General features: G+C 59.0%; 31 protein-coding genes across 31 annotated transcripts; 6 read left to right on the forward strand and 25 right to left on the reverse strand.

The window, feature by feature from the left end:
• Positions 1 to 1,416: 1,416 nt before the first annotated feature.
• On the reverse strand, positions 1,417 to 1,719 carry LMXM_15_0010 (histone H4; the record flags this gene model as incomplete). Its single annotated transcript, XM_003873476.1, has 1 exon — positions 1,417 to 1,719. One exon carries the CDS (start codon positions 1,717 to 1,719, stop codon positions 1,417 to 1,419), a length of 303 nt encoding a protein of 100 aa, XP_003873525.1.
• A 506-nt stretch (positions 1,720 to 2,225) lies between these two features.
• Positions 2,226 to 4,088, reverse strand: LMXM_15_0020 (conserved hypothetical protein; the record flags this gene model as incomplete). Its single annotated transcript, XM_003873477.1, has 1 exon — positions 2,226 to 4,088. The coding sequence occupies one exon, from the start codon at positions 4,086 to 4,088 to the stop codon at positions 2,226 to 2,228; it is 1,863 nt and encodes a 620-aa protein (XP_003873526.1).
• An 835-nt stretch (positions 4,089 to 4,923) lies between these two features.
• On the reverse strand, positions 4,924 to 6,201 carry LMXM_15_0030 (putative nucleoside diphosphatase; the record flags this gene model as incomplete). Its single annotated transcript, XM_003873478.1, has 1 exon — positions 4,924 to 6,201. The coding sequence occupies one exon, from the start codon at positions 6,199 to 6,201 to the stop codon at positions 4,924 to 4,926; it is 1,278 nt and encodes a 425-aa protein (XP_003873527.1).
• An 851-nt stretch (positions 6,202 to 7,052) lies between these two features.
• On the reverse strand, positions 7,053 to 8,051 carry LMXM_15_0040 (conserved hypothetical protein; the record flags this gene model as incomplete). The annotated part of the gene is made up of 1 exon (XM_003873479.1): positions 7,053 to 8,051. The coding sequence occupies one exon, from the start codon at positions 8,049 to 8,051 to the stop codon at positions 7,053 to 7,055; it is 999 nt and encodes a 332-aa protein (XP_003873528.1).
• Positions 8,052 to 10,492: 2,441 nt separating this feature from the next.
• LMXM_15_0050 (putative cytochrome-b5 reductase) lies at positions 10,493 to 11,332 on the reverse strand (the record flags this gene model as incomplete). The annotated part of the gene is made up of 1 exon (XM_003873480.1): positions 10,493 to 11,332. One exon carries the CDS (start codon positions 11,330 to 11,332, stop codon positions 10,493 to 10,495), a length of 840 nt encoding a protein of 279 aa, XP_003873529.1.
• A 6,731-nt stretch (positions 11,333 to 18,063) lies between these two features.
• Positions 18,064 to 21,111, reverse strand: LMXM_15_0060 (conserved hypothetical protein; the record flags this gene model as incomplete). Its single annotated transcript, XM_003873481.1, has 1 exon — positions 18,064 to 21,111. The coding sequence occupies one exon, from the start codon at positions 21,109 to 21,111 to the stop codon at positions 18,064 to 18,066; it is 3,048 nt and encodes a 1,015-aa protein (XP_003873530.1).
• Positions 21,112 to 22,328: 1,217 nt separating this feature from the next.
• On the reverse strand, positions 22,329 to 23,735 carry LMXM_15_0070 (conserved hypothetical protein; the record flags this gene model as incomplete). Its single annotated transcript, XM_003873482.1, has 1 exon — positions 22,329 to 23,735. The coding sequence occupies one exon, from the start codon at positions 23,733 to 23,735 to the stop codon at positions 22,329 to 22,331; it is 1,407 nt and encodes a 468-aa protein (XP_003873531.1).
• A 1,283-nt stretch (positions 23,736 to 25,018) lies between these two features.
• On the reverse strand, positions 25,019 to 25,978 carry LMXM_15_0080 (conserved hypothetical protein; the record flags this gene model as incomplete). The annotated part of the gene is made up of 1 exon (XM_003873483.1): positions 25,019 to 25,978. One exon carries the CDS (start codon positions 25,976 to 25,978, stop codon positions 25,019 to 25,021), a length of 960 nt encoding a protein of 319 aa, XP_003873532.1.
• Positions 25,979 to 27,692: 1,714 nt separating this feature from the next.
• LMXM_15_0090 (heat shock protein HslVU, ATPase subunit HslU,putative) lies at positions 27,693 to 28,964 on the reverse strand (the record flags this gene model as incomplete). Its single annotated transcript, XM_003873484.1, has 1 exon — positions 27,693 to 28,964. One exon carries the CDS (start codon positions 28,962 to 28,964, stop codon positions 27,693 to 27,695), a length of 1,272 nt encoding a protein of 423 aa, XP_003873533.1.
• Positions 28,965 to 30,536: 1,572 nt separating this feature from the next.
• LMXM_15_0100 (conserved hypothetical protein) lies at positions 30,537 to 32,231 on the reverse strand (the record flags this gene model as incomplete). Its single annotated transcript, XM_003873485.1, has 1 exon — positions 30,537 to 32,231. One exon carries the CDS (start codon positions 32,229 to 32,231, stop codon positions 30,537 to 30,539), a length of 1,695 nt encoding a protein of 564 aa, XP_003873534.1.
• A 1,063-nt stretch (positions 32,232 to 33,294) lies between these two features.
• On the reverse strand, positions 33,295 to 35,682 carry LMXM_15_0110 (conserved hypothetical protein; the record flags this gene model as incomplete). The annotated part of the gene is made up of 1 exon (XM_003873486.1): positions 33,295 to 35,682. The coding sequence occupies one exon, from the start codon at positions 35,680 to 35,682 to the stop codon at positions 33,295 to 33,297; it is 2,388 nt and encodes a 795-aa protein (XP_003873535.1).
• A 1,075-nt stretch (positions 35,683 to 36,757) lies between these two features.
• Positions 36,758 to 37,714, reverse strand: LMXM_15_0120 (putative mitochondrial carrier protein; the record flags this gene model as incomplete). The annotated part of the gene is made up of 1 exon (XM_003873487.1): positions 36,758 to 37,714. The coding sequence occupies one exon, from the start codon at positions 37,712 to 37,714 to the stop codon at positions 36,758 to 36,760; it is 957 nt and encodes a 318-aa protein (XP_003873536.1).
• A 2,450-nt stretch (positions 37,715 to 40,164) lies between these two features.
• LMXM_15_0130 (putative ATP-dependent RNA helicase) lies at positions 40,165 to 42,114 on the reverse strand (the record flags this gene model as incomplete). The annotated part of the gene is made up of 1 exon (XM_003873488.1): positions 40,165 to 42,114. The coding sequence occupies one exon, from the start codon at positions 42,112 to 42,114 to the stop codon at positions 40,165 to 40,167; it is 1,950 nt and encodes a 649-aa protein (XP_003873537.1).
• Positions 42,115 to 50,586: 8,472 nt separating this feature from the next.
• On the reverse strand, positions 50,587 to 51,234 carry LMXM_15_0140 (conserved hypothetical protein; the record flags this gene model as incomplete). Its single annotated transcript, XM_003873489.1, has 1 exon — positions 50,587 to 51,234. One exon carries the CDS (start codon positions 51,232 to 51,234, stop codon positions 50,587 to 50,589), a length of 648 nt encoding a protein of 215 aa, XP_003873538.1.
• A 4,588-nt stretch (positions 51,235 to 55,822) lies between these two features.
• Positions 55,823 to 56,371, reverse strand: LMXM_15_0150 (hypothetical protein, unknown function; the record flags this gene model as incomplete). The annotated part of the gene is made up of 1 exon (XM_003873490.1): positions 55,823 to 56,371. One exon carries the CDS (start codon positions 56,369 to 56,371, stop codon positions 55,823 to 55,825), a length of 549 nt encoding a protein of 182 aa, XP_003873539.1.
• Positions 56,372 to 58,342: 1,971 nt separating this feature from the next.
• LMXM_15_0160 (conserved hypothetical protein) lies at positions 58,343 to 60,841 on the reverse strand (the record flags this gene model as incomplete). The annotated part of the gene is made up of 1 exon (XM_003873491.1): positions 58,343 to 60,841. One exon carries the CDS (start codon positions 60,839 to 60,841, stop codon positions 58,343 to 58,345), a length of 2,499 nt encoding a protein of 832 aa, XP_003873540.1.
• Positions 60,842 to 63,526: 2,685 nt separating this feature from the next.
• LMXM_15_0170 (putative protein phosphatase 2C) lies at positions 63,527 to 64,741 on the reverse strand (the record flags this gene model as incomplete). The annotated part of the gene is made up of 1 exon (XM_003873492.1): positions 63,527 to 64,741. One exon carries the CDS (start codon positions 64,739 to 64,741, stop codon positions 63,527 to 63,529), a length of 1,215 nt encoding a protein of 404 aa, XP_003873541.1.
• Positions 64,742 to 67,737: 2,996 nt separating this feature from the next.
• On the reverse strand, positions 67,738 to 69,978 carry LMXM_15_0180 (putative protein kinase; the record flags this gene model as incomplete). The annotated part of the gene is made up of 1 exon (XM_003873493.1): positions 67,738 to 69,978. One exon carries the CDS (start codon positions 69,976 to 69,978, stop codon positions 67,738 to 67,740), a length of 2,241 nt encoding a protein of 746 aa, XP_003873542.1.
• A 3,455-nt stretch (positions 69,979 to 73,433) lies between these two features.
• On the reverse strand, positions 73,434 to 75,188 carry LMXM_15_0185 (conserved hypothetical protein; the record flags this gene model as incomplete). Its single annotated transcript, XM_003873494.1, has 1 exon — positions 73,434 to 75,188. The coding sequence occupies one exon, from the start codon at positions 75,186 to 75,188 to the stop codon at positions 73,434 to 73,436; it is 1,755 nt and encodes a 584-aa protein (XP_003873543.1).
• Positions 75,189 to 76,339: 1,151 nt separating this feature from the next.
• LMXM_15_0190 (conserved hypothetical protein) lies at positions 76,340 to 76,831 on the reverse strand (the record flags this gene model as incomplete). The annotated part of the gene is made up of 1 exon (XM_003873495.1): positions 76,340 to 76,831. One exon carries the CDS (start codon positions 76,829 to 76,831, stop codon positions 76,340 to 76,342), a length of 492 nt encoding a protein of 163 aa, XP_003873544.1.
• Positions 76,832 to 78,589: 1,758 nt separating this feature from the next.
• LMXM_15_0195 (conserved hypothetical protein) lies at positions 78,590 to 79,690 on the reverse strand (the record flags this gene model as incomplete). The annotated part of the gene is made up of 1 exon (XM_003873496.1): positions 78,590 to 79,690. One exon carries the CDS (start codon positions 79,688 to 79,690, stop codon positions 78,590 to 78,592), a length of 1,101 nt encoding a protein of 366 aa, XP_003873545.1.
• A 668-nt stretch (positions 79,691 to 80,358) lies between these two features.
• LMXM_15_0200 (putative 60S ribosomal protein L13a) lies at positions 80,359 to 81,027 on the reverse strand (the record flags this gene model as incomplete). The annotated part of the gene is made up of 1 exon (XM_003873497.1): positions 80,359 to 81,027. The coding sequence occupies one exon, from the start codon at positions 81,025 to 81,027 to the stop codon at positions 80,359 to 80,361; it is 669 nt and encodes a 222-aa protein (XP_003873546.1).
• Positions 81,028 to 83,866: 2,839 nt separating this feature from the next.
• On the reverse strand, positions 83,867 to 85,426 carry LMXM_15_0210 (conserved hypothetical protein; the record flags this gene model as incomplete). Its single annotated transcript, XM_003873498.1, has 1 exon — positions 83,867 to 85,426. The coding sequence occupies one exon, from the start codon at positions 85,424 to 85,426 to the stop codon at positions 83,867 to 83,869; it is 1,560 nt and encodes a 519-aa protein (XP_003873547.1).
• A 606-nt stretch (positions 85,427 to 86,032) lies between these two features.
• Positions 86,033 to 87,157, reverse strand: LMXM_15_0220 (protein phosphatase 1 catalitic subunit,putative; the record flags this gene model as incomplete). Its single annotated transcript, XM_003873499.1, has 1 exon — positions 86,033 to 87,157. The coding sequence occupies one exon, from the start codon at positions 87,155 to 87,157 to the stop codon at positions 86,033 to 86,035; it is 1,125 nt and encodes a 374-aa protein (XP_003873548.1).
• Positions 87,158 to 88,020: 863 nt separating this feature from the next.
• On the reverse strand, positions 88,021 to 88,668 carry LMXM_15_0223 (conserved hypothetical protein; the record flags this gene model as incomplete). The annotated part of the gene is made up of 1 exon (XM_003873500.1): positions 88,021 to 88,668. One exon carries the CDS (start codon positions 88,666 to 88,668, stop codon positions 88,021 to 88,023), a length of 648 nt encoding a protein of 215 aa, XP_003873549.1.
• A 1,048-nt stretch (positions 88,669 to 89,716) lies between these two features.
• On the forward strand, positions 89,717 to 90,760 carry LMXM_15_0225 (conserved hypothetical protein; the record flags this gene model as incomplete). The annotated part of the gene is made up of 1 exon (XM_003873501.1): positions 89,717 to 90,760. One exon carries the CDS (start codon positions 89,717 to 89,719, stop codon positions 90,758 to 90,760), a length of 1,044 nt encoding a protein of 347 aa, XP_003873550.1.
• A 584-nt stretch (positions 90,761 to 91,344) lies between these two features.
• LMXM_15_0230 (putative lysyl-tRNA synthetase) lies at positions 91,345 to 93,105 on the forward strand (the record flags this gene model as incomplete). Its single annotated transcript, XM_003873502.1, has 1 exon — positions 91,345 to 93,105. The coding sequence occupies one exon, from the start codon at positions 91,345 to 91,347 to the stop codon at positions 93,103 to 93,105; it is 1,761 nt and encodes a 586-aa protein (XP_003873551.1).
• Positions 93,106 to 94,203: 1,098 nt separating this feature from the next.
• Positions 94,204 to 95,421, forward strand: LMXM_15_0240 (putative nonspecific lipid-transfer protein; the record flags this gene model as incomplete). The annotated part of the gene is made up of 1 exon (XM_003873503.1): positions 94,204 to 95,421. One exon carries the CDS (start codon positions 94,204 to 94,206, stop codon positions 95,419 to 95,421), a length of 1,218 nt encoding a protein of 405 aa, XP_003873552.1.
• A 1,119-nt stretch (positions 95,422 to 96,540) lies between these two features.
• On the forward strand, positions 96,541 to 102,336 carry LMXM_15_0250 (conserved hypothetical protein; the record flags this gene model as incomplete). The annotated part of the gene is made up of 1 exon (XM_003873504.1): positions 96,541 to 102,336. One exon carries the CDS (start codon positions 96,541 to 96,543, stop codon positions 102,334 to 102,336), a length of 5,796 nt encoding a protein of 1,931 aa, XP_003873553.1.
• Positions 102,337 to 103,957: 1,621 nt separating this feature from the next.
• Positions 103,958 to 105,400, forward strand: LMXM_15_0260 (conserved hypothetical protein; the record flags this gene model as incomplete). Its single annotated transcript, XM_003873505.1, has 1 exon — positions 103,958 to 105,400. One exon carries the CDS (start codon positions 103,958 to 103,960, stop codon positions 105,398 to 105,400), a length of 1,443 nt encoding a protein of 480 aa, XP_003873554.1.
• A 1,754-nt stretch (positions 105,401 to 107,154) lies between these two features.
• LMXM_15_0270 (putative replication Factor A 28 kDa subunit) lies at positions 107,155 to 107,928 on the forward strand (the record flags this gene model as incomplete). Its single annotated transcript, XM_003873506.1, has 1 exon — positions 107,155 to 107,928. The coding sequence occupies one exon, from the start codon at positions 107,155 to 107,157 to the stop codon at positions 107,926 to 107,928; it is 774 nt and encodes a 257-aa protein (XP_003873555.1).
• Between the last annotated feature and the right edge of the window lie 1,411 nt (positions 107,929 to 109,339).

Consider the following 109,339-nt stretch of genomic DNA (forward strand, 5'->3'; position numbering starts at 1 on the left):
AACCCTAACCCTAACCCTAACCCTAACCCTAACCCTAACCCTAACCCTAACCCTAACCCTAACCCTAACCCTAACCCTAACCCTAACCCTAACCCTAACCCTAACCCTAACCCTAACCCTAACCCTAACCCTAACCCTAACCCTAACCCTAACCCTAACCCTAACCCTAACCCTAACCCTAACCCTAACCCTAACCCTAACCCTAACCCTAACCCTAACACACGCACACAACAACCTTTAATAGACCACACACACTAAGGGATAACAGCAACACAACCACAGCGATAACCACAACCATCACCATCACAGTCCTACACCACACAGGCCCGCACACAGCGCAGCAGCCACGCGAACAACTAGCAATACACACAAATATAGCAGCCGTCTAAACAGCCACAACATGGAGAGCTACCAGCGCGGTGGTACAGTGGTTTCTCTTGTGAATACTCAATCCCGTCAAAGAAGCAACGGCGCACACATACACACAACTGGGTAGGCAAACATCTCCAGAGTGGTGGGGGAGATCGCGCAGGCAGAACCACGACGGCACCAAAGGCCTCGACGACAAGCGAGTGTGCTAGGAAGCTCTCAGAGCAGCGCGGGGTGCAGAAAAAGGAGTCACATCTCTCAGCCCCGTATCCAGAGCAGGCTTGGGACAGAAGCCGGGCATGTGAAGAGCAGTTGTGGCACACAGCCGGCACCACACACAACACACACACAGGAGGGGCGAGGGCCAGCAGCCTAGCGCTCGCGTTGGTTTTTCGGACTGCCTTGGAAGACTCTGTTGTGTCGAGCGCCTTGATAAGCGGCTCCTTCTCGAAGCGTGGGCGTTTGTGTGGGAGACGTTGGGGAGCAGCTGCACTCTGGAGAAAGAGGTCGAGGACGGCATGGGCGGAGAGTAGTCGGTAGTGAGAAAGGAGAAGTGGGGGAAAACGCACGCCAGTTTGCTGTGGGCCACCTTGGGCTGACCCTTTTTTCTTGTCTTTTTCAATCCAGAACTGTGAAAGTGCGTGTTGATTTGTAAGAGTTGCGAAGGTGAGGGGGACTGAATCAGCGCTGCTGCGAGACGGGTCGTAGTCGACACGTGAGCGGGTGCAACCGCACTAGCGGGTGAACCGCACGCACTATCTGTCACATGCACTTGGGGTTCAGGCCAACGACGCTAGACTGCAGCTTCGCGCACCAAACCCTTGTCATCATATATTTTTTTTGTCTCTCTCCCCCCGCAGGGGGTCGGTCAAGAGTAGTCTGGAAAATCAATTGAAAAAGGGGGTCAACGCCAAAGGGAAACAAGAGGGCAGTGGGACAGAAGAAAGAAGTTTATCTATGAGCATGCACAACAGTTCTTGCCGCCTGTCGCTCACACAGCCGTGTAGGCTGGAGAGACAGGCAACAAGGGACCAAGGCACGATTGCCTTACGCATAGCCGTACATGATGTGGCCCTTCTTGCGCAGCGCGTTCACAACATCGGACGCCGTCACGGTCTTCTTGCGGGCGTACTCGGTGTAGGCTGTGCTGCAGCGCACAATGTCCTCCACGTAGGCCTTCAGCACGGAGCGCACCTCTTCGTAGATCTCGGCAGAGATGCGCTTCACGCCACCGCGGCGCGCCATGCGGCGGACGCAGCCGCATGTGATGCCGCGGATGTTGTCGCGCAGCACCTTCTTCTGGCGCTTCTGGCTGCCCTTGGCATCAGCGGAGCGCTTGCCCTTGGCCATGGTCGAATGTGCTGGTGAGGAAGGGGGGAGGGTGTGCTTGGGGGAAGTAGGTAGCGGATGACAGCGTGGTGAGAAGGCTGTATGAGATCATCAAAGAGCAGAGATGTAGAGATGAGAAAGTCTTGAAAGAAAGAGAAGGCAAGAGACATTCACAGCCGCTGAAGGGCCGCGTAAAAGGTAGTAGCAGAACAGTGAAAGGAGAGGGCGTTGCGGCGGTACCTCCGGGCATGTGTTCAGCACTGGAAGCACGTCGAGCGACACGACAGGAGGCGTCGATCTTTCGTTGGCATGAAAGCAATTTCGAGCACTCCTCGCGCACCTTCCTTTCGTTCCGTTTGTAGATTCGTTACGTCACCCTTTTCGTTCATGTTAGGCGGGCATGTATATGCCTTCAAAGAAGTGCGTCTCGTGACGGTGTGGTACGCGTGCGTGTATCCAGCAGGCCCTTCTTCGATGCTGGCAATGGCAAACCACTGCGCCTCGCTGCGCGAGGCCGGCAGCCAATCTCAAGGACTGTGGAACGGGCTCGGGCACACGGCGAAGAAAGGAATGTGCTGCACGGTATCGTTGCACCACAGCTCCAGTTTCAACTTGTCTAGCACCGTCATCGCAGCCGACAGCGCTTTGAAGTTGCGCCGAGCCGCGAAGTGCCAGGCAAACCACTCACGGTATCGCCCATAGTACCGCCGTTTGCTCCCGGCAGCGAAGTGTAGGAAGGAGGGAAGCACATGCCTCCGGGGAGCAGCCGAGCATGCAGTAGACACCGAGCCGTCTAGGAAGGTCACATCGAAACAGCGCGGCAGGACCTGACGAACCCATAATGGGGGCGTGATGAAGGCACCCGAGGCGGTAGCGATGAGATCTCGGTCAGGAACAGTGAAGGACACGTCATCCCGATGGCGGGTGTAGTAGGAAGTCATCTGGCCGAGCCACTGCCGGCGTTGCAAATGGGAAGTGAACATGAACTCCGTGAGGTGGTCGACAGAGATGAGACCAACCGGCAGCCCAAACGAATCGCGCACGAGTCGGCCATCTGTACGGTGCCCACTCTGAAACAAGAGGCCCGCATCGATCTCGAACATGCGTGAGTAGTACCGCAGAACGCCGATGATGGACTGATCGCAAAACCACTCCCGCTTCACGCGGGGCTGTTGCTCCTTGGCGAACCGGAGCACACCTGCGGCCAGCTCTCGGAGTGCCCACACGCGGGAGATGTGCATGCCGGCATTGAGATAGTGCGCCGGGTTGCGACCGACGGAGAAGGCGCCGTTGTAGAAGAACTGGTCGCCGGGAGTGCGCAGAAAGTTCGCAGCCTCCAGCGAGGTGTTGAGTAAGCGATGACCGTGTCCCTGGGCGAAGAAGCCGGCGTATATGTTCTTGTAGTAATTCCAGTCCTCCTTGGACGCGCGGGCCGCGTCTTGAGGAGAAAAGAAGGACGCGCCGTTGCGAGCGGCTGCGATGAGGTGCGTGGTGATGTAATCGCCGGTGAAACACTGGAAGAGGCCATCGACGGGCTGATGATAGTAACAATCGTCGTCCGCGTTGAAGATAACTGGCGGCAACTGCACAAGCGGCCGCGACTGTTGCTTGGGTGTGGTGCGCAGAGTAGCCATAAAGATGGACCCGACCTGCTCTCCGTAATCCTCCCAGGCGCGCACTGCGGCGAGATCCAGAGCCGCCTCTGAGGCAGGGGAATAGCGCGCAAACTTCTGCAAGAACGGCACCACGTCAGATCCTGTCCACGCCACGTCAGTGTCCATCGTGACCACGATGTCCTCGTCCCGCAAGCCCTCCCGATCAAGATAGTCGAGGTAGTGCTTATAACGCCAGACGTGAGAGTAGGTATTATCCGCTCCAAGGACGCTGAGGCGGACGCCAGCGAGCGCACACGACGCGGTGACCATGCAGAAGCTCCAGTCCGTCTGATTTGAGGCTACGATGAAGTGAATTCTAGTGGGAGGGTGCGTGACACCGTCCGTGCCGTTGTGCTGCGACAGGTATGCGTTGACGTTTCGTTGCAGGTCCGCGTTGGCATCGGGGTGGTCACCAGCGTTGCGCTGTGGCAAGGGCTTCCTCTGTCCGAGCGCGGCGCGCCGCACGGCCTGGATATGGGAGTACACGTAGTGGCAGTGGGGTGTATTGGACAGCCAGACGACCGCGGCGGCACTCGTAACAGCCAAGATAAGCGCGAGAAACAGTGTGGAGAACAGAAAGCGCTTGAAGCGCAGCACGTCACTCTCAGAGCCGCACAGACGAACGAGCTCGCGCCGCATCCATCGTAGACCCTCCACTGCCGCTGCCTCGACAGAGCGACACTGCTGGCGTAAAGCCCGCTGTGAGGAACGCAGCAGCCTTACAAGATTTGGCATCCCTCTTTTTTTTCGAGGAGTCAATGTGGAGGGCAGCGCGCACGCCCAGCACAGCGTGGATGAGCAGGTATTAAGACGGAGTTCTAGACAGGGCAGCGAGACGACAGGAAAGTATGGCCTTTAGCAGAGATGGTGCAGGAAGGATAGAGCGGTGTGTTCTGATTTTTGGTGCACTTATAGGAAGGAATACCCAGGTTCATATTGGAGAGCACTTCGCACACTCGCAGAGAGGGTGAAAGAGAAAAGAATGTCCGGCGAGGGCGAAAGCGTGAAGGATGCAACGCCTTCGACAACTCTGCAGCGATGCTACGTGGGTCCTGTTTGGCCACACAACATCCACAAAGAAGGCCTCGATCTGAGAGACCAGAAGGAAGAAAAGTTTGCCGGGGTAAAGGAGTTAAGGCGACGGAAAAAGAGAAGAGGAAAAAAAGAAAAAGAGAGCCTTCGTACTGATGAAGCTGGCGTGGGCAGCATGAAGCGCTATCGGGCGGAGGGGGAGCACTGTGAAGGGCATTAGCATCCCCGGGTGGTCACGGGTTGAGGTAAAAGTTGACGGGCCAAGCACGCATAGCCTACACGCCAACGGGACACGGACCCTCGCAATCTGTGGCCACGTGCTGCCATACTGTTGCTCGCTCCTTGATTCGTTCACGCTGAGTCTTATCGTTTCGGTTTTATGCGGAGACCACATATAGTTGTCAGCTCTTCGAAATTGATGAAGCATCCGTCACAATAGTGTTGGGGTTCGTGTGAAGGGCAGGATGTCCGCCAACGCTGATGTATGCGAGGGTGCCAGCAGGGAATTGTGGCGGACAGAGAGGACGGCCCGTTTCGTTCATTCCATCTTGAGCAGGAAGGAGAGAGAGGAGCCAAGAGACCAGGAGACTGACATACCCGCGATGCGGTTGGGCACCGTGAGGGCCGTGTCGTCACCAAGCCCTAGCCCGTTTGTCAAGAAGCTGTACAGGTACGCCAGCTCCATGCAGGCCGTTTCCTCAGGGGTGGTGGCCCGACTCGCAGATTCCCGGTGGCACACCTCTTTCCCGACCTCCTTGTACAATGAGACGTAGACTGGCCTCCCCTCCTTGTGGAAGTGGTAGAGTCGGTCATAAAAGTAGGAGAAGGCGTAAACGGGATGCCGCCTTGACGGAAACAGCGGCTGCGGCACGCCACGCGCGCCACACGCATCAAACCTGCAGGTCGCCGTTGTTATGACATGCTCGCGAAATAGTCCTACACACGCGTCAAAGTCTGTGGCGTCACTGTTTCGAAGTTCCACGCCGTTCAGGTGCTTCGTATACCCTCTCGGGAAGCACGGGAAAGACGACGTCCCGTTCGCTTCAGCGAACAACGTCATCAGCTTCTTCTTCGCCTCGTTCATCCCAAGGCCGAGGTAGCTGTGCTGGTACACGGAGATGGTGCGCTTTGGTATGCGCAGCTGGTGGGCGTAGTTGAAGGGCAGCCATTCTCCCGACGTAGGCGTCGTCTCGAAGACGACCTGTGTCGAGGCACCTCCCATATCGATGGTCGCGATGGTGGCAACGTCCGTGTCGAGCCTGTCCAGTAGGTAGTTCACCGTCAGCCACCCATAGACGCCCTCTTGAGCGCCAGAGATGATGGAGGCGCCACGAGACTGAAACGGAGATGCGTTGAGTGCTTGCTGGGCAGCGTCCAGCAGCACCTGTTGGTCGGACTCAGGTAGGAGCCGAAGGCCGGCGGTAGCCTTGAGGGTGACGGAGGTGCACCTCTGGTAGCTTTCTGGGACCACCTCATCAGCAAAGCGCAGGAGCCCCGTAAGCGACTCCTTGGCGCCGTCCGGGTCGGTGGTAAAAGAGGACAGACCCGGCTCTATACGTTTGAAGCGCTCTTTCAGAAGTACGACACCGGTGCGGCTGCGCTCGTACTGGAACACATGCACACGTGAGCCAGTGCTGCCGGCGTCGATTACGATGTCGTAGACGTTCGCGTACGCCGAGTCACATGGGGAGAACAAAGGGCTTTTATGGTAGACAATGAAACCGAAGAGAACAAGCACACTAAGCACAAGGGTGCCGGCGACACGCAGTCGCTTCGACTGTTGAGTCATGCGCCGCACCGAGGAGTACGGTCGCATCCCATCCTGATACACAAGAGTGCCACGTAGGTTGGAGTCGAGCAACGTCAGACGTGGAGCAAGGAATGAGGAGGCCGCAGAGAGCTGCACGCAGAGGAGGAAACTAAGGACCTCATGCAGGTCGTAGTGAACGTGAGAAAAAAAGGAAAACAGCACATTAGAAATGAGGCCAGTGAGCGCGGAGAGAGAGAGAAGCGGAGGCAATGTAATCGTAGCGAGTGGGGTAGCGAGAAGTATTTCGTCAGAAAGAGTGGGTTGGAGTGGGAGACTATAGAGGCAGCGCGCAGAGCAAGCTGCAGTCTATAGCCCCCGGCAAGGTGGGTGGGGGAAGACGAGGGTAAGTGACGGGTGAACTGTAATCGTCACCGGTGCTCACCCCCTTTGGGTAACAACGGCAAAGTTGACAAATAGACAGTGCGTGCGCGGAAGTGCGGTCGTGGAAAGGAACGACGGCATTCTCTTTGTTTCTTTTTCGTATGTGTGCGAGTGTATGCCCAAAGTGTCATCACTCTTCGCCCAGAGGAGATGTGTAGCTCTCCTGTGATCGGCAACACTCGCACGAGTCTGAAAGCCACGAGCAGGCACCCCACACTCACACAAAAGAGGAAGCACAAAGGGAAACGGAAAGTTAAATGGTGGGATCCTTAGTATTCATGGTTGGTCAGAATGAATAAAGGGAGGATAAGCGAGTGGCTATCGCGCATGCGCAAATAATGAGAAAGCAAGGCCTAAAAGAAAGGGCACGCACAGAGACGCACACGTATCCCCTCTGGGAGGAGAAAAGACACGTCAAACATGGGTGCGTGTGGGAGGGAGTGTAGGTGACGACGAGCTGGGCGGTAGTTTCGGATTCACTCCGTGCCGGGCGAATCATTTGCCAAGCGGCGGTAAAAATCTTTAATGTGCTCGACCGCCTCTTCGGCGGAGTCAGTAAAGAGCAAGCTGTCGATCTCCTCCTGCGATATCACGCCATAGTCAGCCAGAGCCTGCCAGTTGACCACCGTCCGCCAAAACTCCTTGTCGAGCAACACCACTGGCAGCGAAGGTATTTTCTTCGTCTGTTTCAGAGTGAGCAACTCGAACAGTTCGTCCAGCGTACCAAACCCACCCGGGGCGACGACTATGGCGCGACACGAGTACATCATCCAGAACTTGCGGGTAAAGAAGTAGTGGAACTCAAATGCCAACCCCTTCGTCACGTGGGGGTTGAGGCCTTTCTCAAACGGGAGGGAGATACCCATGCCCATCGTCACAGCGCCAGGTACCGAGGCTGCACCGTGGTTCGCCGCCTCCATGAATCCGGGGCCACCACCTGTAGTGACGACCAGGTCGTGAAAGCGCTTCTGCAAGTCGTCCAGGGACTCCGATCCATCCTCTGGAGTCAGTCTGAAGTAGTCGGGAATGTGCCTGAAACTGCGGTTGATGATATCCTGCTCCTTCTGAGAGAACTCTGCCACCATTCGTGCCATGTTCTCCACCATGTCGACCCACTTGCACATCCACTGCGTCTTCTTCAGGCGAGCGAGCTCGTTCTGGAGGCTTGCCTTCGTGCAGTCCTCTGTCGCAGCCGCCAGTTTGGAGTGGATGTCCTGGACGGTGCTGTCGTACTGCGCCTGAGTCATGGAGCGGGCACTGCCGAAGAAGAGAACGGTGGTGCGGATGAAGTGCTGCTGAAGGCGTTGCTTGGGCTCCTCGAACTCGCACAAGATGCGGATCATACGCCCTGAGTAACTGTTGAGAAACTCCATGTTTCTGTAGGACTTGACGGTGGGAGTCAGCTTCTTGCCGGAGAGGTCCTCTCCCTTCTGGACATAAGGGGAGGACTCGTGCGAGTGGCGCAGGGTCGACATGGCCGTTTATATGGAACGCAGTTTATACGTATCTGTATGGTCCGCAATGTGTGTTTGGGGGGGGAGTACCGTTGATGAAAGCACACAAGAGACTCCTGAAAACACAGTTGAAGGAGGAAAAGAAGTTGCGAAGGCGTGCGTCTGGTCGTGTCGTTTTTGCTCGAGTTGTGATGGAAATCAAAAGCGCGAGAGAGAGACTGGCGGGGAGGAGCACAGGGAGGAGGAGGCCCCACACGTTCAACACCCAAAGATGGACAAGGAACAAAAGAAAGGAAACAAACAAAGAAGCGGCGGAAGCACACACGCTTGTTGGCGTACGAAGACAAAGGCAGTCGCAGGGTCGTTGTTTAAGGGGTTCTCTGTCTCTCTGCGGGTTTGGGTCTATGTGTGTTTGCAGTGCGCCAGACGATAACGGGGATGCCCCTTACAAGCAAGGAAAAATGGACAAAGGGAGAGGTGCGACAGCCACGGGCGAAGATCTGATCTTTTTCCTATGCGGTGCGCGCACCGGTTGTGAGAGACGGAGGAGCAGCAGAGGACGAGCATCGTGCCAATCAAGTGTTCGGCGAAGTAGTGACGGCCATGGGGGAGTGAGAAAAGAGGATCGATGCAACGAGGGGGAGGGGGTGAGTACCGCAAAGACGTGCAAGGTGAGTGTGTGAAGGTAGTGGGTGTGCAATCGTGAGAAGACGCAGCGCATGAAGGCAGCAAAATGAGGCCATAAGTAGGAAACAGTGAGTGGGTCAGGTTCGTCTTCCCCCACCCCCTTCCCTAAAGGGACGTCTCACTGGGGAGAGGAGGAGACGTCAAGGCAAGCCGACCAGCTGAGGTCGCGGTGCCTTCTGGGTGCACATGTTAGATAGAGGTGAGTTTTCGGGGCGCTGAATTGCCCCTCCTAGAGAAACAAGAGCGGGGAGGAGCAGATTAAGATTGCCGGTCATTCCATCGGACTAATTGCGGATGCGCGAGTAATGCGTATCGTATCCAACCATTATCCATCACGTTCGTTTTGCTTGTGGTTTTTACGTTAATGTGTGCATACTCTACACTCGCTAGACGCTATCGATAGTCCGCTACTGCATCGGCTCTTATCTTATTGTTTTTCCTTGCTGATGCTTGGCGTTTGTGTTTGGTGGTGTGATGGTGAACATATCGGTGTTTGCGTGTGCGCTTTGTTGCTGGCATCAATGATGGCACGAAAAGACAACCATCATCTCCAGCACCACCTCGCACCACTACAGCAAAGAGATAGACACTTCCTTCATCGCTTTCCGATTGGCACATTCGCTGTCCATATGAGTCAAACGCCATTCTACACCACCCACTGTCCACCACTCGCCAGCCTGCTACAGAAGGCCCCGTCGCCTCGTGCGAAGCATGCCGCTCACACACGCGTCGCCGCCATGCAGCCGTCCCAGCCAGCTGAGAGCACGGCCTCTGCCTCACACTCTACGCACCACCGCGCCGCGGGTCGCCTCGCAGCCGCTCCCATCATGCCGGTCGCCACCCGGTGCACCCCCCTCGGCGTGGCGCGCAGGCTCCCCCATCCCGTAGGCAGTGAGGGCCGGGTGGGGTGCGCTCGAGTGAGGTTGGCGCTGTGCCCGTCATGCGGGCGCACCAACGCGTGCACCGTTGCAGGGCGCCCCGATGCCGCGCCATCCAGCGCCCGACTGCCGGCATATCGGCGGCGGCGCATCGCTGTGGCCTCCGCACGTGCTAGGCACATGACCCTGGCACCAGAGGTGGTTCCGGCACTGGCAGGGGATAGGGAGGGGGGCTGCCTGGCTTCTCCAGACAGGGTACTGGCGTACCGGACCCCTACATTACCCTGAGGTGTACCCCCGTCATGAGTGCACAGAGAGAGGAAGGCGAAGGAAAAAGAGATGGGCTGGGGAGACAACGAGGGAAAGAGAAAGAAAAGCGAACGAGAAAAACGAAAGATACATTAGGAAAACAAACATTTTGCACACACACACACGCGCGCGTACCGAAGTCTGGAGCATACACCAAAGGGAGACACGAAAGAGAAGCCTGGAAGGGGTGGGGAAAGGCAGAAGCGGAGAGCAGAGGAGGGACAACAAAAACAATAGAACACCAGACGCAGTGTGCAGTCACTGCCGCGCCACCACTTGCACCACCCCACCGACGTGCGTGGCCAACTCCACAGCGTCACCCTCCACACCTCTGTCGCCTGTCGGACTGTAGGGCACCTCCCGTCGTCTTCGCTAGTGCCATCTCGTCATCAGCCGCGTCGAGCGGCATATGAGACTCAGGGGCATCTAATTCGCAGCATACACAATGCACATCAAAACCACCAAATCGGTCTTCTGGGTACCTCAACCGGGAACTGATGTTGCCCCCCCCCCCTGCACACGCACCGTCGGCTGCAGAGTCTTCCTCTCACGCAGCGGTTCGGGTGAAGTCGGGTCGACGGCGCGCGTTCAGTACTTGAAGACCTGCTCCTCCTTATAGCCTAGTGCTTTCAGTAGCCCGCCTATCGGGCCCTGCTGCGGTGGCTTTCCCGGCTCAAATAGCTTGTCGCCGCTGATCGCCTGCATCATCGGAGGGGGACCACATACGAGGATCTTCGTGTTCTTCTCCCCTGGCTTTGGCATAAAGGTGGTTATCATGGCACTATTCACATAGCCGATACCGCCTAGCCACCGGTGCGGCACCTCCAGAAGGGTCAAATACATGTTGAAGTTGTTGTAGATCTTCTGCATCTCAATTAGCTCGTTAGCAAGCAGAATGTCGCGGCGCTGGTTGTTGGCGTAGATGAGAGAAATGTTTGTCTTGTCTTTGGGATTTTCTAGCACAGCACGAATCACCTGGTACATCGGCGAGATGCCGGTACCGCCGGCAATCATGCCCACGTGCTTCCACATGTTGGGCTTGTACGCAAACTTCTCAAAAGGGCCCTTGATGAGCAGCTCGTCACCTGGTTGCATGGAGAACAGATAGTTGCCCATCTTTCCCTTCGGATACTTCTTCACAACGAGCTCAAAGTGGCCCTTGGTGCTATTAGAGGAAATGGGGGTGTATGGTCGAGCAACGTCCTTGCCGTCTGCATCGGTGTACTTCGCGATAATGCACGAAGAAACTGGCATGAAGAAGCTATCATCGGCACTATCGAGGGCAAAGTAAAAGCGGCGCGTATCGTGCGACTCGTACCGAGAGGAAATCAACTTGAATGGCTTGTACTCATCGGGGGAGAACGTCTCCATTGGTTTCTTGGCGCAGCTGGCCGCTAAGTGCTCCGACTGCTTCGTGGTACTCCACATGGCACCAACGCTAACACCGCCTACTAGGCCGGCGACGGCGCCAGCAAGAAAACGAGCCATGATCTGCAGATACCCACAAACACTACAACGTTGCTATCGTAAAATGCTTTTGTACCCAGGAGCCGAACGGAGAGGTGAGGGCGAGTTTGTGTACAGTGGGGGAATGGGTGGTGGTGTGTCTGCCTGTGCAACGCCTGCTATCAATCACGAAAACAAAAGCGAAAAGAGGCTTGAAGCCTGGCGTTGGAGGAAGAATGGAGGTGCCGGGAAAGGGAGAGGAATCGCAACGACGTTTCTAGCACGAGACGCCAAGGCGGAGGAGCGCAGAAGGGCAAGTATGGAGACGATGGGGGGGGAGGTAAAAGCAAAGGAGGAGAAGAAGAGAGAGGAGAGATGGAAGATGACGCAGAGCGGGGCCAACAGCGAATGCAGAGGAGTCCACCGTTTTTTTGTTTCCAGTGCTCCTATCGGATCGAAAGAAAATTTCGGAGGAGTGGCCACGCAATGGCGTGCGTTCGAGCATTGGCGGAAAAGCACCCTCGAGCTGCAAGGGAATAGGGCGAATCCCTGAGAGATGGGGAATCGGTCGTCTATGTCGGCGTCTACGCTAGCGAATGTTCACCTTTTCGGTTTCATTATGTGTGTATGGGTAGAGGAGGACACGTTTAGGCGGCGTATGGGTGTCTCCAAACGAAGTCACATCTTGAACAGAAAAACAGAGATGAAGAGCTGTCTCTGTGACATGCTTCCCCTTGTATAGAGAAGCACGCCTCTCGCTGAGTTCCCTGGCGCTTGTGTGTGTGTCTGCCCATGTGTATTTGCTCTTCCATCCTTCAGACCTGACGTTGCCATTTAGTGAGAAACAGAATGATACATCAGAGCGTTTTGTGGAATAGCTCCATGGGTGCCCACCTTGAAGTGAACAAACACACCGAAACGCACGGCCCCATTACGAACATAGACATGCACACATGGAAAGAGGGACAAGTGGCGTGCGTAGTTTTTCTCCTTCGTTGTTACTGAAACTTCGCTTTCGCTTTAACGGGACACCGTGCACGAAATGAGCTGAGCAAGAGCACACGCACATATATATATATATACACGCGCATGCCCAGAATGACTGAGAGAGCGAGAGAGGCGAATGCGCCGAACATCAAAGGAAGGGAGAGAGAGAACTTCACAAATTCAAAACAAAAGACAACAGCAAATTTTAAAAAGAAAACAGAAAAGGCAGACATCACATACAAGCACAACCACAAACGCGTTTTGTTCAGTTTTCGTTTCTGCGACGTGTCGGCGCTCTGCCTCACGCAACAGGAGTCAAACGCCATTCTACACCACCCACCGTCCACCACTCGCCAGCCTGCTACAGAAGGCCCCGTCGCCTCGTGCGAAGCATGCCGCTCACACACGCGTCGCCGCCATGCAGCCGTCCCAGCCAGCTGAGAGCACGGCCTCTGCCTCACACTCTACGCACCACCGCGCCGCGGGTCGCCTCGCAGCCGCTCCCATCATGCCGGTCGCCACCCGGTGCACCCCCCTCGGCGTGGCGCGCAGGCTCCCCCATCCCGTAGGCAGTGAGGGCCGGGTGGGGTGCGCTCGAGTGAGGTTGGCGCTGTGCCCGTCATGCGGGCGCACCAACGCGTGCACCGTTGCAGGGCGCCCCGATGCCGCGCCATCCAGCGCCCGACTGCCGGCATATCGGCGGCGGCGCATCGCTGTGGCCTCCGCACGTGCTAGGCACATGACCCTGCCACCAGAGGTGGTTCCGGCACTGGCAGGGGATAGGGAGGGGGGCTGCCTGGCTTCTCCAGACAGGGTACTGGCGTACGGGAGATCCTGGGATGCCATGCACCGAGAGGTGTGTGTACCCCCATCACCATCATACAGAAGGGGGAAAAACGCACAAGTCGGAAACGAAGAGCAAGAGAAAGACAGAAACTGTTGAGCTAAAAACGTACAGATACACAGGCAGAAAAAGAGACGCACACGGTTGGGGAGGGGTGGGTGCGCCGTGCAGCTAGCAAGAGCAGGGAGAGGCATTCACGAGAAAGAAGAAGGAAGAGGAGGTGCAGCGACAAACGCGAAAACAGCCGCATGGGGACATTGATCTTGATAGTGGCTGTTGTCAGTTGAGGGGGAGAGGGGCGAGAGAAAAGGGGGTTTCGACGCACCGCAGGACTCGAAGCTGAAGAAGGAAAAAGAAGTAAGGTGCGCTCCTCTGTTCTCGCTCATTGCGCCTCCAAGAGTGCTCCTACGCCGTCGCTCTTTCGTGTGGTGGGTGCGCAAATGCGGAGATGGTGATGGCCTTTGGTGATAATGTCTTAGTCGTTTTTACTTTTAAGGCCATGTGAGCTGCGGCGGTCTGGCAATCGTATGGAGGTACAGCAGAGAAAGCGAGAGAGTAATGAGAACAAAAAGAAACATAAAGATGCGTAAACGGAGGCAATGGTGAGTGGGGAAGGGGTGACACCCACACATAGCGAGAGAGAGAGCATGAAAAGACGAGACAAACAGAGGAGAAACAAAGGAAGATAAAAATGAAAACACACGAAAAAAAATGAACAGAGAAGAACGTAGCGATCAAAAGCGCATACACACACGCACACACTGAGTCAAGAAAACGTGACTTTGAGCGCTAAGCCAACGAAGATATAAAGAAAGAGAGGGAGAGGAAGGGAGTGAGGGGGTGCGCGGCTCGTCGTACTCACTTTAACCGGGTCAATGTGAGTACTCTGTGTACGAGTTTGATCATGCACCGTCTCGAGAGGGCGAAACAAAAAAGGCTTGCCGTGTTGTCTGTTTGTTCAGAGGCCCACAAGACAGACGACACGCGAGTCTCCGATCGCACACCACTGAATGAGGGAGCGAGAGAACAACAGAGAAGGAGAGAGAAAATGAGAGACACACAGTCCAACCACATGAGCTAGCTGCATGAGGGAAGCGTAGCCGAGTAAAGTTTTTTCCCCATCACCACCACCATGGCTTCCATAGACGGGAGTCTCGCCGTTCTCTACCCCTACGCTCTCTTTCCTCTTTCCTCCTCTCGCCCCATTCTCGCCTCCCAACCATACACCCACTACTTTTGTTGTTTCTTCTCTGTTAAGCACCTAGCGCACGATTGAGCCTCCAAGGCGCCGAGCACAGCTAAGCTGTCGCCGAGACTAGCAGTGACGCACACTTCTTGTCCAGTCTTTACAGTGCGCCCTGCCTTGTATCGCCTCTGCGCGTGTGTAGGGAAGCTCTCCTCCGCTCCTCGCTCTCTCGATTTATTGCTGTTTCCTCACGAGATCAACAAAAGAAGCCCTTCCCCTCCCTGTTGCGGTCCTCGAAGAGGCTGCTTCATGCCTGACATGTGTGCTGCCGCTTTCTCCCTTGCGCACCTGCTGCTGCTCTCTCGCCGTCTCCAACATTGTCAGCTTCGTCTCTCGCATCTACCTGTATCGCACACTGAGACTAGCTTTGCCGCAGCAAGCTCGCGCGAGCACCCTGACACAGTCACGCGCGTATGGTGCCTTGTGGGAGATACGCTAGGTAAGGCGAAGAAAAGGGGGACGACGGAGGCACAGAAAAGCCCGCGAATGCGCGTTTGTTCATCGCCCATCATCTCCACAGGGTGCCCCCCCCCCGTACGAAACAAGAAGGAGCGGAGGGTCGACGAGAGCAAAGCGCAAGAACGCAAAAGGACACCCATCGTCGGGTTCAGCCCCCCTCCACCGCAGAGAACAAAAAAGAGGAAAAATAAAGCATACGGGGCAGAGAATATAAACGTACATAGCCGTAGCAGCAACACAGATATCATCGATGAGGGGGACGAGGCTGTGGGGACGCGGGGAGAGAATCGAGTGGCCAACACGACAGCGATGAAAGACCGTAACGAGGTAGACGGGAGAGAGCGGTACAAAGAAAGCGCGGGTATGCGAGGGTGTGGGTCCTGTTGCAGTCTCCGAAAACGCGCAAATAGAGAAGGGGAGGAAAGAAGACAAAAACTACACACACACACGGAACGAAAAAGAAAAGAGGGCCGTGTTGACTGACGTGTAAGTCCTCGTGTTCGTATGTTGTTTTCTCCGCGTCACTTCCTAAAATTGGACAATAGGAATGGAGAGAGGCACAGAGGCACAGAGAGCCACGCAGGAGGAGGGGGACAGCACGCATCGCCACGCAAACTATTGTGCAGGCATACGCACACGCACTCCGTAGCTGAACCATCAAAAAAAAAAAAAACATTTTAAAGTGGCATGATAAGCCAAGAACAAAAAAAAGAGGAAGGGGGGAGAAGTCGGCAACGTCAGTCGGTCAGGCAGTCTATGTGTGCAGAGATGAGTGTGCGATGGGAACGAAAAAGAGTCGCGCCATCGACAAAACCAAATAGAGAGAGACATGGCGACACATGGTGGCTCAGACACGAGCACACGTAAAAGGGAAAGAGGGTGCTCTTTGTTTCCCTTCCCCCCTGTTCCCGATTTTTGTTTTCATCCTCATCTTTGCTGCAGTGAGCTGAAAAGTATAGAACAGCCAGGAGGGCCGTCGAATGGCGAATGATGAAGGCCAAAAAAAGTGCGTTCGAGTCGAAAAAGGGGGAAGAGTCCCATGGCTCTTAACTCAGCCTTCTCGCCCACACTTTTCGTCACTACCGTCCGTTTTACTTAGCTTGCATGTCCAGCGGTGGGGCGTGGGTATGCGGGTGTTTGTCAGTGGTGGTGTGGGAGCACAGGGATGGCAGAGGTCGGTGGAACCGCGTCGAAGCAAAGTGGAGTGCAGCAACACACCAAACTGAAATAGCTGATATAAAAAGCGCGATTAATGTGCACCGTTGCCATCACGTGCACCGCTGCTGCCTTTGCGCGCCGATTCCTTTTATCTTTCTCCTATAGCGTCTTCCCTTCCAGCCTAGACTTCTCCACCTCTACTTTCAAAGTCAGGTTCCGCTGCCCTCCCTTGTACACATGACAGCATCCAGTACGTGAAGTCAGACAGTCACAGCGAAATACGTGTTGTGTGGCTTTACCGATGGAGAGAAGGAGGGGAGAGGAAGGTTAGCGGGATGGCGGCGGCATCGCAGACGACAGAAACGCAAACGGAACACAAAAACACATAAAGTCGCGGAAAAGCAGAGAAAAGGAGAAAACAAAAAGCTCAATCGAAAGGAGGAAGTGGTGGTGGTGAAGGCGAAAAAGAGAAGCGGAAGGAGGCGGCAAGCGTGCGCGTGTGAGAGAGAGAAGAGCCTCGAATACAAGCAGGGTTGCGCACAGCACAGCGCCACAGAAATCCGCATCGAGGGAGACACCGAGGGAACACGCACTCAAATAGAGAAAAGGAGAAGAAAAAACGTCGTCGCACATTTTTGTTTTTGATGTCGAAAACAAAGAAGAAAACGAGCGAGCGAAGAGATCGAAAGCATGAGCTGACGGTCGAAGAACGCAGGTGAGAACAGACATAGCACGAGACACGTAGGCGCGCACGCACAGATAGGGAAATGGAGAGAAGGAGGGTAGCCCAAGATAACACATAACAGATACAAGACGATGCACAACAGTCATACACACCGGGAGGCACGTGGCACGTGAAGTCGGAGAGAAGGGGAAAAAAAGAGAGGGAAAGAAGATCGAAAAGGTCACACTGATCCACTTGTCGTTCACATCTCGACCTTGCATCTCGCCTTCTCTCTGCCACTACCCCCCCACTCGTCACCGCTTTCCGGTCTTTTCCCATCGCACTCTCCTTGGGAGTGAAGTCGTGTGAACACCATCCCTTTATTGGAGCATCCTCTCACACGCGCATGTGCGGAGATGCCGGTGTTGAAGGTGGGAAGTTGTGTGAACACGGAGGGAAAGAGAGATGGAAGAGAAGCACTTTCCTGCTCAGTCTCTCCTTTCGCTCCTCCCTCCGCATCCGCCTTTGCTCTTCACTAGTGTTATACTCCCCCTATGCTCTCTCCCCTCCCTCCCTGCGGCCGTCGAGTTTGTGGCCGTTAGACACTCAGTTTCACCTTTTCCCCTTGCTGCGCGGCGGCATCGACTTGGTCGATGTTTCGCCGCCTTTTCGCCCTCCCCACGCCCGTCCTCCTCAGTTATTGGTTCATCACGCAGAAGCAGAGGCGTGTAGACGAACGCGAGGGGATGTACGCTGGCTGAACGGATCGGGTGTTTACATTGTGTTTTTATGAGTTGTACAAAGAACATGTGGGCGAACAAGAAGACACGAACTCGCACTGTACTGCACCACACATTCGGCCTTAGCTGTAGCCGTCTCTGTCTCCTGATGCTGCCGCTGCTGTGGCTCTGTCCTTCCCTTCTCCTTTCGCGTCGACATCGCGATGATGATCGGCGAGGAGAAAGAGAGAGAGCAAGTTACGTAGAAAGCGCAGTGCCAAGTGAGAGAGCACGTGAGGGAGGCAGACGTGAGGGGGGGGGAAGAGACAAGGGACAGTTGCAGAAAAAAAGAAAAAGAAAAAGAAAGGGGACGAGGAAAAGAGGAACGCAGATGAAAAATGAAACACGAGAGAGCCACGCAGCGCCGTGCCGATGAGTGGTTCGGCGCTCACTTGTTTCGTTGGTAAAGGCAATGTTTGTTGTTATGTTAGTCCCACGCAGGCTTTGTTACGTTCTCCTTATCTCTCACTCGCAAGCACAGACTCACAATTTCCCACACGCATGTAGAGCCATGTGTATTGTTTACTTGTCTGTGTCCGTATGACAGTACACACGTTGGTGTCTTTTCTTCGCCTTTTACGATAAGTATGTGAGGACGGTGGCCCATGGCAGCTCTGCATCGACGAGGGCGTTGTGGTACACGGCGTAGACGCTGGAACCGTTCTCTGGTGCATGCAGGCTCTGCAGCAGGTTCATCACGACCGTCGTGTCGAATATGTTAAGCGTGCACCAGCGGGAGTACATGAGACGTAGCTGCCGGACGCGGATGCTCTTGCGCGGGTTCGAGCCGGAGACGGACAGCGTGTGGTGCATAATGACTTCCATGGCGGCCATGGCCTGGAACAGCGGGCCAGAGCGGCGCTTCAGCATCTCACCCACAAGCTCGTCCACCTCGGTGGCCGAAAGCAAGTTCGCGCCGTTCACCGAGACAGTAGAGCATGCGAGGAGAGCACCAATCACCTTGGCCATCTGAACAAGCTGCGAGATAGTGGAGCCGTTGCCGGTCTCCGCGAGGGCAAGGCTTACCAAAGCCTCCCTCCACGCCGCGGTGCGCTCGCTGGCATCGACCCGGGCGCGGCGCAGCACGACAAACTCGGCATCGTCGGCCACCTTGTGAAACAGCATACACTGAGACAGTGGATCATAGTGGCCAACGCTGCTGATGGACTCCATCTGCGGGATATTGCGCGTATTCGGCGTCGTCGGTGTGCGGCACTGGGGTGTGGTGCATGGAATGCCGGTCTCTGAGAGGTTGCTGACACTGAAGAAGTATGGCAATAGCCGAAAGCGGCACTGCAGCGCCACGCGCAGCGTCGCCGCCTCACTCTTCCGGTCGGCGATCGTGTTCAGCAGCGACACACCAATCGAGAAGGCACTCTTGACAAGGGTAACCATCTGGTCCGTGCCGTTCGAGGTGGTCAGGTCATGCAGCATGACGTTGAAGAGGCCTAGGTGAAGCAGGTTCTGCACCTCGTTGATGTTCGGCAGCGTAGACACATCGGCAGCGTAGCAGCGCTGGATCATGTGACCCATGTTCTCGAACATGCGGGGGCATTGGTGGTATTCCGCCTTTTCAATATCGAAGCGGATCCACTCAATGATGGCGGAGATCAAGTCGCTGGGCTGGAAGGAGGGGCATGAGGTGAGTATCGAGGAGAGCAACTCTGTGATGCGTTGCCGCTCTTCGAAGCGTGAGGTATCGGTGGTCACCTGCCGCAGCCACCATGTCAGGCACAGTACCTTGTTCTTGAGGCTCATCGCACTAATGCCATTCAACACGGTCGCCTCCTCCCTGGGGTCGTTGAAGTTCTGTATGAGCTGCTGTGTCACCTCCTGGATGTTGACCACCTCCGTCGCTCCCACCATCGAAGTGCGGCTTCGCGGCAGCGAGGAATGCGGCGGCGCGTTGCTGAGGGAGTGAGAGGCGGGCAGGTCGATCGACGGGCGAATATAGGTGGAGGCCGGGGACCGCCGCTCCGGCAGGGAGCCCTGCACAGGCGCGTTGTAGGAGGGGCGCAAATGCGAAGGGCTCAGCGAGGCCGGCTTCGGCGGGACGTAGGTGCGCGACAAGGTGGGGCTGTTGCTGGGTGTCGAGGGAGAGAGAGTGATGCTGGCGCCGAAACCGGAGTTATCGCGGAACGCGACGGAGGCTGGTCGAGAGAGTGCAAAGTCGCAGCGCTGCATCGTGTTGTCCTCGCTCGGGGTCATGATGGAGGACTGCAGGAAGGAGGTGCTGGTCACGCTGTCGACATGCTTCATGGACGATGAGCGCTGCAGGTCGTCGCACGAGTCCGCCTCACGCATCACCCGCTCGCTGGAGACCCACCCCTGCTTCTTGTTGAGGTCACTCAGATCCATCATGAGAAAGCGGATGCGGGGGCGCGGGTGCGAGTTCTCGACGGCCTTGGCCACGCCTAGGTAGCGCGCCAGCATTAGCGGGCGGCGCTCCTTTAGAATCGGTCCGACGGTGCGGATCAGCGTCGAGAAAACCTCGAAGATGTAGTCCTCGCGCTCGACAGGGTTGCTCGGGTCAAAGTCGCCGACGAGCAGCTTGAACATATTTTCCACGACGCGCTCCGTCACGAGGTTGATCTTGAAAAGCTCGCCAAGAAACTTGATGTTGCCAACGAGGCGGTTCTTCAGGCGAGTGCGCTTCATGTCCACCTCCTCCTCGCTGTAGGGCTTGCCAGTGGTCCGGTCGACCTTCTCGTCGGCAGTCAGCTCGATGGGGCGGTGGAACTCCTCGTCGCAGGTGTGTAGAAGCTCGCGGTTGATCCGGTTGCAGAAGAGGCGGTCGCGCAGCTCCGCCTCTAACTCGCGCTCGCCATCCTTCATCTCGCACAGCTCATTGAAGAGGCGCGCGTACAGCTCACTGTACTCTGGCTCCTGCACGGCCTTGTCAAAGAACACCTTGACTACCTCGTGCAGCTCAGATTCGTCCGCTTGACGCAGCGGGAGCTGCATCAGCTCCTGAAGCAGCTCCGTAAACTTCTGCGGGGTGATGCGGCTCAGCACCGACATCACCTTGTGGTGCACCTGTCGCACCGGCTTCGCGCGTGTTCTGCCCTTTAGGCCGGAGCCCAGCGCTCCGCGACTAATGCCGTCCTCCGAGTTCAGCACCTCGCTCATTGACAGTTGCAGGTGCGTCGGCACCTTCAGCGTGGGCACCTCCAGGTACTGCTGCACACACCAGCGGAGCACGCCGTGTGGCGTGTGCGAGGCATCCTTCCGGACCGACATGAACATCTCCACCGGATACACACGCGCCGCCGTGGCCACCTCTGTGATGGTGTGAAAGAAGGTGTGCACAGGAGTGCTGAGCGGAGAGAACAGGCTGCTTTGCAGACTCTGCATCGACAAGTCTGTGAGCGGTGCGAGCACAGGTGCGCTTTTTGGTTTGACATCTGGTGACTGTCCTAACGCGGTGGGTGGTGCTAGGATAAGTCGAGGAGTCAGCGGCTTCTTCTCCACCTCGGCGCTCGTCGGGTACCATGGGCGAGCCGTGGCCGTGAGTGTTTTCTTATGTGGCGGCACGCACTTCACGAACTTGGGTGGGCGGAAGACAGACTCAGTGCGGCGCTCCCTCTCGATGAGGGAGCGGCTAATCTGTGTTTCCATCAGCATCTTCCAGTGAAGAGAGGTGAGAGAGTGAGGCGAAGGGAGGACTGGGGGAGGGGGGCAAATATGGACGCACACGCGCACGGACACGGGGAACAAACGAAGGGAAGAAGGGCTGAACAAGGGGGAGGGGGTTCGGGGGGCAGGAGAGAGGCGAATGTGCGCGCGGATGTGTGGGAGGTCACTTTCAATAGCAACACGACAAGAAAGAGTGAGGGGCAGCGAGAGGGGGACGCAGACAGAGGGGTTATAATGGGAAGAGAACGGCACGCGGCAAACAGAGATCCACACCATGCTGTGCACGTACGTGAGCCTGCGTCCGCGAGATGGAACGATCACGAGGCTAGAGTCAACGCCAGCACGTGTTTTCAAGACGGAAACTCGTACAAATGACGGAAACCGGCACACATGTGTCACCCAGTCTTCCAGTGCACTTCAACTATTTTCTTTCCCGACAAAGAGACGGGTTCACCTGATGACGGGAGGGGGGCACCCACCCACACTTCTCGGTGCACAGCATCCCAGGGCCTCCCGTACGCCCCCATGCTGCCAGTGCCGGAACCACCTCTGGTGCCAGGGTCATGTGCCTAGCACGTGCGGAGGCCACAGCGATGCGCCGCCGCCGATATGCCGGCAGTCGGGCGCTGGATGGCGCGGCATCGGGGCGCCCTGCAACGGTGCACGCGTTGGTGCGCCCGCATGACGGGCACAGCGCCAACCTCACTCGAGCGCACCCCACCCGGCCCTCACTGCCTACGGGATGGGGGAGCCTGCGCGCCACGCCGAGGGGGGTGCACCGGGTGGCGACCGGCATGATGGGAGCGGCTGCGAGGCGACCCGCGGCGCGGTGGTGCGTAGAGTGTGAGGCAGAGGCCGTGCTCTCAGCTGGCTGGGACGGCTGCATGGCGGCGACGCGTGTGTGAGCGGCATGCTTCGCACGAGGCGACGGGGCTTTCTGCGGCAGGCTGGCGAGTGGTGGACAGTGGGTGGTGTAGAATGGCGTTTGACTCCTGTTGCGTGAGGCAGAGCACCAACACGTCGCAGAAACGAAAAAGATGCGCGCCAGCCTCTAGAGAAAGCGCTTATCCTCTGCCCCTGTTTGGTTGAGCGCAGCACATGCACGATACATAAGAGCAGAAAGAAGTCCAACGGCGTCCATGAGGGCTACACGAGGACACACGTTCACAAAGCGAGGTCACATGGCGACATCAACATCTCCCGCGTTAAGCTTCAGGGCCGCTGTCGTCTGCGTCCTCGGCCCCCGCCGCCACTGGAGAGCGCAGAGCGAGTGGTGCAGACTCGTACATCGCCAAAAGATCAGCCGCGCGCGTGCAGGCGGCACCCAAGTGGCGGCGCAGCCCACTGAGTGGATCGTCCGGCGCCGGTGGTAAAACGCAGTTCAGTCCCGCCTCCTTCGCCATAGCCTCTTCTTCGCGAGCGAGCTCAAGCAGGCGCTGAACCTGTTCTTCCTCTATGACAGGTTCTATGGCCTGCGCCCAGGACGGCCGAAGTGCTGCAACAGATGAAGGCACGTCATCAGCCGGGGCTAGCGCGAGCGCCGCTGCCCGTCGCTGCAGCGCGTGGAGGCGCTCATTAACGGGCTGCATCTGATGCGCCATCTTCTCATGCTCCCTTGCATAGCGCATGTAGGCGTTCCCGAGATCTGTGGTTGTTTCCGTGACATCGGGCAACGCGGCAGCAAGCACGTCTGTCGCTTCGTCCTTGAGGTGCTGCAAGGCGTCTTCGGTCACCACCGCGCCGCGGACGGCTGCAAGGCGCCGGGCCTCTGCCTCCAAAACGCGAAGCCGCTTCTCCTTTTCTGGGCCAAGCACATACGGGTTCGCCATTAAAGCAGCAGTGGCGGAGGGGTCGAGCAAGTGCTCGACACGCGTCGCCTCACTAGTCGTCAGACTCGCCTGCGGCCGCACAGCAAACGCCGGCGGCCTCGCCGTAGACAGTCGGCTGGACTTCGAGGGTCGCGCCGGTGGAGGGGATTTGGAGAAGCGTGTCACCTGATGCACTCGTGCGCTGTGGTGCGCTGTGGACCGCGTCGGGCGGATGGGCTTTGACAGCGGGGGGCGTCGCACTCGCTGGCTCGGTGGGTGGCTTGTTGTCGGCGGCGCCTCACTAGACAGCAGAGAGACGGCGATAGATGTGACCCCCTCGGTCCTCGCAGCACCTTCGTCGGGCGAGGCAACGAGCGCAGCGTCACCTGCTGGCACCAACTCCGTCTCCCCTTCAACCTCACAGAGAGAAGCCCCATCCTCGAGATCATCGTCTTCGATGGGCACCTGCACATGTCCAGAGGCCCCAACGCGGATCTCGTAGCTGCACCCCTCGTTGTCGACTACGGTGATAAAAGTGTTGATCTCCTCCTGCAAAGCTTCCATGTGCGCCTCAATGTCCGCCGTCGTCGTCGCAGGGACGCGGGGCCTTTCCACAGGTGCGGTCTTGGTGCCGCCGTCACCCTCGGCGCTTGCGCTCGAGTGGGTAGAGAGGTAGCGGAGTACGTCACCGTCGGAGATGCGCCGGATGTCCTCCGCTGTGAACTCCGCGCAGAGGCCGCCTCTGGAAAGGTGCACCGTCTTCTGCAAGGCAGCCTCAGCTTTGGCGACGGAGGGCAAGGGCATGCGCACCGGCACCGCGCGTGCTACAGCGCTCCCTACTCTACAGCTGACATCTGAGTCTCCATCGCCTTCCCCGACGCCGCTAACGGATGACAGCACTGAAGAGGAGGAAAGCGACGGCGTTGGCGACGTCCCACGAAGGTCGGCATCGTGTATGCCGAGGCGAGACGCGATAACGTCACGCCGCACCTTGGGTCCGCGATTCACTCCCACAACGCTCCCGTCTTCTGTGTCGGTAGCCACTGCCGGCGGAGACGAACTCTTTTGCAGCGGCTGACTCATGATCTCTCGGAGGTGGCAGCTTCCCGATGCACATGTACGCCGTACACAGACGCAGAGAGTCGTGGGGGGACTTCAAGCGGAGGTGTCCCCTGCAGGTGTGCTAAACGGCAACGGCTGCAGCGGCAAGCGGTAAGGTAGACGTCGGGAGGATGAAGTAGGTAATTGAGAGAGAAGTACGACGTGGTCATCGGACGTGAAACTCTACAGGATGGCAACTGCGGCGGGGAGAGAAAAGGTGCAAAGGCGTCAAAAAAGTGATGCAGAGCACCGAGAGAGGGAGTTGACGGGGAGAGGGGGTGCGGAGCAGCGAAGACCCTACTCCACCATCGGCATAGTTCCATGTTTGAATAGAAGGGCACAGAGACACGCGCATCGTGTGGTGGTCTTTAAGGGAAGTGCACTCGAGCAGACACGCGCTGCCCGCGCGCAGTCAACACTAAGCTGCGGTCGCTCATCTCACGTGAACGCGTCTCTCGGGTCATCTCGTTTCGTTCTGCTTGTTGCTTGTCGATTAATGTGGAGAAAAGCCATGCAGACGCGCGGAGCACACGCGCTGCTACAGAGAGACACACAAGCACGTGCATACGAAACCCTCAACAAGCTGCAAAACGAGGGGCACGGGTGCAAGCGGAAGGATCGAAAGCTGCACAGTGGTCCACCGACAACTTCCCTCAGTCCAGCCAACGCCACCCACCTACCCTCTTCCTCCAGTTACACCTTGGGCCACGATGAAAGGAGTGTGAGAAAGGAAGAGAGAAGCGGCAAGTGGAGGAGCGAAGCAGCGAAAAAGAAGCGAAGAGGAGGGGGCGGCGGCTGTGGCACAGGCACACATCCGCAGCGGCGGCGTCTCCCTCTCCTCATATTGCCCCTCTCCTGCCCCGCAAGCTCTTTGATGTGTCCATGTAGAGTCCAACACCATTCCCTGATGCCCAGCAGCCAACCCATGCGCAGAGAGAGAGGCGAGATACACGAATTTGTGAGAGTATCGCTGCTGCGCATCAGCGCTAAGTCTTCTTGCTGGCAGGAGTGCGCTTTGTTGGAACCGGCTCCTCTATGTGAAGCACAGGCGACGCGCCTGTGTACCAGTCGCTCTTGCCGGTGTGATCCAGTGCCAACTCTTGCAGCTGCTTCACGCTGTCATGCTCCGTTTCGTGGATCGTGACCTTGTAGGAGATGGAGGGAGTGCTCTCGTCCAGGTCCGCCTCCGTGGAAAGCAACTCGGCGAGGGAGTCGGCGGACATGACCTCGTCGCCCTCTGCGGCATCCTTGTCAACGTCAGCAACGGCATCGGTAGAACGCTCCACAGTGGCGACAAAGGCCTCCCCTGTTTGCGCCCTCTCTCGTTGCTCCTTGGCCAGCAACGTCACCTGGTGCGGAGTCAGCTGCTCCTTCTGCAGCTGCGTCAGCACCCCCATGAGGACCGTGGCCTCACGCATGGAGATGTACTTGCCGGACAGCTTCGCCTCCTCAGCTTGAATGGTGGCTACGCGCTTCTTCACGGTGAGGTCGTCGTAGAATATCTGCAGCACCCGCTTGATGGCCACCGAGTGCTCTACACCCTTTCCTTTTAGCTCGTAGTAATGCCGCTCCATTCGGTCGAGCGGCTTGCGTATCCAGAACACGTTGTAATACCGCATTCCCTCCGAGGCTAATAGGCGGCTCTTGCGCGCCAGCTCATCGCGCAGCGCGATGCGCTCGACGGAAAGGTGGTCCGTGTCATCCTGTGTCGGCTCGCTCGCGTTGTGTGGGTTGAGCGTCTTCTCTTGCGGAAAGTTGTGGTTGATGGGCGGGAACATGCGAAAGTGGTTGTACCACTCCGGAGGGATGTAGAAGCCGGTGCCCGCCAACCGCCCCATGCGCTTCAGGTGCTCCCATGGCTCGTATTTGTCGTTCCACGTGTCGAAGCGCGGCGCCACGCCCATATTCTTGGGAATCTTATACAAGCGCGACGAGGAGCGCCGCATAGTGGGATGAGCAAGAAGGAAAAAGCGTGACGAAGTGAGGATAAACGAACGAGAGAGAGGGCGTGCAACGAGCAGACACGCAGAGGCAGAGGCAGGCACGCGTCCGTTTCAACTTGCCGCTTCCTCGATCGAGTGTGCCCCAGCGGGGATGGGAAGAGGACGGGGGGGGGGCTGTGAAGAGAGAACGTGCGAGCAAACCACAGCTGCCGAGGGTCTGATGTAGGGGAATGCAAAAGGGGCGCAGGAGCCGAAAAAGCGATGCGACAGCCCTCCGCCTTCGGAACTGCCCAGATGAACTGCGAGGTAAGGGGAGACGGGGGATACAGAGTAGAGATGGAGACCGAAAGGAAAGACAGGAAAGAGGTGTAATCACGGAAAAGGCCCTTCGCCACGCATCGACCTCCGTAGGATGCAGCGTTGTTGCTGCCACGGTGACGCGAGGGGCTCTGGCTGCCTAGGAGGAGGAGCAACGACACGCAAAGACGGCGAGCAGCAGCAGCAGTGCTGCATAGCCGAATGGGCCATCACGATACGTGGGCGCCGAGGACATGAGAGATGGAGCGGGTGGGCCGGTGTGCACATCGGCTACCCGCGCACCCCCCCACACACACATACATGTCACCTACTACCGTAGACATACAAGCGCGCGCACGACTTGCTGGGAGAGGAAGACGGCGCTGGGGACAGGGAGGGAAGGGTGCGTCCCCCCTCTCTCTCTCTGATCCTTTGACTCTTGCTGCTCCTTTTGTCGCTTCTTCGTGTGCCTTCTCTTAGCCGCAGCAAAGACGAGAGAAGCATGTTGGTGGAGCAACGCCGTGTGGAAATCCGCGGAGAGCGGGGGAGGATGAAGAGGATATGGCAGCCGTCCATACTCGTTCCTCGCCTCACTTGGCGCCCTCGCTCAGAGCGCCGCTGCCCACACACGCACACACAGACTGTTGCTCCGCTGTGACACCTCCGCAGCGTAAACAAACACACGCACGCACAACAACCCATCAGCGACCACAACGCAGCCACCTTACGTGAAGCAATCGACCAACCCCCCTCGCAGCGTAACAGCGAAGAGGAGCCAACGCCACGACAGCACAACGCCCTCACACAAAAGAAGTGAACAGCAAGCGGAGCACGAGGAAGGGAAAGAGAGAGACGAGGAGTTGGTGGTGCACATGCGCCGGCCAGCCAACGCAGTCGCCGACACACGAGATGCACTAAAGAAGTGAAGCGTGATGTGCCGTGGTGTACCCCACCCCACCCCCGCTACTCCACCTCTTCTACAGAGCCGGTTTAGTCTGTCTCCTCCCCCACCACCACCACATCGTTCAGTTGCAGTCGTGATGAGGGCTGCTGTCACTTAGCATTGCTAAGCGTGCGCCACAGCGCACAGACTGCATCGCCCCAGGAGCACGCACAAGCATGGACACACATGTTTATAAGAGCTGCAACGCGACGAAAAATAAAGAGGCGTGAGCGCACACGCACACGCATCTGCCGACTACGCCACCAAAACGCACGCGTCAATCTCGATCCACCGCTGGGTCGAAGAATCTATCAAGAGGAAAGAAAAGCGAAGGCGGGCGAGACGAAAGAGTGCAAGAGGGGGTGAAGAAACACACGCTCCACCAATGCGGCTCACCCGTCCCGTTATCCTTCCTGCTCCTCCCCTCATCCGCCTTCCGTCACACGCGCACGCACGCACACACAGACGCACACCACCTCACAAGATGAACTTCTTGATGTCCACCTTCTTGACCATCTTGTCCACAGCCTTCTTGACGTACGCGGCGTCAATGACGAACTTCTCGCTCCTCCGCTCCGGCCCCTCGAAGCTGATCTCCTCAACAACCTTCTCCGTGATCGTGATGAGGCGGCGCGCGCCGATGTTCTGCACTGTCGAGTTGATGTAGGCGGCGATGCTAGCAATCTCCCAGAGCGCGTCGTCTTCAAAGATGAGGTCGACGCCCTCGGTAGCCATCATAGCCTTGTGTTGCGCAATGAGGTTGAAACGGGGCTCGGTGATGATGCGGTGAAAGTCCTCCTTACTCAGTTGCTGGAGCTCGACGCGGATGGGCAGACGGCCCTGCAGCTCCGCCAGCATGTCGGACGGCTTAACGCTGTGGAAGGCGCCGCTGCAGATAAACAAAATCTTGTCCGTCCTCACCTGCACATTAAACTTCGTCGACACCGTGGTGCCCTCTACCAACGGTAGCAGATCCTGCTGGACGCCCTCGGCAGAGGCTTGGTGACCCTTGTACCCGCCCGCCGCCGTCACGATCTTGTCGATCTCGTCGATGACAACGATGCCGTCCTCCTCGCAGGCGCGCAGCGCCTCCGCCGTGACGTCCTCGGTGTCCATCATCTTGTCCAGCTCTTCCTGCAGCACAGCCGGGAAAGCGTCCTTGATCTTCATCACCTTCTTCACAGTCTGCTGGCGCTGCCCGCCCATCATGGAAGGGATGTCGAGAGAGATGAAGACACCCTCGCCGCTCGCTGTCTTGGGTTTCTCTTTCTTCTCTTGAAGCTCAACCATGACCTCGATGTCGTCCAATGCCCCGCTGCGCAGGTGCTCGCGGAAGCCGTCCGACACACCGGCCAAGGACTTAAGAATGCGGTCCTCCGCCTTCAACTTCGCCTCCTCCTCATGCTGGCGACGGATGTTCTGCTTTGTCTGCGACAAGGAGGCCTTATAGAGGTCCTCGATGATGCTCTCCACGTCGCGGCCGTGGAAGCCGACCTCTGTGAACTTGGTGGCCTCCACCTTGACGAACGGAGCATCTACGAGCTTGGCGAGGCGGCGGGCAATCTCCGTCTTGCCCACGCCGGTCGGGCCAATCATCAGAATATTTTTTGGCGCGATCTCCTCGCGTATGTCGCTCGGCACCTGGTGGCGGCGCCACCGATTGCGCAGCGCCACTGACACAGCCTTCTTAGCCTCGCTCTGGCCCACAATGTAGCGGTCCAGCTCCTTCATCAACTCGCGTGGACGCATGTCCCGAATGAGTGTCTTGGAGCCGGGGTTCGTGAAGGGTGTGGCTGGCGCAGGCGCAGCAGCAGCGGCAGCAGCCGTGCTGCAGCATCGTACGCCCGTGAGCAGCGTGTACGAGGACGCAGCACCAGTGGCAGCTACGCTGGAGCGGCAAGATAGCGAGATGGCGCGGTGCATCGCGAGAGAGAAAGATGGTGAAAAAATGCGAAAGACAAGCCGACGAGGCGAGGAGCTCATGTGACAGGAGAAAGGGGTAAGGGAAGTGACGCGTCGGTGCGTGTCAAGTCGCCGCAGTTGCGGTGATGGCGAGGATTGTGACGGAAATGAGCGAAAGACGAAGCGAAAAAAGAAAGACAGAGCGCGCGTACCGTCCATAAAGCACGCCAAAGAAAGCAGTGCAGCGCAACAGCGCGAGGGAGCGAGGGAGCGAGGGGGGTCACCAGCCAGCTGCAGCAACAGACGGACGGAATGTATGTTGAGCCCCTGCTCGCCAATACGTCCCTTGCAAACAGCGACACACGCACACACAGGGACAAGCGAGTGCAAAGGTCAATGAAGATGAAAAAGAAAGCGCGTGCGTGTGCGTCTGTAGGAGAAACCAAATATGTGTGGGGGGCGGACGGGTACGTGCACAGGATCAACCGCAGAAAGACGAGAAGTCGCAGCAGCACCGGGACACAGCGAGAGAGAGAAACACACGACACGTATTCGACTGTGTATCGAGTGCGGGTGTGGAGGGGGGAGGAGTGCCGAAAAGGCAGAGAGAGGACGAAGGAGGTGGTGAGGTGGGGGATGAGGGAAGGCACATTCGCTGCACGCTCACACGAAGAGGGATTCGTAGCGCCCTTCCATCCAATGCACACCTGCCGAGACATGTGTCGAAGCTTTGTTTCGCTGTCTTTGTACATTGCACGAAAACGCTCTTTGCACTGCCTCTTTGTGATTTGACTGTTTCAAACCCCCATGACAGGTAGGGGAGAGGAAGCAAGGGCGCATCCCAGGGACCAGTGGACGCATACGTGGTCGAGGGATGCTCTGCCAGCGTGTCCCTCGCTCAACTGCGTCTATCGCAATGCATTCAACACGCATCCTCTGCTTCTCTACACATCCGATGGTGCATCGCGGATAACCGTGTGTGTGCGACTGCATCTGCCTTTTTTTTGGCGGCTGCCAGAGTGAAGACAAAGGGAAGACGGGGAGAGATACGCCAGAGACGTCTGGCTGAGTCTGTGCATGGCGGCTGCCCGACAGCAGAAAAACAAACGACGACAGCCACGGTGCAGGCGGTAACGGCGAGAAGCAACACATATACGAACATCCGAACGACCAGAGGAAGCGGCGGCGGAGGCGAACAGATACAAGGAGAGCTGCGAGACAGCGAGAGTGGGCGCAGTGAGGGCGCGCTCCGCGACGCATCACAAAGCCGAGAGGCTCACTCACGCAGATGTGCATACGCACTGCTGTCTCTCTATCCACCCCCACCCACTGCCTTGCATGTGCCATCAAGGTCCCTCCGACTGCGTCTTGCTGCGCTCCCCACACCCAGCCACCCGACGGACCCACCTCGCCACATCGCTAAATCTTGTTACTAAACAGCAGGTGCTGCTCTTTGCGCTTGAGGGGCGCCATAGAGCGGCACTTGTGGTAAATGCGCACCAGTGTGGAGCGCAGAAGCCACTTGTGTCGCTGCAGCACCTTGGCGGTGTATGTGTCGCGGGAGCTCACGCCCAGCTCGTGCTGGAGGACGTTGAAGTACGCCGCCGAGTGCAGCCCCACCCCGTCTCCGCTGTACAGGTCAGCCAGGGCGGGGTTTGCCCTCACTAAACCATCCTCCTTCACACGCATTGCCTCCGCGCCGTCGGGGAGCGGCACACGCTGAGTGAAAGCGTACGCGATAAAGCGCGCCTGTGCCTCAAACAACAGAAAGGGGGGCAGCAGGTCCTTTTGATAGCCCACCATCGCCAACGAAGGTTCGGCGCACCAAAGTGTGCCCAGGTAAAGTCCATGGCGGCTGGCCGCTGGAGGACCGCCTGCCGCGTCGCTCGAGGCGCTGCACGGAGACGATGAGGTGGACGAAGTGAGCAGAAGCTGATCCTCCTCCAGGGCGCGGCGTACGTCGGGGTGCAGAAAGGGGTATCGATGCTTGTACCCTGTAGCGCAGATGACAGCATCGACCTTGTCGATAAACACCTCCGCCGACGGCGCGGCCGACGACACGTCGAGGTGACCGACGCGCTCTTTCGCCTCTGCCACAATGTCCGCAGTGCTCCGCCGCACCGACGGATCGGCAGCAAAGCGCAGCCCGCGCCCGTCGTTGTCAAGCGGCAGCCCCACCGCTGGGATGACCTCCAGCCGCATATTGCGGTACCGCAGCCACTTGCGCACCACATCGTTCGCCGCGTGCACATCGTTGCGCAGCCACGGGAGGCGAGCCGCGAGGCCGGCGAGGCGCGTGACGGCGTCGGCGGCCACCCGCACATCCGACACCTCCTTTGTCGCCAGCCCGCGCCCCCACGGCGCCGCCGCCATGTCCTTCCAGAGCTCGGCAGTGAGCGAGGAGCTCGCGAAGCCTGTCTGAGGACCAGATGATGCCGAGGTGGGGGCCGCTGCGGTGATGCTTTGGTACACCTCTGCCCCCATCCGCTTTAGCTCGACGCAGTAGTCGTAAGCGGAGACGCCGTTGCCGACGACGACGACGCGCTTCCTGTGAAACGAGCGGAAGTCTTTCACGTGCGCGGCGTGGTGCACCTCTCCACCCTCGCGCACGTACCCCTCAAGTACCTCCCGCATTCCGGCGGGGAAGCGTACTTCCTGCGTCTGCCCGGTACACACGCATACCTTGTCGAAGGACCATTCCATCACATCCCCGTTCACGACGTTCACGGATATGATCTTCCACATGCGGTCCGCCGGGTTGAAGCGGGCGGACTCCACCTTTGTGTTGAACCGCGTGAGACAGCGCACGCCCTTCTGTGCAGCGTATTGGTGCATGTAGTGCTGCACAGCCGTGTGGTGCGGGAACTGCGCGACGGCGTAGTCGAAGCGGACGTCACTAAACGCCATCAGCTCCTTGGGCAGCACGCAGCGCATAGACGGGTAAATGGGAGAGACGCATCCGCGGCTGGAGAAGATGTCGCGTGCGTTGTGAGCCCAGATGCCGCCCGGCTCGGGGGCAAGATCGAAGCACGTGACGAGCAACCCGCTCTGCCGCAGCACCGTACTGGCCGCCATTCCAGCTGGCCCACAGCCGATCACCGCGCAAGACTGCATGAAGTCACGTGCAGGCGCCCTTGAGAGAAGAAAGGACTCTACAGCGCGTCTTGGCGTCTCCTGCTCTTCCGAGGAGCGTTTCGATAGGGAAAGAGATCGAGTCACGACACGCCAGAGGAGAGCCGGCGGCTGCGATGGCCAAAGCGGCAGTGGCTCAGAAAACTGCACTAGTGACGCAAGGGAGAAAAGAAATGAGTTTTTCGGCAGCGATGGTGGGGAGGGCGCAGAACTATACGAGCACCGGTGGGTAGCAGAGGAGCGGCGCATGACACTACCCGCGGCACGCGCGGTCACTGGGCACTGCATCAATGCTACAGGCTCAGCGAAGCCCCCGAGTCGGTCACTGTACGAGAGCACAGAACGTACCCCGTACGCATACGCGGCTGTCACTTCTACAGTGCTAACGCCAGTGCCGAGAAACCGAGGGTGGGCACGTGAGAGAGGGAAGACAGCGCATCAACAGTCACTCGGGTCTGCGCACGCACAAGTCAACCATCTTTACCTTCGCTTCTATTTCTCGCTGTCTCCGTGGCGGAGAAGTGCGATCCAGAAAGTCATGCGGCGCCGCTTGTTGCGGGCACGCAATACTGCACATCGAGTAGAAGAAGAAAAGGCAATGGCAAATGACGAAACACCGGGGGAGGGAGGAGACGAGAATGAAGATGGGCATGAGGCCGTCGGAGAGCCCGATGATATCCCCCCTCCTCCTCCCCATCTCAGCGGTGCGGCGGATGCTCACTTGAGCATGTGAGTCTCCAGAGTGCCATGTGCCCCTCACCCCTACGGTTGCCCTCTCGCCTGCTCAGCTGACTCCCTGTCTGCCTTTCTAGCGGCTCTCTCGTGGGATCGCTCTCAGCACCGACCATGGAAACCTGTCTAGCCCTCGGCGGATGCTGCAACCCCTTCGGAGAGAGACATGTGCTGGCGGGAGCATCCAGACACATACACACGACCTTGTACGCGTGTGCTGCAGTGCAGCGGTGGGGTCAACATGTGCGCGCATCTGTACATCTCCTCTGCGCCCAGTACCTCCGCGGTAGCGCTGTTCTCTTCTCGTATTCCCTCATGACTTCGCTGCAGCGGCTTTTACAGCGCCAAAGTAGCTGCCTACGGGAGCCAGCTGGCGTCGCAACACCTCTTCTGCCTCGCGCAGCAGCGCATCCGTCACACCAGCCAGTCGGCGCAGTGTGATACTCTGCTCCTGTTCGACCATCGGCTGCGGTTGAATGATACCCACTACGGCAGGGGAAATGAAGTGACGCACCTCGATGCCGCCGACGTAGCGCTGGAATACCTCACCCCTCTGCAGCGCCCGCGTGAGGGAGGTGAGCTGTGACTCCAGCGCGCTGAGCTGCTGCTGCTGCTGCTGCTTAGCCGAGGCCTCCTTCTTCTTTTTGTCGGTCGCCTTGAACTTCGCGGCTGGGGTGGGCGACGCGCAGGCCGTCGCTGCCGCTTCCGGTGGTGCTGCAGCTGCAGCGCGCTGGCTCAGCTCCTGGCCATTTCGATCCGGCGCACCGTACAGCACCCACACCTCCACGCCGTCCCCGATGCGCACGTCCACGCGGCCCTCATACGTAGCGCTGCGAGGCTGGAAGGGCAAAAACGAGAGAAGCGTCCGGGCGGCCGCTGCGGCGACAAACCTCACGACAGCGACTGCCAGCACGTTGCTGCACGACGGCATTACGCAGAACGTGTGCTTCCCCGGCAAGATCTGCGAGCACAACGGAGTTATGAGGCGGCAAACAGATGGCGACAGGTACTGGCGCGGCAGCACTGGGGAGCTGCTCGGCGTGAAGCCGACGCGCATCTCGTACGAGACCACCGGCGCGAACGCCGCCTCTCTAGCGACGGTGATCACGGCGTTGTATGGGTCAGCGCGAATCGGCCGCGCTCCAATAACCAGTACATAGTCGCCCGCCTGTGGCACAGTGAGGGTGAAGGTGTCCGTGCTGGTGCTCTCTTCGCACTGGTGCCACACCCACTCCGCCCCTAGGGGTGCTGTCTGCGAAAGATCCTCAGGAAGGGTCCGGAGCGTGCCCATGTACAGAACGCAGCACAGCTCCGTTGTGCTGGAGTAGTGATTCACAAACGACACGTACGACGGCGACCCGCTGGCGGCAAAGGCGCAGTGCGTCTTGTGGGAGGACAGCTGAAGCCCATAGTGGTAGAAAGCAGGTGTGAGGCGCGGCCGCACGCCCCACTGCACTACCCTCATGGCTGTTCGCACGAGCGCCTTTGCGGGGTCTGCAGGGAGGTGAGAGGCAAGAAAGTAGGTGGGGTGAGCAAAGAAAAAGAACTCCCGCCGAAGCCTCTCCGGGGTAACGGGTAGCAGCTGAACGGACTCATTCCACGGCGCCGCCCCTGGCCCCGCCGACGGCGATGACTGCGATTGGGCGAGCGCCTTGCCACGACCCGCTGCGTTGCCCGCTCGCTGTCCTTTACCCGCCTCCGGCAACGCCACAGACGACGGCACATCGGAATGGGACGCAGCACTGCGCAGCACCCCATTCGACAAGGCAGCCGACACATCCACAAGGTACTGCCTCCCGTCCACCGTCACCAAATTCCAACTCCACTCAAACGCCTCCTCCGGTGCCGCGCCCTTCAGTTGACCCACCACAACTTCGCACGAGACGCCGACGCTGGTCAGCATGCGCATGTACACGTCTGCCAGAACCGGCGCTGGAGCGCGCCGCGTCTGTAGGGCCACTAATAATGGATCAGGGGGAGCGGCGGGCTCTAGCGTTGTCGGAACTTCCTTCACCTTGCGCGCCGGGCGGTTGGACTTGCGCGCTGACGTCGCCGCCTTCGCCGCGGACGGTAGACCGACCATCGAGACACCTCCGCTGTCCTCTTTTGCTTCTTCTACAGCTCCTGGCACGCTCACCTGCAGCGTCATGTGAGAACACAGCCACATGTACACGCAGCACGCCTTCTTCATGGTGCACTGCGTGGCCATCTGCCGCCACGTGACAGTCATAAAGGGGTCTACCAGCTGCTTCGCAATCGCCGACCACTCCGTGGCGTCGCTCAGCGAGCCAACGACGCTGCACCGCAAATCCGCTTCGCATCGCAGGGCCTCTGGCAGGCCCCAGCCTGCGACTTCTACGGGATCGTAAGCGGTGTCCGTCTCCACCCCCTTGCCCCGACGCCCGTCTAGCGGTACCTGCGCCTTGTCATTTGAACTGGTGCGGTCGAGCGCCGCCGTCGTCCCGGGGGCAGCCGCGCCCCTGCTTTCCCGCTCCATGCTAAAGCCAAAATGACGCAGGTAGTCAGCGTAGCGGTTGAGGGGCAGCCGCGCCGCGGCGGCTTCGGGCAGGTGCGTGTGTGCTTCGTAGAGCGAGGCACCGTATTGAAGGAGCGAAAGACACGAGGAAGAGGCGGCGGCTGCCTCGGCCTCTGCGCTCATTTTCGTCTGTGCCGCTAGGGCAGCGGCGCTAGCTGCCTTCATTGCAACAAGAGAAGGTAGGAGTCCCTACAGCACTGTGCGTGTGCATGGGCGCTGCTGCTGCCATACACGATGAGGTACGAGGCAGAGATGTCCGCCCACCACCGCCACCACCACCACCCAGTCCGCGGCAACAGCACGAGAAAAATGAAAGGCGAGAGCGAGAAGGAAACAAAGGAGTTGGCGGGTGGGAGGCGAAAGATGGCCCGGAGACGTTCAAACAGAGAGACGCGGAAGGGATGTGCCCGGGGCTGTCAAGTGAGCCGTGCAGCGCTCTGTGTCTCCTTGCGCGCAGGCCTCCTCCTGCGGGGCAGGTGGCATTAAGAGTTGCCCACAGTTGACGATTCTTGTTGACGTGCTCGCCGTGGCAGAGATGACACCACAGAGGCGCCACACACACACACCGTCGTCATCGCGGCTGCAATCGTCAACAACAGCAGCGAGTGACCCACACGCACGGACAGAGAGAGAGCGAGAGGCGAGAGAGACATGGCAGAGTCCCTCCCTCACCCTCCTTGTTCCTTTGCTCGAGACGCACCTGCTCACTGCACACGATGGTGTCTTCGCAGCGTTGACGTATGTGTCTGTGACTGTGTCTGTGTCTGTGGATGTTGGTGTTATCTGTTCCTCCGCGTTACAATGTCTGCCCCACCCCCACCCTCCGTGTGCGGGGGAAGAGGGCCCGTGTGATGGGGTGGAGACGTAGAGAAGGCAAGTGAGCGCGTGGATAGGGAAGAAGCGAAGGGTGGTCACCACACCCCGCCCTCCCCTCCCACATTCGCTCATGTTTGCAACTATGGCGACTCAGATTCTATGCTGAACGTGCCGTGCTCTTCTTTCCACGTGCCTCCTGTGTGCGAGCGCACACGTGCCTGCGGAGAGGGCCGGCAAGGGAGCGGAGGGGGAGAGGGGAGGGAAAGGCAGGGAGGCGGTGATGTGAAAAAGAACGCACAGCGACCGGCAGCGTCGCCCCGCCTCGTGCGTGAGAGTCCCTCCCGGCCCCTCTCGTAGCAGAACTGCCCGTCCTTTACTCACGGCCCCACTCTCTCTTGTCTCTCTCCCTGTCGCCTCTAATGCGCTACTCGGCTGCTGATCCGTCGGACTCGGCGACAGGGTCGATGATAAGCACCGCCGAGACTGGCAGTGGCTTGCGGTGGTACATCTGGGCATAAGTGAACAGCACCAGCTCAAACGAGTATATTTGCGTGGCCTTGCTAATGACGCTGCGTAGAATCTGCGGGGCCAAACCCTTGTAGAAGCCGAGGAAGCCGTCCGCCGCGTAAATGTGCCGCACTGTTGGCACCACCCGCACGTAGTCGTGCTCCCCCGTCACCTTGTTCACCGTGCGCAGGTGGTTCATGATGACGTTGTACGGGTACGCAATCCCCACTGCAACTAACTTCGCTATCATCGTCAAGGACACCGTCGCCGCCGAGGACCACCAAAAGCCGCGCTCGCCGAAGCTTCCCTCGTGCGTCACACGCTTGAGCAGCTCATACACGGTCCAGAAGCACCCTTCTTCTACAAAGCGGCCAGCTATGTTGGTGACTGTGCCGCGGTAGAGGCCCCGCATGCCGTCGCGGCGCATGACATCGCTCAACACTTGGTGGATCGTGAGTTTGTCGTCAACCTGCACCCGGGTCCGAATCACAAACAGCGGGGAGAGGGTCAGGTTTGTCGCCGTGACGGCACCAAAGGCGCAGATCATCGGTCGCACCTGCTCGCTCACCCTCGAATCGCCGAGCTCACCCTTGAGAAAGCGGTAGGTGGGAAGGTAGATGGCGTTGGATGGTATGGAGGCCATGATGTTGGCGCCGAGACCGCGGCTGAAGGCGTGAAAGAGGCCCTCTTTGAAGAGCTCGCGTGCTGTAATGAGCAGGCTCTTGTGCGGCTTTCCTGTGGCAGACCGGCCGGCCGATAAGCGCACACGAATAGTGTCGAGCGGGTTGGTAACGCACGTCGAGCAGACGCCGGCGAACCCGCCGGCGAAAACGGAGACTAGGTTGTCCCGTTCGGCGCGCGACGTGGATGTCATGACGTACGAGAAGGGCTAAAAGGGGGGAGAGAGCGTGCGCGTGCGTATGCGTTTATGTGCCCCGCTTCACGTCAAACCGCACAGTCCACCTCACATGAAGAGGAAGAAGGGAGGGGGAGGGGGAATGCACGGAGAGTTGTGTGTAAGGCGGGCGTCAGGTGCGAAGGAGAGGGCACCAGCCGCAGCAACAGCATCAAACGAGGCGGGCGACGACGAAGAAAAGGGAAGATGAGGAGGAGTGTATATATATATATGTGTGCGTATCGAAGAGGGGGTGGGGAACGACCCAACACGCAACCCTCGACGAGAACGTAATCTGTATAAAAGAAGGGGAGTCAGGCAGACAGAAAGAGAGTGTGTGTCACGCCGCGTGCGTTTCAATGCGTGTGCGCCTGTAGGGGTGCTGATGGATCTGTGCGTGTATGCGTCGCAGTGGCTGCAGCTCTACCTACATGAATGACGTTCTGTGTGCGATAGAACTGCGCCCAAAGGAGAGGAAGGAGAAGGCGAGAGGCGGTAGAGGGAAGGGGCCAACAAAGAGGTAGAGACATCTTCGGTGGATTGAGGGAGCGGACACGCTGACGTGCAACATCTCCGTCGTCCACGATTTGACTTTCCGTGGTCCACAAGGATGATGGTGAACTGCTGCTGCACTTGCCTCCCCCAAGAACCGCCGCATCTGATAGAAAGAGCTTCTCGTGAGGGAGGTAGCCGGTACCTGCTCACATCTTCCGCTCCTCATCCCTTCTCGTTCGAATCTGCGGTGTAGAGCCTTCAGATATCGGAGGTTGCCACGATTTCGATAGAGGCACACAGGGCTGAGAACCCGCCATCAGTCGCAGAAAGCAGATCATTTTCGTCGGACCCGAAGAAAAAAATGCGAAAACAAAAGGGCATCCCCTCAGCGGGGACACGGCGCCTTCTCCCTTGCATGACATCCACAGCTTGTCCCCACCCCCGCAGTCGTTCACTGCTACTGTCGACCGCGTGTTCATCAAGCACATCTCGCTTGCTGGGTATGCATGGCGCCTTCCCCCCTCCCCCCTCATCATCTTCGCACTCACGGCACACTCAGCTATGTCAGAGACGAAGCCATACTTACCTGAACTCCGATATCGCACTGAGCGAGCTTTACCATATGCGTCAAGGTGCTCCACGAGGGAGAAGACGAGGGGGAGGGGGTGCTTGATCCCTGGTTCAAAGCACAGCCAACCATCCTTGCAATAACCGCCGCATCTGAAGCATGTGGCATTCCCATAGCTGGCCGGGCTACCCAACGCAGCTACCAGCTGCAAGAAAAACGGCGATCTGCGCGGGGGAGGGGGAGGGGCGTGCGCGCGAATCTGTGTGACACCTTCTCGAGGAGTGTTTCGGGGGCAGCAGTGTGCTGCTCAGGAAAGACGAAATGGAATGAAAGCAGGAGTTGTACACGCTGAGCACGCGCGAGTGTGCCACCACACCGTGCACTACTTTATCGTTCTCCAGTCCACCCATGCTCAGTGGAGGAGGGTCAAACCCAAAAAGAGAGCGTCATGGCGGGGAGGAGAAAGCCACCCAGAGACCCCGCCTCTCACCTGTCCCCTCCCTTCCCGCCCTCCCGCCATTACGGTCGTCGGCGGGACGCTGTGAACAAAAGACAAGAGTGAAGACAAAGAGCAGACGACAGAGGGAGAATGGGAGGAAGAGGGAAACGGAAGGGTGAGAGGGCTGCCGTTGCCTGCACGCACTACGAGAGAGATCTGTGTGCAGTGCCCCCCAACAAGCGGACAGCAGCGTTGGCCCCAGTGGGAGGGTCATCCAGCATGTCCTTCGCTGTTTCTTTTGCCCGCCTTTAGCACCGGCGGCTATCCCCGGTGGTAGGGTAGCATTAGGCGGCCTTCGCGTGTAGCCGTGCGCTGTCGCTCGCCTTCTCCTCGTTCGTCGCCTTGTTCTTCTTGTTATACGTTAGTCGTATCTTACGTAGTTGGAGGCAGGGAGGGGGAGGCGCCTGTCTCCCTGCACGGCCTCGTGATGTGCAGGAGCGGAGAGAGGCGAGCAGAAGGGCAGCATGGGCCCCGTTTCAGGACTTGCACAGCCGCTACTCTCAAGAGTACCCCCACCCTTCCCACTCAATGGCTGAACTGGTAGTAGAGGTGATCATACAGTTGTTCCCACACACCCTGCATGCGTGGGCGGTGCGAGTGGGAAGGTGTATGGGGGAAGCGCGGAAGGTGGATCAAACAAAGACCGAGCGAACAGAGGAGACGAGCGGGCATCCCTCGCTAGGGTGAGGGCTGACTCCCGGCACAGCGCAAGAGAGCACCAGTTAGCTCCAGAAAAGATGCACACACGCAACGACACACATAGAGACGCTAGCAACTCCGCGTCGCCACCGCCCTTCTCAGCCTCCTCTGCCCCTTCCCTGCAGCCCACGTCTACACCTGCCGATGTCCGCCACCACTGCTGCCTTCTCAGTGCTTCTTCATGCGCTTATGGCGAGACTTCTTGTTGCGCTGCTTACCGTCGCCGTGCTTGTAGGGAGCAACGCCCTTCTGCGCGCGAGCTTCGGCACGCCGCTCCTTGGCAGCCTGGCGGATCTTTCGCTGCTTGAGCTTCTTCACGACGCCGGCTTGGATCTTCTTCTCGCTCTTCGCGCGCAGCTCGCGTGCACGGGCCTTGATCTTGCTCGTCTCGTGCATCTTCCTTTCCCGCTCCACGCGGCGCACCTTGCGCTGACGCTGCAGAATCTCCGTCTCCTCCCGCTCCAAGTTCGACAGCTCGTTCTGGAAGTGGTTGATAGTCACCTCCGCCTCCTTCTCGTACAGACGGCGCGCCTCCTCGTCGCGTTTTTTGCGCTCCTCGCGGCTAAGGCACCACTCCCGCTTCGCCTTTGTCGTCACCTCGTTGAGGAAGCCGTCGCTGGCGGTGCCGTAGCGCTTCTCGGCCTGGGTAATCTTCTCCTCAAGCTGCTCGGCCGCCAGTTGTGCACGCACCTGCGGGAACACGTCGTCGACGTCCTTGGTCGCCCTGGCCAACAGCGCATCCGGCACATCGCGGCGCTTCACAGTCGCTACCTGATGTTCGTTGATGGCGCCGCTCACCGAGAGGATCTTGCGCATGATGTCGGCATCCTCGACCTCATGCACGAGGGACACCGCGGTGCCGGTCTGACCAATGCGCGCGGTGCGCCCCACGCGGTGGATGTAGGCAGTGAGAGTCGGCGGCAAGTCGTAGTTGAGCACCGTGGCCACTCCTTGAATGTCGAGCCCACGCGACGCCACGTCGGTGGTGATGAGGTACCGCACCTCGCTGCGCGCAAACTTCTCGAAGGCCTGAAAGCGCTCTGCCTGCAGCTGGTTGCCCTGAATCTCCGCAGCAGGCAGGCCCAGTGCGTTGAACACGAGAGCCAGTCGATGCGTGGTGGTGCGGTAGCGGCAGAAGATGATTGTCTTGTCCTTTAGGTAGTTCTGGCAAAGGGCAACGAGGTAGCGCGTCTTGACCTTGGCGATATGTTCCTGCTCGCTTTCCACGGCGGCAGCGCCGTCCCGCCCGTCCTCTGCGTCGTCAGCCGACGCCCGCTCTGCTCGGCGCCGCTTCTGGCGCAGTCGCTTTTCACGCGGTATCTCGCTGTCCTGCGCTGCCGCTTCTGCAGTGGTGGCAGCGGCGCCATCTACGTTGTCGGCAGTCGACGTCGACGTCGCAGGGATGGTGCGGATGCGCACAAACTGCTGCCGGAGCTTCGACTGCAAGGCGATGTGGCCGATATCGACGTTGATGGGCTTGAAAAGGTGCTCTTTGGCGAACTCATCAACCTCCTTCGTCATGGTGGCAGAGAACATGAGCACCTGGCGCGTCTCTTCCGGGACGTGCTGCAGGATGTCCAGCACTTGATCTTGCAGAGTGACCGTCAGCATCTTGTCGCACTCATCCAGCACCAGCACCTCCACCCCGGTTAGGTCGAGACCGGCGCCGTTCTTGTAGTTGTGGATGTAATCGACAAACCGGCCAGGGGTTGCCACCAGGATATCCGGCACCGCGTCCAGCGCGGCCTCCTGCGCGGCAGGCGCGACACCGCCGATAGCCAGCGCCACCGTCAGCCCCGAAGTGAACTGGAGGAGCTGCGCTAGCATGTCTTGGCACTGCACGCCGAGCTCCCGCGTCGGCAGCAGCACAACGGCCCGGATGAAGCGGCGTCGACTGTTCATCGTGGTTGCTTTCTGCGGCTGCCGCGTGAGGAGCAGGTGCGCTAGTGGTAGCAAGAAGGCAGCGGTTTTGCCGGATCCCGTGACGGCTCGCGCGCACACGTCCGCCCCGCGCAGCGCCGCAGGAATGGCCTCCGCCTGCACTGGTGTGGGAGAAATGTACCCCAGGTGCGACACAGCGCGGATAAGAGCCTTGCACAGCCCCAGCTCCAGCCACATGATCTTTTCCTGTGTCTGCTCGCTGCCCTCGATGGTCGCAGCGGCACCAGCAGCCCCGGCCGTGCGCCACTGTGCAGTCCCGTCGCCGCCCTCCGACGGTATCGCTGAGGAGAGCGGCGACGATGGAGACGCAACAGACGAGGCGGCGGCGGCGCCGTTAGTTGTTGCTGCCTGCGCCGCGCCGCGCCCGCCCGTCAGGCCGCTAAAGAACAAAGACGTGTTCTCCAAGAGCTCATCGGACGCCTGCGCGGCCGAGTCCGTACCCCGAGGCGCGTGTGCAGCTCTGGCGCCGCTACCCCCGCCACGATACCCGCCGCGTGCACCATAGGAACGCTGTCCACCGCCGCGGCCGCGACTTCCAGATGAGCGTCCGCGGCCTCGCATGCTGTCAGAGCTGCGCGCGTCTATTTTTCAGCGCTCAAGGAGAGCGGGAAAAGAGAAACTGGAAAGAAACACTGCGCCGTGCGACCTGCGCAATGGGTGTAGCGGGGGAGAGAGGGAGGGTGCCGGTGGATTCAATCTGCAGCGACAGCGGCAGAGGGGTGCGATAGAGAGAGAGCCGAGACAGAGGAAGCAGCATCGTAGTCAATGCATCGAGGGCAGTGTGCCGGGGTACGGTGGAGGTTGGGAGAGAGAGGAGAAAGGGGACGGGGCGGAGAGGAAAAAGAATGCCGTTGCATCAGTGCGTGAACGAGAAGCACACACGCATGGTCACTCGCACGAACGTGCACAGGCACACTAAAAGCCTACCTTCCCTGTGCGGCACGCCTGCCCCCGCCCTGAGCCCGCTCTGCAACGGCGGTGCTCAGAGAGGAAGAACCACGTGAAGCCCGTTCAAGGAAGACAGAAAAGGGCGAGTGCGCCTAGAGCTTGCGGCAACGCCCTTGGCCATCCACATACAGACACGCACACACATGCAACTGTCATCTCAGTTTTGGGGCGGCCGTGTGTGGGTGTGTGTGGGTGTGCTGCCTGAACATGCCCCCTTCTGCCCATGAAGGCCAGGGGACCGCTACACCGGTGGTTTCTTCGCTTTCTTGTCGTTTTTTCAGAGTTTTTTTCTTTTTGATATTCGTAAGCGCCTCAGCAGCACCACAGCGCCTCTGCGTACACGTGTGCGATGGACTGGTGCTTGTCTCCGCGGCTGCGTGTATATGTACGGCATACAACAGAGTCAGATAGCACCAGGGAAAGAAAGAAAGATATCGGTTGGCTTTTAAATAATTAGATGTCGCCATGCTCACTGCGTCAAAGCAGTGGGCGGGTCTGGATATGGCGTTCCGGTGGAGGAGGAGTGGAGGGGAGGGGGCTGCATGCGCGATGGAACGAAAGATGTGTGTGTGTGTGTGTGTGTGCGGCTTATGGACACTCAATGGAGAACAAGACACACACAAACAGAGAGAGACGTCCCTCACTCAGCCACCGCACCCAACCTCCACACGCACGCCCGTAGTCATGGGCACACGCATCCGCCCCTCCTCTTCTGCTGTGTGTTCTCCTGTCTTTTTACTTCCGCCCGCTCCCTTCGTGCGTGCGTGAAGTGTTCCATATAGTCAGTCGACAGAGAGTGCAAGAGAAGACGTGCGCCACGAGGAGGCGTGAAGACAAGGCACTGCGAAAGCAAGCGGAAAGTGATGGCTAACCCTAGATAACAAAAGCATGGCACAAGACGCGTGAACACCCATGCACACACACACATTAGCTCGGCCACAAGCATGTCCGAGTGCACACCAAGCAAGACAGAGCGGCGCATGTGAAAGGAGCTTAGCCGTCCGGCCCACGACGACGATGAACTCGTCCCCCCCCCACCCCTCGTCAACCCTCACAACAAGAAAACTGGGAGAAGACGCGCCCGCACAACGTAGGCGGTACAAGAGGAGGTTTTTTGACGCAAAACGAAACAACAGAAAAAAGGCTCCCCAGAAGATGCGCGCAGGGTGAAGGACGGCCGCAGAGAAAGCTGCAGCATGGCCAGATGCACGTTCAGTACGCTCGTGACCTGTGGCACACACACACACAAGTAAAAACGCATAATAGGAGAGAACCGAAAAGCGAAAGAAAGAGAAAGTGGCGACAAGATGATGGCGGATTTGGTCCTGTGCACTTCGCAGCACCGGATACGCATCCACGCCTTGCTGTGCGTGCCGTCTCGTATTGGCAGATCGTTGCTGCGCCAACCGTTACCCTCGCCTTGCCTCTCGCTCTCTGCCCCTCTCGCCTTGTGGTGTCCTCTACTTCATCGGCTGCGCGTGAGCAGTGAGACAAAACACAAGAGCAGAAAGGGGCAGAGGAGGAGAAAGCGGAGAGGCTCGGACAGGGGTGAGGGAGTGAGTGAGTGTGTTCTGTTTTCCCTGCGAGCCACAAGATCAACGAGAAAGCGAAGAAGTGATGAAGCAGAGAGCTGCTTGCCTCCGTGTGAGCTCGCGCGGGTAATGGAGGGAGGCAAAAGTGGAGGGCAGAGCCCGGCTTGCACAGAAACAGCGCATCACTGAGGGATGTTGGCAACACCCCTGACACACAAACAGAAAACGTACAAAGAGCATAGGAAGCAAGGAAGACAAAGCCGTGCAGAGAGGCAAGGAAAGCGATAGGGATCAGCTGTCTGCCTCTCACACCTCCACTCGCCATGAACAGCCTCGACAACAGTACTCCCGTGTTAGTTTTCGCATCAGCCCGTCTATCCTATTCATCTCTCCTTCGAAAAAAAAAAATTGTGGCTACTTCACTCTGACGAAGAGCACCCACCCACACTTCTCGGTGCATGGCATCCCAGGGTCTCCCGTACGCCCCCATCCTGCCAGTGCCGGAACCGCTTGTGGCCGGTGGCAGGCCCATGTGCCTAGCACGTGCGGAGGCCACAGCGATGCGCCGCCGCCGATATGCCGGCAGTCAGGCGCTGGATGGCGCGGCATCGGGGCGCCCTGCAACGGTGCACGCGTTGGTGCGCCCGCATGACGGGCACAGCGCCAACCTCACTCGAGCGCACCCCACCCGGCCCTCACTGCCTACGGGATGGGGGAGCCTGCGCGCCACGCCGAGGGGGATGCACCGGGTGGCGACCGGGATGATGGGAGCGGCTGCGAGGCGACCCGCGGCGCGGTGGTGCGTAGAGTGTGAGGCAGAGGCCGTGCTCTCAGCTGGCTGGGACGGCTGCATGGCGGCGACGCGTGTGTGAGCGGCATGCTTCGCACGAGGCGACGGGGCCTTCTGTAGCAGGCTGGCGAGTGGTGGTGTGGAGTGGCGTTGAGCCCATGCTCTGTATGGCAGAAAAGGGGAACACGTGAAACCAAAAAAGAAAGTTGTATTTTCAGCGTGGCGTTGGCAGCGCCCGCTCTCCTTCGACGTATGCGAGAGATTCGGCACTGAATGGGGAAAGGGGGGCGGAGACGACGAGGCATCGAGCACAAAGGAATGATGCGGGCAGTACCCCCCTCCCTCCCTACTCCTCTTCCAAGGATACGCATACACACAAAACGCGGGAAGGTCCAAACAGAAATAAAATGACAAGGTCGAGTAGCACGCAGACACACAGACATGCACACTTCACGCTGCCGCATTTCGTGTGTGCACGCGTGTGCATGTGCGCTACAGGGCGTCTTCTCGAGAAATACAGATGGAAAACAAAGAAGAAGTGTGCGCGTGTGTGATAGAGCGCTGTGGCTGGAGCGGTGCACGCAGATCGTTGCACCGGCGAGTTTGTGTCTGGGCGTGTGACGGACACGGACTGCCGCCGCTGGCTTCTTTCCGTGGACGCTGAAGGCCGAGTTAGTTCTCCTCTGAGGGAGGGGCCTGGGGGTGCGCAACAGACGCCGTCGAAGCGCATGTTTGGGGCTTTCTTCTTTCGCCAGGTCCCCTGAGCAAGCGATCGCATGACACGCAGCCAGCACACGCACGCCGACGCAGGAATGGCACGCATGAAAGGGTGAGAACAGGGAGCGCGGACAGAGCAACCACACAGCGCCTCCGCATGAAAGGAGAGAGCGGAGAAGGCAGAAGAAAGGAAGCACAGAGGGAGGTCATGCACACGCACTAGGCTCCCACCCCTGCTCTGGTTTCTCCTTCAACTTCGCTCACGTTGCTGTGCGTGTTGACTTCAGTATTCTCTCATCCTATGCTCCCACAAGGCATCACACTCTCGTGCACCCCTCTCTCTGTACACGCACACACCCCGCACGTCGCCGCCTCAGCTCACCGCCTCACATGCGTACACACGCACGGGGCGCGAAGAGGAGCGGCGGAGGGGAAGACGAGAGATAAGAAAGATATGTACGAGAGAGAGGCAGAGAGAAGACGCAGGCAAGTCTATGTACTTGTGAGTGAGTGAGTGACGGGTTTTGAGGGAAGGGGGGCCGTGTGGCGGCCATCCTCTACCCTCCGCTCTTCGTCTTTTCACCTTTCGTGAATACACCAACATCACACACGCACGTGCGCATACGCTGGGTGTGTGCGGGTGTGTGTGTGTGATGTGTGTGAAAGGGGCGCAGATGCAAGGGACTGGAGCAGGGAAAAGATAGAATACGGTGGTACATAATAGCGTCCCCTCTTCACGAAGCTCTCTAAACAGAGCGCATCGCCCGCACAGCAGACGAGAGTGAGCGAGAAGAGACAAGATAAAAAGAAGAAGCATGGTAAACATCGAACATTGCGCACCGCCGCTACACGCAAACAGTTTCGCACAACCGCAGCCACCCGCCTCCTTCCAATAATCAGTGCTGCTCTAAGTGCTTTGCGCGCATAATACGTGCCTGTGTGCATGCACACCTAGCCAGCACGCGCACTCCCGCATCAACAAGCGCACACGCGCACACGCACACCCACAAAGGGTGCAACACGCCGGTGATGCAGTGAGCAGGGCAAAATCGCTGCAAGGAGGAGGTGGAGGCAGCGCGGCGGCGACGGTGTGCGCGTACGTGACACACCATGAAAATAAAATAAACACAAAGAGAAAAATCCGTGCATCATACTCAGGAAGATGCGCACGTCATTTCAGCAATGCGCGTGCGTGCGCACACAGCACGGCCTGTATCGCAAGCAGCGAGAGAGAGAGACGGAGACGGAGGGCAACTGACACACGTCTCGGGGGAGGGGGGGACTAGGTGGGAGTCGTGATGAGCCGAAAACAAGAACCGAGACGATGATGGGAGAGAAGGCGCGTAGGTGCGCGTCCATGCCTGCAAGTGGGGAGAAGGCGGGAGAGAGGAAGCGAACGAGCCAGAGAAGCCCAACGTGTGCCCCTCTGCTGGTCCTGGTGTGCGCCCTGTGCTGGAGCCAGTCCCCCTTTCATCCACTCGCGCGTTTCGACCATATTGTTACCAAAGTGAAAATTCGAAACGAGAGAACGAAGGACAAGAGACACGCACGCACACGGCACACCATTCCGCCCTCGCCCCTCCCCGGTCACATGCACACACGTGCCGGCGCACCCTTTGCCTAGAACTCAAGAACCGGCCAATGACGCAACTATGAGTAACTCTTTCTTTCGCCGGCATGCCCGCCTCACTCTCCTCCTCTCACTCCTCCGCACGCTGGCCAGCGCTGAGTTCTGCCACAACGGGGCCAGCCGAAGACCCGCTGCGCCCCGCCCCCACCCGTAGCCCAGGAGGGAGCCGGGCAGAAGCTGCACGTGTGGAAGAGGGAGAGGGAGAGAGGGCGGAGCAACCCTGGCGAGTCGCGTCACATGGCGCGTGCGCCACCGCAGGTGACCAGAGAGACAAACATCTGCAAAGGACGGGGTAGCATCATGTAGTCACTCACCAATGCTGATGCTGCTGCGGAGCCGAAATTCCTGAGGGTCTTCCTCCTCCCTTACTTTGCACATCATCGGTTCAAGAGGGAAGCATCGCTTGCCAAAGCGTCTTACATCCACGAACACGTGCACAGACGCACAAATATGTACACTACACCGCTGCTAGGCTGGAAAACAGTGGCACAGAAACCCACAGACAGGTATCCCGCACGTATGCTTAAGGTGTCTCCGTCACCTCGCTGGCATGGCCTGGAAGACAGGACGTGTATGTATTTCGATATGGGGGTGTACAGAGCTGGTCAGTATCCGTCAACTATTTTCATTGTTTGTCGCCCCCTCCCCTAAAAAATGGTGAAGGGTTGATGTACAGCAGCCGACCTCGTTACTCTTGGTGTTCTTCGGTCCCCAACTCACTCTCCACCTCACCCCCCCCGTGCCCCAGCCGCCATCATCTTCTCTCGACGAAGCCTCGTCCTTCTTCCTTCGCCTTACTCGACCGAATCGACGCATGCGCAGTGGCGGCGAAGACGCCCGTAAGTCAACACTGACTTGAACGCGTGCCCTCGCGTGCCATTTGAGATTCGACTTCGGTGCGTCGGTGTCGCTGCCGCGGCCATCATCCTCTGCGCGTGTGAAATGTGGCGCTGTGGCAACGCGACAAGGACGGCATGCGAGAGCAAGGGAGAAAGCAAGAGCGGGAGGGGCGAACGGCTAGCGGGGAGACAAGGGAAAAGCACAAAGACACGAGCGAAACAGAAACGGCATCGAGAGAGGGGCGGGAGCGGGGCGCGTGCTCGGTGGGGGAGGGGTGCGGAACATTGCCTCAACGATGGTACACAACACACATGAAACTTTAGAGAGAAGAAAGCAAAAAGAAGGAGAGGAAAAAGCCGCTCGCCATCTCTGACGGAGTCGGTGTCTGTTCGTGTGGGCGAGCATGTGTGATGCGGAGACTAGGGTGAGAGGAAGAGTGGCGAGGAAGCAGGTCTAGCCGGCTGTCGGGATGGGTGCATCACTGTCCCCCACTATCCATCATCGCCATCAGCCGTCTTCCCCGTATGACCTCTCTCCCTTGCACCGTCTACCATTACTGCCATCTTGAAGTCCTCCTCTCTCTCTCTCGCTGTGTGCGTCATGGTAAGGCTCGCACCCATACGGAATAGATAGAAGAGAGCGAATGGAAAAGCATGAGCAGAGCGGAACAGAGACGGTAAGGCACGATCCGGCGAATTATTCTTAGACAGCGCGTGCGTGCGTACATGGGTGTGCGCATCGATGCCTGCTTCGTTAGAAGTTGAAGAAAGAGCAGCAGGCGCGTGAGAAAAAAGGGGAGAAGGCAGCTGCTCACCAGACGCGACACTGTTGCCACGTCGGCGAGTTACACCTTCACGCACACAGGTACATAACAAACTTTGAAGCAGAAGCATGCGAGAAAAAGTTTGTACGTGGCTCCGCCCTTGCGCGGCTCAGCAGTGAGAGAGAGGGTTGGCAAGAGAGAGCCACCAGAGACTCGATGCGCAACATATGCGCTGCACGCAAAGCTAGCAGGCCCATGAAGTGCGTCACTCAGTCACACGGGAAAAGAGGAACAAGAGGAGCGCAGCAGGAGCACAGAAAAAAAAAACGCATCATGAAAAAGACCGAGATGATCGAGAGCCGCGCATACACATGCAAGCAGCGCCCTGCCACCACTTCTCGGTGTCCCACTTCACATTTTCATACCGGACACCGTCTCTTCCTCGCTCCCCCGTGCTCCTCTTCTCCCAGTGCGCGCGGCTCGTCATCTCAGTCTTCACAAGAGAAAGATATGGATCGCGTCAACCAGAACACCACCCCCATGCACAGGCACGCACGTATGTACATCCGGATACCATAGATAGAGAAGGAGAGCCGACGACGGGCGTCAGATGAGCAGCTACGCCACGCACCCATCCTCAAAACTAAGAAGTAAAACAAGGTGCATATAGAGGAAGATGAATGCCGACCGTGACGCGTGCGTGCGAGGCTGAGCGCACAGCGTTACATCACCCCCTTCACGGAAAGAGGAAGGGGGGCTCCGTTGCTCCCCATCAGCACTCTATCGGCCTCTGGTTGAAGCCTCTCTGGCCAAGTTGCTATACTCTCAGCTCACTCACCTCCACAACCACTATAAGCGCTGCTGCTGCTGCCTCATCGCTACAGAATCTTCTCCATCCCCATCCCTCACACCTCCCTCACACCCGCCTTACGTCGTGTGCGCAGAAGCAGGGGTTTGTGGGCGCGTGTTTAGAGGAGGAGAGAGGCGTGCCGCAGCAAGGCGAGAGACGCCTCCCAGCGTACGCGGGCGATGAGAGAGAATGCACAGGCACGCACGAAGTGGAGGCGAGCAACGAAGGCAGAAAAAGAGACGGATGAGCCGGTGGGAGGGAGAGGTGGGGGTCGCGGACGGGGCGAGAGCTCATCCATCATAGCGGCGAATACAAGCCACCCCCGCCCCATCCCACCCGACGCCACACGCGCACCCATCCTGTGCGAGGAGGGGGGAAGGAGAGCGCGAGGCTCACCCGCTCATGCACGCGATTATGAACACAAACACGCAGAGACACCCCACACACGGAAGCGGAGACAACCAGGCACGAGACGCTCATACTTCACTGCCTCGGTATTCGCTGCGACACCACACGCCTTGTGGTGCTCATCCTATCCTTACCGGGACGTAGCATGTGGAAGTCGGCGGCCGCCCGCCCTTACGCGCACTGCGCAATGCGCCCCGTCATATCGTAAGGGTTGTGCCGGTACTTGGATGGCTGGCCCTGGCTGCACGTAGCCGAGAAACGGCAGTCGCAGTACTGGTTGTCGTGCGCGTTGCTCGGGGCGTAAAGACTGACGTTCGACGACTCGTTACGGTACATATGGTACACTGGCTGCTGCACCGGCTGCGTGGGGTAGCCGTACTCGGCACGGTCGTACTCGCTGTAGCAAGGTTCGTACAGCGTCGCGCTGTACGGGGATTGGTACATCTCGCTACGCGTGTTGTGCTTCGGCAGGGATACCATAACGGTTCGACGGCGCTGGCGCAATGTTGGCGACGTCGGGGTCGCCGGCTCGGAAAGCCCCTGGGACTCGGACGTGACGCTGCGGGTACCGGAGTTGATGGACGGCGTGTGAGACTCCGACACGGCGACCCCCTCCTGCGCGCGTAAGCCGTCGAGGCGCTGCAGTCCAGTAGCCTTGAGCAGCTCCACGTTCTTCGACTCGGTCTGCAGCTCGTGCTCGCCGTGTGCAAAGGCGCAGCGGCCAGCGTACGGGCATGCCTCGCCCTTGCAGAAGAACTGGCACAAGCTCGTCTTATACTTGGACGGCTTCACCTCCGCATGCTTGTTGGCCTTCGGCATCTTTTCCGCGCAGAAAAAGAGGGCGTGTGTGTGTGTGTGTGTGTCTGCTGGTGCAGAGCCCAACGAGAGGGAGAGAGGGAAGAGAACGCCTGTCGAGTTGGAGGAGGTACAGGACAGCGTGTCTGCCTGCGATCGCGTAAGCCCGAAAGCGGAGCTTAATACTGTGTGTGTGTGTGTATATGGATGTGGAGCCGATGGCGCACGCACACGCACACGCGGGCGGCTTTGTTTTAAAAACGAAAAATGAAAAGGAAAGATGTGTTAGCGACGAGAGAAAAGAAGTGAGATCGCTGAGGCGGGCGCGAAGCAGCTGAGGCGGGGCGCGTGTGTGTGTGTGTGTGTGTGTTTGTGGGTGGGTGTGGGTGTGGCAGGGGGGAGGGAGGCGTGGCGAGTTGAAAGGTAGAGAAAAAGTAGGACATGGTAATGAGCAGGTGTGCGGGGCTGTCAGTGTGCGCGCGGACTCAGACGGAGGAGGTGGCGGAGTCCAGCATCGAAGGAAGAGGAGGAGGCTCCAGGGATGTGGCGGCGCCGATATCTGGAGTACGAAAACGACGTCAGCAGCGGCGCGATTGCAGGCTGCTGCGAGAGAGGCGTGAAGCGACACGCTCCTTCCGGCAACCACCAGATGCTGCACTGCGTCCCACCTTCACCCGGCTTCTACCACTGAGTGATGTCGCATCGACAGCGTGCGCGGGAGGCCTCTGCAGCTGTGACGAAGGAAACAAAACAAAGCCGGACTCCATGTGGAGAGCGCGCCCTCCCCTCCAGCGGACCTGTTCGCTCTGTGGCCGCTTTCTTCGTTCTGTCTTGTTAATTAGCGTCTACGTCGCATATATCACGAGAGAAGTCTTCGCCTGGAACCGCATCGTCTGATAGCTGAGGAGACAGCAGCAGCGCAGCATCAGCCCAACCGCTAACCTCCGTCTCTCTCACGCGCACACGCGCATACGCTTCTTCACTTATGTAAAGACAAAGCGTGTGCGAGCGTTATGTGTGTGGAGAGGGGGAGGGGGGTTTGGCTAATGTGTGAGAGTCTGAGCAGCCCATCCGTGCAAGGGAACGTCGTAGGGAAAGCAGAAGCGCTGCATGTGTCCAAATTTATTTCCCGTCTTCTCCCCCTCCCGCTTCGCTTGCAACGACGTATGTCTTTTTTCTAGCGTCGTCTGTCGTCTGTCGTCTGTGCGCATGCCCAACACGACAACCCTCTCCCGTGTTCGTTGGCCCATTGCCGCACCCCCATGGCGTGCGCACACCCACACGGCGCGACAGCGTATTGAAGCTGCAGAGCTACAGTAAGATGGTGGCACCAGGAGGGCTGCGCAGCAAGGCTCTGGCAAAGAAAAATGGGAAACGAAACAGGGAGGCCAAGAAGCCGGACGCAGCTGAAATCACGGAGAAACAGAAGGCCGGGAGAGAGGGACGTGCAGGCGAACACACAGGCAGAGAGAGACAGACACGTCAACATGCGCCTCACCCTCAGTAGGGGGAGGGGAAGGGGGGCAACGCATGTGTGGCTTCGCGTGCGTGAGAGTTCTTCTCGTCTCCTGACGGCATCCTTTCGGCTTCATCCTTTTCTGCGTCGCTGTCTCCTCTACCAATGCGGGAGAACAGCCTCGGCAACGCAACAGAGAAAACGAAAGCCGCACACGCGGGTGAAGTAAACGAAAGAGAAAAAGCGCCACAAGCGACGATGCGAAAAGGTTTGTTGAATAGACGAACAGAGAAGAAACGAAAAGGCAACACACACACGCACACACAACGAGGGAGGAGGTGGGTGTGGGGTCGTGGGGGTGGATGGGGAGAGAGAAGGGAAAAAATGACGAAGAGACAAGGAGCAAAGAGAAACATGGATTTAAAGCCGAAAAAGACGGTCGCAGCGATAAGGAGAAGGGAAGGGCTGCAGGAATCTGTGCGCAGGCATCGCTGAGGTGCCGAGGCTCATCTTTCCTTGCGCCTGGTGTTTGTTTAACTCAGGGAATGAGGAGAGAAGGAAAGAGAAGGTGGGGAAGGAGAGCGCTGTGTGCCACGCCCTTCCGCCTGCAGATTGCTCAATCCCAGTGAGAGAACTTTTTTTAAGCCGTTGTTGATAGGGAGTGGCGGGGTGTTGGTACAGAAGGTCTGCGTGTTTACATGCGTTCTCGCTGTCCCCCCCCCTCCTCCTCCCTCCCTTCCCTTATCCTGATCACCTCTCCATTCCATTCTCTGCACCATGACTCACCAACTGGGCAACCCCCGCATGCTGCGTGAAGATTGCAAAAGAAGGTCTTCTGCGCAACAGCGCGAGAAGGGTGCATGCATGCACACGCATACATACATCTGGGTTGATGTGCAGTCGCAACGGTACACGAATAAACTCGAGAAAGACGAAGTGAGAAAAAGGGCGACCGAGCAAGAGGATCCCTCGATGATCGGAGAGATCGCCCCACCCGCCCATCACGCGCAACCGCGCCGACACGGTCTTTAGAGGAGCCAACTCCGAAGAGGAGCGACGAAAAGAGAGACGAGAAAGGAAAAGAAAACGAGAGTTCAGCGGTCTGCATGTCTCCGTGCGTGTGGAGTAGCGCGCACACACACACACGTGTGTGTGGGGGGAGGGAGGGGGGCAAAGGGGGCAGTTGATCGGCTCGTTTTCTGCCTTTGAGTTCGCTTCTGCAGCCTTCTGCAAGACGCATGGCGGGGAAGGGGAGGCATCAACGCCGGGCGCTTTTTTGTGTCCGTCAGTGTGCCTTGACTCCCCTTTTCACCCGCGTGTTTAGTGAAAGGGCACATACAAGCATGTGCTTGCGGGTTTGTCGCTGATCCACGCACGTTGCCAGCACGAGACACGCGTGCGCAATGAGCCCGGAGATGGACACATCATTACCGCGGCGACGGCGACGACGCCGCGCGGCGTCGATGCACACGCGGCGGCTTTTACAAAGAGAAGGGAAAAAATGCACAAGAAAATGGCACAGCGTTAGAGCACCAAACTCGGCCGGCTCTCTTCCCCGTCGCTGCCCTCTCCCTCCACTCCATATCCCCTTCCCCCCTCCTCCCACCCCCTCTCTCCTTTCCTTTTGCCCTCTTGCCCCTTCCGCTGTTACTCTAAGACACCATTAGGCAGACGCGGTAAGCCGGCATCTGTTATCAGATGATGGAGACGTGGGAGTATCTGCCTGGGTGCACGTCCGCGACTGTGAGGATCAAGGTCCTTACACGTGTACACGTACACACGGTGCACAGAGTCATCAGCGTTAGCCGGGTCAACCACCGCACACGAGCATGTGTGCATGCTTCTCTGAGCGCGTTCTCTGTATGCGAGTGCGTACCTGCGCACGAGAGTCTCTACCGAGCTTGACACTCCTTTTCTCCACCCATCCCCACCGCTGATGATGCAGGGGGAGGGGAGGGGGCAGCAGATACGGCGGAGGAATGACGGAAAGGCGTGGGGGAGGGGGAGGGGGGTGCGAGTGCGCTGAGGCAACAAAGAAAAGCGTGCGCCATGCGCCCACACGCAAAGAGAGACGGACTGGCATACGGTCGCACACGCAGACATGCACAGCTCAGATGTCAACGGGAAATACAACGAAGAACGCGCACACATACACGCACGTGCCTACACATAGGATAAAAGCACGCAGTACATGCGTGTGTGCAATGAACGTGAGGAGGCTCACTTAGAGAAGGGCACTGTCTGCGGGTATGTGGGGAAGGAGGGAGGGAGGAGGAGAGGAGAGACGGGGATACGCAGGGCAACTGTATGTCGTGAGCATCAGTGCGTGTGTGTGTGTGTATGTTCACATGCATGTGGACGCTCTGCACCATCGTCTTTCGTCTTCTGCCCCTTCAACACCGTCGCGGAAGCAAACGTCAGTGGGCCAGAGAAGGTGCCGCATCACCTCACCTCCCGCCGTCTGTCCATCCCTACCCCTCTCCCTACCTCCCTGCCTCGTCAGGCATGCATGCATGCCTACACTGAGGCGCGCGCCACAATGCACACAAACGAACGAATAAAAAGAAACGAAGGGGAGAAAGGGGGGAAGCGAAGAGGCGGACAAGAAATCCGCAACAAGCAAGCGCGTGCACCTTACCCACGCACGCACGCACGCGCGTCCCTGTAATGTTCTCGCTGCGCCGCAGCGCCAACGGCACATTAGCCGCGCAGACACACGCCTGTGTGACGACGTTGGCATGTCTGTGTTAGTCAGGCGTCACCTCCTTCCGCTCGCTGATGTTCGCTCTCAGAGCGTCGATGCACGCGTGTGTGGTAGAAAAAGGCCGAGTACGTGGAAAAGGGGAAGCGTAACTCAGTCACACAGGCACGCAAGCAGACGCATCACATCGAACGCACCAGACACACAGACACACCTCGCCTTCACTCGTTACCGGCGCAAGGCAAGTCTTTTGTTATTCGTTGTCTCTGGTGTTCTGTAGGGCACACGGAGAGGTCAGAGATAGCAAGACAGACAGACAGAGAGACGCCGCCCTCGCAGTGGACGCGCCTGCGCCTACGCGTATACCCACGCGCCTCTCTTGCGCGCCGTGCGTCCTGCTACCTCAAGAGAGGGGTACCACGCAACTCCACGAAGGAGACGCGCTGTTGTGCCGCTTAGCATCGACACCCCGTTGTCGTCGTGCTCGTAGACGTCATGGACATCGTCGTCAGTGACACCACCGGCACGGGCGCCGCGAGCTTCACAGGGTGGGGGCACAGCGAGATGTACATAGGCTCACCAAACGATGTCATTGCTGCGGTGGACGAGGTGTGCGCGGCGTTGACGGCATCCGCCTCGGAGCCGCTGGTGGCCAGACCGTGCGTCAGCGGGGGCAGAGGCCCTGCGGCATTGCGCGTCAGCAGGGGTGGGAGAAAGAACTGCCCGCATATGCAGTGGGCATTGTCGAGGCAGTAGCACTGGCGCGGGCGGTCGGCGGCCGCCTTCAACGGCGCAACTCGCAGCAAGCGACGAATTCCAGACTCCGGCAACTCACCCTCGCTCTTCTCCGATACGTTGGAAGAGACGTGCGGCTCTGTGTTGCTGCCGTCCGTGGAGGACAACCCAACATCCAAGAACTCCAAGAATGAGTGAAGCTTCAGCGGCACATCGGAGAAGTCCTCGCAGTCCTCATCGACCATATAGTGACGCGTTGTGAAGGCCATGTCGCCAGCGCAGAGAGGGAGGGGCGAGAGAGCGCTGCCGAAGCGACAGAGGTGGCTCGCACAGAGGGGTGGGGAGGGCAGGAGGAGGACCCACAAGCGTCCGGAGAGACGGGCAGGCGGAAGAAGGGTGCGAAAAGTATGTGACCGAGCAAGCGATACGGCAACGCACTGGCGAGAGAAAGAGCGGGGGGTGGCAGCAGAGGTGCGCAGAAAGTGGTGATGGTGCGGCGGCTGCCGGTCTACGCATGTATTCACTTTGCGCCAACGTGGACGGATGTATATGCGCGTGTGCACGTCGTTGCTGCAGTCGACCCGCGTGCTCTCTGCCTCTCCCGCGTGTTCTTGACGCAGTGAGCGAAAGGAGGAGGGACTCGCTATGCGTGTGTGTGCGTGTGTCCGTCTCTGCGTTGGCGTGCCCTGTCGAGGAGGAGGGGACGACCGGTACGGTTGCTGGAGTGAGGAAAATAAGGTAATGCGTGTGTGGGCTTGGACTGGCGTAGGAGAGGGAATGTCAGGCGGTGCGTGGGGAGGGCGAACTTCTGCGTGCGCCTGTCGTTGAAGAGGTGAAGTTGGATACATACACAGAGAGAGAGGCAGAGAGAGCCTCAGGAGACATGGGTGCACATCTTTGAACACACATGTGCCTAACAGAATTCCTGACCTGCCTCTATGCTTGTGGGCGCGCGAGCGTCGCCTCGCTCCGTGAAGGCTGTGAGCGCGTGGATTTCCTTTTCGTTTTGTGCATCCGTGTGGGGCAGGCGTGAAATCAACAGGGGCGTAGACTACCGTTTATGCATCGACCTCCACCATCATCACTGACGTCGATTACGCGAGCTGGAACTAGGGCACTAGCTCAGTGGGCCACAGCAGCAGCGGCAAGCGACAGGGAGCGCAATGCCGCCGTACACAGCTGGAGGCGACGAAAGCAGCGTAGCACACTTTCTTCGCACAAGACGTCTCTGTGATGTAGATAGAGAGAGGCGGACAAGCATACGCATACAGGGATGAGTAGGGAGCAAGGCGAGGGGAGGGGGTGGGGTCGCACACATACACACTTGTACGTACACCCACATAGATGCACACATACACATACATGTACGCTCACCATCCAACAAAAGAGGTGAGAAAAGGCACTCGACAGCAACACTGGGGAAGGGAAAGAAAGGGTTTGACAGGCGAAGATGCCGAAGCACACAAACCTAGAGCAGAGGTCCGGGGGTGGGGACTCGTGCACTTGGACTGCCACGGCGTCAGCAACAACAAGCACACCAACTATACCAGAGCACCGGCTGTGTAACGGACGCGCGGAGGAAAGCGAGAGAGGAGAAAGCGCACGCGAAGCGGCAGCCATACACTGACATATATGCCCCTACACGTGCATGCAAGGGTGCAGCCACGTCTGCAAGGCCGGCAAAGGTGTGGACGTGGACAGAGATGTCAGAGCCAGACGCCGGCAAAGAAATAGAGCGATTGTGAAGGAGAGCAGCGGCGCCGTTCCGCGTGACCAGTCCGGCGCTCTGCCACTCACCTCCTCGCCACTCTCGCCCCAACGCCTCCACACGACGCCGCACACACGCAGTGAGCAGCCGCCAGCGGACTCACAGTCGTCCTTCCGTCCTCCCCCCGCCTCTTGCGCTCTCTGGGATCGCGAGCACGGCGAAGAGGCATGGAAGTACGGATATGAGCAAGTCAGCGCGTCCAGCTGTCGTTACCGCTGGCTTCGTTGGTAGCAGGCAGTCTTGTTGCATGCGGGTACGTGAACAGCTGTGACGGTATGGATGTGCGCAGGCGTGCACGCATCAGCCACTCTCTATGCACAAGGTGCAATGGACGCGTCAGTGGGCCACACCGCTCTTTTCGTGTCGTCTTCGTTGGTTTTTCGTTGCTTACATCCATCGCTGACCACCGCAGTGTTGGAGGTGCAGCACAGCACAGCACGGAACGGAACGGAACGGCACACGCACACAGGCCTCAGATGCAATACTCCGCTTCTTCTTCGGTCACTTCCTCCAGCACCGAGCGCTTCTTGCGACCAGGGACGAAGCGCACATCGATGCCGAGGCTGCCGTCACTGCAAGGTGTTTTGAGGCTATCCTGGGTTCGGCCGAGCGCCGGCACGGCCGTTACAGTGGTAGCGGGCCATTTCTCCTCGCTCTGGGGCAGCGCAGCACGACCTGTCGTAGTCGCAGCGGCACCTTGGCCACGACGCCGGCCTGGGGTCACCGCCACAGCCGCCCCTGAGCCACCAGAGGGGATGTACACAAACGTGTTCTTCTCGGCGCAGTAGAGCAGCACTGCACCGGAGTCCGCCTCTGCCGCGCACGAACTCTTGAACTGGTTCTTCGTGACGGGAGCGCGGCGCTGCGGTTGCGAGGGGTTGCCACCCGCCCCCCGTGACACCTGGCACACCGCCGCGGTCGGTCTGCGCTTCGCTTCCGTCGATGATGACCCCGGCGCTGGCAAGGACGCGTTGGCTTCGGTGCTCTGTATTTCCATGTCCACGAGGACTGGGTTGCTTTTCAGTGCAACCATAACAGAGCGGCCGCTCTGCAGATGATACGTTTCCGCTACTGTTTCCGAGGTCTTCGCCGCGGTGGGTGTTGCCCCGGGAGTAGAGGCGGCGGTTTTGTCAGCCGCCGCTACGCCCGCAGCGGCGGTGGTCGGTGTATCGTCGGCTAATGCCGACGCCGGCTCGGCCGCCATGCCATCCTCGCGACCCGTCTGCAGCCAGCGCTCCACCGCGCCTGTCCAGTCAAAGTCTCCTTCCACGCCGAAGTCGTCCTCGCTACTGCTGGCGCTGCACTGGCGCATGAGCTGGTCAAGTGGGATGGTTGTGTACGAAGAGCCGCCGATGCCGAGGCCTGACAAGATAGCGTTGTAGTCTCCTGTACTGCTGCCGTGCTCTTCAGTGGACGAGGTGGTAGCGCCGGAGTTGCCGGCCAGAGACGAGGTAACGGGGTTCATGCTCCCCTCCGCTGGGCCCCACAGCCTGTCACCGATCACCTTGCTGCTTCGGCTGCCGCTGCCGCTCTGGCCATGGCTCGTACTGCTTAGTGGGATATGCCCAACAGTCGCCGGCGCTGACGTCGCTGCCACGAAGTCTGGCGGAAGAAATTGTGCTGCAGCCGCGCTGTTGCTGCCCGCCGCCGTCGGCGTGGGCTGCGGGCTACGAAGACCGCTGTCGCTACTGCCTGGCATTGACGCCGTTGAGCGATGTGGTGAGGAGGCTGCGGCAACACCGCCAAAGGCCGCGAAGCTCTGAGGGTCTGAGTGTGGGTAGTTCATGACGGTGCTCGGCACCATGCAGACACCCGAGCCTGAAGGGTGGGGAACTACAATCAGGCGAGGCTGCGCTGGCTGCTCAACGCTAGAGTTCGGTTGGTTGTTGCTCGCCAGTTCTGGAGAGGAGGTTAGGAGTACACCGGCTGCGGCCATGAGGTTGTAGAGGTACTGCGGCGTGGTCACGTTATCCGGCGCCGTCGCCGATGCGTTGGCTGGGTGCCGACCGGTGCTGTGTGCCATGGTGTTGCTACTCACCACGTGTCGCATAGGCTGACGCAGGCGGTGCTTCGCATCCTCTCTCGGCAGCGCGTCGGCAGCGGTGACGCCGTTGGCCCGTCTGGTCGAACTTGGCGGCGCAGAGGAGCTTGACGTGGTCGCTGGTGGCGGCGGCGGTGGCTGCATGATGTGCTGCAAGGTTGGGTACGACGTAGAGTCGTGCATTACGGGGGCCGCATTGATGGCGTGCTGATTATTAATGGCAGAGAACGGGTGGTGGCCCATCGCAGGGATGTAATAGGGCATCCCCGGCATCACCGCCGGCATGCCCGCGTACGCGAGGCCGCCGAAGTCACCGGAAAGGCTAAATGAAGGAGGCGTCGGTTGCGGGAGCGGCGGTGGGGGGACAGTGAGGCCATACGCGGTTGACGGCATCGCTCCATGCCCCAGCAGAGGCGGCGGGGGTAGCTGCTGACGGCGATTCGGCAAGGTGCGCCCTCGGGCGGGGGGAGCATCACCTCTGGCTGCGCTGCCGCTGCCGCTGACACTGGGGCTGCCGCCAGGAAAGCTGTGGGCATTTCCAATTGACGCCAAAGACGAGTCCAAACTGCCTTTCTTGGTCTTCCGCTTCGCTCCTGCGATGGTGGGCATGGAAGCGGATGGGTCGTGATGCAGCTCCTGTGCTGGTGCATCGTTGTGCTGCCCATCTCCCGAAGCGACTCTCGTATGAAAGTGCTCCGAGCGGGGCGAGTCGGATGTCAACAACGTGGAAGCCACAGCCGTCACCGCCTCTCCTGTCGCCGCTTCCGGCAGTGGGGTCGTGTCTTTCGGCTCCGGCCGCAGCTCATCCTCTCCGTGGGCGAAGGCGCACTTCTCACCAAACGGGCAGCCCTCTTCGCTGCGAAAGAACGTGCACATGGAGGTCTTATACTTGGAGGGCTTCACGATGTCATGGCGTCGGCTCTTGGTCATTGTGTCTGGCCGCGGTTGTGTGGCGTAGGAGACAGACAGACAGTGACGGAAGAGTGGAATGCCGGTGATAAGCTAGGCAAAGTATCTATGTCCCCTCCCCTACCCTCCCCTCCCTCCCCATACACACACACAGTGTACACCTATATACCCCTGTTACGTATATAGATGTCAAACGAGAGAGAGAGACCCGCTATAAACACCTGTATAGAGAAATAGACGTGGGTGTACGCTTGCGAGAGAGTGAGAGAAGAGACAACGCTCGGCACCAGACACGCGCAAAGCAGTGAAACCACAGAGAGGGAGGGAGGGAGGGAGGGAGGCGAAGAGGGGGGGCGAGGAAAGGCAGCAAAGAGAATAGCGCGCACGGGCACAGGCACTCTCACCCTCCGCCAAGACAAGGTGAACCACTTATGTAAGCGCCGACAAGCACAGATACACCGGGAATCTGCGGGCCAGAGTCCACAGCAACGGCGAGGGAGCGAAGCCGCGAAGTCCAAGAGAGCTCCGACAGGAGAGCGAAGAGAAGAGCACAGAAGCAAAAGGAAAAAGCAAGATAGACGGTGGGAGGGACTTTCGACTTACGTCGCCACCAGCCGCGTGTAATCAGGAGAACAACGGAAGCAAACCACTGGATGCCGCGTTTCGGTGCGAAGTCGTGGCACTCGTTCGGTCGTTCGGTCTCCCTCTCCAGCAAGAGAGCACAAAACAAAAGGAAAGAGAGAGACGGGAGAGCGTAATACAGCCGAAGTAGTGGAGGTGGCGCATGTACGTACCAATGTGTACGTGTACGTGTGTAGGCCCCGTACACGGACAATATGCCCACACACACGCACACGACAGACAGACACCGAACAACACACCCGCACAGCACGCGAAGAGAGGGAAGAGGATAGCACAAGAGTGTCTTTGACGAAAATGAGAAGGTGTCGGGTGCTCAATATGGATCAATATAGGCGCGCAGTCCGGATATGCTCAGCCGCTTCGGGCTGCAACGCGCACTGTGCAAGTGGTTTCGGCGTGTCACAGTGAGCACTAAGATATGCGGAGACGTATGGCTTGCGTCCCTTCACACAGCCACGTAGCACTTTGTTCAATGCTCCGCTGGTCCAACACCGTTCCGTGCTGCTGCGGATGCCAAAGCTGTATCTCCACCACCGCTGTTCTCTTCGGTCTACTATGTTTCCCCGTTCCCGTCCTTCTCACCTAATACAACGTAGAATCTGTTCCACCAAGCTTGGAGGAGAGACGGAGGGAGGGGCACTGATAGCGTGTATGGATGGGAGTGCGCGTGTGCGTGTGGGTGTGTTCAAGAGTGCAGTTGGAGGTTGAAGAGGTGAGAGGAAACCATGAGACAAGAGCGCAAAGACGTCTCGCAGAAGATGAAGAATGCGGTGGACGCGCGCACGCACACACCTGCTCCTTGTATGGAAGAATAGTGCGGCCGTTGAGCCTGCCTACTCCCCCTCCCTGGAGAGTCACCTGAGCGTTGTGGGGGTGTTTTTTTGTGTGTGTGTGAAGTTGGCTCGCCCGCTAAGCGCCGGTGATAGCACATGAAAAGAAATGTTTACACTGGAAAGCACATCCTCCCTCCTCCCACCCCTTGCCGCTAATCCAGCTTGTCTGCTGCCCACGCATGCGGACCCACACTGAGTCACGCTCAGCGGCGGTGATTGGCGCCAGTCGTCAAGCTGCGCGTGGAGATAGGGAAAGAAATTCCCTCTCCTGCACACTCTTGATACCTCGCCGGAATGGGCGAAGTCGGTACAAGGCTTTACTTTTACTTGTGTTCCTGCTTGTGTACACTGTCTCGGTTCTGATACGAGTATGTGTGCATGGATCGATACTAACTCAGCAGTCCGGGTGTTCTGTTGCCTCCACGTTGATATGCCAGCTCCCGGCACGGTACCCCCGGTGCAGCTTGGGTGCTGCTGAGAGGGAAGGAGGGGTGGGGAGGTGGCCTGAAGCAGGCCTGTGAGGTGCTCCTTTGGTGCACGCAAACTCGCACACACACACTATGAAAAAGGAAGACATAGACGGCGACACGCGCCACACACACACACGGACGCACACAGACGGAGACAGACACAGGCAGCGAGCGAGCGAGGGAGGGGGGGGGACATCATAGAAGGAAAGGAAAGAGAGAGGCGAGTCGAGTATCAACGCATCGGGGAGTGGGGGAGGTGAAGTGAGCACGACGAGGAGGTGGTGGAAACGCCTCGTCTCGCTCCTTTTCACCTTCCCACGCGGTGATTGCCATACAAAATTATAAACGAATTCCCCAACGCAGCAAGCACACACGCACAGCAATACCATCGAAAATGGAACGGGAATCAGCTCAAGAGCACGCCGGCACACAGAACGACAGTCCAGCGAGAATGAACGGCGAACATCATCATGAAGACCAGCAAGGGTGGCCCCGCTAGAAGCACTCGAACAGGACGAAAGCACCACAGAGAGAGAGAGGGGGGTGGAGACGCACACGCCTCCGCACATGTGCCTCCGGGCACGTTCTCCGTCCATTTCTCTACACATGCACGCAACCACAAGAGACAGGGAGAGGGTGGGAGACACGAGAACACTGTTACGTTGACCGTTTAGTCTCCGGCGGTATTCTTTTCTTTGGTTGTTCGTTTTTACGTCGTGTGCAGAGACTTCTATCAGGGCTTGCAGGCTCGCTCTCTCGGCTTACTTGAGATCCACGATCATGATGGTCATGTTGTCCGTGCCCTCCGCCACGGCCGGGCCGCCCTCCGGCGAGCTCGGCGCGAGGCATCGGTTGCACACATCCTTACAGATGTCAATGTTCGACATGCCGTTCGCTTTCTTGTCGTTAACGAGCTCGATGAGCTCCTCGCTGCTCAGTACATCGAAGATGCCGTCGCAGGCGATGGCCACGTACGAGTCCCCGGCGCTCCGCCTTGTCGTGATCACGCCGGGCACTGGCACCACCAGCTGCTGCGTCACCTCCCGCTTGGTGTCCCTCTTGTACACAAAGTCGCCCATGGCGCGGCTCATGGCCAGCTGCCCGTTCACGCGGTTGTCCTGCACAAATCCGCCGGCCGCCTCGATGCGCTCCCTTTCGGCCGTCACATCCGGTTTGTGGTCGTGCGACAGGTCAAAGGCGCCGCCGTTGCGGCACAGCACCGCACGTGAATCGCCAACCCACGCGCACGTAATCTCCTCCGGGGAAACGTACACGGTGACAGCCGTGCTGCCAGAGCCGCCCTCGCCGAGCGCACCCTTCAGCTGCCTATCGACGTCAAGGAAGGCCTTCTCGAAGTCGATGGTGTGGTGGTGGTTGCCCGCCGGCGTAGCGTACTTCTCCACGGTGCTGGAGAAAATCTGGCTGCACAGGCTGGCGCTCTGCACACCGGAATGGCCGTCGAAGACGCCGAAATAGCCCTCCTTGCTATCCGCGCCGCCGGACAGGAACTTTACATTCACCAGGTGCGCATCTTCCATCTGTGCGCGCCAGCCCTGCATGTTGCCAACCGCGACGTCAAAGTTGGGGTTATCGGTGTGCGTCTCGCTATGTAAGTCCGTCACGGGCTTGCTACCGAACGGACGCTGCGCTGAAAGGAGTTCCGCCAGCAGCTGCTGCAGCTGCATACTCTTTTGGCGGTTGATTAGCGCGTTCTCCAGCTCGTTAGTCGAGCGCTGCTTCGCGAAGTCGGCGTGCTTCTTGCGCTGGCCCTCGCGAACCTTCCCCTCCTTTAGCATCCTTTCCGTCCGCTCCATGCCACTGTGCCGCGTCGTGTTGGAGAGTTCAGACAGGAACTGCTCGAAATCGTCGTCCTCCGCCTGCTTCTTCATCTTGACAATGACGCCCTTGTTGCCATTTCCGTGCTTGCTGCCGCTGCCATTGGAATTACTATTCCTTCGCTTCACGGGCATCTTCATTACTATGCGCTTTTCCTTGATATCCGCCTGAATGTGTGCGTGGGTGCGTATGTGCGTGTGTGTGTGTGCGTATCTACGCACATGTGTGGCGTGTGCCCGCGTGAATCGGTGCAAGCAAAGGTCAAACCGCTCGCTCGTGCATCGTTGGGGGAGGAGGAGGGAAAGGCAACAGAGAAGTGAGGCGCAGATGGGCATTTCTCGTGCCGTGTCTGTCCCCACATACTACAGCGCATGCACGGGAACTGAGCACCACCGCAGCAGCGAGGCGCACTTGATGAGAGGGACCATAACAGGCGTCAACGCGGCAGGGGAGCAGTGGGCTTTCCCCTCATTCAACGCGTTTCCATTCTCCGCCATACAGAGCATGGGCTCAACGCCACTCCACACCACCACTCGCCAGCCTGCTACAGAAGGCCCCGTCGCCTCGTGCGAAGCATGCCGCTCACACACGCGTCGCCGCCATGCAGCCGTCCCAGCCAGCTGAGAGCACGGCCTCTGCCTCACACTCTACGCACCACCGCGCCGCGGGTCGCCTCGCAGCCGCTCCCATCATCCCGGTCGCCACCCGGTGCATCCCCCTCGGCGTGGCGCGCAGGCTCCCCCATCCCGTAGGCAGTGAGGGCCGGGTGGGGTGCGCTCGAGTGGGGTTGGCGCTGTGCCCGTCATGCGGGCGCACCAACGCGTGCACCGTTGCAGGGCGCCCCGATGCCGCACCATCCAGCGCCTGACTGCCGGCATATCGGCGGCGGCGCATCGCTGTGGCCTCCGCACGTGCTAGGCACATGCGCCTGCCACCGGCCACAAGCGGTTCCGGCACTGGCAGGATGGGGGCGTACGGGAGACCCTGGGATGCCGTGCACCGAGAAGTGTGAGTGTTTACCCCCCTCCCGCCACAATCAGTTGAGGAGAGCTAGTCCATAAAAAAACATTGTGGAAGCAGCATAACCAAAATGGCTGCAGCAGAGAAGTGAATGATGTCGACAGATAAGTGTGATGCGCTCCGATACACGCTACCAACTCCGCCTATACGGACGACTTGCCGATTCCCACGGAGGCGTACATCCATCTGCCACCCCTCCACTCGCGCCCTCTACATACCCCGAGCGCTGGCACAGAAATCCATGCGAATTCTGTTGTTTGCAAGGCATCATCGGGCAACACATCACGCACGAATAGGTAGACGTGCGCATCCTCCCCCTCCCCCTCCCTTTCTTTTCCGTCACTCAAGCGGTCCCTGTCGCGGTGGGTCATCAAACGATGGGGTGGGGTGGGTGGAGCAACAGCGAACCGCGCACCACGACGTCGTTCCTCGAGACGCAGCAGGAGTGGAAAAGCATCATGGAGGCAAAGAGGGGATAGGGACGTGGTGATGCGTGCCACCGGAATGATGGAGTTGGCGAAGGTACTCTCCATCGCATTTCTTTTCAATCCGCTCTGCCTCCTCCCCTCCCTTCGGCCCCCGCGTTCATTCTTGTTGAAGGCGTGCAGCAACAACAAACGAAAATGCGCAAGATAAATCAGGCAACGATGAGCGCGACAGCACCGACCGTGGCGCACGCAGCGGCGAGTGCGCGCGTGAAGGAATGGGCGACTGCTTACCAGGTGTGTACGCGCATGTGTACGCGTGTGTTTGGGTTGGTCGCGTGAGTGAGCGTCTTTGCTGTTGATACCCGTCTACGAGTGGAGACGGTAACAAGGACGAGGCGAGCTGGACATGCTCGGTGGGGCTGTGGGGGATGGGTGGAGCGGTGCGTGCGTCGAGGAGAAGGGAGAGCGGGAAAAACTGTGAGCGCGTCGACGGTGAAGATAGAGACAGGCACGCAGACATGAAGGCGCAATGAATGAACAGCGCAGAGTCCTTCGTGTGTGCGTGTGTGTGTGTGCCCATGTGCGCTGAAGGCCACATTCAACCGCCCGCAGGCACGCCCGCATTGAGCCTTGGACAGTGTCCGTTACGTAAAAGGGCACACTCCGTAGACGCAGTCGCTCCCCATCCATCTCCCTATTCCCCTCCTCCCTGCCGCATTATTTCAGGTGCGGCGGAAGCACAGGTGAAGTCGCATCGGAAGAGAATGGGGGAGGGAGAGCCCTACTGGCGTTGAAGGAGAGGCTCCACGGTGGCAGGCGGTGGGGTACGCGCATGTGCACCGAAAGAACGAAACGAATCGCGGCACAAAGTGGTGCGGTGATGAGAGCACAAGCAACGGCAGAGACGCAAGCGCCGCGCCTACCATCCCCCTCGACTGTCTCTGCTGTTGCTTGTTAGGGCGCGCGACGCACCTGCGTGAGGTAGCGAGTCCATCACGCAGAGAGATGGAGAGATGGTGAGGGGAGGGGGGAAGATAACAGCGATCACGAGAGAGAGACGAGAGACGAGAAATGAGAGGCAGATCATCATCTATAAGCAAAAACGCAGCAATACACACACCAGCTCACCCACTTCGGGCACACAACAACACCTGTGCGGGAGGGGGAGGGCGCCGTTCGGGCACCGAAAGGAAGAAAAACACACAGACAGAGAACGAGAAGGCAGGCATCCACACACATGCGCGCGCCGGATATCACGCAAGGCAGCACCGCAACAGAACGCTGAGGGAGGTCCCCCACCCCACCTCACACACACACACACAACACAACGAGAGCACCACGGGGCACAGACAGAAACAGACAGGCGAACAACAAAAGCGGGGAGAAGGCAGCTACACAAACAACGCCTTCATCACGCTGCATTAAATGTGTGACACGAGGTGACAGATTACACAGGCACATGCACAACGAGCAGGTCGACCAGCACGCACGCAAAACGGGAGGGGGTGGAGGTAGGGAGGCAGAAGATAGTAATAGGTGTTACGAAAACAAAGGGGTGGAAGCCGAGACGTGCAGGCTGTATGGTGTTTTCTCCTTTCGTCTCTCGTTCCACGGGAAGAGGGGGGAGGGGAGAGGGGGGAGGGGGGAGAGGGGGAAGGGGGGAGGTAGTCGCCGTTTGCCTCCCATCTCTATTCGGCTGGAGGAAGAGCAGATGCGCGGCTGCGCTCTGAGGAGGTGAGCGTCCTTGTCGCTGTAGCAGTAATGCTCTGCTGCGGCTGCGGCTTTGGCTTGCTGTTCTGAGAGCATTGAGTGTGTTGCTGTTTCTGTGGGGACTGCGGGGCCGACATCGGCTGAGCAACTTCACGGTCCTTCTGTACCTGAAGGTCTGATGTGTACAGGGGTCTCAGGAAAGGATGCTGCAGCGCGTCACGGCAGCTCATCCGCTCCTCCGGTTGATATCGTAAAAAGCGCGAGATGAAGTCGTGGAACTCGCGGTATGCCTTCTCGTCGTGGCCGGGAGTGTTGAGCCGCCGGCCGCGCGGCCCGCCGGCGGTGACGCCGATGACGCTCTCGAGCGTGCGCCGCTCTGGAATGGGCTCCTTCAGCTGGAACCCAGACGTGGCGTTGCCGTAGTAGAACCGATTTGCCTTGGGCGACCCTGCCACCATTGCCGCCGGCATCGGCCCGAGGGTGGCTTCGATCTTTGCCAGCTGTGCCGCCTCCGTGCGGCCGTCAAACAGAGGGACGCCAGTGTGCATCTCCACCAGCACGCACGCCAGCGACCAGCGATCGATCGGTGTGCCGTAATCGAGAAACAGTATCACCTCTGGGCTGCGGTAGAAGCGGCTTTGTATGTAGCGGTGGAAACGCTTGGCGGTGTAGCAGGCGGAGCCGAAGTCAATCAGGCGGATCCCGCTTCTGTTTTGATTGCGCAGCAGTATGTTCTCCGGCTTCAGGTCGCAGTGGATTATCGGGTGCGGCTTCTGCAACTCAAGCTGCAGCAGCGTGTGCGTCAGCTGGTAGGCAAACTTGCGCACCAAGTCCAGACTCACGCCGTTGAACCGGGTGCACTTGATGAGCTGGTACAGGTTGAAGCTCAGCAGTTCAAACACCAGTACAAGGTGGCCCTGCCACTCAAACACCTTTAGCAGTCGCACCACGAGGTGGTTTAGTGCTGGGTTCTCGTTAAGGCGCAACAAGATGTCAAGCTCCAGCTTCGCCTGGCTCCGAAAGCTCGATCCGCGACGCGTGATCTTCATCGCCACTGCCTCGGACCGCTTCTGGTCAAAGCCGCGGATGACGGTGCCGAAACTGCCCTTGCCCAACACCTCCTGCGCAATGTACCGCTGGAAGATCACCTCCCCTGGCAGGAACAAATAGTGACCATCTTTGTCATCGTAGCCGCTGTTGTACTTCGGTCCCGGCGACTCGAGGCGCCGCTGCTCGCAGTACCGCGCGTTCACCATCTTGTACAGGTCCAGCAGGTGTACGCTGAGGGCGATGGCTGGGCGGGCGTAGGGATCGGCTCCGTCAGAGGTACTCGCACCCGGGCCGTTGGTATCACCCCCCTTCGCGACAGCACCCGAGGAAGATGCAGTCGCTGCCGCCACCGCGGCGCTAGACTTGGTGGAGTGGGATAGGGGCAGCTGTGGGTGCGACGGTGGCTGCGTGGTGCCGGCTACTGTGGACGCGGCTGGCTCGGGATGAGATGGCAGCCTGCCGTTACTAAAACTCGTTCTGCCGTGCGTCGTTGCGGATGCCAGAGGGTGGCTCTTGGCAGCGGTGGTGGTGCTCGCGTCTTTGGGAGGTGCAGACGTCGGTGCCGGCGGCCCAGTCGAGTGGGGAGACGCAGACGAAGATGACGCACCTGCCTCTACGGTGGGGTGCACATGGTTGAGTCGGCCCTCAGCTGACGCACACACAGCTGGATGATCACAGCCATCTGCGCCCGTGGACGCCACTGCCGCAGCTGGCCGCGCTACCGGATCTGCATGCACGACAGGGGGGTTATGCGTCAAGGACACTGACGGGCCTTCGCCCGCGGTGCGGGGGGACAGATGCGACGATGAAAGGCGAGGCCGGGCTGCAGTCGAGGCTGAGTTGGGGGAGCTGCTGCTGCTACTTCTTGTGGGGGCGGGTGCCGCGTTCACCGCTCGAGTCTCTCGCGGCTCTGTGGTAGGCTCCCCAGCGGCGCTCGGCTCCGAGTAGCCGCCGTGAACGGCATCAGAGGAGTGCCAGTTGACGCCTATGTGGGCAGCGTTACCGTAGTGGAGGTAGTGGTGGTGATTGCTATCCACTTGCGTGGGTTCTCCCTCCACCTCATACGGCGCATGGGTCTCCCCCTCCAGTGCCGCGCACCTGCCGCGGTGGTGATGCACCACCCGCTCCGGGCTCACCCGCGACAACGTTGTCTTCGAAGAGTCAGCCATTGCTGATCGCCCCCCTTCGCGGCCAGAGCGAGGGAGAAACGGAGCAGCGGATCCAGAGATGCTGAGGAAGGGAGAGAAAGGCGACGTGAGAGTCAAACAGCAGTAAGTAGCGAAAGGAAATACGGAGGAGCGACACGCACGCAGGCCAGCATGACCCGACTCGCCAGCGCCCTGCACAACACAAAGCGAAACGAAAGAGGAATGGCGACGGAATTCGGTGTCCTAGACCGAGATGCACACACACACACACGCACACACAGAGAAAGAGAGACTATCACTGACGCTTGCACAGCGTTGACCCGTCCCCTTTGGTGCCACTTTCTCCGCTACAGTGTGTGTGTGTCTGTGGTGAATAAGTCGGTCAATGTTGGGCGTCACACAGGGCAGCACCGGCACACAAGGACAAGCCCGGCCTCCACTAAACCAGCACACGCGCGCACGCAGAACACAGGTCGAGAGCCGGACAACGAAACGGAAGCGCAGAGGGCGACACAGGCCACGAAAACAGGTGGTTCGCTACGGAGAATGAAAGACACAAAAAGAGGGTGGGAGAGGGCAAGCACACCCTCGCACGAGCTACGGGCGCACGCGTAGCAGCGCAAGGGACGACGTCACGAGAGAGGAGAGAGCGGCAGGAGAGAGAGAGCAATTAAATAATAATAATAAAATCAGGGGTCGACACGAGATACACGAAGTTGGAGAGAGCGGGGGGGCTCGCGACAGCGGTCGGCGCGCACCGCACGCCCCAAAAAAGGCGTACGCGGGCCGACAATCGTTGAAAAGCCGTTCAGAGGGAGTGAGGTGGCGGAGATTCACGCACGCTCGAAATGGCGCACACGCACCGGCATGCACATACACATGTACGCCTCAACAGACAAGCCCACACACAACAGTGAAAACCGAAGAAAAGCAAGTCGACAGAGCGGAGAGGGAGGGAGAGCGCACAGAGGCACAGCGGGGCGCACGCGCCAACAACGACGACAATAACCAGAAAGAAACGTAAAATCGAATAGCAGAGAGGCAGAGAGGGATCCTGTGTGTGTATGTGAGAGAGAGAGAGACGGGGGAAGGCGCTCACAACCAAGATAACGGCAGTCAGGGGCGGTGTAGAGAGAGGGGGAGGGGGAGGGGAGGAGAGAACACGAATCTATGCGGTTGCTTCTCTGTTTGCAAAGAAGCACACCGGAGGGAGGGAGGCAGGCAGAACAGAACAAGGAAAAGCGTCGCAGAGGTTAGCGCGCGGTCGTCGTCGCTCTGGTTTGACAGGGAGCGAGGGGAAGCGCGAGAATCGTGCCGCGCTCCTGAGAGACCCCCTTCTCCTTCGGATGTGCGTGGGCGTGATGCAGGTTTGTGGCTCGGCAAAGTCCTGCGGGACGAGAGGGGGAAGACTTGTTTTACCTTGCCAGTCGAGAGAGAGGTGGAATTAAAAGGGTGGAGGCTGATGGCAGCCGGAAGTCCGATATGACGCTTTTTGTACGCGGAATTTGGCAACCCGCGGGGTCCACGCAATGCAGGGGCGGGGGAGGGAGAGAGAATAACACACAACGTGCACACCAATAAAGCAGCGACCGCTGTTCAAGGGAGGCGGGGCGGGGCGGAGGGATGAGATAGGCGGAGGCGGAAGGGTGATGGGGTCTGCCTCAGCTCCGGGGTAGCAGCGATCGATCCTTTGCAGCTGCCCTGCCGAGTGTACAGGCGTTAGTGTGGAGCAGCGGGGAGGGGGAGGAGCGTGAGTCTGGGTGGATGCTGTGTGTGTGTGTGTTTGATGGGGAAGCGAAAGAAAACACGAGACAGGCAGAGAGAGAAATCACCGCCCAAAGACGTGTGACTCGGTCTCTCTCTCTCTTTCTGTGAAGATATATCTGTACAGATAGATAGAAATAGGTAGATAAATATTTATAAAGATATATGTATATATATATATATACAGATATATATATGTGTGTGTACTCACGCCTCCAGGCAGCCTCCCAACAACGGAACGGTCAGGAAGAGGGAGGGGGAGGCAACGATGTGCGTGTACTCGATGCCTCTCCGTTGGCGGGTGTACTTGAGTCCGTGCCTGGGTGGTGGTATGCAGACACGCTTGCCCCACTCTCCTACCGCGTGGTGTTGTGTGTTCTTGGTTCGCTGCTAGATAGGTGTGGGGCTGGGAAGGGGGAGGCAACGGGTGGGGGTTGACGGTGGACCTACTGCGGTTGCTGCTTTCGATAAACTGCTGGCCGACGAGAGGGCAGAGAGGGGTGTGGAGGTGGGCATCGGCATGCATGCATGCGTGTCCGTCAGAGAGAGAGGCACAAACTCGAGCAGGGAAGGTGACGCGAGGTACAGTGAAAAGGGAGAGCACATACACACGCGCAGGGGGACAGGGAGGGAGGGAGGGGGAGGGAGAGAGACACGCCGCCGAAGAAGCGGCAGAAGTTCCACACGCGCCATCGCATGCAAAAAAAAGAAGGGTGTGGGGTGCCGGAGAGGAAGGGTGCCGCAATGCCCCATTCACTCCCGCTCCACAAAAGTGCCTCGTCATCGTTGCGATGGTGCGCAGAGCAACCGGTTTACAGACATTCGCCGCGGCGCAGGCCCTCCCACCTATCCCACACCCGCCGCTGCACGCACTGTAGGTGGTGGAGAGCGCCGACGATGCACAAGGCAAACGAGCCCCCATCACCTCCTCCAGCCCTCCCGCGCACGGGCGGAGGGCAGTCAGAGCATAGTTGCCATCTATATACGCGTTTTAGGCTTCCTTCCGAAAGCCTTCAGAGGTGCGGAGGAGGCAAACAGCATGGAGTCGAAATGGGTGGGGGGGGCGGGGAGCGGGTGCATCTATGGTGCATGTAATGAGTGAAAACAAGTCACGCGAGAAACGGAGAAGCAAAACGACTAAAGTAGCGCACACGGACAGTGAGAAGACGGCGAGGGGTAAGCAATACAGAGGGAAGGGCACGGCGGCAGAGGCAGGAAGAGATGGCGATGGCAGTAGAGAGCAAACTCTGTATCCGTCCTTTCTCACCCCTCAACCAACCGACTCACCCGCCAATGCGCTCGTGCTCGGAACAGAAGAGACGTACGTGGACCCGGGGTGGCGACAGTGACGAGCTCCAACCAGACCACCCCAATAAGAGGATACTGGAAGACACACTTGCACACACACACACACGTACAGGCGTATATAAGGAAGGCCCTTGTTACCACATGAGTTGGGAGAGGAGGGAAGGGTGGGGGCAGGAGGTGAGGAGAGCCCCCCTCCCCCCCACACGCACACCAAAAAAAAAGCATCTACCAGTGACACCACGAAAACACAGTGAAGCAGCAGTGACTGGCAAAGCAGTGCCACCGCAGGAAGCGGGCCTCGGCGTAGAGAACAAATGATGACGTCAAAGTGGCTCTCTGCCCTCTTCTCACCCCTCTCGTCCTCCCACCGCCACAACTTCCGAAAGTCGGACGCTGCACATCCGTCAGTGCTTACTCGCACGTCGCTCACCGAGTCCAGCAGCCGCTGCCGCGCCAGAGCCGTGCCACGACGCCATTCGGGAAGGCGGGCGGAGCGGTAGAGATCGCCTGCCGTCACGGCTGTCGCTCACAGCCTTGTGTAGGCGATCCTGGCGTGACTGCACAGACGATTGTCTGGCCTTCGGTAGAGAAGGGTACGGTAGCGGCAAGGGTTCCTTGTGCGCACCCGGAGTCAGTGCCGCGTCTGTGCAGAGGTGCAGAACATACCTCAGAAGACTCACCAGGCTATCCGACAGTTCAATGGGTGGAGTAGCGGTAGCGGTACTGTCATCTCTGCGGTGGCCAAAGGTGCCGTTGCTTGAGGCAGCCAACGTCGTCTCAACACACGACGCAATCGCCCGCAGGCAGTCCCCTCGCTGTGAATTTTCGTGCTCCAGAGAATTACAGCGCTGCCGCAGCCGCAGCTGAGCCGCAGAGGACTCTCGAAGGGCACCCTCCACCTCAGCGAGCCGGTCGCTGTCCTTCTTGAGTTCTGAGAAGCGCAGCAACAGTCGGAGGCGTTGTAGCTCCTCCATGTCCTTTCTTGTATCGTCGTGCCCTATGCATTCTGTGGCAGCTCCTTCGCAACTAGCCCCGTCCACGCCTGGGACGGAATCAAGCCTGTGTGAAGCCCCCGGCCCACCATTACAAGACACAGCATCGGCGGGCTCTCGAGAAGAAGCACCTGGGGCAGAGCTTTGCTCAAGAGCAAGAATGCTGGAGCGATACGACAACACCGACGTACCGGCGGCTTGGAGTCTCCGCCGCGCGCCGGCCAGCTCGCCACGCAGTCGGTCCACCAGCTGCCTTGCCGCGTCACTGCTGCCAGCGATGTCGTCGTCGGTCGGCGTCGCGGCCTCCGTGGCAACAGAGTAGGTTTGCGTCTCTGAGCTCCGGCGGTGAGTCGAGGGTGATGACTGCTGCGCTTCAGGTTGAGCTGCCGCCGCACGCGTCGATCGCGTCGTGAACATCGACGTGATGTCGAGGAGAATCACCGGCAGCGGTGAGAACGTTGCTGGTGAGGTGGAGGGCGACGAGGGAGTGTGCGAGCAGCACACCACCTGAGGCACGTCGTCTTTCCACTCCGTGAACGAGCCGCATGAAACGGGTGATGTTGGCATTGCCGTCACAGCGACACTGTCCGCCCACCGCACGGTGTTGGCCACTGCTGATGCCATTTCTGCGGTAGACGGCAACGGTGCCGACGCGCGACCAACGGGTGACGAAGCTACGCCCACCGGACGGATGCGGCCAGTGCAAGCAGGGACACGCTGCTTGCCCTGCAGAGACTCCAGAGCTTCAGACGAGCGCTGCGCACTCCTTGAAGCGTGTGCCAGCGACGTTTGTAATACGGCGATGCGCTCCTGCTGCTGCTGTATGATGTGCAGAAGATGCAGGTGGGGATGAGATGATTCCCGCGCAACAGCGGAGGTGGTAGTAGTAGCGCTCAACGACGGCAAAGGGGTACCCGCCGAAGGGGCCGCCGTCTCTACGCCATCTTCTAGTCTAGGGAGTGGCACTTGGGCCATTGTGGGTGGGGAAACGCAGAGAGCGTCCGATGGAAGTGGGTCTATCGCTACATCTTGACGCTGCGCCGCGTAGTCTAACTCGGCCGAGGGTGCCACGGTCGCGGAGTTGACGGCTGCGGTGGAAGCCGCCGGGATGCTGGCCGCAACGTATGCGTCGACAGCAGCAGCACCGTTGTGCGCAGGGGTTTCCATCGTTAGCAGCCAGCGAGAGGGAGGGCGGGCGGGAGGAAGTAGTGCTGCGGCTTCGACACTGGGGTGGGCGCGGCAATGAGAGCATGCAAAGAGAGCGAAACGAAGAAAAGGGAAAAAAGGGGGAGACGGCAGGAGGGCGAGCGATGGAGGTGGATGGGCGTGAGACTGCCGGGGGCGTGTGTGTGTGCGCCGGTGGGGAGGGAGAAGGATGAAACGGTGGGAGAAAGCGGTTTCTCAGAGAGAGGAGGACAAGAGGGGGAGGGGCAGGAGATGCGCACTGGTGTCTTCACCTGTGTGGCGGGATGAGGAGGGGCAACTCGTACCGGGTGCTGCCTTCCACCACCCATCCTGTTCAACTCGACCCTCTTCGCACACCAGCCGTACACTCTCTCCTCCAACCATACGGCGGCAGACTCGTTAGCGGCAGCTGCTGTCGACGTAGGAAACAAGAACTGGCCACCTTAGACACACAAACACGTGGGCGCGCAGCAGTAGGAGGAGAAGGAGCGTCGCAGAGGAACTCCCCTCCTCACCTCTCCTCTCCCCCCTGACGCAGGCGGTGCGCTCACGCGTCCGTCAAATGATGTCCTCATCAGTTGATTGCCTTTTCCTTTGCCTGCATGCAAGCTGATGACGTTGTGCTGCAGTTGATAGGATGAAGCCTCCTCCCGCCGTGCCTAGCCTCCGGCTCTCGAGGATACTTGGGTGGGGAGAGAGGGGATCAAAAGAGGGGGAGGCGCTGAGGCCAATGATGGAAGCGCTAAAAGGAAGGGAGGGAGACGATGCAGCGACAGAGCGACACACACACAAGCCTTGTGTGTGGGGAGTGGTGATGCGGCTGTGCATGAGTACATGTGAAGAGGGGGAGAGAGGGAGACGGAGGCACGGAACGGGGCCGCGAGAGAGTGGGAGGCGTGCTCACCCCGACTTGTCAAGCGGCATTCCTTCAGCAGCGAAGAAGAGAGAACACTTCATCTGTCGCGCATCCTTGCAAGCTCTTTCTCCCCCTTCCCACTTCCCCGACGTGCACGCACACACACCTCCACCTCTCACACCGAGCACCGCCACCAACAATGCCGTGAACATCCTGTACAATGCCAGCGGCAGCCACAGACACAGAAGCAGCGCCCCTCTCTCTCCCAACCGCTTTCTCACGGCGGGAGAGAAGCCGCGCGCTTCACGAAGTTCTTGTTCGGGTCCGTGATCCAGCCAACTGCAGGGTACTTGCTTCGGAAGCGCTCCTCCCACTCATGCAACGTTGTAAGATGGTCTGGGGCGAGGGTGGTCCAGTCCGCGTTGATCTCGTCGCGGCCGACGATGACCTTGCCGAGCTGACGGGAGCTGTCGCAGCCGGCAAAGGCGCTGTATGGGCCCTCTGGCCCGTACCACTCGAGCGAGACGTTGTAGATGATCCCCTTCACCCCCACGAACACCTGTGGCATCCTCTTCCCGTCGAACTGCGCCAACTCCTCCACCGTGTAGGCACGCGGCACGAACGCGTCGCCGCGGGGCTTTTCGGCCAGCCGCTGGCGACTTTTAAACTGCAAGCGCACGAAGATAATGACGAGGAAGCCAAGAAAGACGCCAAGCACAATGCTGGCATGCGTCACCTCGCGCGCGCCAGACCCGGTCGCGTTCGACATGATGGCAATGATGCTGTGGTGAGCTGCGTCCTTTCTATGTCCTTTCCCCTCCAGCAGACCCACTGCTCTCTGTCTGTGTGTGTGTGTGTGTGTGTGGCCAGGCTCTGCAGAGGTTGTACAACAAGCTTCTCCCGTTCAGGTTGGAGTTGGCCTGTGCTGTACCGGTCCGGGCGTTTCGCGCTGCAACCGAGAGAAACGAGTCGAGGAGTGGAGAGAGGGTGAAAGTCGCGAGGCGCACGTGTGCCGGTTCGCGTGAGAGTGTCTGCTTGCGTAGGTGCACGCGTGTATGTGTACGTCTGTGTAAAAGTGTGCGATGGCGTTATGAAGGACGTCAGCCAACACCAGAGAGACAAGTAGACGAGCAGGCGATCAGACGCACCAGCGACAACCGGAACACAGCCAATGGAGGGAGAGTGCGTGGGTGCGAGAGAGAGAGAGGGGGGCACAGAGAGATGCCCGTGCTCGTGACCGCTTGGACGGGTACGATAAACTACGATCCAGCAGCGCCGCCGCCACCACTACGTGTGCACACACACATACACACGAGCGTGAGCGTTTGTGGGGCGAAACGGCAGACAGCATGTACAGTCGGAGAGCGAGGGAGAGGGCAGACGAAGTAGTGCACGGAGGGTGTGGGTCGTTGCGGTGGAGGGAGCTGAAGAACGCACCATGGACGTGCTTCCGCGTGTGTGTGTGTGTGTGCGCGCGCGGCTGCGCATGGGCCGGTAGATATACCACAAGGCAGAAGAGTGCCGGCAACGCAACATCATTTCAGAGCACAGACGCCTGCGATGATTCTTTTTCTGTAGGGTTGACATGCGTGCCCATGGCGAAGACCACCCACTCCCACACACTTCTCGGTGCACAGCATCCCAGGGCCTCCCGTACGCCCCCATCCTGCCAGTGCCGGAACCGCTTGTGGCCGGTGGCAGGCGCATGTGCCTAGCACGTGCGGAGGCCACAGCGATGCGCCGCCGCCGATATGCCGGCAGTCAGGCGCTGGATGGCGCGGCATCGGGGCGCCCTGCAACGCTGCACGCGTTGGTGAGCCCGCATGACGGGCACAGCGCCAACCTCACTCGAGCGCACCCCACCCGGCCCTCACTGCCTACGGGATGGGGGAGCCTGCGCGCCACGCCGAGGGGGATGCACCGGGTGGCGACCGGGATGATGGGAGCGGCTGCGAGGCGACCCGCGGCGCGGTGGTGCGTAGAGTGTGAGGCAGAGGCCGTGCTCTCAGCTGGCTGGGACGGCTGCATGGCGGCGACGCGTGTGTGAGCGGCATGCTTCGCACGAGGCGACGGGGCCTTCTGTAGCAGGCTGGCGAGTGGTGGTGTGGAGTGGCGTTGAGCCCATGCTCTGTATGGCATAGCGGGCGCGTTGCAGAAAACGAGAGGAGGGGGTGTTGTGTCTTCGCAGAAGCCCATGAAGCTGCGAGGGGAAGGATACGGGCACCCTCCCACAGCCCAGAAAAAGACACCCGAGGAGAGGGGAAGCACCACGCACGGAGGCGCGTCAGACACACATACACGAACACATGAACACGCCCTGGGAAAAGGATCACCGTTACCATCGCGAGGAGCAGCCGCAGACGCGCCAGATGTGTCGAGTGGGTGGCAGCTGGGTGAAGGGAGACTTCGAGGAGGCTAGAGAGCGCGCACACATGCACACCAACAGCGGGGGGGGGGGGGGGGCACAATTCACAAGACGGCAAGACGGGCAAAGCAGCAGGCAGTCACGCTGCCTCCCACGTCGCCCTCATCGCACAATGCCGTCGGCGCAGAGTTCACGCTCCAGGTGCTCGAGGGAGTAGGTTGGAAAGAAGCTCAGCAGGAAAGCCTCCGCACACTTCGCAACGACGTAGCCGATCTTACGCAGCTTCGACACAGATCCTACGTGCCCCTCTGGCTTGAAAAGACGCCCGAGCAAGGACGGTGCCCCGGTGGTCCCCGTCTCGTGACTGATCTGGAAGTTTCGCACAAACTCCTGCACGCCCTTCACGGTAATGTATAAGACGAGAAGGCAAATCACGTGAGTGCTGCTCAGCTTGACCTGAACGTAGAGGACGAAGAAGACAAGGAGGAGCTGGAGGAGGTGCGCGCGGTTGCGTGCCACCCGATTCGCCAGCCAGTTCAAACACCCACCAACAGCGTGGGTAACGCGAGCAAGGTGACCTAGTAGTGGTGGTGGTGCTTGTGCTGCCGGTGGAGGCGTGGCTGGTGCTGCTGCTGCTGCTGCTGTTTGGGTCAAAGTAGGGCTGTCCTCGTTTGTCCCGACAATGCGCCGGCGAAGGGTACCCACCACAACATGCTGTCTGGCTGCCTCGCCGGCCAAGGTGTCGGCGCTGACAGTGTCATGTGCCGCCGCGCCTCCGTCTTCTTGGCCTGACGACACTCCAGTTGCGTCGCGTTGGTTGCTGAGGTAGTTGAGCCTCTGTGATGCTACGTAGAACTGGCGGAACTCCTCAAACGACATGCCACGCCGCTCCGACGGCGGCGAATCCCCTTCGGGGGACGCAATGCTAGTATCCGCCGTGCTCGCAGCGGCCGCATCTGCTGGTGTTGCGACCGCAGATAGAGCTGCTTGCGCGGGCAAAAACGGCAGCATCGCCGGCTGCTCATCCTCTGGTGGAGGCGCAGACATAGTCAAGCTAGAGCCAACGAAAGAGAGACGAGAAGGCGAGGTTGCGTGGCACAGACCTCCCTGATGCGCGCACAGAGCAGTACACACACGCACAATAATAATAATAAACACCGGCCCGAGAGGAAGCTGTGCTGAGGAAGCGTTTGGAGGAGGAGGAGGGAGAGAGAGAGGGAGAGACAAGTGAGCGATGCAGTGACGGCGAGAGAAAGGTCCCATCGGTTCTTGCTTTCGTGCGTGTATGCGCACGTTTTGCGCTGTGCGCTGCTTCCCTGCCAATGTACATGGCAGAGGGCACAACAGCAGCACCGCTGTTCCAGCGTGGACTTGGACAGAAGGAGAGGACAGGGGGCGGGAAGACTGGCGGCCGCTGAGCAACCCGTCCCCCCCTCCATCTCCCTCTCCTTCTCTCTTGCCCGAACCCCCGCTTGTGTAAAACAAGGAGATGAAAGGAAAAGGGGCTTCGAGCGCGACTCTCCGCAAACACACGCACAGAGAGAGAGAGAGCTTGAATGCACACGACGCCTCAGCCGCCGGTGCGCGCGCAGCCCTATCCGCTGCCCCGTTCGCCCCCAATCCTCCCTCCCTCCATCCCTGTGTGCTGTGCTGCGTTGTGTGGCCTCTTACCTTTTTTCGGGGAAGGAAAGGTGTGTTTGGTAAGTCAAATCACAAGAGAACGAAATAAAGAAAGCGAAGAAAACACGAGCTCAAAGCTCCGCCGCCGCCGCACTCCAACCATCACCGCGAAAGCGAAGGGGAGGGGGAAGAGATGCCGTGTGGCGGTGGCGCAGTGAACGCGGGAAGAGGTGTTTTGGTGTACGAGAGAGCGCGCGCGTGAAAAAGCAGGCAATCCTTCTCTCCCCTCACGAACGCACAGAAAGACACATTTACGCGTAGCCGAACTTCTTGAGCACCTCCACGTTGTGCTTGGGCATCTTGGCGAGCGCCTCCTTGCGGGCCGCCTTCCACGCGTCGCGGAGCTTCGCCTTCTTTTCGTGGTGGCGGCACGCCTTCTCCACGCGAGCCTTCTCAAGATTAGCGACGACGTCGCTGTACTTCCAGCCCACGTGCTTGCACATGTTGCCCAGCACCGTGTAAGGGCGCTCCGAGCGGTAGCACATGTGGCGCTGGGCGCGCGGGATCACCACGCGCCCACCCGTGCGCACCACGTTGGGCGGAATTCCCTCGTAGGCCACCAGCGAGTTCAGCGCCTTCATACCGCGCTTCGTGTACCGGGGCAGCATGCTGCGCACAGTGCGGACAAACACGTCGGACGGGGAACGGTGGTGGAAGGGGCCCTTTGTGGGGTTCGTCAGCTTCCGCTTGCGCAGGTACTGCAGGTACTTGATCTTGTTGCGGATCTCCGTACCGGCAATGTTGAGCTGCTCGCATCGCACCACGGTGATCTTCTTACCCAGGAGCAGCTGCTTGGCAACCACAGCCGCCGCGCGACCAAGTACGTGATCCTTCAGGTCGATCACAATGATCTCGGGGCGGTGCCTCTTGGCACTCTTGCGCTGCGCGCGCAACGCATCCTTGCGGCTTGGGAAGGCCATTTTTCACGGTGTATGTGTGTGTGTGTGTCGTGAAACAGCGAAAGCACCTGTCGTGCGGGAGCAACAGAGGCACGGGGGGGGGGGCATATATATATATATATATAGATATGTGTGTGTGTGTTCGAGGAGTTGTGCGCGTGCGTTCGTGTGTCGTGATGACCATAGCAGAGGCAGGAAGAGGAAAGGGGACAAGGCAAAGGAAGTGGGAATGACATAACAACCGGCGTGCACACACACACCCCGCCCGCTGCAGGACGGTGAACCGCCCGCTTGCCCTTGACAGTCGGCAAACCTCCCCGCAAGTAAACAGGCGAAACGAATGATGTCGACAGATAAGTGTGATGCACTCCGATACACGCTACCAACTCCGCCTATACGGACGACTTGCCGATTCCCACGGAGGCGTACATCCATCTGCCACCCCTCCACTCGCGCCCTCTACATACCCCGAGCGCTGGCACAGAAATCCATGCGAATTCTGTTGTTTGCAAGGCATCATCGGGCAACACATCACGCACGAATAGGTAGACGTGCGCATCCTCCCCCTCCCCCTCCCTTTCTTTTCCGTCACTCAAGCGGTCCCTGTCGCACCTTCGCGTTTGGTACTCCGGTGCTACGAGAGTCACAGTAACTGATTAAGTCACAAGAGGGCTTATCCACCGCTACACGCTCTGAATGGAATATAGGGGAGGGGGGAATATGTGTGGCGGGTACGCCCAAGAAAACTGTCCATCCGTGCGATCCCCCCCACTGCCACCGTTATACAGCGCAGGAGGTCTTTCCAGATGGACTTCGAAAGTGGACGTGTTTCTCACACATTATGTAAATGTGCTGGAGTGTCTGCGGCAAACGCCCGAATCGCCTGATCCTGCGGCCCGCGCCTCAGCCGACATCAGCACATCTGGCGTCGTAACGCATTCTGTCCGCCAGCTGCGCGAGCCTCGCCACTTTCACAGATAAAAAAACGTTTCTCGGCCAGAAAAATCACGCGTCTCTCTCGCGCCATCGGCGTCCGTCGGGGCTTCCCTCTTTCCTGACACGAAACGCGCCGCGTTGTCCTTCCCGCTGTTCGGCACATCAGTGGTCCGCCTCAACGACACGCCTGCGAGCCCAACAGCATCAGAACGCCGCTTCACACCTCCGTCCGAATTCCGGATACAGTGAAGCATAATCTTTCTGCTTTTTGTTTTTTGCTTTTGCAACGCGTTTCCATTCTCCGCCATACAGAGCATGGGCTCAACGCCACTCCACACCACCCACCGTCCACCACTCGCCAGCCTGCTACAGAAGGCCCCGTCGCCTCGTGCGAAGCATGCCGCTCACACACGCGTCGCCGCCATGCAGCCGTCCCAGCCAGCTGAGAGCACGGCCTCTGCCTCACACTCTACGCACCACCGCGCCGCGGGTCGCCTCGCAGCCGCTCCCATCATCCCGGTCGCCACCCGGTGCACCCCCCTCGGCGTGGCGCGCAGGCTCCCCCATCCCGTAGGCAGTGAGGGCCGGGTGGGGTGCGCTCGAGTGAGGTTGGCGCTGTGCCCGTCATGCGGGCTCACCAACGCGTGCACCGTTGCAGGGCGCCCCGATGCCGCGCCATCCAGCGCCTGACTGCCGGCATATCGGCGGCGGCGCATCGCTGTGGCCTCCGCACGTGCTAGGCACATGCGCCTGCCACCGGCCACAAGCGGTTCCGGCACTGGCAGGATGGGGGCGTACGGGAGACCCTGGGATGCCGTGCACCGAGAAGTGTGAGTGTTTACCCCCCTCCCCTCCCGCCATCGCGTTTCAGAGCTAGAAAAGTGAGAACAGTCAACGAAACCATTGTGTTCATGTGAATGGATTCCGTTTTGGCACACACACACGCACAAGCACACGCACACACATCCTGCGCGACAGAAAAAAAAGGGAGAAAGGTACAAGTCGCTGGAGATAGCGCCACGGTGCACAAGCTGCGCGGGGTCGAGTGTTCCCTGTGTAGTTTATTTTTCTCGTTGTTCTTCGACTTGTTTGCGTGTGTGTGATGGTGTGCTTCTCCGTCTCCTCCGCCTGTGAAAAGGGGGACGCCGTGTCTCCTCATGCATGCGTTTGTGAAGAATATACAATAAAAAAGAGAGGGGGTGGTGGGGGGTGGGTAGGGGTTGGCAGAGGGACGCACACATACGAACACACAAGCAAGTGGCGAAATGAGAGTGGATGTGGGAAAAAAAAAAGCGGGGGTATCGAAGACAACGCAGGAACGGCGACACACACACACACACACGCACCAGTACTTTTCTGTTGTCTGCCACATGTGGTGGTCGCGTTGTTTGTCTCGTCTCGATCCAGTTTCCGTACGGGAGTGATACATCACTACAGCATCCATGAACATGGGGGTAGGCCAAATATAAAAAGAAAGATCAAAGCCGAAAAGCTAATAACAGAGGACGGGAAGGAAAAGTCCTGTACGTTCACCCACCTTTCTGCGTGGGCATGGGTGTGTGTGTGTGTGTGTGTACGCGCTTCACCATGGAGCCAATAAAAAAAAATGCTCTTGAAACGGGAAAGACACACGCACGCACGCACGCAGTAAGATGATGAAAACACACGGGAGACGAACCACAGAGCGAAAGAGGAGGAGGGCAAGTAGAGGTTAAGGAAGAGAGGAAACATACAAGGCAAAAAAAAAAGAAAAGGCAGGCAGACAGGGTAAGCAACAGATGGAGATAAGGGGAGTCCCTTAGTGTCCGCGTGGTGCAACGCGCGCGTATCTTCGCAGACCATCACACTCTAGAAATGATACCGTGTGGTCTGTCTTCGCACCATTTCGGATGCGCCCATACACTCCACCGCCCACAGAAAGGTTTCACTCACCGTCTGTCAACAGCGTGAGCGCGCCCTCCAAGTTGAGGTTGGCGTCATCGTCCTCCTCGTACTCGCCATTTGGCTTGAGCACACCGAGATATCCGAAACCGTATCCGCAAATCGGGGCTGCCTCTGTTGAATCCTCCACAACCACAGCTCGCTGGGATAGTGGAAGCTCTGATGCAACGAGCGCCTTGGCTGCTGCTGTCTTGTTTGCCTTCTGCTCATTTGCCCGTAAGAGACGCATGCGACGTCGAAGGCGCTCCTGCCGTCGCGAGATATTGCTCCGCCCATCGTCACCACCGCTGTTAAGGGATCCCTGCCTCGGCGTCACCCGATGCTTGCGGGACGCGATGATGCGTTGCAGTCTTTCGTTGTCACTTAATCCTGGGGGACCAGTAACGACTCTGGGTTTTCGTGGCGGCCGCTTGGCTGCGTCTACCTTGCCTACACGTGCCGATGAAACAACGACGAGTGTACCAACACGTTCTTCAGGAAACTGCTCCCAGCCGCTGAGGCCACATGCATTGCTGTTTGCTGCCCCTCGCCCTGCTCCGCAAGACCTGCCTGCGACGGCCTCTTGCGAGGCCTGCTGTCGGTGCCCATCCCCGTACGAGCATGATATGGGGCTATGCTCATCCTTGGTCACTATGTCCTCGTTGTCCACGAGGCGGATATAATCGCATTGGGAAGGCGCGCTGGACGAGCCCTTTCCTAAAGGTGCCCTAACCCTTTCTGAGGCGCTCGAGGAAACGTGAGGATAGGACGGTGGCACAGCTGTATCTTTCAGAGGCTTCAGCTGCGGTAGGATCACAGAGTGCGTCGAAAGAGGCGACCCCAGCGAGGACGGTGGCTCAGCGCACGGAGCAGCTGCTGTGCCAAAAGACACGTCGCTTGGCAAGGGTATGCCAGACCTGGAGTCAATATTTAGCAGAGACGACAGATGTTCAGATGTCGCGGCGGCCGTCTTCCAGATCGGTGGAACATACGCCGGAACTGCAAAAAGGGCCATGCCCTCTGGTGTTGCGGCAATGCATGACTGCTCGTCACTGCTTGTGAACACACACGACATCTTTCCCGTTCCAGTGAGAGTGATCGCGTCAATGCAGGATATAGATGGGAGATTGAACACAGTATGCACGATGCCAGCAACATGAAACACCACCTGTACCCACTTGTTGCGTGGAATGATAAGGGGAAGATAAGCGGTCGTCAGCTCATCAGCCGTCGTGTCGTATCGCGCAGCTGCAACGTTGGTACCAATTATCAGTTTTGTCCGCGTCACCGCGTACTGACTCACAACGATCTCGACCGCGAAATGGTCCATGGAGTTGAGGCAGATTTGAGCCGCCAAAAGAGAGTTGTGTAAGCGCAACGAAGAGAGGGGGCGGTCCTCGCGCGGAACTTGCACGCGGGTTTGAGAAGGCGTCCCTTTCATGATGAGGACCGGCTTCTGAATGTGTTTGTCGACGTGAATGGAGCATCCACGTGGATTCACCACCTTTGCATGCGCCAACAGCTCGCTGTTGGCCTCCATTACAAGCTGTAGCTCTGTAGCCATCTTGAAGATCTACTAGGAAAAAAAATACGCAAAATGGCAAATTTTCAGCTTGACAGCTTTGAGTGTGAGCTGGCCATGTGAACCGATTGCGCTCGCGCACGCTCGTGTTACTGAAACAGCCCTATTCCCTTTCCAAGGGGACCGCACAGAAGAAAGCCAAAGAGCACGGCGCGTTCTGCGTAAAAAGACATGCGAGAGAAGGAAAGGAATAATAAAAAAATGACCAAACTTAGAGTAGAGAAAGCTAGAAACCTGTGCGCGAAGGCTGGTCGAGGGGAGACTGCATTCATCAGCGGAAGAGGGTGAGCCCCCTTTTCAAGCCCACCTCTTGTGCAACGTGGAGCGAACAGCCAATCCAAAGAGAGAAGGGGAAAGGCAGACTACTTTTCATAGAACCCTTTCCACTACACCACACTCTCAAAAAAAAATCTGTCTTTTATTCCGTTTCTTTTTTACGGCGTTTAGCTAGTGTTTGTAATGGTACTCGGTGAAGCTCGTCAGGCTCGAGCATGAGCACAAAAAAAAATACACAATGAGTAGATGCGGGATGGTGCGTACGGATCTATCTGAAGAAGACGCCTGGTGCGCTCTCATCTATTTTCCATGTCAATCGTGGCTCAGAGGGTTTGGAAGTGGATCCCGAAATAGCATGATATCCCGCTGCTGAACAAAGTCCGGTGGTTCCAACGTGATGATGCTGCATACACCCTTCTCATCCACACGTAAAATGCCGCCTCTATTTCCGAACTCGTTGCAGTAGTTAGTTGCCGAGAAGATGGTAAGCAAATGCCGCTTTTTGTGATCCGGAAAAAACTGGAATCCTTCTTCGACCACTTGATGTGCGCGGCACACCAAATCAATGTCGTTCTCGACTAAAAACCGCTCCAGTGCCCGTTCGGAAAACACAGATGAAATTCTGCGCGAGCTCGGGGCCCAGTCAACACCAGCTGGCAGATCTGTTTCGGGGTCTGCCCAGAGAAGGTCACAAATGATGCCGGAGTGGGGGACATTGCACGGACGCGCGTCCGGGATGTCTCGCACGAAGCGGAGCTCCGAGGAGAGACCGCCGTGGACGCAGAAAATGGAGCCGTTGATCAGGGCCGCCACAGGCAGAACACGAAAAAAATCGGTGAACGTTTTGAAAAGCTTAATGCCATAGCGCCTCTTGCATTCGTCGTAAAACCCATACAAGAGCATGATTTGTTCGTCCTCGTGGTTTCCGCGAAGCATGGTCATGTGCCGTGGAGAAATAATCTTGAGAGCGAGCAGTGTCACAACGACCTCAACGGAGCGAGCGCCGCGGTCGACATAATCGCCAAGGAAGAGAAAGCTGTATGTTTTATCATCGACCGCTGAGCTGGACTCTTTACGTGCCTTCTTCGCATCAGTTCCGAAAACGGTGCCTCCCAGTGGTGGGCATCGTTTGAAAATGTTAACCAAGTCGTAGTACTGCCCGTGTAGATCACCGCAAGCGTAAACAGGGGAATCTACTTCGACCAGAATCGGCTCACTAGCTATTATAGCGCGAGCCTTGATGAGAATCTGCACGATGAGGCCTTCGGGAATTCGCTGCTCTTCCAAAACTTTGCTCGTGTAGCGCTCAGGAAGCAGTTCTAAAAGGCGATAAAGCACATCATTCTCTTTTTCCACAGAGAGAGTATCTGTAGGAAGGCTACTGAGTGTGCACATGGACAGATCCACGGTGAATCTCCCTCGCTTCGTGTGTGCCATTTGCGCATAATCACCTAAGACTCTAATTTGCTGTAGCTCCAATCGACCATAGCTTTTGCGAAATAGTCGCGCCGCTTTCAAGTGTGCAACGTAGCAAAGTTGGCATCAGTGACAAAGAAAAATAAAGATGGCAGAGGTGGACATAAAGAAATAATCGGAGCATACGTTATTTACTCCAATGTGTCATTCTACCACGAACACGTCAGAAAGTATAAGCCTACGCAGCCACATCTCACCAGCCTCTGTTGCATTGTGACCAAATTCGGGCCGTCTAGGACGAGCCGCTCTGCCATCGAATCGGGGCCATGCGCCTTGCGGGCTCTTCCGGTCCTTCCTCTTCCTTTTTCCCCTTACGTGCTGCTTGATCAGCGCCAGACAAGACTCGAGGCGCACAGCATGCCGTGAACCAAGCAGGCCTAGTCAAGGGTCGTGCTTGCGGGTGAAAGCGTTGGCGTCCGTCGTGCTGGTAGGGGGCAGTCTACGCGGATACCGGATGAGCCCAAGCACAAAGTCGGCCATTGTAAGGTTAGGGTCCTCGGAGATGGTAACCGGAGCAATAACGACAAAAAGAAAGATGGCACCTCTTCTCACCCGACGGCATTGAGACAAGAAGATTGCCAGGTTGTTAGATGTGATCCCAGTAAAGGGTCTGCAAGCCCCCTATCAGTAGCTGAGGGACGTCAATCAAAGAGGGGTAATTGCAGACCTTATCACCCCACAACAGAAAGACAAAAAAGAATAGTAGCATGGAGAAAAACTTGGGCAGATTACTCGTCGTTGGCAGTAATATGCGTCACAGTCTTTTCAGCTATTTTTGTTGTCGTTAGTCGGTTGTGTAGAAGGTATCCTGATTTCCTGCACGCCTAGCTCTCGTCATCACCACCACAAACTGGGGCATAAACGAGGGTGGGAGGCTCATCATCGAGCACGGAGTCATTCTGCTCAGCCCGCGGCTGAGAGCGACTCCGCTTCCGAGAGGCGGATATTCCTGGCTCTCTGACAGAGCGGAAAGGCTCGGGTGTCCAAGAAAGCAGAGAAGCTGGTGGCGTGCCAGGGGCAAAATAGCTGTCGGCGCTGCTAAGAATGCACCCGCTCAAGATGACTGCGCTGACTGCAGGTCCCGTGCCCCTCTGAAACAGCAGCAAGCGAACTCGATCCCCAGTGAAAAGTTTCAGCTTCACGGGAACAGAAAACTGGGCGGTGTCAGTTACTGCTAGGGGAACTGGGGGACCAATTACCTTGCCATCGGAGTCAAGGCGCTGCATGAAAAGACACACTCGTCGCAGTAAAGATCCTGCTACGGAGGTCTTAAAGACTATAGAAGATACCTCGATTGAGTTCACCGTCGGCGCTACGGGGACTTGCAGGTCGGTTGAGTGGGTTGCTGCTTTTAAGGCGGTCACACCCTCCACCTCAATCGAGAAGAACATCGGAGCATCGGTTAGTCCGTTTTCCTCCTCGAGAACAGAGTAGGGGGATTTCCTGAATGGCAGTCCCGCTTTTTCGAGCATGATGAACACTATATGAGAGAGACCTCTCTCCACGCGAAAAAAAAATTGAGAAGGTATGGGAAAGCGAAAAAGTGCGGGAAACGAGAGGACGAGAGGATTGGTTGGCATACAGTTTTTTTTTTATAAAGCTTCCATTTTCACAACTGACAGGAAACCGATCTTTCCGGCATAGAGCCCATTGCAGCACCACAGATAAAGGTGGTGGGTGGGGTGAAGATGAAAGACCCGCGATGGTGGTTTTTCGTATTTGGGAGGGCACAGCTCTGGGCTAAGCTCGATTCGGCTCTGGAAAGCAACCGCAGTGCTTCTGAGGTCCTCTCGCACGATTCGTTGTCACACCGGGGGGTGGTATTGAGATGCTTGGGCGGCACAACGTGATATTGTGCTCGAAAAAAGCTGCCTGCATGCGACAAAAGGCTGCGATAAACACGCTTCTGTGGGGGGCTGTAGGCACACGCAGCCCCCCCCCCCTTTCGCTCAAGTTTTCCTCGGCGAACCATAATGCGAGCACCTTTTCGAGGCAACTGCCACAGGACCCCCCCCCCGCCCGCTGCTCTTGCTGGCTTAAAAAGCATGCGCACTCTGATAAAGCTAGCCCTTACGCTCGAAGTACGCTGAGACAGTCTTTTGGTCTTGCTTCCTTTTTCTTCTACTTCTGGTACTCGGCACCCCTTCTTTGCCGCTCAAGGAATTTTTCAAAAGTGCTGGTTCCCCTTGATTGAGGACAGGGGTTGTGAACGGTGAAATGCTGTCACTGGACCCTTGCCCACTGCCTTTAAGCTTCTCCCAGCGCGAAAGGGTGTCTTTCCTGCCTAATGGTGGGTACCCCTCCACATTTGGGACATGGCTCCTCAACAGCTTACTGGCTGCAGGACGGTCACCTGGAGTACCCAATAGCAACACTATGGCAGGACTACGACCACACACTTCCGCTCCTGTTTATCGCCTTTTCTTTTTCGTGGCTTGTAGAACGCACACCGCTCTCGCCCGCAGTCGCGTGGCCCCCCACCCCTAGTAGAGTCTCACTCTTTTTTTTGTTCCAGCCACAATGAGCTCCGCATCTGCGTATGGTCTGGACGGACAAGCGAGGTCTCTGTGCTCGCTGTATCATCCATCGCTAAACTCCCAGGAGTGTCATCGCTTTCTCATCGGAACTGCGAAACCTTCGGCAGAGAACAAGATTCACCTCGTCGAGTATCAGGACGACACGAAGTCATTAGAGTGTGCCACGGTATGGTCACACAATGACCCAGTGATGGGGTTGTGGTGCTCACCCTCTCTTTCGGCGGACAGTCTCCTCGCTGTCTCATCGCTGCAGAAATCGGAGGTTTTCCGAATTTCGGAAAATGTACTGAGTGAGCCCAAGTGCATTGCCACAATGAACAAGAGCTACAGCCGTGTGCTATGGGATTTGGACGGACTTCAGAGAGAATTCAGGGCAGTCCATCAAAACACACTGACCACAGTCTTGTTGAGTTCCTCTAAGCTCGGTTCGGAAACGGTCAACTACACAAGCAGTGGAGGCGTCATTCGCTGTGCTGCCTTAGCGCCTTACGACCCCACTCTCTGTCTTATCTCTTGTGATTCTGATGGGCTGCAGCTTGTTGATCTGCGCAGCAAAAAAGCGTCTTCCTTCGCGGGCACCAAGTACACTCACGGTTTCGGCTACACGACGGCGGTTGACTTTGATCGCTTAAAGCCCGGGCAGTTTCTCTCCGCAGGCACAGACGGCTACGTGTACATTCACGACATCCGCTACAATACCTCCTGTTCTCTCGCAATGCTGCGGCACATGAAGGCACATGAGCACGCGGTGCAGAGCTGTCTGTTCAATTCATTTCGAGACGAACTTGTTCTGTCGTGTAGCTCAGATGAAACTCTCAAGCTGTGGGATGTTGAGGATAACAACGAACCAAAGTGCCTTCGGCGACTAGCAGACTACGGAGACAGCGTCGTTGCCCTCTGTTGGAGTGGCAATAGCCCGTGGGTGTTTGCAGGTCTGTCTTTCAACGGAAAACTCCTCGTTGACACTGTTCCCAACGAAAAGAAAATGAGTATTTTGCTCGACGAAAAGAAGTGGTGCGAGACCTGACAGTGCTTTTTTTTGCTGATGGCTTGCCCTCTTCATATACTTCCCTTTCTCTTGCCTTCAAAGAAAGGGTTTGGGCTAGATGCTTTTTGGTTGACCGACACGTAGAAACTGCTCTTCAGTGATATTGATAATTATCGGAATATGTGCTGCCGCATTTTGTGTGCCCTTAGACAGTTTTCTGAAAACTGGCGTTGCAAAATGAGATAGTAGCAGAAAGAGGTCGTTTGGGCAGTTACGTCGAGTGCGTTTTTTATGCGAACCGCGGAATAAGCGAATTCCTGCCACATTTTACGTTGATGATAATGCTCTGTGCGTAAAAAGAGGGCCTATTATTGGCGGCTCTGAAGAGGGAAGACGTCCTTTCTTTGAGTACCTCACGTCAGGTTTTTCTTTGGTCATCTATGCCCTCCCCCAAAATATCTCTGCCTCTCTTTTGCTCCTTTTCTTTGCGTATCCACACCCATACCGCTGAGCACATTTCCTCCACTAATAATACTACTACGTTTGGCTTTGACGGACTGGGCAAAGTCACTTTCAGACATTGTTTCCTAATCGTACCACAAAATAAGTAAACAGCCTTTCCCATGTCGTCCCCCGAAGAGCTCCGTAAGCAGATAGAGGCTCTTGCCTACCAGATCGCAGACACCAAAAAGACGAAGGGTACTGAAAATGATGAGTACAAGTCGTTGGTGAAGCAGATGGGTACGCTGCGCAGCCAGCTTCCACAGGATGAGAAGAAGGCGAAGAAGGAAAAGACGGTAGAGCCGTCTTACTTCGAGTCGCGCTTGGCGATGGTCAAGGAGATGGGTCTCCTTGGCGCTGCCTACCCACACAAGTACCACCGTCAATACACAATTCCTCAGTATCGTAGGAAGTACGCGCCTTTGCTTACAGAGCCCGACACATCCCTCGATAAAACGGTGACGATTGCGGGCCGCATCATCAATAAGCGTAGCTCCGGTTCGAAGCTGCACTTCATCACTATTCAGGGCGATATGGAGACTGTGCAGGTGATTTCTGCCCTCACTGACTACATCGACCAGTCCAAGTTCGCCGAGATCCACTCTAAGCTGAAGCGCGGCGATATTATCGGCATTGCGGGCAAGCCGTCCCTATCCAAGAGCAGCGAGTTTTCCCTCAAGGCAACCGAGATTACGCTTCTTTCAACTTGCTACCACATGCTCCCCGACGACTACTTTGGCCTTTCTTCCTTTGAGCAGCGCTTCCGTCAGCGCTACCTCGACTTTATTGTCAACCGCGACAATATCAAGACCTTCATTCAGCGTGCAAACATCATCAAGTACATTCGCAAGTTTTTTGATGAGCGGGACTTTGTGGAGGTCGAGACGCCGGTGCTCAACCAAATCGCTGGCGGTGCCGCGGCGCGTCCTTTTGTGACGCACCACAACGACCTCAACCAGACCATGTTCCTGCGTATCGCGCCGGAGCTGTACCTGAAGGAGCTCGTCGTCGGTGGCATGGATCGTGTGTACGAAGTCGGCAAGCAATTCCGTAACGAGGGCATCGATCTCACCCACAACCCCGAATTCACAAGCTGCGAGGCGTACTGGGCGTACATGGACTACCACGATTGGATGACCGCAACAGAGGACCTTCTGTACGGTCTGGCCATGGAGCTTCACGGCTCGCCAATCGTTCGCTATGCGCCGAAGGACTCAGAGGGCAAGCCACTGCCAGAGGTTACCTTCAACTTCAACAAGCCGTTTAAGCGTCTGCACATTATTCCGGAGCTGGAGAAGCGCTTGAAGGTATCCTTTGACAACGTTGACTTCGAGTCCGATGCGGGCATTCAGTTTCTGATGGACCTGTGCAAAAAGCATAAGGCCGACTGCCCTCCACCGTACACGGCGCCTCGCCTTCTCGATGCCCTTATCGCTGAGTTCCTTGAGCCCGAGTGCCACGACCCTTGCTTCATCTGCGATCACCCTCGCGTGATGTCGCCTCTCGCCAAGTGGCACCGCAACGACCCCCGCCTGACGGAACGCTTTGAACTGTTCGTCAACAAGAAGGAGCTCGCTAATGCGTACACCGAGCTGAACAACCCTATCGTGCAACGTGAGGAGTTTGTTAAACAGGTGCGGAACCGCGACAAGGGCGATGTCGAATCTATGGAGATCGATGAGGGCTTCGTCGCAGCACTGGAGCACGCGTTGCCACCCACTGGTGGATGGGGTCTTGGCATCGACCGCCTTGTGATGTTCCTCACAAGTCAGTCGAACATCAAGGAAGTGCTTCTGTTCCCTGCCATGAAGCCTGAAGGCAAGAACGCGATTAGCTACCCTCCGGGCACGATGCTCAACGGCCAGGGCGTTCCTCTGTTGTAGTAGTACTCTAACGTTTTCCTGTCATTTTCTTTTTTGCTCTCTTTTTTCGTTTGTATGACTGTGATTCTCCCCGTCGAAGCCGCAGCGATGAGGGTTTGAGGGGATCAAGTTGGCACACGTCTGTCCGTTTCACCTCACTTCTCTAATGGCGGTGATGTCCCCTGGCGTACATCAGAAGCAAGCAGAGACCAAAAAAAAGGAGAGAAAGACACGCTGCTGTCAGAACCCCAGCACAGCGCTCATCCCTTGAGCCCGACTGGAACACGGCAAGCGACGTCATGTTGTTGTTTGATTCAAAGGTCCCCCCTCCTCCCCCTCCATCCATCCCCCTCCCCTCTTCGAGCCCCTTTTTTTGCTTCCCTCCTCCTTAAAAAAAAATAAAGAATGGGAGGGGAGAGGAAGACCTGCGCGTGAGAAGAACGCGGACGGTGCGACGCAACGGAAAGGACGCAGTGTTTTCTTTTCTTTTTCTCTTCGGTAATTCAAAGGCAGAGGGAGACCTGCGCGGGGCGAAACGCACTCGGTGTACTGACGCCATTCGCGGCGTCCACATATATTCTGCTGTCGTCGATGACGTGGCAGCGATAAGCAGCCGCCGAAAAGGTAAAGCAAAACGAGAAAAAGGGCTCAGACCGATTCCCTCCCGCTTTTTCTTTGACGTTTGACTCCCTCCTCTAAAGGTGCTTCATGACGCCACCCGGTACACCTGCTTGTGCGCGCAAAACGCATGCGCTTGCTTCCCCAACTCTAGGTGTGCAGCGCCGTTTCAGTAGCGGCAGTGGTGCTGTACCTTCTCTGAATGCCTCTCCACTCAACTTTCCTTTGTTGTTGTTTTTTTCGTTCTTCTCGCGGCACATTCGCATTACGGGATGTGATGAACCCTAAGAGGTGCAATCTCATTCAGCTGGCGCGCACACACAAGGTAGGGCGACAACCGATAGGGTAGGTTTCGACCGCAGCAGAGCAACGGCTCTCTCTCTTCGCTTGCCGGCAGTGGTTGCCTTCTAGGTACTCGTGCCTCTAGCGTGCGCAGCGGCAGCGTCTGGTCAGCAATCAAGTAATTTAGGTTTAGCGCCGTTTTGCGTGTGGACGATAGGAATGCAGCGCATTCGACTTGTAGGGGTGGGACGAACCGCCATCGGTGCCTTGAAGCGGGACAGCATCGATCTAGCACGGGAGGCCTTGGAGCTCGCCTTTGCTGACGCCAACATCGCTGCCAAAGACGTCGGGGCCCTCATCGCAACCCCCTCGCTCTCGTCTGGGCACTTCATGCCAGCGCACTACCTCGCCACAAAGCTCCAGCTCACTGCCGAAAAATCAGCGATGCTGTTCAAAACGGTAGACGCGGGTGGCGCCAGCCCGATCAGCAGCATCGGCGCTGCGCTAGACCTCTTCCACCGCATGCCGCGCCTCAACGTAGCTGTAGTGGTGTCGAGCGACGCAGTGCACACTTTGCCAAGTTCCGAGTTTGCGAAACGCTCGAACGAGAGCGTCCCTTCGCCTCACCTGGCAGAGCCGCACATACCACATGGCTACGACTTTTACGCGCAGTGGCAGATGAAGCGGTACGGGTTGAAGCGCGAGCAGCTGGCAATGGTGCCGGTACTCATGAGCGCCATGTCCGTGCGACATCCGGATGCCATGTGTAGGAAGCGCTACTCCTTGAAGGAAGTGCTCGAAGCTCGCCAAATCGCACCTGTGACGAATCTTCCCGAATGCGCGCGTCGTGCAGACGGTGCGGCCGCAATCGTGCTCGCGCGGGAGGCGCACTACAAGCAGCACCACGCGACAGGACCGCTCGATGGCCGCAGGCCGTACGTCCTTGGCGTCGGCGAAGCCTCCGGCCCACTTTACCCGCCAGCCACGCACGAGGAAGTGACGCCTGAGACGTTTTCGTGCCATCGGGCTATGCACCTGGCGTACGAGGCGGCGGGTGGACTTTCCACCTCTGACATCGACTTCTTCGGCTTGTACGACTGCTTTCCGATCTGCTTCATTCGCGCCTTGGAGGCGGCCGGGTTGTGCAAGGAGGGCGAGGGTGGGCAGATGGTGGAGGAGGCCTACCGCAGGGCGGCGCAGCGCGACGGCGATGTGAACCCGAGCGAGTTCCCCATCAATACCCACGGCGGCCTCATGTGCTTCGGAGCGCCATGGGAGGTGCCGGCAATGTACAACGTGGCGGAGGCTGTCGCGCAGTTAGGTGGCCAAGCGGGGCCGCGGCAGGTGCACCCTACCCCGCGACGTGCACTTGTGTACGGCAACGGCGGTGTTTTCTCCGCCTCAGCTGTGGCGATCCTCAGCACCGACGCACCGTAGGTCGCTGCAGCCCGCTGCAAGACTTCTCTTTCGCTCTTGCCGTGTGTGCTCACTCAAAGACATTGTGGGGATCCCAACGCACGTGCCTTCTGCGTGCGGCCACCGGAGATTTCACGACGCATCGCCTCGCTGCTGTCACACTCCTTGCAGGGCATTACCTTTCTTTTTTTTGGCTCCACTCCTCCGAGCGTCCTCTAGTCTTTCGTTTTGGTTTCCCTCCACCACCACCCCCCTCCCGCCACTTCCTCTCATCCTGCACGCACGCTGTGGCCGCGACGCTGCAGCGGTGTTTGTGCTGTTGACCTCTACTCGTGTGTGGGTGTGCATCGCAGTTGCATGCGGCCAGCCGTTGCTGCCGAACGCCACCACCACCACCGCAGCAGAAGCAGCAGCATCCACAGTCTCCTCCCCCCTTCCCCCCATCTCTCCCGCACGCACGCACTTCCTTCCCTTTGGTAGCCATTGAGGCCTGAAAACATCAAGAGTTCTGTCAGAGCTTTCTCCTCTGCGCACGCTTCCTCTGTCTCGCTGGCTTGGCCATTCGTCTGTGCGCGCGCGCGTGGAGCTAAGGAAAAGCGCGGCACTTGGCTACCGCTCATGCGTGCAGGCGCGTAGCTCAGTCACGCTGCTCGACGGACACTCTGAGGCGAACGCACCCGTGGTGGGTAGTAGTACCACTCCATGGCCGCCCAAACGGCCTGACAAATCTTCCTACCCACCCACACCCCTCCCTCCTCTTCAATGCCGCAACAGTACGGTCCGTCCCCCCCCCTTTCTGCGCACTCTCCTCGCCTCTCTGGCAGCACCTTCAGTCTGCAGTAGTAGTAGTAGTGCGTGTGTGTGTGTGTCACCTTCCACGCACAGTCGACGTGCACCATAGAGGGCGAGAGGAGAAGGAAAAGGGGAAAAAAGGGAGAGACTGCTGCGCCAGGTGGCAGGGTAGCCGCGCCCCGCACGTGCATTCATTCCACGCCACCACCACTGCGCCATCGCACACACACGCGCGCGCGCATACCATCCCCAATACAACCTTTGGACGTGACAACAAGAAAACAATTCCGTGACAGGGCCGTCGCATAACGTGAGCAGCACAGGAGTGTGAGACGATCACCGGCAAAGATGCGCGCCTCTACGGACGGACCAGCGGCACGGACGGTGGCCGATCTCGATAAGATGGATGACAAGCTGCGCCGCCTCGGCCTGGACGTGGATCGCCCCACCACCACCATCACCCCGCCGTCCTTCGCCCTCTCATCGGCGCACGGCAGTGCGGACTACATTCACTCCATCCGCGCAGCCAAAGCGGAGAAGCAACAGGTGCGCCTGGACAAGTTGGCACGGTTGGCGGTCGTTGCAGAGAAGCAGCAATCATCGAGCTCTGTCGCTGTCGCTGCTGCGGCTGCGTCGTCAAAGACTGGCTCTGTTACCGACACTTCCCGCGCGGATCATGCGACTGTGGGCGACAAGGCGTTGCTCGCGAGCGACGTTGCCGATGCCGCCTTGCGAGCGAGTGAGAAGAGCAAGAGCGATCTCGCGCAGCAACTCCGAACGGAGCGGATGCTGAAGGTCGCCGCGGACCACCAGCAGAGCCACACGGAGGAGCACGACCAGCTGGTTTCCATGCCACTGTCGAGCAACATGGTGTCACACTCGCTGACGGTCACGGCGCCAGAGTGGCGGGAGCGCAGGCGTCAGGAGGCGGTAGTGTGGTGTGCAGGCGTGGCGCGAGGGCTGGCGGAGTTGGCCATAGAGGTGTCCGACAGCCGACACCTGCCTGCCACGGGGCTTGGCGGGCGACCCGTGTACCGGCTGCACCAAGACCTGTCCGTTACGCAGTGGCGGCAGTGGCTGGAGAAGCTGGTCTTTCCTACGTCGCTGTCAGCCGCGGCAGCGGAGATCAAGCCACGCAGCGATGACGGAGCTGCCGGCATCGACAGCGAAGTCGCTGACTCCTCAGTCTCAAGGAGTGCAGACGCGCAGCAGACGCTCGACGCCAGCCTGCAGCTCGAGGCGGCGAAGTGCATCACGTCGGTGACTGAGGCCGAGGCGCAGGAGGCCGTGCGAGCGCAAGCGGAGGCTGTGACGTGTGTCTTGGCTAAGTTGCATGCAGAGGTAGCGTGTCAGCGCAAGGCCGCCGAGGAGGCTGTGCGGCTGGCCGCTGACGAGGCCAACCTCCCTGCTCCGCAGGCCGCAGAGGGTGATGCAGGTGTCGCTGGCACTCTTCGCCGGGAGGAACTACTGCCGGGGTGGACGCAGCGGATGCCGCCGGCGGCGTGCCTCGTCTATGGCGACGACCTCAGTGGCGCCAGGCTCCTAACGGAAACGATCGAAATGTGCGCACAGCGCAAATCGCATCAGCATCAGCCCTCTTCATCACAGTCGCCACATCGCCGGCTTGCCGCGTCGCGCCAATATTCGCTCGGGACCGGAGAAGGCCCTGAACCCAGTGCGGCTGATTCCTCGCCTACTGCACCGGTAGAGGATTTCTTCTCACACTTTGTGGTGAGCGAGATCGGTGTCGAGTGCAGCGACCCCGCGTTGGCAGAGGGGGGTGCGGTGGCTACGTACGTCACCCCGCGCACGCTGCTCGGAAGCGGTGCGCTGGGTGCTGGGGGCGGCGATGCGAAGCGAAGCGGCTCTGCAGGGCGTTTGCAGCGGGCACAGCAGCACTCTTCGGGTGGCGGTGGCAACCCTGGTGGCGGTGGCGGCGCATCTCAGGGGGTTGCCACCACCGTCGTCACCGGCAGCAGCAGCAGCAGCAGCGTCTCCCGCTTCAGTCAGCGGGTGAACGCGCTGTCCGCGGAGGGCCGACGCGAGAGCGAGCAGCTGATCGAAGCTGTCGTAAGGGAGGTGGTGCGAGTGCATCGCCACAACTTGGGCGTCCTGGCTGGTGATCGCATGCCGTCGTGGGCGCCGAAGCCAACGGCCCCCGCCCCCGCCCCCGCTGCCGGCTTGGTCGCCACAGCAGAGGAAATCGGCCAGTCCAAGGCGGCGGCGTTGGGGTCCGTGCCGCTTCGCACGCTCTTCCTCGTTGGTTTCTCCGACTCCGCCTCCTTCGTCGGAGTGCTAGCGAGGCGGCTGAGGCAGGCGACGGCGGTAGCGGAGACGGAGCTGATGGAGATGGAGGGTCGTCGGTGTGCCGCCGAGCAGCAGGCAGCTGTCGCCGCTGCAGCGGCCGAGTCGTGCAAGCAGCGCACGTCGCCGCCAGTAAAGGGTGCAAAAGGTGCGTCACCTGGGCCGCCGCGCTCCAAGAGCAACCGACTTGCGAAGGCCGTGGCCGGCGTGGAAGAGCAGGCCGTGTCCGCCATGGTAGAGGAGCTTCAAGCCACGATTGCGATGCCACCGCTTGGAGTGCTGGCAACCTTCCTCGTCTACGACCTTCCGACACGCCAGCGGCGGCTCGAGGCGGCATCGTTCGCGACAGACGCGGCGGTAGTGCAGCGGGCCAGCGGCGACGATTGCGAGGATGACCTCAACAACTTCTCGGGTGTCGGTGGCGGCGCGCTGCTGCGCTCCGCGGGACCAGAGTATACCCATCCCGTGTATAACCCATCCCCGGAGGACATCCAGAGTTTCGGACCTCCGTCGACGGCCAAAGAGTTTTCACCGGCGCGGCCCATCAGCGTCCGTCCTGGCAGCCTCTCGGCTGGGTCCCCCTCGCCGTCTCTGCCGTCTCCCCCGTCGCCCGCCGGTGCCGCGTCCACCGTGACGACAGCGTCGACTCTCTGCGTGCAAACCTGGAACGTAGAGCGACTGCGCACTGAGCTCAAGCAGCAGCACGCTCAGCAGCAGCGCCAGCGCAAGGACTGGATGGCCGCAGTGGAGGCTCACGCACACCGCGAAAGTGTGGAAAGTGTCTCTGGGGGACTGCTCAACGCCGGAGCCTCGTTCCGCCCCGCTGTGAAACGCCGCGACAAGCCAACGGCGAGCATGAGCTCTAACTTCGCCAGCGCCTCCCTGGATTTGGAGCGTGCAAACTCTATCCCACGGCGCGCAAGCATGTCAACGATGTCTCGGGCCGCCGAGTCTTCGGCAATGACGGCTGGCAATCTGCTCGAGGAAAAAGGGCTGCCGCGCGCACTTTTCTTCGTGTGTGTGCAGGACGTGAGCGACCCCACGACGCCGTTGGCCAGCTCTGTCGACTCCCTACTGGACCCTACAAACCTAGGCACGGCGATCTGGCGTGCCGCCGCCACCTCGCAGTTCCACGCAGTTGATCTGCAGCACGGGTGCGCTGAGGCGCGTGTGCGAACCGTGAATGAGCTCACAGCACAGCTGCGGCTGCTCCACCGCCCTGCTGCGGGCCGTGTACTCACGAATGAGTCGCTGGCGCCGCGACAGCTGGCAGAGCCCTTCCGTCTGGGTGATTACCGCCTGACGGAGGCGACTCGCGTCCGCCTGAAGAAGACGAGTAAGGCCTTCCTGGGCACTCTGCCCGCAGCGCCGGCACTACATTCCTTCGAGAAGAGTGACGCCTTCCCAGGCGAGGCCGTAGCCGCCGCCGCTAGGGACGCGCTCGCAGCAGAGGCGGAGGTGTGGGCGACCGTCCTGCAGCACGCGGAGCAGCTGCACCACCTCGTCGCGGAGGTGTTTATGGACAGAGTTGCGCAGCCGGAGTGCCCTGTCGCACTGCCGGCGGCAGCGACGCTCAGTACCACGGCGCGGTTTACTAGCATCGATCAGAGCTACGCACGGGAAAAGGAGGCGATTGCGGTGTGCACGGCGTACGCTATCGCCCATCTCGAGGACTGTCTCGCTCTTCTGCTGCGATTCTCGGTGGACGTGTGTCTTGGCCAGCTCGCTGCGTCGGTGCGTTTGCTCTGCTGCAGCATCGCACGCCACCATCGGGTGGAGACGGATGTGTTATTCGACGTTGCGTCCTCTGTTCTCGTGAGCAGCGGCACCAAAGTCGACGAGGAGGTTCTCAGGGTCGCACCGCGACTCTCCGCCGAGGCAGCACGAGCCCTAATCAACTCCCTGCGCTCCGTGAACGCAAGCGAGGCGAGCGCCACGCTGTCTGCCGAGCTAGCGGCGGTTTACTGGCCGCAGGTAACAGCCGTCGCAGCGGAGGTGGCAGTGCAGTATTTCAAGGGTTACTCTCTGCACAACCTAGCCGGCGACGCCTTCTCGGTCACGAACACCCCACAACCACCGCAGCAAACTCAGGTCGTTGAAAAGGACATGGAATGTGCGAGGAACAGCAACGCAGGTGCGGCGAACGACGCCGCGGTCTCCACGCTGGAAGCCAATATTTCGGTGGCGGAGCACGTTCCAGCAGCCGTGCAACTCCTCCTCGAGCAGGCCATCAACGCGCCGGCGCCACTCGCGCGTGTCGCGCTTCTTCTCCAGGAGTCGCAGCGGATGGTGTGTGCCGCGCGCGACGGCGCTGAGGCTTGGGTGGAGCTGCTGTACCGTGAGGTGCTCGGCATGCACGCAACGGCGCCGGTATCAACTGTGTCACGCGCGCGACGGCCGCGCAGCCTTGACGAGCTCGCTGACGGCCCTCTGGCCGTGCTGCACATCGGCGATGACGAGGAGACGAATCTGCGGCAGCCCAGCCCGTGGCGATGCGGCCAGCTGGAGTTGCTTCTGAGCTCCGTCCGCCCCGCCAAACCGAATGCCATGGTGTCGATGGAGAAGTTCGAGCGCGGCCTCCTCGTGCATCAGCTGCAGCGCCTCTGGCGCTTCCTCCCCGACATATCTGTCGAGCTGGCGGCGAAGGCGAAGTATTCGATGAGGGACCATGAGGCGAAGACCCCGGCGCCAACGACGCGTCTGGTCCGGCCAGCCACGTTCTCCTCAGCGACTTCAGGGCCCCTTGCGTTGCCGGACCCGTCGCTCGACGCGTACCTGCTGACTAGTTGCCCCTGCCGCCCCTCCGCAGAGTCACACTTTCCTTTTCTCACCACGGCCGACGTGGAGCGGCTCTCTGCAGCGGCGGCGGCGGCCGAGGTCACATCCACAGCGGCGGCGGGGAAAGCACTGGTGGTGGTTGACCTAGAGCTGTGGCTGGCAAACCTCGCGCTTCGCCGCTGCTGTTTTTGCGCAAAGTGTGACGCACCGACGGCTGGTGCTGATGGCGGCGAACCCGAGCTTGCGGCAGTGCAAACTTCTCAGTGCATGCGTGCGTGCGCCGCGATACCGAGCTCTGGTGCCGTGAGGCACACCATAGCCACTCTGCCTGCTTGCGTGCTGGCGCAATACGCTACGTTCTGCACGACAGCGATGCCGTCTTTGCCGTCTCTCGTCACAACCCCGCCTCCTTCGCTGTGCGAGATGCCGGTGGAGTGGATGCTCGTGCAATGGTGGTGGCGTGCGTGGTGCAGTGAGGACGCGTGGAGTCAGTCTGAGGACGTGCAGCGGTGCTATGCGCTGTGGCGAATCTTACTGGGACATGCTCCGCCAAGCCCACCCTCGTCCCCCAACTCTGCTGCGTCGACTCCATCAACGATGGCCCCTCTCTTGTCCTCCCTGCTGCGCCTCCTCGTGGGCATCGGTAGGCATGCCGGCGCCACGGAGGAGCGAGTTCGACGTGCCTTCCACTGCCTTGCGGCTCTGCGGCGAGTGGCCACAGGAGCCCTGGACACCCGCACCGCCACGACCGAGGAGAACGCTGATGTCGATGCGGCGATGACCATCGAGGACAGCATGATCCTCACAGTCGCTGAATGTGCTGCCTTGGGACGTCTGCTAAGTCCGGCAGCTCTCACCGTCGGCAGCAACGCCCCTGTAGCGACAACGTCAGCGACAGAAGCGGCTGCGGCGGTGTCAGTGACGTCTGAGAGAGAAGTCCGCGGGCACCAGTTTATCACGGATGTGCAGCTGCTCCTGCAGGTGGAGGGCACCAAGGGTGTGACGCTACCACTGCTGCTCTCCTCGCGATGGGCCAGCCTACTGATGACGGAGCACTTCTAGAGTTCTGGCGACAGTGGCGGCAGGGCAGGAAGGGTAGTGCTGGTTGCGCTGAAGACGCTGCCAGCGCATGCGGCATGAGGCAGACGATGGCGCCCACAGCCCGCCGAGGCGCTCTCGTTGTTGCAAACGGTTATGAGAGGCGCAGCAGGAGAAGCGAGCGGTGTCGCCCACCCACGCACTCCCCCCTCCTCCTCCTCCTCTTGACCTCTCCCTCCGCTCTGTCCACCGCTGCGTGGCTTCTGGAAAACGAAATGGCCCATCTTGCTAGAGAACACGGCGGTAGTGACGGCGCCAGCCTGATCGCTGGCGAGATCTGCACGCCCCCTCCAATCAAGGCGGTATCACGGAGAAAGCACAAAGAGGAACTCGATGTACAGTAGCACTTTGTCCCGGACGGGATGTGTGGTAGGGGACCGCCCACTCCCAGAGAGGGAGGGAGGCGATGGACGGGACGGGGGGGCCCTTTGGGGTGACCTGCGCCTGTGTCTCCTCCCCTCTGCCCCGCCCTCGTCGGCGTCGTTCATTATTATTATTCATTTTTCTTTCGAGTTTCCGTACCGTTGGCTCTGTTGTGGTCGCGGTGTCCAACATGCACCATCATGTATAGGCTACCCTGTTGTTGTTGTTTCGAGGGGTCTGCGCGCACGCCCTCCTCCCTCGTCGACTGTTCTCCTCTGGTGTTGCTCGTCACGCATACCCTCCTGCCTCCTCGGATCTCCTTCCTCCGCGGAGGCCGATAAAACGAACAAAACAGGGGCGTGCTGGGGGGTCTTCCGTTCGTCGCAGTGTTGGGCGGACGCATTCGCCGACCAGCGCACACCTGATATTCCTACACGCACAGCGACGGGCGGTCCTCTGACGAGGCAGAGGGTGGAGTGGGACACATGGAAGATGAGCGCGACTGCACGTCCTCGCATAGCTTGTCTGCCGGTCTGCATCTCCTTCCCTGTTGGGAAGGCGAACAGGTAGATGCGTCGGTGGTGGTCGGTGTCGTAACGCGTCAAACATGCATCAGCTCGTAAAGAACGCATGAGGAGCACGTGAGCGCGCCTGCTTCAGCCGCCTGTATTTCACCACCATTCTTCATCGCTTTCCCGCCACCTACTTGCGTGATCGATGCCGTCTTGTCTGCTCCCCTTAACGCGTTCGTTGCGCCGCCTTCCTGGGCCTCTATCACGGCCATATACTTCACCTTCCCTCCCGCTCCCTCTCCCTCTCCCCCCCTCTCTCTTGAAGCGACGCTGCAATCAACGACCACTGCGAGTGTGTGTGTGTGTGTGTTGTTGTTGTTGTTGTTGTCTCGTCTTTTCACCTTACGCGCACGCGGTCTTCCGTGCCCCCTTTTGGGTCTGTTTTACTTCGTGCGCTCGTCTCTCAAGTCCGCGGCAACGGCAGCACGTTACGTGTTGCTCTCTCCCCCTCCCTCTCTTCCCCTTCCTCCTGTTGTTGTGCCTCGTTGCAAGCCAGCGAGAGGGTTAGTAGATTAACGCGCAGGTGCATTGTCCATGCACCCCCCCTCCCCCCTCCCCTCTTGCCTCCCTCCCTCTTGCCCGGCCGTCTTCCGCCCACCTCACGCACGTAGACACAGTCGTTGCCGCACGAGCACACACACGCCTGCAAAATGGAGACCTACAAAGATGTCATTGTAAGCCATCCGCCGGCGATGTACTCGCAGTCAGGGTACACGACACACTTTGCTTTAGAAAACTACAAGGGCATCTTGCTCTGCCAGCGACCGTCAAACCTCGGCTCGGCAGCCGGGCTCGGCGGCGCTGGCGGTGGCAATGGCTACGACCAAGGAAACTCATCCTCTGTTCCGTTCGTTCCTTCGAAGCCTAGTGGCAACCCACTTGGCTACGGACCGTCCAAGGAGAGTCGCGACGCCCGTGCTGAGCAGGAGGCGTTGCGCGTGGCGAACCAGCGACAGCGTCAAACAAAGTCGTCGCAGACGCTCTCGCGCCACCGTCGTTGGCTGCGCAGCTTCGCACGGCAGGTGAAATCAATGAAAGAGTCGGACCGGCAGCTCGAGGTGGAGGCGGCGCAGCGAGCCGCCAGGGTGCGAGAGGCGGAGAAGCGTAAGCGCGCTGAGCAGCAGCAGCAGCAGCAGCACGAGCTGGCCACCATCGCTGTTAGCACAGTTAACGCCAGCGCGCCGCCATACAACATGCACAAGTCGATGGAAGCACACGTGGCAGCCACGCTCAAGGGCACGGCTGTCGCAGTGGCGCCATCCTCCCGCAAGCCAAAGTGGGCCTTGACGGAGGAGGAGGCGATGGACGCCGAGCTCGACTTCGACCGGGACCTTCTCGACTTCGCCGAGAACCTCGACTACGAGAAGTTCATCTCCGACTTTGAGGTCGCGGAGGCGCTGGGCGTTATGCGGGACCGCGTGGAGGAGATTGCAAGGGCGAACAACTGGTCTGTCGAAGACATCCGCCGCGCGGCGACCGACGACGACGACGATCTGAACTCGGTCGTGTCGCCGTCCGAGGCGCATCTCATTCTCGGCAGAAAGCAGCAGCAGCAAGGCGGTGGCGCTGCCGCTGCGGAGGCTCGAGCCGCACTCCCGGAGGCGCTGGCGGTGCACGCGCACGACTGGGACAGTAGCAGCAGTGGCCGTGGCCGACTGCTGAAGAAGGCGATAAGCCGTGACGCCCTTGCCCTGGCGGAGCGTCTGTTTGCCGCCTCACCATCGCTGCAGAAGGTTCACACGCGGCACACCCTCGCGCGTGCGTTGCAGCGGTGCGCCTTGGAAGGCCACGTCGACGTGACCGGGGCCACGTTTCTGCAGCACGCGTCCAAGTCTAGAGCGGCGAAGGGCGGCGTTGGTGTTAACCGTGATGCGGCGTCGCCTTCCCCTGCAGCGGTGGACCCTCCGGCGATTCCGGAGCCTTTAGTCGTTAAGATGGACGCGGATGCGATGCCTGCGCCTTACAGTAGTGCCGACGGAGTCACCGGAGGCTCTGCGGCCGACATACAGCCGTCACGTATTCTGCGTGAGCTTCAGCAGTCTAAGGAGCGGACACAAGGACTGCCGTACCTCTACCGCTGCCCCGCCATCTAGACTACACATGTACGCAGACACGAGCTCGTGTGTGGGCTGCGCTAATGTACGCGATGACATCACGTCAACGTTCTTTTTCACCATGTAAATCTTCGCGCATGTACAATACTGGAAGAGAGCATGCTTGTGTGTGCCTGTGTGTGTGCGAGGGAGAGAGAGAGGGTATGTGTATGTAGTCAAGCGGTGTGTGCTCACTGTCGTCGTCGTCATCGTTGCTATCTCCTCCTCTTTCTCGATGACTCTGTGGACGCTTGCTTGGGCACTACCCCTCCCCCACCCCCGACCCCCGACTCCCCAAGACACACAAACACACACACACACACACACACACACACCAGAACCCTTTTAGAACTGCCGCGGTAATCAACCACTGCCGCCGCATCAGGAGCACGTGGCACCGCTTCGGACCTAAACGTGGGTGCACGTGCGCAGGCAGCGCTTTCCTTCGCTCTTGTGCGTTTTTTTGTTTGTTTGTTTCATCGCGTGTGACGTGACTTTGCCGCTGTCTTCCATGCGCTCCCCACGTGTGCCATGAAAGCCGCTGATGCAGCCGTGATGGGTGTACCCACCCGGACTTCGCTAACTCCCGGGCAATCAGTTACGCCTGTGCCTCCTCTCTGAACACACACACAGGTGAGCGCACGTGTGCATACGTGCACGCGAATACGCGCGCTCATGGCAAGCACACCTTGCCCACCTGATCGTCAGCCTTTCTCTCGTCGCGTGCGCGCGTTTGTGTGTGTGTCTGCTCACGCTCACACTGCGTAGAACGCTAACCTGGGGCACACGAGCTTATCGACTCGCTCCTTATGGGTGTTCACCACCACGAATGCGTTGCCACACCTCTGCCCCCCCCCCTCCCTCCCCTCCGGCTCATCACCACCTCCTCTTCTACTTGTTCACCTCCATGTCTATCACTTCACGGCCCCTCCGCTCTCTCCATCCACCGCTTTATCGACCGTCGTGCGCGCGGGCTGGGGTGGTGGTGAGGTTACCATCACGGCCACCACTGCCATTGGCACGCAACCAAGCTCACAAGATCTATCTGTATCTCACGTTGCTCTCGCCCCCCTCTCTCTTTTCCCTCTCACATCTCCCCAAACAGCACGTGCTCAGAGGACCTAACCCACGCGTACTGGAGCACCGAGAGGCAGACACACACACACACAGACGTGAATCTACCCGAAGAGAGCCCGATCCTAACACACACACACACACATACAGCCACCACCCACCTCACCCACTCACGGATACGCTCACGTGTACAAAAACGCTTGCGCATCTTGTACACACACACATAGAGAGAGAGGCGCTCATAGAACCTACTGCACCGTGAGAACGAGGGAGCCGCTACACCCGTGCCTTCCTCACTCACGCCCCGCCCCGCCCCGCTCCGCATCGCCCGCCACCGCCTCACTCCATCCCATAACCCCCTTCCCTCTCTCCTCTCCTTTCCCTCGCACGCGCGTGACTACCCTTTCCTTCTCTTGCGCATCGTCGCCATCCTGTCCTGCTACCTTGCGAACAAGTTGTCTCGCAAGCACGTAGCAGCAACAACAGAGCGAGCCACACGCACTTAGAGTGAGAGAGACGCCCGTACACACACGGGCAGAGCGACGAGAGTGCGAAACGAGGCCGTTGTGCTCCATCTATTTCCTTCAAAGACATCGACCAGAGAGACCGGCTCCGTAGGGCCGCCACTCCCCCCCCCAATAAAAAAAAGAGAGAACTGCAGACGAACACATACACGCACGATGCTCGCTTCGACCCCTGGCAGCAACTTCGGGGGCGCCGTCGCATCCTCGAACAGCAGTGGCGGCCAGCAGCCGCAGCGTCGCATGCATCCCATTCGCCCCCTCACGATCAAGCAGATGCTGGAGGCTCAGAGCGTTGGCGGCGGTGTTCTGGTCGTGGACGGCCGCGAGGTGACGCAGGCGACCGTCGTTGGCCGTGTGGTGGGCTACGAGAACGCCAACATGGCCTCGGGTGGTGGCGCCATCACTGCCAAGCACTTTGGGTACCGAATTACCGACAACACGGGCATGCTCGTCGTGCGCCAGTGGATCGATGCAGACAGGATGCAGGAGCCACTTCCCCTTAACACGCAGGTACGCGCGTCTGGTACGGTGAATGTGTGGCAGCAGACCCCCATCGTCACCGGCACCGTGGTGAGTATGGCGGACAGCAATGAAATGAATTACCACATGCTGGACGCCATTCTCACGCACTTGCGTCTGACACAGGGCAACAAGCGTGCCCCGAGCAGTGGTGTCTCGATACAGAACACGGCCTCGGCCGTCGGCATGCACAACATGCTGCCTGGCGGCGACAACAAGGTGCTGCTGACAGACCTCCTGGTCTCTTTCATCAAGCAGCACGGCAGCAGCGGTGCCGGCATGTCGATGGATGAGCTGACGATGTCGGCGCAGCGCTACGGCTTCACCCACGGTGACGTGCGCACGGCGATGAGAACGCTGGCAGCGGAGGGGAAGGTGTACCAGACCCACGACAACCGCTTCAACATCTGAGAAAATACGTGCGTCGCCGAATATCATCACCACCACCACGACCAGTACGACTCATGTGCGCTCTCCTCATCTGTTGCCGTTACTCCCGCCTCCTTCCTCCACCCGCCAGCCTCATGGTGGCGGGAGGGGAGGGGGTAAACACTCACACTTCTCGGTGGACGGCATCCCAGGGTCTCCCGTACGCCCCCATCCTGCCAGTGCCGGAACCGCTTGTGGCCGGTGGCAGGCGCATGTGCCTAGCACGTGCGGAGGCCACAGCGATGCGCCGCCGCCGATATGCCGGCAGTCGGGCGCTGGATGGCGCGGCATCGGGGCGCCCTGCAACGGTGCACGCGTTGGTGCGCCCGCATGACGGGCACAGCGCCAACCTCACTCGAGCGCACCCCACCCGGCCCTCACTGCCTACGGGATGGGGGAGCCTGCGCGCCACGCCGAGGGGGGTGCACCGGGTGGCGACCGGGATGATGGGAGCGGCTGCGAGGCGACCCGCGGCGCGGTGGTGCGTAGAGTGTGAGGCAGAGGCCGTGCTCTCAGCTGGCTGGGACGGCTGCATGGCGGCGACGCGTGTGTGAGCGGCATGCTTCGCACGAGGCGACGGGGCCTTCTGTAGCAGGCTGGCGAGTGGTGGACGGTGGGTGGTGTGGAGCGGCGTTTGACTCGTGTTGCGTGGGGCAGAGAAGAGGCACATGTTGAAAAGACTGGTACGCTACGCGGCAGTTCTCTCTGCCTCACCCCTCCTCCCCTTTGCGTGTTTCGCAACCCCCTGGCGGACCTCGCTGAGTCGTGTGTGGTGTGGTGTCCGGGTCTGTGTGCTTTTCCCCGTGTGTTTGCTGCTTGTAGGCCGTTGCGGGGCGGCTCAGCGCTCTCCCCTCTCCCCTCCCCCGTCTTCCGCTTCTCCTGTGCGCTTGTGGCTGTTTTCCGTTGGGGTCGTTTGTTGCTTGTTTTGTGTGTGTGTGTGCGGTATTCGTAAAGTCCGGGGCTGTGCGGCGTAGGAACTGGGAGGAGGAGGGGGAGCAGAGGGGGACGGGTGTGGATAGGGGCATCACCCAACCCTGTCGCGCAGCCGCTTCTGACTTTCTTTTATGGGGCGACTGCTTGTGGTTCTCGCCCTCCACTCCCTCCCCCCCCCTTGTATCCGCGCTGATGGTGATGGTGATGGTGATGCTTTATTTCGTATCCAGCGTTCTCGTTTCTTCCTCTGGCCGTTGCATGGAATACTCCGTTGCGGTAGGCCGTCGTCTATAAGCTAGCTGGAACGGGAAATGGGAAACAGCCCATCAGGAGGGAGTGCGGGACGGACGCAATGAGAACCAACCAGCACCACCGCCCTCCTTGCCCTCTCTCGGCCCCCAACTTGCCTGCATGTGCATCGACACCAAAGTTTCCGGTGGCTGTAAAAGAAAACGGCGGG

The sequence above is a fragment of the Leishmania mexicana genome, chromosome 15 (assembly GCF_000234665.1).
Source record: "Leishmania mexicana MHOM/GT/2001/U1103 complete genome, chromosome 15".
Lineage (NCBI taxonomy): Eukaryota > Euglenozoa > Kinetoplastea > Trypanosomatida > Trypanosomatidae > Leishmania > Leishmania mexicana.